Source organism: Myripristis murdjan, chromosome 4 (assembly GCF_902150065.1).
Source record: "Myripristis murdjan chromosome 4, fMyrMur1.1, whole genome shotgun sequence".
NCBI classification, from domain to species: domain Eukaryota; kingdom Metazoa; phylum Chordata; class Actinopteri; order Holocentriformes; family Holocentridae; genus Myripristis; species Myripristis murdjan.
Window position 1 is genome coordinate 14428164 of NC_043983.1, and position 144179 is coordinate 14572342.

General features: G+C 41.2%; 8 protein-coding genes across 12 annotated transcripts in view; 1 reads left to right on the top strand and 7 right to left on the bottom strand.

The window, feature by feature from the left end:
- Positions 1-750: 750 nt before the first annotated feature.
- org (oogenesis-related gene) lies at positions 751-3599 on the bottom strand. Its single transcript, XM_030049924.1, has 6 exons — positions 3458-3599; positions 3175-3246; positions 2871-3090; positions 1480-1637; positions 984-1088; positions 751-895 (listed from the first exon to the last, which is right to left on the bottom strand). Exons 1-6 carry the CDS (start codon positions 3512-3514, stop codon positions 869-871), a joined length of 639 nt encoding a protein of 212 aa, XP_029905784.1. The 5' UTR covers positions 3515-3599; the 3' UTR covers positions 751-868.
- A 6088-nt stretch (positions 3600-9687) lies between these two features.
- On the top strand, positions 9688-13778 carry LOC115357865 (inactive tyrosine-protein kinase PEAK1). The gene is made up of 4 exons (XM_030049626.1): positions 9688-9992; positions 10719-10867; positions 11482-12026; positions 12451-13778. The coding sequence occupies exons 1-4, from the start codon at positions 9928-9930 to the stop codon at positions 13612-13614; spliced, it is 1923 nt and encodes a 640-aa protein (XP_029905486.1). The 5' UTR covers positions 9688-9927; the 3' UTR covers positions 13615-13778.
- A 1501-nt stretch (positions 13779-15279) lies between these two features.
- oaz1a (ornithine decarboxylase antizyme 1a) lies at positions 15280-25296 on the bottom strand. Its single transcript, XM_030049627.1, is given in 6 exon segments — positions 15280-15943; positions 17505-17590; positions 19207-19382; positions 20680-20766; positions 20768-20834; positions 25108-25296. Coding segments are annotated over 6 exon segments (666 nt in total). The 5' UTR covers positions 25227-25296; the 3' UTR covers positions 15280-15812.
- A 2811-nt stretch (positions 25297-28107) lies between these two features.
- amh (anti-Mullerian hormone) lies at positions 28108-31929 on the bottom strand. The gene is made up of 7 exons (XM_030050556.1): positions 31603-31929; positions 30961-31302; positions 30704-30864; positions 30041-30146; positions 29853-29952; positions 29319-29749; positions 28108-29194 (listed from the first exon to the last, which is right to left on the bottom strand). The coding sequence occupies exons 1-7, from the start codon at positions 31727-31729 to the stop codon at positions 28785-28787; spliced, it is 1677 nt and encodes a 558-aa protein (XP_029906416.1). The 5' UTR covers positions 31730-31929; the 3' UTR covers positions 28108-28784.
- Positions 31930-33303: 1374 nt separating this feature from the next.
- On the bottom strand, positions 33304-63963 carry dot1l (DOT1-like histone H3K79 methyltransferase). 3 transcript variants are annotated; one of them, XM_030050246.1, is made up of 29 exons: positions 63615-63963; positions 58505-58548; positions 58068-58142; positions 57548-57611; positions 55885-56113; positions 55359-55453; positions 55181-55243; positions 54702-54757; positions 53330-53409; positions 49934-50002; positions 49705-49811; positions 48984-49025; positions 48787-48882; positions 48369-48591; positions 48019-48132; positions 46913-47004; positions 46358-46459; positions 45568-45705; positions 44389-44514; positions 43622-44061; positions 43366-43468; positions 43059-43208; positions 42610-42652; positions 41719-42344; positions 40897-41102; positions 40677-40750; positions 39890-40582; positions 38247-39094; positions 33304-38086 (listed from the first exon to the last, which is right to left on the bottom strand). In XM_030050246.1, the coding sequence occupies exons 1-28, from the start codon at positions 63693-63695 to the stop codon at positions 38415-38417; spliced, it is 4911 nt and encodes a 1636-aa protein (XP_029906106.1). In that variant the 5' UTR covers positions 63696-63963; the 3' UTR covers positions 33304-38086; positions 38247-38414. The 3 variants fall into 3 exon arrangements, with proteins under 3 accessions (XP_029906106.1, XP_029906105.1, XP_029906107.1); XM_030050245.1 differs by having other exon boundaries at positions 48369-48594; XM_030050247.1 differs by lacking the exon at positions 38247-39094 and having other exon boundaries at positions 48369-48594.
- Positions 63964-70058: 6095 nt separating this feature from the next.
- On the bottom strand, positions 70059-119528 carry ell (elongation factor RNA polymerase II). 2 transcript variants are annotated; one of them, XM_030050249.1, is made up of 13 exons: positions 119289-119528; positions 103555-103599; positions 85355-85476; positions 83996-84159; positions 81287-81537; positions 81007-81131; positions 77054-77144; positions 74770-74912; positions 74258-74739; positions 73707-73773; positions 73246-73417; positions 73054-73098; positions 70059-72953 (listed from the first exon to the last, which is right to left on the bottom strand). In XM_030050249.1, the coding sequence occupies exons 1-13, from the start codon at positions 119421-119423 to the stop codon at positions 72825-72827; spliced, it is 1971 nt and encodes a 656-aa protein (XP_029906109.1). In that variant the 5' UTR covers positions 119424-119528; the 3' UTR covers positions 70059-72824. The 2 variants fall into 2 exon arrangements, with proteins under 2 accessions (XP_029906109.1, XP_029906108.1); XM_030050248.1 differs by having other exon boundaries at positions 74258-74912.
- An 887-nt stretch (positions 119529-120415) lies between these two features.
- Positions 120416-133975, bottom strand: fkbp8 (FKBP prolyl isomerase 8). Its single transcript, XM_030049181.1, has 9 exons — positions 133857-133975; positions 132974-133232; positions 131244-131413; positions 130707-130795; positions 126651-126871; positions 126288-126460; positions 125525-125602; positions 122007-122147; positions 120416-121703 (listed from the first exon to the last, which is right to left on the bottom strand). Exons 1-9 carry the CDS (start codon positions 133857-133859, stop codon positions 121617-121619), a joined length of 1221 nt encoding a protein of 406 aa, XP_029905041.1. The 5' UTR covers positions 133860-133975; the 3' UTR covers positions 120416-121616.
- Positions 133976-135228: 1253 nt separating this feature from the next.
- Positions 135229-144179, bottom strand: part of ssbp4 (single stranded DNA binding protein 4) — an 83009-nt gene continuing 74058 nt past the window's right edge. Inside the window, exons 9-17 of one of the 2 annotated variants that reach the window (XM_030049182.1) lie at positions 142970-143034; positions 142206-142251; positions 142068-142103; positions 141846-141900; positions 140140-140210; positions 139853-139931; positions 139329-139357; positions 139122-139223; positions 135229-138509 (exon numbers count right to left, since the gene is read on the bottom strand). In XM_030049182.1, the coding sequence (XP_029905042.1) occupies positions 138429-138509; positions 139122-139223; positions 139329-139357; positions 139853-139931; positions 140140-140210; positions 141846-141900; positions 142068-142103; positions 142206-142251; positions 142970-143034 (564 nt within the window). In that variant the 3' untranslated portion in view covers positions 135229-138428. Of the gene's footprint in view, positions 138706-139121; positions 139224-139328; positions 139358-139852; positions 139932-140139; positions 140211-141845; positions 141901-142067; positions 142104-142205; positions 142252-142969; positions 143035-144179 lie in introns of both variants that reach the window. The other variant, XM_030049183.1, reaches the window with a different exon arrangement.

Sequence of the window (144179 nt, forward strand, 5' to 3'; positions counted from 1 at the left end):
TTGGCTTTGGGGGCCAAAAATGTTCATGTAGGTCACGTTTTCCAACCAAAGACGAGACAAGGTGATTATATATTGGCACAACATAATTACAAATGTGACCATTTTGGGCAACTGAAGGAGGTCTGAGTCATTCAGATGACTTGCCAGCTGAAGGCTTTGCATACACTGTCACAGCAACTCTACAGCTGATAAGGTCATGAACCTCCATCATGTGCTTTTACAATAGTCTACCAAGTTCTTGGCACACTCGGGGCAAAGAAAAGCCAGGAGCATTAAATGTGACCGTGTGGTTCAGTGCAGGATACAGCAGACAATGAGGGTAGTAGTAGAGAGAATGATAGATGCAGTGTGGTGAACTGAAAGCAAATAAAACCTTCACCTTATTTGGTCATTTTAACCTTTTCCCCACCCTTGGTGACATACATTCAGTGGCTCGTCAGAGATACATGGCTGTTTCAGGAAGGTTCAAATAGGACTATCAGGCCAATAATTTCAAGATTAAATTTTGATCACTGCTGAAAAGCACTGCTTTTCCCAAACAAGTTGAAAAGTGTCACATGGAAAAACTTTGACATGGTTTACTGGCAACAAGTCTAGGTAATGTTTGTATGAGTATAACCACTGAGGCGTCATGCTACTGACATTTTAAATACAGTTGCCCAAAGCACCTTGCCTCTCAAATGCATGAGTGAGTAGAACACAAAATATGTTACCGCCATCTAGTGGCAGACAGCCCAACACCAGAACAAATGACAGATATAACATTTATTGAATTTCCAAGAACAAAGTTACAAAATTACATTGAAAAAGACAAGGTAAAGACCACACACGCTAAATAACAGATGAAACTGCAGCAAGGCCAGTTACTTCATTTTGTCTGGATGGGCTCAACATCCTGCAAAACAAGATAAACTGAGTGTTCATCTCCACATTACTCAAGACAAAAATCATTTGTCAAGATGTGCCATGATTTAAGAATTTACCGTTTTGACGTCTTCAATCACCACACCCTTCCCCACGACCTCGATGTCGCTCTCCGTGTTGTTGTGCGAGCGGTACTCATCACTATCAGTCTCTACAGTAGTAGGCTGAGAAATCACATAGCAGCATTAGAAAATGTAGAGTGCAATCTATTATACCTGTAATACCACTGCAAACAATTTAAAATTTATGCCTAATTGTATGCTCACTTCTTACTGGACCAACCACTACTGAAAAAAATGCTAGAAGCAAATATGGAGCTTTGATAACTAGTAAAGACTGGCAAAATTAAGGCATACACTTGAGAACTGCCTGGTGGTACATCAAAGTGCCAAAACAGTCCTTAACACACTGAGCAATTCCAGAATATACATTTGAATATTTGGACAGATTATGATTCATGTTAAAGTAATTTGTTATACCAAATTTCAGATCAGCACTTTCTCCTAATATCAGCACTATAACAGCACTGTTTACAACATTGTAAACAGCACAAACCTCGTAGTCTGGGTCCTGATCGGAGCCTTCGTCAGCCAGCTCCTGACTGAGGGCCTCCACCCAGGACGGCTGCTCCTCCCCTTCGTCCTCTTCATCCACCTCATCCTGCTTCCTCTTGCTGCCCTTCCCGCAAGGTTTGGTGGGAGAGATTCGCACTTCTGTAAAAGGGGAGACATCCTCAAACTCTCAGTCCATCAGACCAGTCCAGTCATATTTACATTTGATACCAATACCTCCATAGACAAGTCATGAAGGTCACTGAATACCCGTGGCTCCTGAGAAACTAATTTTATTTTGAATAAAAAAAAAAGAGGGGGGGGGTCTGAGGCACTTGGATAACAAACCTCTGTCAATGTGACAAAGGCTTTAAACTATTTAAAAATGGCTCAGATCCTTATTTTATAGCACGACCCACCCTGGGGAGCAAAAGTTGACTATTTCTAGTACCAGATAACTATTGATCCTGAGGGGAAAATAAGCCATCTTAAGTGGGGGGGGGGGGGGGGGGGGGGGTTAAACACAGCCACTAGTGATCCAAGTTGCATTTCTCTTCCATGTGGAAAAGGTGATACTGTGTTTAGTTATTTCCCATGCAACTACAAAGTTTAAATAGGAGCCAGAATCCAAAGCAAGGGCTTCACTAAGTCCCAATAGTTGACTCTACGCAAAGAAATCCTCTGTAGGAGGAAGCACATGCAATGCTGATAAAAACATTCAGTGTTTGAGGGTTGTAACTGAGGGAAAACCCTTAATATTGCTCTCCACCTACACAAAAATACAGCTGAAATGCTCAGGACAGCCTCGGGAGGGAGGGTTGCTGAATGAAAATCTGCTCAACACAGGAGCTCACCAATTTAAGTGGAAGTGGAGAAGGCAAGTAAGTGAAGTGGGTAGTGTACAACAAGGGTAAACAGAAACGTCAAGATTCATACAAACATTTGAGTATCTAATGTGGATTTTAAAAGTCATAAATCTAAAGTGATGCAGGTCTACTATTGTGCATATGCATGACACTACGCCTAAAAATGCAAAACTACAGGGATTTTGTACCCCAAATTTAAGTTGAACATTCGTCATAAAATCTGGGTCAGCTTTGGAATTTAATTATCAAATACCCTTAGTTAAGGTGGCAAGAATAATTTGTATTTTGAGCCCTGGGACTGCATTACACGTGGGATGTACCCTTCCCGTGCAGCAGTTGAAGTTTTATTTTGGTTAATTGTGCAGAAGCAGCCAAGTGCATAAATCTAAGGGAAGGAACTGCCGGTCGAAAGTAATTTCTGCCAGAGCGGGCTGAAAATCATCCTAGGCCTGACAAAAATGGCAATGGAAAAACGCCCTTGCTGATATAAACATTTTTATAACTTGTCCCAACACTACAGCCATCATACCTGGGGAGAGGGAGCAGCCGATGGTGCTGGAGACCGGGTAGCCCAGGGCTCTCTGCAGGCGGCGGGGCATGACGGACAGCAGCAGGCGGGTCACCCAGTGGAGGCGCTTCCGGCCGGCCAGGCTGTGGCGGGCCGGGGGGGAAACCGCGGTACAAATCTCAACTTTCTCCGTTTTGGGTGAGAAACCCAGCATCAACCAAACCCCGCGGTATGCACGCACCTGTTAGACAAAGTAATAGGCCTATTAGTTTCTACAAATGGGAAAAACCAAGGTAAATGGATTTATGTGGAACAGCGAACATACCACGAGTCTGAATGGCCAGTAGTGAGAGAGACGATACAGTATGGACTCGCTGTCTCTCTTCACAACCTTATTCTACAGGTAAAGAGAGAATGAGACGGTAAAAACACCAAAAGATAACGTGAAGTTTGACAAACTTAGCTAGAAACGCTAAATGAGCCACTTAGCCATGGCGCCCTGTGGCCACACCGGCCTTCAGCTAGAAAAAAGTGCGCGCGCACCGCCCTGATTTGACTTCAGAGTTAAATGTAAACTTAATATTGACCAGAAAACGTAACTTTTGTACCTCGACATTCTCAATGTGTTCCTGCTCGACGTCGTGGCTGCTGTGCTCGGTGGTCATCCTGCTGCTGCGGCTTAAAATGAGGAGAAGCTGATGGAAAATGAAGCGCCTTCGGAGGTAAATTGTAGTCTGACGTTGCCAAGGTGTAGCCAATCAGCGCACACAAACACACCCCGTGCAATCAGGGCTGGCCAATGAGCAAGCCCCACCAATTAGCCGGCTGAAGCTAGCGCCGAGTGGAGGTCACGTGGCTAGTTTGTAGCTAGATAGATAGACAGATAGATAGATAGATAGATAGATAATTTATTCATCCCCGAAGGAAATTCACAGTTTTCAGCAGTATCCACAGAGTACAAGATTAAGTAAATCAAAAATAAAGAATAAGTAAATCAAAAATAAAGAATAAAAGATGACCCTCGAGATCTAAAGATCTAAGTACCCAATGTGCAAAAAACAATGTGCAAAAAACCAATAAAACCAGTGTGCATCGATGTATACAATGTGCATAGATGAGGGCAATGTGCAAATTTACAGTATAAACAGATGATAAATAAATAAATAGCACCCAGATGATAAATAGATGATAAAAAACCCATAAAACCAGTGTGCATTGATGTATAACAATTGTAGGAAAGACAAGTAAATTATTATAGCAGGTGGTACAGGAGCAGAAAGTAAAATTAAAAGGTACTGATAAAGACAGTATAGGCTGATAAACTAGTTCTAAAAGTAACTAGACATAAATAATATAGAACTTTAAAATGATTATAAATTCTGTTTTATATTGATGATAAATAGTGTTGATGTACACCTGTGTTGTATACCTATTTTTTTTATTTAAAATAAATCAATAAATAAATCTAGGGGCCTTGTCATGCATGTGCTATTTCAGTGTGCTTAAAAGGTCATTCATACATAACCACTAGTAAGGTAATGAATGCTGTACCCATTCAGTGAGTATGAAGCATTTTCAAGCCTCCAAAAAGCTTTTTTCCATGTGTCATTTGTAAACATTGTATGCGTAGCTTGTTGTTAATTTCAGCACACATAAAATAGCCATAGCTGCCCACTATACTCCTTAGCATATGAATAGGTTTAAGAGAGAGGCCCTTAATGATGTGTCAGTACTTCTCAAGCCCCCTACTTGGTAAGGGCTTCCGCCATGGACATTCGTCACATTTACGTATCTCTTGATGCATTTGGCAGAGGAGGGGGACACAGCTGAGAGGTATAAAATGTGGCTGTGATCACTCCTCTTGTCAATCTACAGTCAAGCCAGGGGCACGGAGAGAGCGGAAGACTTTCAAAATGGAGAAGAACACAGTTACACGGACTATCAGCTTTGGAGCTATTAGCAGTGGTACCAAAGCGGCACGTTTAGATGATTTCTCTACAGCTCGCAGGCACAGCAGCGCAGGCATTCGTGCACTCCTGTGGGCCACCAGTAGGCCTAGTGCAGCGTCCCTGGGGAGCTGTCTTGGATCTGAATCCCAGACAAGTCGGGACAACATTTTTACTAATGTCCTGACACCCGACAGCATCCCGCAGTTCACTATACCAAATTTATCTGTCCAGACTGGCTTAAGATCATCAGAGAGCAACAGAGAGCCACAGAGAGAGGACGATGATGAAGACGAAGGCCTGGGGAGTCCCAGGGCAGAGCTGGAATCATCTTTATCAACTTCATCAGCCGGCTGCACGCTCTCACCATCAGCATCATCAACATCAGTCTTTTCTCTGTCAGATCGCAAAGCTGGACGGAGCATCTCAGACCCCTTAACGTCAGGCAGGTCCCTCCTTAAAAGAGATGTGTCCTTCCCCGGCCCCTACATGGAGGCCCAGGACTGTCTGGACCCTGCCAGCAGAGCCGCCCTCTCCCTGCCGCACCTCACCAAAGTCACCACCCCGTACGGCTTTGTCACCTTGAGCCAGAGCCCCCAGATGGCCAGCGAGGAAGCTCTCCTCTGCCAAGCTGGCCTGCGACGCCTCAACAAGGACGAGGGGGCTGCATGCTTTTATAGGAAAGCTTCACTGACAAGGACAGCAGATGTCAGCATCATTGGCACCTCCTTGGATCGGTCAGCGGCCAAGCAGAGATTGTCCAAAAATGTGACTAGCTCACAGGCCGGAGGACTACCAAGGGGAGAGATGAACCCTGCCACCACTGCCTCAGTTTCATCCTCTTCTACACCCAAACAAGCCACTGACAGCAGGCGCAAACACCGGTTTTGGGAGGTTATAAGGAAGCACTTAACCTCCCACCATAAAGAATGAATCCATGTGACAGCTCTATAAAAAGAAAGAGAGTGAGAAAATAATACTGATGGCAATTCAGAGGACAAGCATTCCCTACCACAGCTCCACTAAATTTTGATTATATACTCATAAATGTAAAGTGGGGCAGTTTCCTCAAGGATGTCCAAACTTCGACAGTTTTGTCCCGTGTCAGTTTGATGCATTAATGCATTACTCTGTCAAATCAAAAAATAAAATGATATAACAGGATGCTGTAATGTTGGGCTGATATATTTGAATCTTACATGAACATTACTACTCATAACAAGTAAGGGTGTGAATCTTTGGCTGAACAGAGATACAGTTCAATTTACCATTCACTAGTTGGCGATTTGATTTAAAAATGATTTTTCTTTCTTTTTTTTTTTTTTTTTGGAATGATTCAATTTGATTTGAGTTTGTAATCCATGATTTGAGTCAATATGTTGATGCACTGCTTGTATCCAACATTTTATATCTATTAAATCAACATGCAATAATGTAAGACTATCCGTTTTCATATTGTTTTTCTTTGAAAATGTGGAAAAATCAAATGACAGAATTACTTAAATATTAACTGAAAAAAATATTGACAAAAAAAAGTTGCAATTCATAGTATGCTGTCAGGTCATAATAATGTTGGGTCTTTAGTATGAATAATGAATGATTTGGGAGATATGGACAAGATGAATTATCTGGATATTTTTGACGGAGTACCTTGATATCAATATCGCAGCAATACTATTAGGGATGACCGTTGGTGCTTTCACAAAATATTTACACAATGAGATTTTTGATAAACAATCTTGAGTAATGATGACCAAGCAGGTAGAGAAAAGTTCAGAAAACTGCCTCCCTTTGCTGTAATACTGCTTTCAAAACCAGGAAAAGGCAACACTTCTGCCATATCATGATATTACGATATCCAAAATCCCAGATGACATTGATATTGTGATACCTCATCACACGTAGTTCAATCAGCTGAACTTATAAGTGATACAATGAACGAATCATTATACCCCTGTTCTTATTCATCTCCTATTTCCGAGAGCAATTTGTAAGAAAAGTAAACTCTAACCCGGAATAACTTGTCATGGTAAGATCACCAAACCTCAGTCTACTGGGGTTGTGTATTTGGAAAGCCCTGACACTGTGATTTACAGATCCACAATATGATAACCTTAACCACACCAAAATTAGATTCGCCCTTTAAAAGCGAATACCCCCATATGGTTAGGAACAATGTCAACCTTAAGATTATAATGGGCTGAAGAGTGGACACTAATTTCCCTGGCCATGTGTGAAAGGTTAATGAATTCCTTGGCCGTAATCATGATCTGAAATGTCAGCCCCTCTCAGGCTCTCGGTTCTCCTACTCAGTTCACTGCGGATGACATCTGTGCAGACTCATAGTTAGCTGTGCCCATGGTGATTGTGCACAGCTGTAGCCCCCGGACTGTCTGAGAGGCAGAGGCCCTGCAGCTCTCCTCGCTCCTTAGCATATGAAGAGGCTCAGTGGAGAGGCCCTTAGTGACATTCGCCTGCTGCACCCGTAGTGCAGCTTCTCATCTCCCCACACACTGCAATTTAGGTAAATATCATTATGGAGCAGAGCACTCCTCTCTGAGCGGATTGTAAGGAAAATGTGGTGAGTAATCACTGAATGCAAGAATAGATTAGACTACGTGAACTAAAGTTAGGTTTACTGATCATGTGATTTTGTTTGTTTTGTTTGTTTACATGTGATGACATCAGAACAAATAGAATAATTTTACATTATTGATCCGAGACAAGCAGCAATAGACTTTCGAGCCAGTGTACTCAATTTCCAGTTCAGTCACTTAAAGCGGGAAAAGCAAGAAATACACTTTGCAGTTTCATCCGATTTTCTGTGACATAAAAATAACATAAAGATAAAAGAGGAGACTCTTCAGCTCCTCAGCGGCCTGTTTTAAATTTGCTATTATACGGAGGTTTTCTGATCTGGCATTATCACCATCACTATCATGAGGCTGTGACCGTCATGATATAAATATAGCTGAACTGATATTGAATAACAGTGTGAGTGCACCCAGAGGATGTGTGAGTCATTCTGGGATGGGGTACTTCAGGATCACAATCGCAGCCTCAAGAATACACTCCAGGCAGCATGACAGCGTGGCCAATGGCTGCGCTCAGAAATAAGAACATGTCATGAACCTATTTGCATCCGATTGTCCAAAACTGGTCACTGGAGGAAGTTGTGCCCATGTGCAGTAAATGACTAACACATTGGGCCTTTTTTTTTAACATACATTTTATTTATGTGGAATAAACAGCCCTTAAAACATACATGTAGTTTTATACTTCTGAGCAAAATGTATTTTAATTCCATGTGGTACAAAATCCCTACTTCTCATTCCTACAAATAAGTAATTATCTGTTTGTGTCCATTAAAATAATTTGATGAGTTGTTCTACATTTGAGGATAGCCCCTTTTTCAGGCCATTAATAAAGGCAGTATTAGTAATGCAAATGAAGTCCAGAATCAGTATGTTTAACTGTAAATAACAGACCTTCTCCACTGCTCTGCTCTTACATAAATAAAAAGCTCTCTCTATTTTCAGTCCATGAGTCTTATTATTGAAATGTAGTGTAGTGAATGAGGAGACTGTCCTTAACCTGGATGGTCTGACAGGATCACTGTGACCCAGATATCATAACATGGAGATTACTGAATCCATTTTGGAGCAGGTAGAGCTCTGCCTGTCCATCTGTTGGACAAATGATGTTACTACATGTTTGTAGGCCAAACATTCCTGCAGGAAATTGATTTTAAAATACACTAGAAAGCAGAGATATACCTTGCACAAGAACTTAACATCCTGCTGCACTGGGTAGCAGTTTGTATATGACTTTGTTTGAAAGATTTTAATCATTTAATGAAATGTAAACATTAGTCTTAGTTTTAGTTGCTCATGTTTCTAAATGTACCCTGAATCCATTCCTCCAGTGGGATCAAAATCATCCTGATTTTCAGCATCAAAATTATCCCAATCCTTGCCCTGGTGGTTTCAATACCACAACATCAGTATTTAAACTTGATTGAATTTGCATATCCAAATCATGAATCATAAATCTAAATGATCACAAACACCTTTGTGAGTCTTGAAATACACCCTTTTCAGACTGAATCCAATCCACTAATGGTGCTGGAAGCAGAAAAGTTAAAAAACTGAACCCAGGGTTAAAGCCGCTACATCAACAAGCATGCACCCTGCTGCAGTGCCCTTGAGTTAAAATAAATGTCCAGCAGCTGCAGGGATGCTATATTTTAGCTGAACCCGACCTCTGACCTGCTTGTGCAGAGGTAAAAAAGAATGTCTCTGTAGAGGTCAATTAAATGTTTCATTGTTGCTTTATGATTATAAAACAGCTTTCTAACTTCAAAAACAGTTCCCAGCAGCTTCCCTCACAGGCAGCTTTAGGTTGATATTTTTTACATTTTTATAAAGGATAAAAAAAGAAAGAATTTTTGCTGAGCTGTAAAAGTATATTAAAGAAACGCACGGGCATCACTTGCAGGATACATTTAAACTCTCAAACCATATGAATTTGTGCACCGCTGACTCCAGTTCATGCAAGACATGCATATGATCTATGAGATATATTTTTGGATGAAGCACCCCTTAAACATTTCACTTCTTCTGTAAAGTCAGCCACACTAAAAGCTCTTTACAAACCCTCAAAGAGGCATTGCAGGTGTCAAGAGTCTGTATACAGTAGATAAGCTGATTCTGAGGATACATACTGAAAATGTAGAGCAACTGTGAAAGAGAAAGGAAGAAAAAGAGAGCAAACTGGAGGGGCTTAGCTCTAACTGTTTCTTCCCCATTTTGACAAGTTGAGGTTAGCTGAGAGAGAACGTTATACCCACAGAACTGACATTAGTTTTCCGGTACCAACCTCAACTCTGACTGCAAGTGATCAGAGCAACAGATAACGAGGACATACCCACGAAAAACTCACTTTCAAACGTAGGTTGAACTAGACAGATGAGAGAACGATGCATAAAGAAGACATAGAAGGAGAGACAGCGTGAGTCTGTCAGCAGTTTCCTGTAGAGAGAGTTACCTTAAAGCTACAGCTATAGAGAGGCAGTCAGGAACTGAGAGAGAAGTGGAGGAGCCGGTAAAGCGCCGCAGCACCGTAGTGTCCTGATGGAGCCTGGTCCTGGCAGCAGCGCAGACACACAGCCACCAGCCCTGCCTGTCAAACAGCGCAGGTAAGACAAGCATTCAAAATCCCTTCTACCTCTCCTTTTAGTTACTAATGCATTAGTTTATCTGCTTTATTCCTTATTCCTGATTTGCATCAACATCCTGCAATCTACAGGAATATTGTCTGTGCACTATGGCTCCCTGAACCTTGCTCTCCTTACCACTGGTTGCTTGTAACTTTTTTTTTTTTTTATCTTAATCTACAGTTCCTGTCATTGCAAGAGAGTGAAATGTAAAACACAACTTGCATCACAAATATGAAAGCTCTCAGCCAGCCCATGTGCTTTAACAGTGATGTAGATTGGTATTTACCCTTTGCTCAGTTACCTATTTCATGTCAACATCTATTACCTGATAAGGTCAAGCAGGCTGCAGTAAACAAACCTGCATAAACAGAATGGCACAGGAATAGCTGCTGCATGAATTATAGCTGTAATCAGTTTGTCACCAGTTCTGTGTATTTGTAGTGTTGTGAGAACACCTAGTAACTCTAATCTTGGTGTATTTCATTTTACAACTGCAATTGGTCCTAGTGTAATTTACACAGTCCCATTTCAGTTGAATCAAAGCCATTTAAAACAAATGATGTTAATTTCAAAGCTACATAGTAATTTTTTACAAAGGCAAGAAATTACTGAGTCCTAACTCAAACAAACTTAACTGCATGATATGATTTGAATATAAAATTGCACGACTATATAATTAATCAGTGTGTGCATGTTCTTCCACAGGAGTCAGTGGTCCAGAGAATCCAGTTTGGACTCTGACTGTGTCATGCTCAGCCCTGTTGGGTCCCAGCACCAACACTACGCCCACAATGATGTGTTTTCTGAGCCCACCGACTGTCATGCAGCTCAGTGCCCCATACACCAGCGCTACGGTAGGTGTGAGGACTCATGACCTCAAATCAACTGAAGGAAACTAAACCGCACAATGTTTTCCTTCAGACGCACGTGTTCTAGCACAATATGAGCGGTAAATACCCATGTAAGGATAGGAATTCTTTTCCCAAGCATAATGCATGTCAGTGCAGTAGTGTGAAAAGAGAATTGAGAGATCTGATATACTGTAAATCATGCACCATGCTGAACCGCCTACTATTATATGGTGCCTCAGTTCTGAAAATACATCTGACTTTTGAAGTTCATTGCCATGGGAAAAATAACATAACATCTAGTGTTGCTGTCCTTCCGCTCATCCATGCCTCATAGTTCCTCTTTCTCATGAGAACTGAAATGGAGGAAGTAACACCTGAAACCAAGCGTTTACACTCAATGTAATCCACATAATGTCTGAACCAAGAGAAATGACACAAACTATTCAGATTGATACTACATCTGCTCACACTATGTGGTTACCTTGTGGAAGTGTGAATGTAGATGCCCTTTATGCTTCCTTATTCTAAAGAAGCTGTCTCCATTGTCTTGGCTTGTACATTGTTGCTTAATATTCACGGTTAACCTGATCTGAAAAACCTCATACTGTTTCCCCTAGATCATTCCCGCCACCAGGAGAGGTTTTTCTCGGATGGCACTCCACCACCTGTCCCGAAGAAGAGGCTCGTTCGTGCCCTGTCCCTCCCCAGTGCCGATATACCTCCACCCTCTCCTCTGTTCCCTGTGTTCCACAGTCACCATCAAAACTTTGACAACCCCCTGTACATGCTAGCACCCATACCTGACATCCAATCCCATGCAGAGAGAGAGGATCCACTCAAAAAGAGTCCCGTCCCCACACTGTCCCTCTCTCAGCTGTCCTTTGACACCCCTGATGAACACCTCCCGTATCTCTTCAGCAGTTTTGGTGACCAGGGGGTCGTCTCCCAGGGAATTCAGCACTGCCACCTGCTCTTTCTCAGAAGTATGGCAGAGAGCGTGGAGGCTGGCGTTCTGCTGCAGGGAGAGAGTGAGAGGAATGCTGGTTCATATCAACCCAAGGATTTCCTGCTGAGTGAAGGCTTCAAGGCCAAGCAGATTGGAAATGCACTTTACTACAGGCTGCACAGCCCCAAGTTTCCAAAGAGGGTGCTTGGTGTACGGGTAAAGTTACAGTTCCTTTGCTAATATGATCTTCTTTACCTTTATTCTTCAACTGTATAATGTTTTCAAGTACTAGCTATTTGCGGTAACCTTGCACTGGTGGGTTTACATGAAACAAAATGTTATGCACACCACACAAACAAGAAAGCAAAGCAAAGTTTGATATTAATCAGCAGTAGGCAAGTCTCTGCTGCTCAGTCTTTGCTGATCTGGTATCCACCCCGATTTTGACATACCACAGACACTTCCTCTGAAGTTTAGATGTTAGTTTTAGAGTCTAAACTGCCATAAGCTGCTGTTAAGTAATCCTAGTGCAACAGTGAGAGCAGAGAAAACATCAGAGAAAGAATCATGTACTGAATGTTGTGGAGGTACAAAGGTTTCATGAATGTGAAAAGTTTCATGTGTGTTTCCATATATCCAGGTACACAAATGGATAAATGGAGCTCCGCCAGCTCACGCCAGCCACCAGCCATCACATGTCAACGTCCAGGAAGTCATTGTTCATTTCCCAACTGATATCACCCTGAAGAATGATTGCAACATGTTCAAACAAGACCCCATGGCGGCCTCTCCTCCTTCGCCATTAGATTGCACTGCTGCAAAGCTGCCATGTGGAGGCAGCGCTGAGTTTGCCAAAACCCAGCCTGACTGTGAGAACAGCAACGTGCCTACAGTTCTTTCTTTACTTCAGATGGGACACGCAGTGAGCATCGAAAGAGACCTGCCACACATTACTCTAGAAGACTTTATTCAGGACAGCCAGTCACTGCAGAGCGCCGAGGCCTCGCTGTATGAGCGACAGGTGTGTGTTCTGTTCTTACAGATAGTGAAGGGGTTGCAGCACATGTGCAACAGCGGGGCCACTGTTGTTGAGCTCAGGCCTCAGGATATCTTCCTGGTGTGGCCCAGAAAGGAGAGAGGGGAGAAGACAGAGGGGGAAATCATGACTGAGCTGGAGCAGGATGCTTCTGAAAGAGGAGAGATGGAGAGAGGTGTCACAAAAAGTAAAACAGAAATGGAGTGGGAAAAGGTGGGGTGGAAAAAAGAGAGGGTCCAGATGTTGTGGAGAGCGTGGGGCGCCCCTCGTGTTGTGTTAACCAGTCAGCCCACTTATGTTTCTGTACCTCATCCTTCAGCATCCATAAAATCCCAGATTGGGGCCTTACTCAAGCGCTGTCTCCACCCGCAAGACAGCCTGGCTTCTCTCACAGAGGGCTCCGCTGCAGCTCTCGCCAAGTCCCCACACACAAGGGGACTGCTTTATCTCACGTCTTGGTTCCAGAGTGAGACCAGCGGGCTCCAGATGGCAGACATGGTAGCTGTCCTGCAGGCCCTTCTCTGGGGTCCCCACGCACCACTCTTCAACTCAAATTACAAAGACTCCAGCATCACCACCATTATCCACAACTGGCTGTCAATCAAGCGTGCCCTGCTGGTGATGAAGCTGGCAGAGAGAGGGCTGATCCAGGATCGATCTGTTCTTGACTGGGAGGACTGTCTGTGCCTGCAGTACCTGTCATTTACTGACTCTGAAACAGTCCTGAGAGCCGCCAATCGGCTCGGACTCACTGAAAATGAAGGCTGAGTCCCCAGCTGTTTTAATTCTGGCGTGTAAAACTCAATTTCAGTGAGCCCAGTTTAAAATGTCCATGAATGACCAACCTAAACATTACCAGCAATTTTACATGGTAAGCCTTATATCTGCAAAATGTATAAACATTTCTTACATTTCTGCTAATCTTTTCTCAAAGCAAGGGGTTGTACATATATATATATATATATATACATATACATACATGTTGTATTATGTTGTATATTATAGATATTATAGTATCCGTTTTCCTACCTGTTATCCAGCCATTGGTTTCCATTCATTCCACCACAATATGAAAATGAACCTTGAGATGCTTCAAACTGTCTTCACACCTGTATTCCATCACTGTAATAAAGTCGTCCACATTAGTTTTCCTTAAAGCAGCAGCACTGTTGTGTTTAGATGACTTGATATTGGGCGGAAACAGTCCCCCTGCCTGGAAAAAGTCTCTGGGGAAACGTTTGCTTTCCACAGCCAATCATCAGGTCTGTGTTTTATGAATGATGACTGCTTTGTTAGCTGCAGATTCTAAACATCATAAGGTGGGTGTTGCAACCAAAAATTCTAATTTGAAAATCAAGGGATTTTACACCACACACTGTTATGTGCAGTGTGGGTAAATTGTAGTAAATGGTGAAAACAACAAACAATCGGGTTTTGACTAAATTCAGCACAGTGTGGTAGCAGGTACAGTCACTCTCAACCCCCTTTTCTGTCCACAATGAACAGTGAAGATGCTTCCCAGTTTCTTTAAGCGAAACCATCCTCTATGTTGTTCTTTACAGTGTGACTTTAAATTTCAGCTTATTCAAAACACCTCACACCTGTCTGACAGTTTCTGCCAAAAAATTATTTTCTTTGCTTCCCAGAAAGTTTTTAGATGACTTTGTTTATCAGTAAGTGCACCTAAACTTTAACATGTGTATCTACGGCATGTATAGTGTGTTCATTGAGGTGGTATCCCATCCCAAACACATCCCGTCACGGGACAGTTCCTCCCCTCTGTTCAGATACATTTTATTGTTGCAGCAGGGTGGGATTGCTCTGCCTTTTTTCCCCGATATCACCAGTGGGGTAAATTTAAGGGACCATGCGTGCCCCTTTACAACATTTTACCTACATTTTATACTTGTGAATGATCCCTCCTCAATATTTTCTTTCAACAGGTCATACACGGCATTAAGCGAGGTGCTTTCAAAACACGTCTCCATTCTGACTTCAAACTGTCCGATTAGCAAATGGACACAGCTAAATAAATGGGGATTTTACGTACTGATCTTTTTATAAAGTAAAATAATCTAACAGTGTCTATCATTTCACCTTTCTCACCAATACAAGTAGCAATATTCAGCTTGTGCTACAATAGTTTGGTTTGTTTTTCCTTTGCCTTCTTGCCCTAATTATCTAGATATAAGACAATGGCTCCAGTAAACCTACAAACATGCAAATTAGCTCAAGATAATGACCAAAATTTGCTTCAAAAAGATAAGAGACCCAATTTGAATGTCCTATTATTCTTGTCTTGTTTGTCCTCACTGATTTAAATGTATACAATGGTGTCTACAAACAGCATTTATAGGACCCTGAAGAATTAAATCATGTATATCAACGATTACAGACTTTTTGTGGTTTTACAAGACAACAAATGCAACTCTCTAAGGTGAGCAGTTTTATTTAGTACAGTTACAACATGCAGATTTCTGTCGAGTGAATCAAAGCAACAAATTAGAATCCATGCACACATAAAAAAAAAAAAAAAAAAAAAAAAATCAATATGAACAGGTGAATCAACTGAAAATGACCATGGCAACATATCTAATTACATGAATAAGATGATTTAAATTTTATACCATAAATATTACATTGTAGAGATGATCATTGGGGTGTACAGGGAGGGTGAACAGGAAGTCAGCACAACACATCATGGAAAGTAATACAGCGGTGAGGATGCATTACCCAGATTTTATGTGGGTGCCTGCTTTACATTCCTGGCATATAACATCTTACACTAGTGCAAATATCATTGCAACACAGCACATAGTAGGTAAAATTAACAAACAAAAAAGCTCTTTCACAGGAAACCTCAACCATACTGAGCCTGAATAATATTGATTTCCAAAAATCAAAAAGATAGGTGGGTATGGGTTGAAAGAACAACAAACAACATATCTGTAATTGCTCAGCGTAATTTAATCATCATCAGAGGAGTCTCGTTCGATGCTGTAAGCCATGAAGAAAGCGTCAGGGCGGGTAGGGACAAGAGGATGACCCGGTCTCACAATCTCAAAGCCCAGGAAACTGAATGTACGAAGTAGGGATGCTGAGGAGAGACATTAAAAGGACAAATCTAAGTCTAGGTGTAAGACAATTTAATGTCTTCACAGCTTTTAAAATGAAGGTTTAATTCCAAAATATGATCCACAGGCACAACTATCTGTTTCCATAAAAATAAAAACACAAAAGAAAAGAAAAATGAGTGCCAGCTATGAGTGTCTTGGCCCATTTTCCTCTCAGTTAAACACAGACTACATCTCTTCAATATATTATATATTCAGATTAATATTCACTTTATTTTTGAGATATTCAAATATTCAGTTTATGACTCAGGACAAACCAAAACATTGAATTTAAAGCTGAAAAATGGATGTATTAACCAGTATGTTCTGCCATGTGAACAGGATATCCTGTTTACAGTTCTGTTTTCACAGCCATGTGTTTTTTTTTTTGTTTTGTTTTTGTTTTTTTTAAAAAAAAGCTCTAATAACCGACACAGCAGAAAATTTATTTTCTTGTCATCTAAAGATGACAAACTTGAGTTTTTAGCCACTAACAATGGCCCTGTGCAACGGAAAAAAAATAAAAAACGTGTTATAATGCGGCTTTCAAGCATGTTAACGAGGACATGTGAGCATCCAAAGCAAAGGTTGACAAAGCGTTTTGTGTTGATGCGGTTGCAGCACTCTCTTAAGAGGTCTGCACTCTAACTCGTCTATTTTATTTTATTTTATTTATCCTTTATTTTACCAGGAAGGTCCCATTGAGACACAATGTCTCTTCTTCCAGGGAGTCCTGGTCTAGCTATGTTACTACTGTGTTATCATTCGACACTGAGCGGGATCATCTAGTAGATGATGCGGCAGTGGGTGAAGTAGGTATGTTTACCTGAACCATCTGTACTTAGGCAAATGAAGGCCTAAACTGCTGCACTAACATTTGGATGGAAACACTGTAATGCTGTAAACATTACAAAATGAGACTGTACTGTTCTCTGAGTGAAATTATTAACATGACCAAATCCATGTTTATATGGAAAACATCTTTAAGCAAAACAAAAAAACTCATATGTTATGGTTATGTTTATGGACTTTGTTTTGTTTGGGGACTTTCTGTTAGAACATTGTTTTTATTTTCTGTTTCCCTGCGGTTCCTTGTGTTTTTGGTGTGACTGTTTTTCAACTCTGCAGTCCTGCTCATTTCCAGCATTTGGGTCAACCTGTTCAGCCGCATGTGACATCATACATGCATCATAAATTTGTCATATATTGATCCCTGGTGTTCTTAATAATTGCTTTGTAAAACTGTGTTTGGATTTGTTGATGAAGAGCAGAAAACAGCTTACAGCTCTAAAGTTGTGTTAAAATATTTCCATGACAGCCTAAGATATAAAACTGCTCAATACAGTAAAGTTTATTTAGTCTCACATTTTTGTCAAAGAATATACAGTTTTCAATAGCAAATAAATAAGCTTATCTTTGCCATTCAATCTGACAGACATCTAACTGTACAGGCTATAGAATGAGCTGGTACAAACTGCAGTGTAATGTCAGAGCTTCTATTCAAAGCAGGAATGAATGGCCTGAGAAACCCAGACAAAGTCTCACCTCTATCATCACGGCTCTTGTGAAAGCAGATGAACACATGATCAACTTGCAGCTGCTCTTCTGCAAACTCCAGCAGGAGAGCAAAACTGGGGAGAAACAGTGGGCAAGGTGTCAGTGATTTTTAAGAGGAAAGTTAAATTATAATTAGTGATGTAACTGTAAGTTCACGTCCATGAACACGCCACACAGTAAGAAGCACCTAAAGCACCTTATGGCGCAGGGCTTGCCAGATGTTGACTTAGGTGAGCTGCCTGGGCACTTAGTGTCCAAATTAGGCCAGCGCCTGGACCGGCTGTCACCAGGGGACGGGTTTTCAGAACTTCTCCTCCAGGATAAAAGCTATCCATTATTTTTCAAAACTGATTACTAAGTTTCTGATCCCGAAGATCAGGATTTGTTTTTTGTAATCCAATCCATCCTTTAATCAGGATTAAATGTTGTCTTTCGGTTCTTAAAAAATTAAAGGCAAGAATCTGTATGAATTTAATACTAAAAATCAGGATAATTTTTTATCCCATCCCGAGGGCTAGATTCAGAGTGGACTGACAAAATGGTTTCACAAACCTTTACAGAATCAACTTCAAACACTGAAGAACACACGTGCAATTTGATCTCTGATCACTCCAACAGACTTAAGACACTCAAATTTAAAATAATTAGACTGCATTGCACTGCATTACATGTTGCTTTTAAAAAAAATTAACATTTACCACATCACCTGAGAAGAAGGCACTGCCACCACTGTCACTCAGCCTGATGGCACAGCTGGACGAACAGTGAGACGTGTTCAGTAAAAATAAATGCACCCATTGTTACAATGTCCAAATATGAACTGTACTTGTAAGTTTGCAGATGAAGAGAAAGTAGATCGTTAATTTCTCTTTCATTACAAAATCAGTTTTTATTAGTCTTGCAGATGGACACATACAGGGGCATTAAAAGCACTTAAAAGCCAGATTTGGAAATCCAGATCCTGTGGTATCTGGGTCAGCATTATCCAACCTGACATGTTTTGAAAAACTGGGAGAAAAAAAAAAAAACGAGATCATTTTGATCCTGGATTGGAAAAAGTGGCATCTGGTTATCCGGACTATTCTGAACCAGATTAGAAGTCTTGGAAAACTGGCCCCAGGTGATAAGCTTGTTGTAATTGCCTCTGTGCTCTGACTTTAGCCTATTCTGCTCTCTGCTGTTTTTGTGACCTCAAACTTAACCAGGCATTAGGAGGTAAAAGGGTTGGTTCTTTGTGGAGCCAGCATTCACCCATTTCATTTTTAAAAGATGCTGCCTGTTACTGCAAACACATATCCCAGGCACGCAACTCAAAGCAGAACACCTGCCTACAGGCTAGCATATCAGCTAGCTCACAACGCCTCATCAGGTCTCATAAATGCAGAGGCAATACAAATGAATGGACATGCAGTGTTTCCTCTGTATTCGTTTAGCAGCACCACAGCAAGGAAATTACCACCACTAAAATACAAAATGTGAAATTAAAATAAACATTGTGATAGCATCTTGCTACTATCTAAAACTAGAAAGTGTGTATCTGTACTCCTGCCCCTTCCCATTACATGACACCAATCAAACCGGTGTCACCACCAAAATAAACACACTTAAAAGGTTTTCATCAAGAATATTTCTCTTTACCAAACTGACTAAAGAAAAGCTGTTGCATGCCAAACCGACTGCGCCTACCAACCTGTCTTTGCTGCCCTCAGGCAAAGCTCCAGGGGGGATTTCAACATAAAGGTTCCCCCCTTTCAGCGCCGCCCTCCAGACACAGTGCTTCCCTTCAGAGCGGCGGGGCTCGAAGAGCAGGAAGCGCACTCTGCCGGTGGCAGGGGGAGGCTCCTCAAGAACCAGCAACTGAGCATCCTGGAGGACGAAACAGGAGGAGAAACAGTTAGAAAAAACTGATATAGGAAAGTGAGAAGAATCACTCAATAGATAAATAAGATGACAAGGTTTTAACTGTAATTACAGAATTCAGGACTAAATACAACAAAGAATTTTAAATCAATCGGTGAGTTTAACATGATGGTACTCAGTTTAGTTGAAGTTGACTGGATAGAAAATAAGCATCACAACAGCTAAACAACAGAGCAGCCAAGGAATCGGTTGTGACCCAGCTGTAACCCATATTAAACAGCTGGAGAACAACCGTATCTGAAGCAGCAGTGATACAACACAGGCTTCCAAATACCTGAGCGTGTGAAGTAGTTTAAGATAAAGAGATAAAAAATCGAGTGTGTCATGTCTGGCACCATGGCGATAATAACTCAGCACAGTAGTGTGTGCATGTGTGTGGGTGTGTGCTGGTGAGGATGAGCCTTACAGTTTCATTTAGACATAACAAAGCACAATCTACTTTGATATGGAGGAGTACATTTATTGAAATGATGACAACAGTTGCTTGACTGAGGATTTGTTTTAGAAAGGGGTCACAGCTGAATCAATGTGGGCTTTATCACAAAAGCTGATATGACTGGCAGTTTTTTAAGTGCTTAAAAAATAATAATTCATTCGCTCAACAAACTTTCATATCATACATCCTCACTCAAAGAACAACCTCCCCCCTTACATCTATGCTCCTCTGCCAAATGTGTCCTTTGTTATGTCAAGAATGTTGACTCATTTAGAGAAAATATACCAAAATACACAGAAAGTGCACATGTATGCCCACTTTCAGTTTAATAATAAAGCTAGAACATGCAAAAGTTTTCAAGACTCAGTAAAATATGAAAAGACTTTCTGAGTCTTGCAACCCAGAGGCGCAGCAGACTTGTCTTGGCTAGCCCCTCTTCACCTGCAGCAGGGGCACAATGTAATGCAAAATTAACAAGCGACCATATGAATGTACATCTTGCTCACTCACATATAATTTAATTGATTAATGCAGCCAGCATCAAAAGAATAACAGTATAAGGGTAGTATAAGGGGAATGTTTACCCCATGTAATCATATTACACCATAATGCACAGCACTGTAATGCACTGAGACTGCTCTGAGGCAAGTTGTTTTGTTGGTTGCTTAAAATGTATGTTAAGTGCATTGAGATGTGAATTCCATATTGAGATGCACATCAAACCAGTATCAAAAGCAAGGATGCAGATCCTTTGTAAAGATTGAAGATGTTGAAAAAGTAGTGAAAATAAGAAGTGGTTGCACTCACAGAGTAGAATAGCTTAGCTGAAAGATTGCGATCCCACTGGTCATTCCCTCGCCCACCTGGGATCTTCAGGGGTGGGAGAGGGGCATCAGGAGCACCACAGAGGCCCCGGACACGGGTTACTGCAACAGCGGGAGCACCTCCTGGGACTGGAGATGCTGGAGAGACAAACACACACACACATGGATGGAGTCCTTATCATTGGGGGATTCACTGGATGCAGCAACATTAACCACGAACCAAACGTACCATATAACAGTACTGTGACAGATGTTGATTCATTCATGTCACAAATTGTAGTAAAACATTGTCTAAAGCTAAGTGAACTTTGAAGGTCAATCAGCAATGACTATGACACCATATTGAACAGAAAGTTTGCATGACAAACTGGTTAATGATAACAAAGAGCACTTGGCTTAGGCATAATGAGTAACAGACAGGCTCTTATGTTGAGTTATTTTACATTAGTGCAGAATACTAGCCAATACTGGCTTGTAATCTATGGCCCTGTTTCCACCTTGAATTAAAATGTGTCCTGGATGATCCGATCACAAGTAGACAGCCATAAGTACAGCTGTAAATCCACCCAATTGACTTCAATGAGTCTTGAGATCTGATCACTCGGGCCACATTAGGACACTTTTATCCATATCGCATTTGAAGTGTAAACAGATGTGTCTCAGTCCGCACTGAGGGACCATCTAGTCAATTGAAGTCACATCTTAACCACAACTCCAGATCAACATCAGGTGCTTTAATCCTGACACCAGCCCCACCCATCAGTTTTCCAGTAGAGAAAATATCCTGCTTGAGTAAAACGCAATAAATATAAAAGTGAATAAGAACACAGGCTATCTACCTGGTGGCCAGCCACAACTGTGGAAGTGCCCCCACCTGCTTGCACATTCAAACGTTTAAGGTCAACTTCAGGTTCAAGTTGATTTATCCATCACGGGCGAGAACCCAACCCTCTCAAACCCACTGGAATAATTAATCCTGACATGATCAGGTCGAGTCTGACAAGCTTCTGGTTGAGACCTACAAACTCTAAATTTATTTTCCCACGTTAACAAGTTTTAAGAATGAGTTTCAATTTTTGCTGTGTATTTTGAGCACAAACTGAAACAGAGGGAAAACAAACTGGAGCCTGACACGCCTAATTCACTTAGTTGGGCCTATTTTTCCTCACCAGATTATTTCTATTTAGTGCGACATGCATTTCCTGTGCGCATGCCACTGTAATAATGTGAATCTATTTACCCACAATAGACTAATTCAAACAAGCAAAATGTCAGGTCAGGGGTCTGAAGGCGCTCAGACATTGTCATTGTCACCATGTTCATTTACACAGCACTTTTTAAAAACGTGGGAAATAAAATAATTTCTGTTGGGATAGTGGATTACTTTTGAATTTCTTTCGGAGAGCTTTAAATATTGTATAATTTGGTAGAGGAAATGACAGTAATAACTTGTAGGCCTAGATGTCAAATATGTCATAAGTAATTGATGGTACATTAAAATGAAGCTGGCGATTTGGTGAGCAAGTATGTCTTCTCTGTTAATGCCGGTTGCCTCAACAAAAAAACCCTACACATTTGGTGTTTGCAAACAGAAATTATATATTTTTATTTGCAAATAGAGCAGGGAAGTGAGATCTGACCACAAGTTGTCACTCAAGAGGCTTGCGGAGACACACTATAATGCCAGGAGTAAATGGGCATACTTAGAGCTGTCCACTTGTGACTGGATCATCAAGACGCATGTTAATACCAGACGGAAACAGGGCCATCGATGACTCATCAATAACGAACACAACTGTTGCAATCCAGCTGGACCAGTTTCAGTCACACTAACATGGACCCCTGGTGACGAATTTTGTGTTCACTTCACCTATTCAACACTATGATTAAGCCAGAGGAATGTGTATGACGCTACAATCCTTGTCACTTTGCCTGATGGAAAAGAACAACATTTCATCCTCAAAGAATAACTTTTAACTTAGTCAAACATTAATTTGTGAGACTTCATTTCTTCTAGCATCACTTCAAGCTCGGTGTGTCACATGATTCCTAGGGGACGGCTCTCAGAGAAACAGGTTAATTCTGTTTGTCTAGCCATTACCCTACTTTAGTCCTGCACTACTGCATCTGCCCACTTTACACTAGCTAACAACAGCACCAGCTCACACACAACCCACTGAGTCAGACCAGCCATTTTGATTCACAGGCAAGTCAGTGTGTTCTATAGAATTTGCCTAGCTTGTGCATGTGTGTGTGTGTGTGTGTGTAAGTGGAGAGAGTAGGCCTATTCTCAGAGCTCCTGTCGAAAACAAACCCATTAGCAGCAGCTCTGCCACCACACTGACTCAAGCACTCACAGATACTGGCTTACGCAAACGCCACTGCTGTGCTATATGTGGAGCAGACATGTGAAAACCAAATGAGGGCCATTGTCACCTACATAGCTCAACTCAACCAAGCCCATATGTGATATCCAAACTATTTCCTGATCATGCAAAGGTATAGGTGCTGTTAAAGAGGGCAAATTTACCACAACAGCGATGGGAACACCGTGTTCTTCTGGGATCCCACTGCCAGATTATGTAAAATAACAGCTAACTATTATTCTTACATAAAGCCCTGCGTGCAACCTCTCATTCCATCTGTACCACAGTAAAAAACAGATGGACACTAAAAGGCTGTCAGTAAACTTCCCCAAACAGTTGACCACATACTTCGAAATCCTACAGGCAGCAGTGCACGTTCGTGAGTGGGGTTATCTTGGTTAAGACAGCTGCTCTGGTCACATGGGAGATGGGACTCATGCTTCTGCTTACATAAGAGCAGCTTTTCCATGTGAATGAATATAATGGAAAGATGCGAGAAAACGGTGCTGATGTCGGTGAGAATATCCTAACATAAATGCGAGTGATGTAACTGTAACACGCTACTCTGACTTCAAAGATGTTGACAGCAACAGTAACTGTAGAGGAATCAGCTCAGTGATGCAAATACTGGTGATAAAGAGTGATTTGGATAAAGGAAAAGAATAATCCTTTAGCCTATTTTGAACAAATGCTACGCATGGGCTGAAATCTGTCAAATGTACCTTTAACAGTATCTACACACTGCTGCTGCTGCTAGTACCAATATCACTGACTGAAAAAGAGGAAAGAGCAAAGGCATATCTATTAGACTGACAGGATGGTAAAACAGGAACAAACAACTCTCGGCATGCAGCATGTTACCACACTCAAAATCCCCCCCCCCCATATGATACGAAAACTCTTTGCAGAGTGCAGTGTCTTGTCAAGACCTGAACGATGTTGAGCAATGAAGCCACATCTGGCCAGTAATGCACGATGTTGTTGAATCATGACCTACATTCAAATCCCACTGTCCTCTAATTTCTAAAAAAGCAGTACACAGTCAGCGGGATCTGACCCACCAAGCAAGCCACCTCGTCACATTTTAACCAATTGCAGCCCACTAGCTTGCAAATGATCCCACAATGGTTAATGTTATACTAAGGCAAATCAATACACATATGTAAAGATCATTTAAATGCTGAGTGACCGGGGTGGTTGATTACTTCATTATTACACCATGCAGTGTCAGCTATGGTACAGGGTGACTTATCAACTGAGCCTGGGAGACAAATGGAAAAAAACAAGCCAGCCACAAATCATCAGTTGAGGCATCAACACTACGCTGATTAGCAATAAGCTTCTTGGATATTTTGACAAATAAAAGTATCTACAAAAAAAAAAAAAAAAAATGCAATCCATAATGTCGGAGATGTCTACTTCGAGAGTACATCTGAATTAGAAGATGATGTAAAAAGCCCCAGTGTTTTGAAAACCATCCGCTATGATGGCTAGCTATTCATTGACGTTACGTTTCCACTGACACCAACACATTCAGTAAACAGTTTGGAGAAAAGAATCCATTTAGGTAAATTATTTAGCCAGTGTTTAGCTTTCCGCCGAGTTTATACAAAGTAGCTTGACCGTCGTAATCATAAGAAGCTTTGTTGTCAATATTAATGTTACACTAGCCACTTCTAGCTAGCAGATTAGCTAGTTGGCACATTCATGTTGCGTTCAATCTGCTACAAGCTAACGTTAGCCAGATGGCCAAATTGACTATAAGAAACTGTGTATTTACTGGATGACAGCATACAGCGACAACTGCTGTTTGATCAAGGTTACGAGCATGTAATTTAAGATAATGTCAATTCATATCATTTGTACAACCCTGTCGTCAAAACATTATACAACACGGCCCGGTTATGTGTTGGTAACTTCATTGTGCAATACAAAAACTGTGTACCAGTTCAGGAAATAGCCCGTATCTTTTCTATAGGCCGCGGTTTTGAAATGTAGCTAGCTAGCACAGCCAACCGCAGTTAGCGACAACTACAACAACATACCTTTCACTTTCAGGTTTATTACTGGTTTGTTCAATAACTGGCATGTCGATTAAGTTTCTCTCTTTTTCTCTAACAAAACAATGGCTATTCAATATCTTCTGTAGGTTGGATTTAACCATCCGGCCAACGTCGGCGCCCACAGCTCGCTTTTGCCTCTCCTCGCCAAATGATGAGCTACCAGGATGGGCAGCGCTATTTCACAGGGGGGCGTGGCCTGTTGACGCTGACGTATAACGTGACGCACTTCATTAATCCGTCCAATAGATTAATTTTACAAGTCCATAAAATACACAATCTATTCAAACCAGTCAGATCCCAGCGCCAATGAAATTTTATAGGATTGAATGTCAGTGTTTCAGTATTTGATATATGAATATTTAATACAAATTATGTGCTCTACAGATGGCTTAGTTTTAGTGACAGACTGTTTCAGGGATGCAATGACAAATACTGTTAAATATTGTACTGTTAAATATTAAATTATTGTTGAAAACATCAAGTACATGGTTGATCATTCATTTTTTTTTTTTTTTTTTGCAAAAGATAGTACAATTAGTGCTACATATGTCTTTCCCATGCAGTAGAGGATGACTGAGAGGACACAGTGTAACATAGATTCTTCAAACTCGAAAGAAAAAAAAGAAAAAAAAAAACTACAACCACTACTACTATTGCTCCTCTCTTTTATGCTTCTCTCTGCTTCACTTCTGTTTTGCTGGCTGACTATTCGCTGTTTCTGATGCAGAGCATTTCCACACTGTTTGTACTTTACAATATGGCACAATATAATACTTAAGACAAAAATACTTAAAGGCAGTTTCTCTTTTGAGGGAGTGATTAGAGGCTAGAGGTCAGAGAAATGGGCTTGTGACAGGAGGCTAGCCTGCATAGATCCCCTGACTGCCTGGGAAAATGTGGGCAGACAAAGAATGAGTTACGCTGTCCTGTCACCTGCCTCTGGGGTGCTTTTGAGCAAGGCACTGAGTGGTTGTACTGTGCAGCCTCCAGGTGGAAATGAATGACTTGCTGGAAAAGAGCAAGCATGTTCAGTCTTTCCTCCTTGAATAAAAAGACTACAAAACATCAAACTGCCCACTATGACAGCAGGAAAATCCATGAATGTTTAATCACCTAATTTAATTTAGTATCAATCCTCATCATTTTGAGCATAATACCTTAACTCAGAGTGGCATACAATGTAGCTGCAGCCCAGTGTCAACAATATCAGCACTTAACTGTGGAATATCATTTTTCTTTTTTCTCTAGCCGCCATCTGTGCCTGCCAATCAAGCAGCAGAGGAATATGGTGCAGGGTGTGTTATGAGCCTCTCGCCAGCCCTTACAGGACAGAGAGCACCATCAGCACAGCAGTACCAGCCCTCAGTTACACGGTGAGACACTGCTGTCAGCATTCATATCCAGTAAGTTTCTGTCTTTTTTATGTGGGCTGCTATATAACTAAACATGGAACTTACTGTCAGGTACTTTTCCAACAGGCGCACATGTCTATTTTAGGCCGTGTTATATGAGTCTATGGCGTACAGTTTACAGGACTGATCGTAAGTGGTGCTGCAGACATGTGTAGTGTGCAAAGAGTTGGATATTCAGTTGTCTTTATGTGTGATCCAAATGTCACAACTTCATTTCATTTTGGATGCAAATTTAAACCTCGACCCACAGGACTTCAGAAACGAGAGCTGGAACTAAATCACCAGACAGAACCAAAAGTAAGATAAGCCTACATCCCAAGCAACCAACTGATTTCTGTGCTAATTACATTACATTTTACAGGGTGTAATGCTCCATACAGCTGACTGTTCTGTGTTTATCTTTAAGTGACGTATGAGCGGATTCTGTCCATGCAAAGTCTGAGTGAGGTCCCAAACCCATGGAAGGGAATCACAATGAACCGCTGCTTAGTGTTGGCCCTAGTCATCGTGATCGTGAGCTCAAGTGTAAATGAACTGCATGGTAAGCACTAAAATGTGATCATTCTCTTAATATGTTCATATTGTCGCTGTGCTCACAGAGAGAAAACACAGCTGACATGGAACAGCTGGACTAGAAGGATCCTAAACAAGTAGTATCCAATACTGAGTGAAATTTTGCTTGTGTTACTTTTAAAACTGTTGCTGTCTCTCCTGCTTTTACAGTCCTAGTTTTTTGTATTGTGTATTTAATTTCACTGTGTGGCCAATGCCTGGTCTTAAGCTGTTTCTCCCTCCATTTAACTCATGTTTAAGCCTTCACTCTGTCATTTTGTTGTCTAGAAGCCGTGGATTATCTCTATGAGGAGACGGACCTGGGCATAATGTCTTTCTTTGGAGGTGTGGAAGACACCTCTGTGTCTCAGGTACTGTCTAAAGCTAATCAGATGTGCCCTTAAATCAAGGCTTTTTTTTAACCAGAGCAATTTAAAACACTATGACTCTCTGTAATATGACTAAAAATGAATGACCCAAGTGATTACTGAGAATTAAAACCAAGTTAAAAACATCAGCTATTCACAAATCTAAAAAAAAAAAAAAGCATAGATTCTAATACAGACTGAGGGTTTTGTGTTTTGTCCCAGTACACAATTTCTTCCTGCTGTGAAAACATACATGTAAAATCTCATCAATGAAATGAAACCATAATAAATCACTGGATTTAGAAGGATAATAACAATTTTTGTAATATTATATTTGCCTTTTCATGTGGTTTTATACTTAATGCCTTTTCTCAAACAATTGTTGGGGCCAATGCTTTGTGAAACGTGTGAGCCCAAGCCTGTTTCTTCCTGTTGTCTGCCTGCAGGGCTCTGTGTGGGACAGTCTGATGTGGTGGAGCTGGGGATCTGAAGACCTCGGAGTGATACGAAGAAGAAAAAAGCCAATCACAGCTAAAGGCATCCTGAAACCCAAACCTAAAGAGTGACATGTAAAGTGATGTGACGCCATGTACAAGTGAGGAGTCGAGAGGTAGAAGTCGGCAACGTCTGTAGCAACAGTGAGGCAGGAGTACGAACACACGGTCAACAGTGCACTTTGACTTTAATAATATACAGAAATGAAACTACACATTCAGCCATTTTCTACTCTGCATTGTGTGGGTTGCACAAAGCCAAATTAACTTTAACTTACACTGTCTTTTCCAGGGCATTAATTTAGAAACTCATTTATTACCACATTGGAGTGTAGTCTTAAATAAAACCAGCAGTAACATGTCAGTGTTTAGAATTAGATGTTTCTGTTAATGATAATGATAATGACAGTGTTAATCTGTCAGCAAATACATTACACAAATACGACTTAGCTGCAGTAAAAATGGGTAACACTGTAAATCTTCTCACATAACATAACAAGATACTGCTACTGATTACAGCATTATATTGTAGAATTATGAAAAGTATTTTGGTTTCCATACAATTGATTATGTATCAGTGTGAGAAACTGTTGTGCATATCTACTTGGAATACACTGTTAAATGATTATATCAAATAATTCTGATTAAATAAACAGTCTTCTCTAAGTAAAAGCGTGTTTTACTAGTGTATTTATCCTACGTGGCACAAATGCGTGAAGTGAGGCTCTTTGTCCACCAAACAAACCATGTTCAGTCATTGTTATCTCGCTGATGTGAAATGTCTTTGCTGTCACACTCACATCTTTAGGTAAAACCACAACAGGAGAAGGCATTTAGCGGCACCCACACTCTTTGGCCACCATGTTGGGTTTAATGCAGATGTACGTCCCGTCACTGTTCCACTCCACCACCTCCAGGTCCTCATAGGCCACGGGCACACAGCACAGCGGGCGCTCCAGCTCTATGCCGTGCTCAATCTGTTTGTGCAGCAGGATGGCATGGTTGTTCACGTTGGGCAGTGAGTTACCTGGAGATAAGTCGCAGATGCCTTGGCAGTTGTTGATGGTAGCGGCATTTGGGCCGACAAAATACTTTTCAAGGGACACATTGAGGCTGTGCAGCCCACACAGGTTCCTCCACATCTGGCCCGCTCTGGTGGCCCGCAGTCCTCTCTCAGCCTCGTAAGCACGTGCCACCGTCTGTAGGGCCTTCAGCAGAAGAAAGGCACAGTATTGCCTCTCTCCTGGTTTGCATGTATGTGGAAGAGAGAAAAAACAAATTGCACCATGGCAATACATGTTCTTAATAACAATCACAAATCTTGAATGCTTATTTTTTTTTTTTTATAAGAGACTGGATTCATGTACCTGCAGCTGGTTCATTCTTGGGAAATGCACTGAATGCTTTGAGCCTCCCCAGCCTCTCCATGACAGTGTGACCCATCTCCTCTTCCTTGATGATCTCTGTTACCTGCGCCATGACATGCTCCAGCCTCTGCCTGAGCACCTCTAGCAGTGCAGGAGGCAGGGCCAGCTCCCTGCTCTGCACCAGGAGCTCAGAGCCCTGCGCCGGGAAGGAGAAGAGCGTGGGTGCCGATGAGTTGAGCAACCCTGCCAGGAGGGTCTCGCTGGAGGATACCCCCAGTTTGAGGGGAGGCAGGGAGTGTAAGGAGTCCAGCTGTACTGAAATGGACTCGGTTTGATCCTGAAGCAGAACATCACCCAGGAACTTCTGCAGCTCACAGAGGAACAAGCATGTCTCTGAGGGGTCCGGGGATGAGCTTGCAACTTGTGTAGCTCTGAGGAAGATAATTTAAGAAAAAAAAAAAACTGTTACAGCCTCACAGAGCACCACTATGGCCTTGTAAAATCTAAAAAGGGGAACATAGGAGCCAAGGCAACCTCAGATAAGTTCCTCTGTCTGCCAAGAAAAGCAGAATCGGAGTCATGCTGATGTTGCTTCCTGATTCCTCACCAAGAAGGAGCTCTTGTTCCTTTTGCCCTGCAAAGAGTGTAAATATACTTCTGTCAAAGAGGAAGAATGCACATTGCCCAAGTGGATCAACTTAAAAGAAAAAAAAAGTCCTTACCTGTGTCAGGGGACTCAACAGATAACTGCCATTTCTGATCAACACTGCCGTCTGATGCCTTTCCTGTCAATATGATGAACTGCGTTCCCTCTGAGATGCATGCAGTCTAAGGAAAGACAACAACAGATCTGTGTGGGCCACAATGTGTAGGGCATTTGTTTCAGTAAGTAGGTGTGAAATCTGCAGGTTTGTTGCCTTAGTATCTGTATCTGTAGTATCTGTATAGTATCTGTTTTGAATTGCAACCGGAATCTCCATATTCACAACTTATTCTGGCTGATATTCAACACTCAAATTTTACTTTTCTTAAAGCATCAGGAAAAAATCTACCAGTTTGATTAGATAATATTACTAGTTTCTAATGCAGTTTCACTTGGCTTGGAGTTTTTTTCTGAGAACAAGTGTAAATACATTGGGAAAAAAAGGCAGAATAAGGCGGATCAGCCCTTTAGTATCAACATTACATTTGTTTCAAGAAAATTGTGGATGCAAGTTAATTAGCAGTGGAAACAAGCAGAATTACCTCATCCCACTGGCATATTTTTTTCACTTTTTTTTTTTAAAGAAAAATAAATGACTTGATTTTGCAGTGCTACAGTATTTCAAAAATATTACATTTCGGGAATGCATTCAGGCAATATTCACATAATGTCAAGTGCTTACCTGTGTGTCAGGGTGCAGAGACTGACTAGAGAAAGTGACATCAAAGTTTCTCCCTGTGACGGGACGTCCAAACACCAAGAGCAGTACCGGATTTAGCTGGGGCAGGGGAGACTGTGGGATGTCAAGAGTCAGTACAAGCCTTCCTTCCTCAGCCGACACTTCTGATGGAGAAAACAAACAAGAAAAAATATATAACAAAATGTATACACACACAATCAAATGGAAAAAAGCTGTTCAAAGTGAGCATGACTGAATACCTTTGGTTGGGTGCACAATACCAACTCCATTTCTCTGGTCTCTGTTTGCTGCATTAATGAGCTCTGACAAGACGGCGCCTGACGAACCATCAGATTTGGTGCAGACTCCAAACCGGGTCAGACTGCTGTTTGTCACTTCACTGTCATTCCCCAAACCTTCGCGCAACACTGCAAATACACCATCCAGAATGTCCCCGTGACCCTGTGCACCCTGAGAGCACGGGGCATCTTCAGGGACATGATGGGACGTGATGGTGTCTTTTGATGTCAGGGCATAACCTGCATTTTTGACTCCCATCTGTTTGGAATCCGTTGTGTGGTGGGACCTCTTGTCTCTTGTCACTGAATTGGAAAAAAAAAAATACAAGCACTGAAAAACAGCATTCTGCACGCAGATTAAAGATAGATTAACTTTAATCTGTGAGCGGCATGCTGATGTCACCCTCACCCAATAACAAAAGAAGATTCAGAGCCTAGTTATTTTGAACAGCAATCATGGCATTGGTGAAAACTATGAAGATTAATGCACAAGCTACAGAATTGCACCGAAATATGAAAAGGCCAAGAACAATATATAAAACAGCAATTTCCAGAGAGCACAGGGGCAATTATGTGTGTGTGTGTGTGTGTGCTAAGCCTGACCTGTCCTTGGTGCTGAGTCCAGCTTCTGTCCATGAGGGCCATCCATGTCTGGGACCAGCAGGGGCACACACTCTGTTGCCCAAAACAGCATCAGTGCTGCACAATGTAAAACATACACACAAACCATTCTTGGTTGTCTCTGTCTGTCTGTCTGTCTCTCTGTCTGTCTGTCTGGTCAGGTCCTTCTCACTTCTTTTGGACGGGTCAAGCTCTGAGGATGGAATTTATATGATCCCACACGCCTCTCTCACCAAATGGGGAATCATCTGCCAAAATAGCTTTGGAAAACTGTGTGTCCTTGACGAGCTGGATGACAGGACGCTGTTTCAACACAGTTTTGTTTGCCACATTGTTCAAGTGCTGTCTACCTCTTGGTCTCTTGGAACAGCAAGTGCTCAGGGGTTCAACTGAGATAGTTTAAGGGGATATGGGGATGAAAAGCAAACAACAGGCAGTTTTACTGGTTCAGACACACACCTAACCTCCCTACCAGTCGACTCAGACCAGCGTTAACGGGGACAGCCATCAGAAAGATGTCAGGGTTCAAGACGATGACAGATTGGACGTAGGTTCCTCATGAGTGCCAAAGACTGGAAGATCAGAGGTGTTGTGTTACTGTCCTTATTAAATAGTTTCACACTCACCTGATAGAGGTGTATATTAAGGGTGTTAAAACTTACAGGATAACCCTTCAGAAATTAAATTGGAGATGTGTGCATAACAAAAAAAGAGCATCCAGCACTCGTGCATCTTGTACATAGACCTACTCCATGGCCATTTTTAGGAACATTAGTGTGGCATTATTTCATCTGATGCTGTTTGGTATCCAGACACCAGGAATCTGTCCTTAGACCTGGCTCTGGTTTAATGAAATCTCACAGCTGCAGCCTTGTTTTGCAGACAACCAAGGTCTCCGCACTGCTCAGTGGCAGTGGATGCCAAGAGATAAAGTCAAGGCTCATTCTTGACCAGATTCACAGATCTCCCATACAGAATAACAAGCGTTGTTTATCACTCTCCGATGGTGCTTAACCCTATAAAGCCATTTGTATCATATATGATACACATTTTCAATTCAGTTTTTCGTTTTCAGTTTAATCAACACTTGACCAAAATATTGTTGTATACCTTTGGACACTTCCCCTGTTCACCCTGGACCATACCATTGGGATAAATGTTTGCCTCTCACAGCAGCGATGTCTATACTGTGGGAACCAGCATGGCTTGTGTAGTACTTCACATCTAAAAATCTTTGTGGTGATTCAAAAATTATATAGAGGTTAGGGTTAGATTTAATTTAATGCATATTACTGCTCTGAATTTAGTAGTCCACTTTGCCACTGTGTAATTACTGCTTTTAATATTGTGGATGTTTTCTGTACAGTCATGCGTGGGGCCTAAGCACTCCCCTTTGTGTGCTGCCAAAACTAAATCCATATACATCAGACTAGAGCCAAAATGAACTTAAGATCTTGAAATAAAGGCATTACCTAATGATTTAAAAGTGTTGGCTGATCATTTCCCAGTGGCTCTAGCATACCTTTTGTCTGAGACTCTACATGCTTTCCCTGCTAGAGACAGTGACAATCAGAAACACCATCAGCCCATTTTTGGTCATGTAATGAAGTGTATGGTTATTATGTGTAACTATGTGCTCCACAGTCATATAATTCTCAACACGCATAACAAAATGAAATCCAATGTTATACAAAAAATGTTTTTAATGATCATAAAAAGCAGGAAAAAAAACATCTCAAATTCAAATTGTCATTATAACATCTTAAGATAAAAGCACCAACACCAAACAGCAAGAATTTTCCCGTGAAAACCCAGGGCTTTTGGAAAGTAGGTTTGCCGTTATTGCACCTCAAACCTGCCCTGGCTTTACTGATCAGAGATCACTATACACAGATCACATTTGTCTTTCAGTGACGGCTCCCCCAGTGTAAAGGGATCATAACAAAGGACAATGAGCTTCCTTCTCAGAGAGACACAGATGGAGACAGATGCCTTTGTGACAGGAGGAAGATGCTGAAAGTTGTAGCCATTCCACAGCTTCTTAAGATCAAACTGATGTATAAAGCTTTAGAAAGCAGGATTTGGCTGAAGAGGCTGGATGTATGTGACAGTGAGAATGTATCATAGATAGTGTGAAGAATATCTCTAAGGCCATTTATCAGCTGAAAGCACCTATAGCCAATTCTCAGGTTACCTTGATAATACACACACGAGGTGCTGCCACATGGTCCTGAGCTGGGTGGGGGGAAGGGAGAGCGGGACTTCATCGTGCCACGAGATGGTAGAAAGATTCGTGGCATGCAGTAGTTTAAAAGAAGTGTTACATCATTTCAAACAATCTGAGGAAGTTCCTGAGTAAGACCTTTGGCAGGATTTAGAGTAAACAGTCTCGACTGCAAAGCTCTCACAGATAAATGTACCAATTATGTACCAGGATGGAGCATGCTGGAGAACTGCATAGGAGCTTTAGGTTAAAGTCACGCTTACATGCCAAAGGACTTGAATATTTGCACCTCATCCCTTTGACTGATTATACAAAGTAGCTACAATTAAGCAATCGGTTGAAACGTGTAACACAAGTTTAGATATTCACGGAGCGTTCTCACTCACACATACATTACAACTGCCAATCCAGATTATAGGAAGTTCTGCAGGTTAGAAGGGACATCAGAAAGCCACCGAGCAAGCTTGTGTTGAAGATTATTCAACCATCCCTCCCTACAGCACAGCAGGAGAGGAGTAGTATTTATCAATAGCTGCATTTTCCTTGTTTTAAGTGAAGGAGAGCACCGTGCTGTTTGACTAATAGTATTAAAAAAAATGATTGGAATCTTCAGTCACAATTAAAACCATAATATATAACAACTGCAATTGTATCAAACACCAAGAATAAGAAAATTAAAACAGCATTAACAATAACAATAATTACAAAAGACCTCTCAGTGCTGGTAACAAAAGGACTGCAGCCTCTCTGGTTATGTTCTATCATGTGAAAATGACTCTCCTCCTCACTAGAGAACTTGCAGATCACAGAGCAATCGACTCTACATGACAGCATTTTTACTATAAAGCTTTGATTAGTCTAATCTTCCCTTGGACACACATTGGCAAATGAAAACACACACACTCACACACACACACACACACATACACACACACACACATACTGAGCTGAAGTGTAATCCTGCTTCTTGTGTTTTCCGTCAGAAGAAAAGGAAGCTTGACGGCGCTCACTCCTACCCAATTTATACCCCAAGCACAAGTGTTTCACATCAGCGCATCTTTTGCCGTTATGTTCACACGAGTCGTCTGAGGACAGGAAGTGCGTATGAGGGATTGAGATTTAATTTTGTATGCACCAAAAAAATATTGTTTTTAAAATCTGAATTGCTGTGGTATGGAGAAAGCACCATTTTTTTTTCCCAGTCTGAAAAACCAGAGCGATAAGACATCTGATCCAAATAACAGTTCTAGTGCCAGAACCTAGCTGCGCTGTGTCACAGCACATCTCTGTATGTGCGCCAACGACACACACTTTGAGATTCTATTTCTGTGGAGAGTATATCACAAGAGTACAGGCACTGTCGTGTGAAGGTGTTGGGCGCCTGTTGTTAAGGTCCTGTGGTAGCAATTTTCTGCTCTCCTTGGCTTCAAGCCTCTCCTGTTTTACAGGCCGGATAGAAGGGTCACAACGCCAGCACCAAAACACCCCGCACCTCCACATGTAGCTGTTTCTAATTCACTTATATATATAATATAATATATATATATACCTTTCTGTTTTATGAAGAAGACATAGACATACAAAGAAAAACGAACAAAAACATATGTACAAAAACAGTGTGTCTTGTTCACTAACAAATAGCCTGGACAAGCAGCACAGTTCTGAGAGCAAAGGGGATTGGCTGTACGTGTAAAAATCCTGCGTGAGAAACACACCTATCGAGGGCCTAAAACCTTTTGAATTTGACTGAGCCAGCTGTTGCAGAGTAGTTTTATCCAAACATGTGGTGTCTACAGTTGTACACTAGGCTTAGAAACAAACAAACAATAGCATATTAAATATGGGAAAGGGAATGCCAGTACATGGCAATAAAATGTCCCTGTGTACAAGCAGCACCAAGTATTCATTTGTTGTTGTTGTTTTTTGATGTTTTCAATATAGAATAAATAAGATCAGGCACAGTCTAACGTTAGCACCATGTTTTCAGACTGTGAGTCAAGTACACACACTATTGCATTCTACACTGTCAACACATTTCTGAATAAAAAAAGGAAAACAAATATCAAAACAAATGGAGAGACTGACAGCATAAATATAATAATCTAAATTATACACAATTATACAGTCTGAGAATGAATCCCCTTCACAGTACAAACATTGTTTACAAGAACAAATTACATAACAAAAGCAAACAAAAAGGTGTGAAAACAGTCCAGTAGTTTGTTGTGGTTATGGTAATTTGTGTATTCCCAGTGTAAGGATGAGCATGCATGAGTCTGTTTGCGTGTGTGCATGTATGTTAACTAATGGAAAATGAATGTGTCCACATGTCTTTTTAAGTCCCATTTATTTGCTTACCACTACAGTTTCCCAACAGCAGGATAATATGAACAAGTCTAGCTTAAGAAAAGTCCTGCATGTTTGTGAATGTCAAGATTTTCAGCTGTGGTCCCACATCATCATGTGACAAACCAAAGTAACGGCTGAAAAAAACAATTCTATCAGAAAACCCAAAAATTATTTTGGATGTTAAACGTTTTTACGGTGACAGGTCCAGATTCAGCTAAACTAAACTTAAACAACTGCGTGGCAAACGTTTTCTTTGACAACAGTGGGCACTGCCATTTCTTTACCAGAGATCAGCTAACATGGTTCATTCAAACAGTGCAATACTACACTGAGTGTTATCTCAAATGATCAATTTCATTGGGTCTTTTTCTTGAATAAATAATTTCAACAGTCACAATCCTGCCACAAACAGCCCCAGGGAGGGGGAAGGGAGTTATTTCAGTTTAAAGAGCTCTGCTAAGCATTACCCATAACCCATGACATGTATCTGCTAATTCAACATGTTTTCAAAAATGGCCTGACATCTGTTAAACATCTGGGTTGTCATAGCATTAACTCATATCATACTGATCCTAAATTTCATGTTTTGAGACGTCGTTACGACATAAGTTTACCATTTCAGTCCTTGATCCTTTTTTATTCTCATGAGTCAGCTCTTGTATGATTTGTTGTTTTATTACTCTTCATCTTGTGTTGCACTCTGCTTACTGCCCTGTCTGTTTTCTCTCCCTTTTCTCCCATATCCCCTTTTGTTTAACTGCCTATTGTTAACAATAATATTTGTTATTTCATGATGTCTGTCAGTACAGCTTTTACATCAATATTTCAAATATAGGCTATAAAAATATATTTTTGTACCTCTTTGCTTAGAACTATAGGGACTTCTGAATTTCTAAGTTTTTCATTTACTGTTTCATGTTCAACTTATTGCAGATGTTAAATATGAAGATATGGTGAATTAGCAACATTATCAGAGTTTTTAACGGGTTGTTAATAAACCTGCCTGGACTTGTATGTCTTCTACTGCGCGTGTAACTTTATATTATAATACACTATCCAGTGTGAAATTGGATCAAAATATGAAGTTCCTCATTTTTAATAGTCAAATTACTTGCCATACATATTTCATTTCACAGAAGGAAGAAAACTGAGAGAGGGGAGCACACACATGCAAAGAGGCACAGCTGCAAGACATCTGAGCAGAGTTCAGTGGACTGGTCTGTGCATGTTTGTGCATGCACACGTGCATGAGTGCGAGGTGAAATCTGGAGGGAACCTAGCACCTGGTGAGCTGCAGCTAGAGGCGGACCGTCTGTTCTTACATCTGTTGTAAAATGTTACATTAAATTACCAACAATAATTTATTTAACTAAGAACTAGATGGTAGTATAGTGAATGAGGCAAAAAAATGATACTGTCATCCTATAGAGCACCACAATATTTAACCAGACAGTTCAATAAAAGCTCATTCAGTGCTGGACAGCAGCCAGTACTGGTTTCCATGTGTTAAAATGGTCTAACTAGCAACCCTGTGTCCCCACCCACCCCTAAAGACTTTGAAGGAGTCTCTGAAGCTCCTTCCCTTCCAATCCACACAGAAGCATGACCAGTGCCTATGAATTCTGCTCCAGGTGACCATTAGTGGTGTGGTGTGTAAGTGTGTGTGTGTATGTGTATGTATGTGTGTATGTGTGTGTGTGTGTGTGTGTGTGTGTGTGTGTGCGTGTGTTGATGTAAGTGTTTGTGTGTATGAGATCCCAGTACAGAAGCCGGTCTTGGAGGCGGTTGGGTTGTGCAGACGATTTGAAGCACCAGTGAGTGAGTAGAGTGCCTTGGTCCACACCTGGCCATTTGCATAGGTTACTTTAGGTTGAGGTAGTTTTCATCAATTACCTGGAAGAGAGATTGGAGGAAAACTTAGTGCGAGCGGCTGACAGTTTTTGTGCGTAATAGCCTCAAAACAGCTAAAAACCATCACTTTCAAAATACAAACACACCATGTTGCACAATGTTTACACTATGATATTAATCTATAGAGCAAGTATTGACTTACCTTGTTCAAACAGAAAAACAGCTTGTGGGAGCACAGGGAAACCAGGTATCCTGTCTCTCTCACTCCCTACCAGTCTCTCTCTCTCTCTCTCTCTTTCACTTGCGCACCCCATCTGATTGCCCTTCGCCCTCCCCCTCTCCACCCTCCTCCCCTCCCTCACCCCCAGTCCTATCTAGGCCGGGAGCCCGGGAGCTGGGATGTGGTGTAGGTACCATGTATGCCCTGAGTCCTCCACATGCTTCCTCCGCCACCTGCTGAACTGCTAGCCGGCAGCGGAGGGGGGAGCCGAGGGGAGTAGTGCACTGTGAAGGGGCGAGAGGAGGAAGAGGAGGAGGAGGAGGAGGAAGAGGAAGTGGACAAAGAGGAGGAAGAGAGGGAGGCAGTAGCAGCAGCAGCAGACACAGAAGCAGAGGACGCAGAGGAGGTGGAGGAGATGGAGAGAGAGAGGGATGACTGTGCTCTCTGGTGGTGGAGAGAGGAATGAGACAGGCGGGAGGAGAGGAAGGATTCTGAACGAGAAGAGGGCGGGGCGTCACAGTGTGCGGGTGCTGAAGAGGAGGGGACACTGTGGAGAGGTGGTGGAGGGGGCAGGGAGAGCGTGGGAGGAGAGGGGCTGTGCAGGACTGACTGGGTGCGGCTGTGCTGGGCCTGGGTCAAGGAGAGGGGGAGGGGCGAGGACACGGAGGCCAGTCGTGTGGAGGCTGTTTGGGGGGTGGTGTACTGCTGGGTTTGGGAGGAAGTAGAGGAAGAGGAGGAGAGACTGAGCAGGGAGCTGAGGCCTCCAGAAGTGGGCAGCGCTGCCCCAAACTGATGGGAGGACACTGAGGGAACCACGTGGTGAAATATACCTGCAAATCATACAGCAGAGACGGAGGCAGGGGCGGGGAAGAGAGCGAGATCGGAGTGGCAAAGAGAGCAAGAGGAAGGGGGACAAAGAGAGAAGCAGGGACTGAGCCAGGTTGTGCGTAGCGCCAAGCCAGTCTTACACAAGCACACAGGAAGCAAAAGTCAGTCCACTGTGACTATAGCCAGGTGAAACCAAATCAGATTGGCCAATTTAATGGGAGCCTTTACCAAAACAAAATCCATTTCTGGATGCATTTTTGTTAATTGGATTCGTCACCAAAGTGAACTGACTCTGACATAAAAAAACAGATACACCCACAGAAAATGAAAACAACAGTAGATACATCAAGTTCACTAAGAATTAAATAAAAATGGTGTTGTGTGAAGCGTCTTCTGATCAATTAACCAATTACAGAGAACAGGAGAAATTATTTTGATCTACTGATGTTAGCAGATTCTTCTAGTTCTCTACTAATGGTAAACTTTCATCGTATTAAGGAAGCAGCATTTTCCAAGGGTGTTTCCAACTTTGCTCTCAAGCAGCCAGTCACTGTCAAAGCAAAGCAGCACAAACAGTCAGTCAGTCAGTCAAACGGTCAGTCAGGTGCACAGGCAGACAGCAGCTTCGGGCTTCTACTTACCTGATTCTATATGCAGACCCAGTACCACTGACTCACACTCTTCTTCTATCAGGATGACCCAAGGCTATAACTAAGACTTCATTCTAACAGCTGAAAGATCCTGTGCCTGAGATAATTGAAATTAGGAAGAGATAATAATTAGTTTGTTATCCTCACCTCCAGCCGCTCCACCTGCCAGCCCAGCACTAGAGAAGCTTCCCAGGGCAGAGTGTCCGTTGACCAGCCGTGAGGGCCCACTCACTGTGGGTGCACCTGTCTGTGCCCCAAACAGGGACTGCAAGACAGAGGCCCCTCCAAGTGGGAACTGAGTGCCCAAGTACTGTCCCACCGAGGCTCCTGTGGCTGAGGACACTGCTACAGGACTGCCTCCCACCTTCCCGCTCAGTATGCCTCCTCCGCTGCTGGCAGCAGCAGAGATGAAGAGGTTCTGACTGGCCAGGCTGCTATTGGTCTTCAGCTCCCAGTCCCGAGGGGCCTTCTGCTTCTGGAGGGTCTGGCGCTGGTCTGGTCCACAGGTTCCCTGGACCCCCCCGCCACCACTGCTGCCTGAACCTCTGCTCCCTGCGTCCTGACTGAGGAAGGGGTTGGGGCTGATGTAGGCAGAAATGTCGCCATCACTCCCTTTCCTCACCTGCTGATGCTGCTGCTTGTGGTCAGAGTCAGAGTCTGTGCCCCGGCTGGAGCCCCCCATGCCGAAGGGTGAGCCACCCTGTCTAAGGTCAGAGGTGGGCTGTTTGGGGTCAGATATGGGTGAAAAGGTGGATTTCCACTTGCTGGTAGAGGATAAGGAAGATGAAGAGGAGGCCTCACTACCTGTGCTGTTACCGCTGCTGCTACCTGATTTCCTCCCTGGAGAAAGAAGAGAAACAGCAGTTGGCACTAGGCAGAGAAAAAAATAAAGTTCTTTGTTTTAAGTCCATCAAATGACATTTTAGTGTCTTACCTCTCTCACTATCCCCTGTTCTACTAGGTCCATCTCTGCTCTCCAAGGATATAGTGGCAATTTTTCTTTCGATTCTGAAGAGAAAAAATATTTCCAACAATGAACAAGCAAACAGTGATGGAGTTATACAGAACAGTATGCATCATTTAAGTGGACCAAAAAACAACTCAATTGTTTGAGCATATCAGTTACCAATAGTTAATTAATAATTATTTATTACCTTGAACTGGAGCTGTCAGCAGGGTATCCTGAGTCCTCATCATCAGAACTGGGGGCAGAGGAGTAATGACCCGTGCCATTGAGCTCCAAGGGGCGTTCTCTCTTCAGGATGGGAGGCTGGTCCAGGTCAGGCCCACAGGGGCTGCCACTCGACTGCTCTGGGGAGGAGATGGCCGCGATCTCAAGAGGCTGGTTGATGTTGTTCACCTGACAAGACAAAAAATACCCATATTTGGACACAGGATTCAAAATGATTTGGACACAGGATTCAACAAGGCACAATCAGTGGGTGATGCTTGACTTTAGTATTAGTGACAAAGACAACTAATGCAGCTAAGATTAGAGACATAAAAATGATTAAAAATAACCTCAGAGTACTCCCTTTAATATAAAAATACATTGCACTACTCAGATGCAGGTTTAAACTTCATCCAGTGGTATGATTGCGACACTATTTTAAGCCATAATACACCATCTTAAACAAACATATTTTACGCAATAGCTAATATTTCAGTGGAAGTCCTATTAGGAATAAGCTACTTGTATATTTCAGTTCAAATATCCCCCTGTGCGCACACTATAAAAACCAACAAAAACTATGTTTAATAGTCTGGCTAATATCAGCATTAACCAGGTTGCTCTGAATTAGGATTAAATTTCATTTTTGGGGGTTTGTGAACCAGTTATGATGTCTAAAAACATTACTGGATCCCAATTTGATAGAACTCAAAAACTGTATTTAAGACCTGAAAACCCAAGACTGTTTGTTAAGAACTATTTTAGGCACCTGTTCACTTCCTGGTGAATGTGTTGAGTGACTAACCATGGAGTTGATGTTGAGTGGTGATCCTGAGGAGTGGCTGTTGGAGCTGAGCCCAGGGAACGACCTCCTCTTTGGGGATCCGCTGGCTGTCACCGCTCCTGCCGAGCTGCGCTTCCTTCTCCCCCGCTTTCGGCCCTCCTGAGATCCAAGGCTGTGAGAGGAGTGCGATGATGACGTGTGTGTGGGTGTGTGGGTGTGCTGCGAGCCGGGCGACTGGTGGTGGTGGTTTCCATGGTTACCATGGTGGCCCTGTTTGGCTGAGTTGTTGGGATGGTGGTGGAGGCGTGATGCTCCAGCCACGCTGCCTCCACCGCTTGACGAAGAGGAAGACGAGGATGAAGAAGAGGAAGATGAGAAAAAGATTCTCCGGCGTGACTCGCTGTCCTGGGGCTCTGTGTCAGACTCGCCACCCTGACGATCCGCGCCGTCCTCTGGAAGAATCCTTGGGGGTCCATCTGCATACTGGAGCACCCCTCCAGTGCTGAGTGGGGGGCTCTGGATGGGAGCGCCCCGGCCCATTGAACCCGTCAGAGGCGTGTTGGCGTGTGGAAGAGGGGAGGAAGAAGCACCGTCATGGTCCTCAGGGTGGGAACCTCCATTCAGCAGCATTGAGCTGGAGGAGTAGCCTACAGAGAGATCAAACAGGTGAGGAGGAAAGTTTTACTGGAACAACAATAAATCAATTAATTCTTATCTATTTATATATAAATACAAAAAAATAGACATACTGTGATTACATTATCCACACATATTGTAAAACTGTCACAAATTGCAGGGGATAATGGTAGGTGTGAGGGTAATGTGACGTGTAACCTTTGAGGAATGTGCGAATACCACTATGTGGGCTATCTATGGCAATAATAGTGCATGTGTGTAGTGGGGAAATCTTACCATTGGTCTGACCTGTCTGAGACACAGGACTTGGTGTACTCCTCTGTAATCACCAATTTAAAAAAACACACCGTTATGTAAAATCAGCACTTTTCAGTGGAACAAAAAACTGCATCAAAGGACCTTAATAAAGACACAACACCCACGCTACAACAAACGTAGTTAATTCTCTAACACTATATAATGGTTTACCATATAATGACAACCCTCAACATATTTTCCCCTTATCAGTGAATGCTCTGATATTAAGTCTGTATGATACAGATGGCCTGGTCTAAATAGACCATCCTGTAAACTGAAGGTGAGAAAATTAAACTCCACAATGTGTTCATCAACACTATATACCCTGTCGAAACGTCCTTTACCTGTTCCCTTACTGTAATTTGCTCTGGGTGAGAGGACAAAATACATGTCTTACTCATAAATGTCACAGTAGTGTGAGTACCCACCAATCTCTCAGCACGGCTGGGCAGCACCACGCTGGCCAGTGGGATGCTGACTGGTAGTTTACTGGGGTGGACAGTGCTTAGAGGGATACTGATAGGCAGGCTTGTGATGGTATTGTCACCCTGGACAGATGGACTTTTCTCCTTACCACCCTACATGGGACACAAAGAGACGGAGAGAGACAGTAAAATGACTGCGTGACAACAGACAGACACAGAACCAAATATATACAGACAGGCAGGCAGAAAACTGTATCCATGTGTTGACAAAGAGAGAAATGGGGCATGTGCAGGAAAGATAAATATTTACCCTCTCAGAGCTCTTCAGAGTGGAATTCTGGGCATCTGATGAGTTTGGAGAGGGGCAGCTCTGCTTGGATCCAAGTGGGGAGGTAACATTGCCAACTTCCCCCCTGGAATAATACAGACAAATCTGGGTTTTTAACTATTTAGCTGTTTGGTGCCTTTGGAGTAAAGCTATTCATTTTAGTAAATGACTGATGAAAGTTCAGGCTCTGAGGCAAGAGAAATTTTTGACGAGGAATTAGCAGCCTGCGCCTACCCACCTGTGTGTGGACAGCCCCAGACCTCTGAAGTGGGCAGAGGCATTGGGCTCTTGGTTGAGGTGCCTCCGCAATGCAATCTTGGCTGGAGAGAAGCGTGTGTAGTCAGGGAGAGCGTGGGAGGAGCCTATCTGCCTCTGCCTGGCATCAGAGGTGGCAGGCACTATTTCATGGTCTGGGGATATGGGCAAGTAGCGGGAGAGCAGCTCCCCTTTGGTGTTAGCCCGGTCAAAACAGGGTGAGCCGGTGCCGTTGATAGACAGCTCCGGGCTGAGGCCGTTAAGGGCAGGAGTCGAGGACAGGCCAAGCTTGGAGGAGTCGATGTCTATGGAAGACCGTGGCTCCAGGGTCTTTCTGTAGGGAGACCCCTCACAGGGGCTGTAGGATTTAAGCTGTAGGAGCTCCTGCTGCCTTTGACTCTTCTCCAGCTCAACAATGCTGATCTACAAATAAACACCAGGGGGAGCCAATGCATAGGAAACAGACATCTCAGAACAATACTGAATAAAATGTCTGAGAAAAATTCAAGTCATTCATGATTTCTGTCACAAGACAGCATTTCATGAGATCTTCCTGAACCCAACATTTTATCAAAGATTTAAGCAGGTAACTAGAATAAATGCTTATTTCTGTAAGTGCAAGAGGAAAGGACAAATGTGTGAATTATTATGAAAAGGTCAGAAAAAAGAGAGCCAGGATAGAGGAGCATAAAATAGATGAAGGAGAGATGCAAGAACTAGGAAATGAAGTCATGGAGTTTGACTTTTTACCTGCAGCTCCAAGCAGTGTCTCTGTTTCTCAGAGATTTGTCTGCGCAGGGCCTGCTTCTCCTTCAGCAGACTCTCCAGACACAGAGAACCCCAATCTAGCTTCAGTTCCTCACACCTCGACTTCAGCTAGAACACACAAACAGACAATTATAAATTTATTTTCACTTGATTTACCAATGTGTATCCAGTTAACCAACAAAGCATCTGGCATGCAGTGGAGATTGACTATGCACGTAGTTAACTTGTGTATACTATAGGTAGAACATTAAGATAAAAACCCTCTGTCAGAGGAAGTGTAGTTCCATGGAGAAGGACAGACATTTTCTGAACAATGATAATGACAACAATGTGTCTGTGTCTTTATATAACAATTGTATATATCAATTGTTTTTACATTCAATAAACACATAATAATTGGCTTTCTTCAATTTGTCCAGGACATTTAAATCTTCCAAGACACATGGCCCGGGACCAATTTTTTCTAATGGAAAAATAGCTGTATAGCACAAACCAGACCTGAACAAAAGACTGTATAGGCTCGGACATACTTTCCGCATTCGCCGTGCTGCAGACTTGAACCAGTTGTGCAGATGCGAGTGCAGTTCTATTCATACTACAATTGAGGGTCCACATCAGTCTGGAGTTCCATGGATGTGCATTTCCCAATCCACCGGCTCCTGCCTTTCAGCTTTCTCTTGGCCTTTACATATCTGTCTCACAGATATTTCAACTTTTGACGGAGGGCATTTTCAGCTCTCCCAAGTGTTTGAGCAATTTCTCAGCAGGAGTTCAATATCATTTGGCTGTCTTTGCATTCTTTCAAAAACGAATTACATGAATGTGAATAACAGCAGATCTCGCACAAATTTTCTTCAAAAACAACGATTTTGTTATCTGGAGCGCACACAGTTGACACACTTATTATGCGTACAGTCCATACAGTCATAAATTTTGGGCTGCTTTTGGGTATTCACTAAGGGCTCTGAGTGGACCCTTGCAGACAGGGACAGATGATATTTACATAATATGGATCTAAGTGGATCCTCTTGAACACAGAAATTATATTGTGGTCTTGCAGGTTGTGCAGAGAGCTGGGATGCAGTTTTAACGGGTATGAACCACTGGGATGATGTTATAACAATCGGGTGGAGGCTAGAGTGGGAGAGTGCACAGTCTCACCAGTAGCAGGCTGTGGTCTCGCAGCTCAGCCATGTCTCTCTCAAGCTGCTTGGTCTGCTCTTTAAGTTGACGGTTGTGGGCTGAGATCTCCTTCTGGGCTTGCAGCAGGTCTTCCACAGTCAGGGCCTTCACTCCCAGCTGACCACCACACACACCCAGAGCAAGATTATAGCTATACATCAACTGAAAGCACACACTTGCCTGACTAAGCCTTGCTTTTCTGCACACAGACACTAACAAACAATTCAGGTTTTGCATCAAATCAACTGTATTGGAAACTGTACTTTGAAAACTGTCATTATGGATGTTTTGTTATTCCTCAATCAAGTTGTACTTTGCACAACAGTAATTTACGGCTATATCAGTGCTGCTGCCCTGGAATAATTAAATTGACTCTGAACATATATGCATACGTATATGCATGTTTTGTCTGCAGTAACAATGAGACCCTGCTTAGGTTTTGGCCCTGAAAATAATGTGGAAATTCTATATTGTGTAGTTCTCCTCTTATGTGTTAGCAGCAATCACTTAAGTGAAATTACTGGCACCTGGCAATTCACATCAATTTTAATACTGTAGTTAGATAAATTACTTCAAACAATATAATTATTATATAAAGTAGGTGGAAGGCTGTGATCTCTTTCATGGTTAAGTGTTGTGATACCTGATCCTGATCAACACCCATTTTTACAATATGTATTTTAGTTGTCAGTCATGTTATTACTACCCCAATTAGTATTACTTAGTCCCGCTACAATCAGACCTATGACAATTAACTAGTGGTTCTCACCTCATCCAGTTTAGTTTGAAAGAGACCTTTGATCTTCTCCTTATGCGACTGACACACAGAGTGGAGCTGCTCTGCTTGTCCCGATAGCTCCCTGTGTTTTTGCTAAAGACAGAGAAAACAGCAGGAACACAGGGGAGAGGGAGTAACATTGGATTTGAGCACAGGGGTTACAAGCAATCAGGAAAAGTACAGAGAGTTACATCAGTAATGATATATCATGTTGATTAATATTCAAGCTCAAGCTAATGTTTACTGAGAACTCTTAACAACCGTTACAGTCTCAAAGGGCTTTACAGGCCCACAGTTCTTAGAAAACAAAAATGAAACCCCCCCAAACTAAACCCTTCATTGAAAGAAAACAACAAACAAGGTTTCTCTTTTCATTTCAATGTATTTTTTATGACATGTCATTGCTGCATGTCTACATGTGACATGTGACTGTATTTATTTAAACCTCTCTGCATTAATCTTTCATCTGTTTAGAATCTGCTAAATCTGACCAATGACACCTTAACCAATCAGTAATGTTGGTTGTGGTACAAGTATTTACTGTACCTTTTCCTGCTCTAGGAGCTGCTGCAGGTTGGAGCGGTACTGAGGAGTCTTCATATAGGCCATAAACTGGAGGTACTGAACCTTGATGTTATCTGAGACATGGGAGGATTCAGGGATAGACAGTGAAAGAGAGAGAGCAAAAAAAAAAAAGAACAGGGAAGATGTTATTAGAGCAGCTGTTGAGTCTTGCATTGTTATTAGGGCAGAATAATGTCTCTCAGGTACCAAAGAGACTGATACACAGACAGATTGAAAGACTGACATGTTTGTGATAAAGGTGGAGTAGCTTAGATGCCACACACTTACAGGCCTGTGACAGTGATTAGGGCAATGAAACAGGCCAATAGACCATCAAGACTCTCCTTATGTGGAGAAGGAATGTCAACAGCCAACAGCCCCAAATTTGACTACCTACTGAAATTAATGGAATTTGACTAAAATTTGCATATTAACAACAAAAATGGAGTTGGCATACTACTAGCAGAAAAATACAGTGGGTTATCAACACACAGTGCATTCTTCACAGACTCCAAATATCTTCAAAACACTGCTTCTTAAATTAAGAGGAGTAATCCTATCAGACTGACTGTTTTCTGCCATGATACCTCTGATAAGTGTGTGTGTGCTAACAGCTAACTAGGAAGATGGCAGAAGAGCACTGTGGGAACGACACAATATGACAATATGAGAATCTATGAAACCAAGGAATACACTGAGTTCACTTGGCTGTTAAAATAAAAAAAAATAAATGAAATAAATGAAATGAAATAAACCTACGTTTGAAGTATCTGATGGGCAAGCTGGCACTGACTTTGATTTTTTTACCTTTAACTGAAATCTGAATGCTGAATAAGCAACAAGAGGCCAAGCTTTACTAATCTTAAAACAGCAGAGAGCAGCTGTTAGGTAAAACACAGAAAACCGTGGCTTACTCTGCTTTTGCAGAACAGTGGTAACATTTACAGTAACAGTTATGTTATCAAAAGTTTGCAGTTACTGTTTTTTTTTTTTTTTTTTTTTTTTTTACAACAACTTGTGAGTGTGACCCAGCCAATCACAACTAAGGACAGAGACTATCTGTTTTATTTTAAGACTTCCAGGCTCACCTAGCAGTTGCTGCAATCCAGGAGGAGTCGGGCTCAGCAGTAGTTGACCAGAGACATAGTGCTGGACCTTGGGAGGTAGCTGGTAGAAAGGACTCTGAGGTGACCGGTATGCATCTGTAAACACACAGAGGAGAAGAAATACAATTGCATTAAAGCCAAATTAGTGAACAATTTGTGAGATCATATTACAGATGTATAGCTGCCCTACATTCATGTCTGTAACCTGAGAAAGCTTTATGCTTTCCCTGATTGGTTTCATGTTGCAGTTTAGGAGAAGCAAATGTCTGAAAATCAAATTTAAAGGCAATGTCGGGTATATTCTGTATGTGTGCGTGTGTGTGCTCTCTGACCCTGAGGGGGTGCTGCAGAAAGGGTCTTGGCATGCAGCAGCTCCAAGGCGCTCTGACTCTTCTTGTTTTTCCTCTCAGCAGCAGCCACAGCAGCTTTCTTAGGTCGACCACGCTTCTTGTTGTTCAACTTGCGACCCTTAGACAGTAGTCTAGCTCTCCGGGGTTTGGGTGAGGCCTTCACCACTGTCATCAAGCTGGGGTGCTCCTCCTCGCCACAGGAATCCTGCTGTAACAGACACACACACACACACACACACACACACATCTTGCTGAGTCAATTTGAATGAGATACAAATAAGACAAGCTGCACAGATGACTTAAACAGCAAATGATGTAATGTGGCTTAGTTGTGTGGATTACATTTTAATCACTGGCCTTTGATTTTGACAAACTATAAATAAATCATTACATGCCCTACCTTGCTTTGCTCTTTAGGCTTGGTGGGGGTGGTATTGTTGCTTTTACTGTCCTTGGTATCCTTCTGCTGACGCCGCCTAGCTGCCTCTTGCTCCTCCTGAAATGGGAGGAATCTTCTTCAGCATTTTATGTGGGAAATTTTCACCCAGGAAAAACACTGACTTTCTCAAGATACTGAAGGATACAACCATTACTTACCCTGAGTTTAGGATTTTTGAGACTAGAAAAATAGTTTTCAAGCTGAAAAACACATAAGGAGAAAGAATAGCATATAAGACATTTTGAGAGCTCAAAATGTATGGCAAAACGCATGGCAAAATGAAGCACTGTAGAGCAATCACAGCCTCTTGTAACTGTCCCACCATTAACAAAAGTCATGAATTTAAGATGCTATTTATGCAGTACCCCATTTCTTAATTCCTTCTTGAATGAAAAAGTAGCATATGACCACTGATCCTATTTTACTGCTTGTATTTATGATACCATGTGGTGGATTTTGAAGGGGTAGTAACTTAAGCAAGAAATAACTGCTGTGCAACAATCTCTCCAAAAGAGTACATATGACAAATACAAATAATTCCTTTGAAAGCTTCAGAACATTTGACAGCTGATTTATTTTCTCCTCATCATACACTGGGCTGCAAACCTTTTTGTCTTCCAGTAAGTCTTCAGAATCCAATTGAAAGAATAAGGAAAATTAACTCCCTCCTTTATGAGACATGGCAGATTCATAAATATCAACTAACAAAGTACAAACCATTATCTGGTATTTGGTACAAACTACTTGCAGAGCAGAGGAGCGTCAATAATTCCACTACCTCAAGCATGCAGATACATTAAGGCACCACCTGCACCTGCAATATCAAAACATTTCCTATAGAGAGACTGCAACAGGGATTAAGAAAGCTGTGGTACTCACTATGGTGCGGTCTATGGTATGCAGGTAGTAGGAGACTGGTTTTCCGGTCCAAGACACAGAGCCCCTCAGTGGAGAAAGCTCCACCACACGCATTATTGTGCCAATGTCTGCAGGAAAGAGACACAGAGAGAAACCATAGCGTTGCATTTCCAAAGCAATCTGAGGTGGATAATGTAAGTGTGATATATTGATGTGCTTTTCAATTTCTCCAATAAAATATGATACGTACCACTCAAGTTTCGACTGTTTATTCTAAAATTTAAAGGTGCAAAAGGTTTTGAGGATACAATTTTCCCACCTGAAAAGAAAAGACCAAAAAAATGAAGAAATCAAAGCATATTCCTCAAACCTATTTTAAATGCTATACAGTGGACATGTAGCTGTTTTAGCTTGCTACATTAGGCAAATAAAATCATCTGTCATACTCCCCTGTACAATAATAGAGACACATCAATCACCCTGTCATGTTAAGCTTTTAAAAGTCAGGGTCAGGTGGAAGAAGGGGGTTAAGGGGTCATAAGGTTGTTGGGGCCAAAGTTCAAGTGCCACATATTGACACAGCTGCTGTCGGACACCATCAACTGCTTTTTGTTTTAAATCAGTGCTGAGAACAGCTGAATAAATAAATCTTTCCAGTGAACCTAGGCATCACAACCAATGATACCAACACAATACCTAGCTGTTCTCCAAAATAGAAGGCATTAATAACCTTTGAAAAGGCTATTAGCACCTACTATTTAACAGCCTCATCTTCCACACTTTGATCAACTCCTGAAGTAAAGTAAAATGTCTCTCAATTTTTATAGCTCTTCAGCCAGCTGTTCTGGCAAACAAATCATTTCTTAATGAGGCACTAAAAATGAAGAGCATGTAAAAAAAAAAAAAAAAAAAAAAAAATGGCATAACAGCGCGCAGGCTAAAGGTCCAGCACAATGAGAATCACATTTACAAGTCTCTTAGTACTGCAGATCAAAGGGCATGTTGATGTAGAGTTACTAAAAATATTACATCGGTCAGTGTTGTAGAATTTTCAATGCCCCTTGAGTAACTATTCATCCCACTGTCTATGGATTTAAACAGTTTTACATATCCCATTTTTTCCCAGTAAAAATTTTGTCAAATACACCCAGATTTTAACAAAGAAGAACTTCCCCTTCCATCTGACTACAACACTGGATGCTTGCCCATTTGCCAAATTGCCCAAATGACTTCATAATATTGGGTGTAGACACTTCCCTGCCCACATCAAGTGACAAATTGAGGGTTAAGTGAAAAAATAAAAATGTCTCCTAAGTTGCAATGGGTGACTGTTGCTTGCAGATAAAGCTGGACTTACTAGCATTGGATCTTTTGCCTCCCTCACCCTTTTATTATCTTTGGTATACAGCAATTATAAACATGCCAGTTTGGTAAACATGAGCATGCTGTGTACTTTTTGAGAACGCCAAGATCACATGACTCGTGTTGAAGTTCAAATTTTTAGTTTACAGTTATCTCTCACTGCCATTTGGAGCTGCTAACACAACAACTTGCAGCTTTAATGAGGTGCCCCATAGTCAGAATAAAGAACAGACCTACAAAAAAGGAAGCAAGGAAAATTTCTAACCCGCAAAACAAAAGCTCAACAGAGCAAACCGGTCAGCTAAATCCAAACCTTACATCGCAAATGTCCGGAACGAGAAAGGGTTGAAGGATGTAGGAAATGTTTTCACTTGAGCTTGGGAAACCTTGACCACGTGCACTAAGAGCACACAGAGTGCCACAACAGTCCCCAGTATAATTATTCCTGAAGATTCTCAACAGAACAGCCATGACAAGCACCAAGCTACACTGTATGGCCCTTACAAACATTTGTGAAAGAATGGCTCGTTCTAAAGAGCTCACTGAATCCCAGCGTGGTACTGTAATAGTAATGTTATACGATTCCACCGTTGCAACAAGTCAGTTTGTGAATGTTTTCCCCCCTAGATATTCCACCATCAACTGCAAGCGATATTATTGCAAAGTGGAAGCATTTAGGAACCACAGCAACTCAGCCAACAAGAGGCAAACCACGCAGAGTTACAGAGCGGGGTCGCCGAGTGCTGAGGCGCATAGTGCATTAAAGTCACCAACACTGTGCTGACTCAATAACTGCAGAGCTCCATACCTCTTCTGGCACTAATATCAGTGCAAAAACTGCGCCGGGAGCTTCATGGCATGGGTTTCCACGGCCGAGCAGCCGCATGCAAGCCTTACATCATCAAGCACAATGTCCATCGTTGGATGGAGCGGTGTAAAGCATGCCGCCACTGGACTCTGGAGCGGTGGAAAAGTGGTCTGTGGAGTGACGAATCACACTTCTCTATCTGGTCTGATGGACGAGTCTTGGTTTGGCGAATGCCAGGAGAGCATGACCTGCCTGACTGCATTGTGCTGACTGTAAAGTTTGGTGGAGGAGGGAAAATGCTATGGGCTTGTTTTCCTGGGGTTGGCCTAGGCCCCTGAGTTCCAGTGAAGGGGAATCTTAATGCTTCAGCTTACCAAACCATTTTGGACAGTTCTATGCTTCCAACTTTGTGGCAACAGTTTGGGGAAAGCCCTTTTCTGTTCCAGCATGACTGTGCACAAAGCGAGCTCCATAATGGTTAGGTGAATCTGATGTCTAAGAACTTGACTGGCCCACATAGAGTTCTGCCTTCAACCCCATAAAACACCTTTGGGATGAACTAGAATGAAGACTGTGAGCCAGGCCCTCTTGTCCAACATCAGTCCCTGACCTCACAAATCCTCTTCTGGATGAATGGGCAAGCATTTCCACAGATACAATCCAAAATCTTGTAAAAAGGCTTCCCAGAAGCTTGGAAGCTGTTATAGCTTCAAAGGGGGACCACCTACATTTTAATGTCTATGGATTTAGAATGTGATGTAATAAAAGTTCCTGTAGGTGTAATGTGTAGGTGGCCCAATACTTTTGCCCATATAGTGTATGTGCAGTGGTAGTGCTGCTACCTGCTACCCTGTACTACCTTTCCACCAACACTGGTGTCCCACAGGAATGTGTGCTCTTTCTCCTCTTATTTTCTCTACACACCAACAGCTGCACTTCCAGTGATATTTGTCAATTTGATCAAATTTTCAGATGACACAACAGTGAGAGGCCTCATTAACAGCAATGACTCAGCAACCAGCAGATGAGGTGAGCTGGCCCACCAAGAAATGATGGTGCACAGTGACCAACCTAGACTCAATTGGACTTAATTCTCATCCTCACCTCATCAATAATTGTATGATCCAGTTCAGCTACTGCCAGTGACAAGAGCAGGAGCGAACAGATTACCTGTGTGGTGAACAAGTCAACAGAGCAGCAGCAGCTCTCTATCAAGAAGCTTCACAACAGCAGGCAAACAGGCAGGTTGAGAAGATCACCAATGACCCCACACACCCAGACAACAACCTATTTCAGAAAGTCCCCTCTGGAAAGCACTTTTGCCCTGTAACAACTAACACCATATGCTGCCTGAACAGTTTCTTCCCCAAAGCAGTTGCCCTTCTTAAAAAGTCACTCAGGTGATGTGGACAGTGGGCTATAACCCATTAGTCATAACAACAAGGACAAGCTTTTGGATAGCTGAAAGTTACCAACCTTCCTTCATGTTAGCGAAGCGCTCCTTCAGCTGGTGATCTACCTCTGGACCAAAGGCAAAGTTATTCACAAAAATAACACTGGAAGACAGACAGAGAAGGAAACATTTCAGTTATATTACTAACAAGAGAAAAGTCACTTAAACAGGTAGAAAGTGAGAGAAAGTACAAAGTTCTGGGTTGTATAAGCTATATAACAGTATAGATCAGTTCCTTACACAGCGTTCCCACACTTTGTCCATTTCAAAATTCCAGACTATTCCAAGCTGACCTACATTTCTACACTTCTCAGTGGATTTTTTTCAGACTAAGTTCAACATCTCAGACTGTTGATAGCTTGATAGCTACATGTTTACTATGCATGTAAATACTCCAGCTGTTACATGTGCTGGCAGCTTCATCACTCGACAGCCTCATGTTGTTGGATGGAGAGAAAAAAAAAAGATGAGACACGGGGTGCTGACGATGCTCTCACAAGATCACAGGACTTTTTCCGCCTCTGTAAGACTAGTGATGGCTGCCTTGCCAGAGTTTGAGATGTCAAGTTATTTCATACAGTTTTCACTGATTTATTTTCTCTGTTCTAGGATCCCTTCGTGAACTACTGGCTAAGCCATTTCTCAGAAAACTTGAATTTTTGAATGTTGTGGCCTTGATGTGACGGTGCAGCAGTGTAACCTGTTGTTCTGTGCACTGCAAAATGGACAGGTGATTTGCTCTGCCCCATCCTCTCAAAAGAATATATATTCAGCTGTCTTCTCCAAATATCAACCAAATCAAAATATGCTGCTTGCTTGATTAATTTATGATTGCAATTTCTGAACTACGCTTTTGAAAACTGCTTTTTAGAAAACCACAAACACAAGCGATAGTCTGGACACGCAAATATTTTTTCCAAATCTGGAAATTAACAAAATCATATTCTACACTTTTTCATACTTTTCCAGACAGTGCTTTCCTGCTGTTCTGTCATTTTCTGGGACATTATCAAAATGAATCCATCTGATCAAAAAAGCCTCTCCACTCTCTATGTCATATGCAGTGGGAAACTGTTACAACAATACACTAATGTAAGAGGATAAAGTAGCACAGGACATGCAAATTTTATTTCTGCCAATTATAGCAGGGACATCATTACACCTGGGAGTTGAGGATACACTCGACCTAAGAGAGATTTATAATCGTGGCTTCTAATTGGTAATTTCCAGTGACTTTTGGAGGAGGACCTGTGTCCTCTGCTTTTCCAAGACATATTAATCCTTCCCATGATTATTTCTTATTTTACATGTGTTCCCATGACTGAATGATTATGTTTTCTGGGGACATGTAGAAAACACTGTGTCTGTAATTGTGACTGAGTTTGAGATCTCCACCTTGTGTTGGCTATCCTTTCTTTCCATTCTTCAGACAGAAAGTCGCCTCTCTCCAGCTGAAAAATATTAGAAACAAGTGAAACACGTCCCCATTGTAAGATGAAAGGGGTTATTTACTCTATTAAAGACACATAATATTTTAGTGTAATATTTATGTATGTTTTTGTGCTAATGCTTGCACAAAATGTTTATAAATGCTCACTGGACACCTATTACAACCAGCTGCTCTAGGAACACTATTTTCCTACATACTGACTTCTTTCATTTAGAAATTGTTGTCTAAAACTCTAACAAATTTACAAATTAGACCTGTACTGTATCTCTAACTTAACAAGTAATTTTAGCTATTTGCATTTACAAATATTAAAAGGTTGGTGTGGGTGTTAGGGTTAACCCTAACTTTAAAATTCTTTAGTGTGCATACTGAAAAACAGAATGTGCATGCTGACAATTCAGTGTCATATGAAGAAGAAACTCACTGTGTATTCTCCATGTTTCTTCCCATACCATTTCATCCACTTTTTGAACTCTTTATCCATGGTCTGATGCAAGGACAAAAAACATGAATCATTAAAGACATAAAAAAAAGGAAATGCCAGTTACTCTGCAGTCAGGTCATGACATGACTGTATTGCATGCTTTGGGATATTTATTTACCTCTGCATAGGTAGCTGGAATGTCTGCTTTCTCTACACCATAGTAGTGTTTACAATTGGTTGCTGCTGCAACTTGCAGCACCACCTGCCCCACTCCTGCAAATAAAGAAAAAAAAATCATGAACAGGTTAACATTTTAGACCAAATGGAGAAAGACACCGAGGACCTCAGTCCAGCCAAGATATTCACAACCTGACAGCACAGATGTTGAAAGACAATTTCCCTTTATATATACTGATGCCATGACCAAATACTAAATTCTACCAAGGCAAACAGCAGCTACTTCTTGGTTTATTTATAGATCAAAAGTTCTTCACTACTTGTTCAGGTTTTACATCAATACCCCACCTATAAACGCTACTAATTTGTATACAATCCACCTAGTGTCAACAATAATTATGTCAGGATTGGAAATTAACTGTTATGTCATTTTTCTCAGCTGCAGTCGTGTCTGGCTTAGTACAGGAAGAGTGGTACTTCAAGTATCTGGTGAATTCCTTTATGAAAAACATCCACAAAAATCTAACCGCTGCCAAGGTCCACGAAGGTATCGTCCTCCATCATTTCCATCTCATCGATGATCTGAGCCACCAGGTCGAAAGAGGTCTCTCCATACACTTCAGGGGAGAAGGGCTCATAGTTGTTCAGCTTCTCAGGGTCAGTCACTGAGTGGTTGTACACCTGCTGCAGGATGTGTCTCAGCAGCCCGTTGGAGGGACGCTTGTTAAGCTTCATGGGCTGGGTGGTCCCCTTCCACTGCAAGATGGCATGCCCATATGCAAATATATACACACACAGAGACATCAGAGCCTGTCCCATACACTGGTGTATTATTGGCTGATACCAGGCTTTTAAATGCATATCTGTATCAGCACTGGTTCTGCCAATAATAAATAGCAAAAAGATGCTATATTCTCAAATACCTAGCATAAATTTCACATTTATGCTAGGTATTTGAGAAACAAAGAATAATTCAAAACAAGATCCAAAAATAAATGCACTTGAGAATTTTGGTCAAGGATTTTAACTGGAGAGAACTTCAAACATCTGGATAAAACATTTTGGATAATAACTACTACACCAAAAAGAAATAATTATTGGTGGCTATAATGGACTATTTATTGTCTGGGTTTGTGACATACTCGAAAAACTCGCATCAGCTGGGCCATACAACAGAGTCCAAAATAACACACAAAGGCAATCAAAGTGATAGAATGGCTTCATGTTGTTCCACAACACTCAGGCCAGCAAAACCACTTTGCTCTCGCTCTTTGACCCGCTCTTTGCCTCAGATTCTGACAGCTCATCAGTTTTAGTCGTACACAATTTAAGTGCAGCAACTGCTAAATTGCCTAAAAATTACAATGGCAACTGTGGCCCTACACTTTCATAGTTTAAGCCCTAGTCTTTTGATAGAACACATAATGTTTCACACATCATCATCTCCAAATGCTCTAAAGTTAGCTTTACCATATCTCAAGGGTTATTGTTACCATTTTCTAATTACATGCTACCTCTTGGTCAAATGAAATGCAGCCATGATGTAAAATTTAACTGTTATGCTGACGACACTTGCACTCTACATGCACATTAAAACTAATGACCGCTCACAATTTGTAATTATTAGTGTCCCTATGGCTGATTGACACAGTCTCTTCTACTTTACTTTAAACAGTATTAACACAGAAATCTGCTGTTGGGAAAGTACGTATGGCAGCCACCTGGTTGCTGCATTTCTAGACTCACTCTGCTTGCATCATTGTATATGTGGCTGAATAAGTCTACTTGAGTGTGTGTGTGTGTGTGGCTACAGTGTTTCTACCTGACAGCTGGATGCAGGTGCTGCCCTACCTTCTGTGGACATTAACGTCAGCCCTAGTCCCATCTCTGACGCAGTGTTTCTACTTTGGAGAAGACGGGGTGCTGCCCTTGTTTCTGTGGACAGTCATTGTGCTATTGTGTATCTTGTGCTTTTTTTGCTTCCTTGTGTCTGTGTTTTGTCGTTCTGTTCTATGATTCTTGGTTGAATAGTAATTAATATGCTCATTCTTACTGATAATGTTCGGGGTTGGTCATGCTTGTAATGAAGACCTATATAAATAAATTAACTTTGTGCTCTTTTGGTGACAAATGTTCTCATAGTAACTTCACCTACACGAAACAAAGTAGCTACAATAAATATGGACTCACCAGCTGGTGAATGCTGTCAATGGCCCTGTTGTACTTGTCACAAAGTCTCTGCATACTTTCGAAGCTGCGGCAATGACAAGGCACAAATAAAATTATCAGCCTCTCAAACAGGATCAGTGAGACAGTCACAATATGCATGACAATATTCATCAAAATGACTATGACAAACCTTCCATTTAAAACACTGGTATAGTATATATAGTAATGACTGTGACAAGGTAAAAATAATAAATTATTACTATGTTGTTGAGCTTCATTTGGGCTACAGTCAGGTCAGCAGGAAAAACCGACTTGCTGAGGCTGATATTACATAAAGACATAATTTTTTATGGACACTGTCCCATAGTCCTCATTGACTTTGTGGATTAATGTTTTTCTGTGGTTACCTACTCTCAACCCTCTAAACATCCTTGGTCATTCTGTAAAAAAAAAACCTTTGAGCAGGTCCTTCCGTTTCACATGTTTTCAGTTTCATATCTTTGTTTCAATATCAGTGAGCATGTGCATACATGTGACTCACCTCTTGGTGTCATAGTCGATGAGTACATAGTTTTCCATTGCCAGTTTGAGGTCCGGGATCTCCTCACACACCCACCTAGCATCATACACAGACAAAATTGTCAACACCGGATACAGTCATATACTTGTATACATATATAGATATAGATATATATAGAGATAGATAAAAAGATAGATAGGTAGGTAGGTGTGTGTGTGTGTGTGTGTGTGTGTGTGTGTGTGTGTGTGTGTGTGTGTGTGTGAGTGAGTGAGTGAGTGAGTGAGTGAGTGAGTGAGTGAGTGAGTGAGTGAGTGAGTGAGTGAGTGAGAGAGAGAGAGAGAGAGAGAGAGAGAGAGAGAGAGAGAGAGAGAGAGAGAGAGAGAGAGAGAGAGATTTTTTTTGGTCTCATCTTATGTGTGAAAATGGGCGGCTATGTGGGTTAAGTAAGGGCCTCATACCGGATGGTCTCGATGATTTCATGAGCAGCATCATGGTGTTTATCCTGAAAACAGGGAAAGAGAAAAAAACTGACTGATATTGGCAAGTAAACATTCTTATGCACAACAGGCTGACAATCTTCCTTCAAAAGTTTTTAGCATTGACTAATTTTTGGTCAACTCTAAAATACAAACTTTACAATGTGAAGCCTAACTTTACACCCCTAATAAGAGGATAATAAAAAGGCAAATTTTGGCATAGTTTGTGGACATTATTTCCTGGTGAACACTTCCGTAATGCTTGCATTTATGTGGAAACACTTGGGTACAATAAAATAACAATGACACAGAAACACTTTGACAAATGCAAATTATAGCTTTACTATGATGGATTGCCCAGCTCGGGCAACTTCCTGGTTAAGTTGTTTTTCATAATGTATAAAAAAGAACAGCATCAAATGGCTTTTTTACAAAGACAAGCAGTGAGCCCTGTTATCTCCAACTACTCTGATTGTTATATATACACAAAAAGGGATAATGTAAAGCAGAGGTGCAACCTAGACAATTGGCACAAACTTACGAAAATAAATAACACCAGAATTACCCTTTAACTCCCAGCTGACACTCCACTAATCTGCCCAGAGCAGCTGGCTGGCAAGAATCACCCTCCCAGTGATGCACAGCAATGATCATAACAAAAACAGCACAGAGTATTATGTCTGTCTGATTCATCGTCCCACAGCAATAACATCTGACAGACATAACAACCACTCTAGACCCTGGTGTGAGTACCAGTGTCACTTTGAAAGCTATCTAGGAATTCTGTGAATGTCTAACACATACACTCTGGATGAAACACCCTCTATCATCAGCAGTCTATTATATAAGCCTCTCAGTTAATAGAGCCACCTCACGGTCATGGCCTGCACAGAAATAGTAGCTTGTGTACCTGAATTAAATCATACCGTGACTGTACTGTGCTGCTCTCTAAATATAATCCCTTTTTCTGTCTCTTGTTTTGCAAATCGGTCAGTTGCTGCACAAAAGGAAACGCAGGGTTCTGGGAAAGATATGAATGCTTTCTGTGTCTCTTTATGTCTTTTTAAGCCAACTAATATGTAAACTCTATCCATTTGGATGATATAATTATCTACAGTTAGTTACTGTAGTATTAGCATGCAGAGGGGCTGCTGTATAGGAGTAATAGGACTCCAGTCACGCCCAGAGCGCAGCCAGCCTGAGCCTGTTGCCTGAGCTGACCCACTGACCCACTTTCTGTCTCCTGCTGTAGCGCACTGCCAAGGAGAGCCTCTCATGGAGGGAAGGAAAGAGGGAAAGGAAGGGAGAAGGAGCAATCGGAGGGTAAAAGGGAAGGAGGGGTGGTGAGAAGAAGCGGGGGCAAAGGAGAGCGAAAATGAAAGTGAGAAGGGCTGGAAAGTGAAGGCAAGCGACGGAGCCAGAGAGGGAGGGAGCCTGGTATTTGTCAGCTGTTTGAGGCCTGGCACAGCAGCCACAGCTAACAGCTCGCAGCCTAGAGCTCCCGGCTTCCCGCTCAATATCGCCCGCCACTACTACGCAAACTTCCGCCAAGGCTCACACATGCATGCGCGCACACTCAAGCACGCACGATAACACAGGAAACCTCCTACTATTCCTATCAGCAGAAACTTCTTCAGATTATCATACCTTAAACGAACTGAAACACGACATGACATTTGATCTACACAGCCCTAAACAGTAACCAGAGAATATCAACTGAATTATTAGTAATTTAAGTAGAAATATGAACAAATGCAGATAACTGTTGGCTGTGATGCTCTCCAGGTGAATGCAGTAATGGTTCCACACTGTGTGTCTTTAAGTGGAGGAGGTATGTAAAGATATAAGTGTCTGAGTGGATGAAAGAGTGTGTGTGAATGAGTACAAGCAATGCTAAAAGGGAGGGAGGTAACCTACTCACACAAAGACAGCACACAGCAACACCAGAGTGGGGCTGCTGCTAAAAATAAACACTGTCTGGGAGCAGGAGAGACAAAAAGAATAAGAGAGACCCCTCGTCTCCTCCACTCTAGGCAGAAGTGACGCATGTACCGACTCTCTCTCTCTCCTCCATCTCCCTTTACCTCAGTGTGACGCACCGCGGGTGTAGGAGCTTTACGCAACATGCTGCTCCACTACGCACGCCTCGGCAGCCCACAAGAACAAATGACTAAAGTAGGTGCGCCACCTACACCCTTATACTACCTTTGCGTGCCACAAACGAACAGCACATTCCCTCAAAGTCCTCTTATGTGAAGCCTTTCATTCATTATAGTGAGGTGGCAGACATACAAACCAGCATGACATCAGTATTCATCAATAGGGGGATACTGATGGCAGCTCATCGTCTCTGGCGGTTCACTAGAGGAAGTTTGGAGCAAGTTCTTGGTAGGAGACTGGTGAATGCTGCCTGGTAGGCATGCGTACACACACACACACACACACACACACACACACACACACACACACACACACACACACACACACACACACACACACACACACACACACACACACACAGATGCCTCAAGTGCAACTGCCTTGACGTCCCCATTTGTTTTATCTTGGCAATTAGAACCACAGGTTACATGTTTATGGCATGGAGTGTCCACAACTGAGCAATGGCAAACACACAGGCACACTGCTCATTAACAATCACTTTCCTGGTCACAGTGACAAGTCATCAAATACAACAGTGTTTGTTTTCACATCTCAGTGTTTCAACAACACTCGCAAAACACTGAAGCTTAAAAGACTGAACTATGTTTAACTACAATAATTACAGTATGGTGCATAACATGTGGCATGAGGTACAGATGAGCAAAATAACACAGAGAAGGTGAGCACTACTCAAAAAGCTCATCTTTAGAGGCAAACTACTGAGGCCTGATTAGTGCCCACACCCAGAACCAGATGAACAAAGAGCTGTGTGCACCAGAGGTGTTCTTCATATGGAAGCATTTACAGATGCACAGATGTGCATGTGATGTTAGTTAGAGACAAGGAGAGAGACGGGGAAGGAGTGAAAGAAAGAAAGAAAGAAAGAAAGAAAGAAAGAAAGAAAGAAAGGAATTCTATGTTTTATTGCAGGCTTAGTTCTGGGTGCTGGATCAGAGAGGGCTTTCTAATACAACGTCCAGCACAATAGCCATGTTGTGTGAATCAAAATACAGACCATGCTGTGTTCACGCTCCGTGGGTGAGATAAGCAATCTTCATGCTCTGTAGGAGTGGAAAATACTGGAATCTGCATGGAGCGGGATCAGTAGCTACTAGCAAGCAGTTCAACAGAGGCTAAATGACTAAAAAAGTGATTGTTAAAATACGACTGAACAAATCTTCAGTGCAAACAGACACACTGAACACAAACGCTAATATTATGCATTCTTGAATTATTTTATGGCTGTGTAGCAATGTAAAACTGGAACTGTATCTCATATCCTCTATGCAATCGGTCCCTGTAGAGTTGACCATATGGACTGGAAAGAAGAGGAGAAGCAAGAGGAGAGGAAGTCTGAGCCTTTCCCTTTGAAACAGGAGGGGCACTCCACATGAATAGGCTCCATATTGCAGAACTCCACATGCAGGCTCTTTCCAAAATAAGGACTGTCAGCTGTTTGTAATTCAACCAAAGACATTGAAGACTAGTCTGTATAAATGGCTATCAAGCAGGTCAACAATATATTGGAATCCTGATGTGCTTATTTTCTCATTTATATCCCCACAGACCATAACATGAGGAAGAGGGCTAGGCTATAATAGCGATGGCCTTTTTTCCTGGAGGGCGGAACCTCACAGTCTTATCGGTCCACAGCCTGGCGTGAAGGGAGGGTCACTCTGTCAGCCAAGGCAAAGTGAGCAGAGGCTCATTGTATCAACTGTGTAATACTGACTCAGTGAGTTGAGACTTTGCTAGTTTCACTTTGTGATGGGAGCAAAACAGGTGACTAACACCATGGTAGGTGGCAAAGTGTGCGTGGAGAAAGGATTCACAAAGGACCCCACTCAGACATTCAGAGAAATTCAACTATTCTCATCACTGACTGTCTCACCGCAATTACTATAAACGAGAAACAAAGTTAAAGCTAAAAAACCACAGACCTTTCAACTGTTTCCCTTTTCCGTTCCTCTCTGATATGCCGGCTGCAATCAACCACTGACGTGTTGATGGCATGTTACTAAGAAATAGAGTACGCCTACAGTTTACAATACATTGAAGAGAAAAGCAATCTCTTTCTAGGTAAGCATGACTGAAGTTAGATTTGGTGCACATGTACCTCCCTAAACAAAGAAAGGCTTCACTGGATGTACACAGTTCTCACTAGTCAGCTCACCACAATCATAAGGGTGTCATGGGATGATAAAAACAGAAAGCAGCCATGGAATGCAGCATTGCCACTTATGTGCATGCAGCTTGCCCTCATCAAGAAACTCAAAGGTTAGAAAAAGTCACTACAACAAACTCACGAGCCTGATAAGCCTCCCCCTTTCTTTCAACACAAGTCCAACTGGCTGAAGCAGACAGCATCTATTCAGCTGAGACTTGCGCATACAAACACTAAACTCGAAACTTATAGGAATAGAACCAAAACATACAACTGTAAAACAAACACATGACTCAAAACAATCCTGGGGTGAAACTGTAAAGTCCAGCAGAGGGCCAGTATGCTCCACTTTAACAAAGGACACCTCTATGGTCCTTAGCTGTTTCTAGATGTATGACAGGTAAATTAGGATTAGCCTACATATAAAATCCTCATGCGCAGCAGTTTACAACGAACAGATGACAATGTCTGCAAACAAATCCATAACAACAGCAAAGTCAAAACCAACAAGCAAATTCATGGAATATCTAAAGCTACACAGTTTAAAACCAAAATATCTGGCCGGGCATCGCAGCTGGCCGATGCCCCAAACGTGCTGTGGCAGAGCTCTTGTCTGTAACCATCCCGACCCGTATGACCTGATTGGCCGTATAAGCATGCCTTGGGTCTCTGGCTAGTCAGTGTTAGCCGCAAGGAGCTAGCTAACAAAGACAAAAAGGAGATAAACTGTAAACTCAGTATCACCGAGCTTTCAACCATAACACTTACGTATACTGGTAAGGGCCACGGGTAGCCAGCAGGTTCGGCTCCAACCGGCGATTTGAGCTTGAGCTCTAGCTTTTCTCCCATTCTACACTTTACGGTGGCTTGCTGTGATGGTAGCTAGCTAGTAGCTTTCGGTTAGCTAGCTGGTCGGTTAGCGAGCGAGCTACAACATGAACATTTTATAAAAAAGAAACGCTGAAACGGACGAAACTAAACACACGTCGACGCTCGTCGCGCAGTAAATACACACAATATAAAGCCAAGTGTATAAATATATCCGACTCAGTTTTCTATTTAGATTAAAATGCCTGTTCATGTCCACTGGCAATAACACCTCGGCAGCATCGCCGCCATCTTGCCCGGCATAAATATATATGGCAGGGGGCCACTGGTACCAGAGGGGACACAGACGTCATCGAGGTGACTGATCGGAGAAAACAGAAGGGGAGTGTGTGGCCAACACACTCAGAGCAGGAAGAGCTGACTGATCATGGTGACGAACATGACTGTCACCAGCACCCCTGCCTTTTGAACAGCTGGCAAATTCACTAAACAATGGTTTTGTCAGCCCCCTCTGTTAAATATAGTCTAGGTCCTCACGAGTGAGGCACTTTTATTATTATTATTATTATTATTATTATTATTATTATTATTATTATTATTATCATCGTTGTTGTTGTTGTTGTTATTATTATTATCATTATTATTATTATTATTATTATTATCACCATCATTATTAATATCATTATTGTTGTTGTTGTTAGTGTAGTACATGAAGACAACATTTACTAAAAATACAGTTTGAGTGATCAGAATGACCAAAACTAGTTAAGAGCACACTCAGTCCCTCATTCAGCAGAGATCTCCCCTCCTCTGGACTGAGGGCTACCCTATGTGCTGAGCAAAACTCAAGAGACCCAGCGGTCACTGGTATTGTCAAACGATTTACAAATTACTTAATAAATTACTGTATTATTAAAATATAATACACTAGAGCATAATAATGTACCGTAAATGTCTGAAACCCTCTTGAGTGTAGCTGTGCCTTGTTCTTTCTGAGTGTGTTTTACTGTATTACACACATCAGGAACCTGAGCTTCAGCAGCCATTTCTGGTTGTTTGCCAGAAGTCATATAACTTGTGACAGAAACGGTATTTCAAAAGGAGCACCAATTAAAATAGCAAAATTCAAATTAGACTACTACTAAGATCCCCCACCCCCACCCTCTCCTACACACACACACACACACACACACACACTGCTCAATGACAGCTGTTTTACATATATATATATATATTTTTTTTTTTTACAGTTATGACGCATCAGCCTATTTGACCTATTTTAACCCGTTTGCTGACAGATTACATCAGCCTCTGACACGTTTTACAGTGTTTTCTCTCCCATGTGTCTGCTCTGTGTTCTGTTGACTTTCTCCATAAGCAGTGTGCTTTATAAACTCGCCCAAAAAACACAACACGCTTCCTGATTTTTTTCACCCACAACTGGAGGGAACACAACCACAATAGGATAACAAGAATATTAGGCTGATAGGCGCAGTAGTATTGCTCTGGCAGGAGAAAGAGAGGGAGAGAACAGCAGTGGTCAAGTGAGCTAAACAGTGAATGAAGAGATGGAGTGGCATATAGCGACTATGTAGTACCAGACCAAACACATGCCCTCTGAGATTATAAATAGTATAGTAGAAGCAAATGGAATACTATGTAGGTCTATTACACAAATATGATACAAGGAGTCACTTTGTTTGGTAGGCTTCTCGCAGATTGGAGAATATGTTAAGACCCATGCATACCTGGCTTTAATCAAAGAGAAAGTGATAATCTATTAAAACCCAGCTTGGTTTTAGGATGCTCCATATCTCATCTGTATAACTCCCTGAAAAGTATGGTCATTCCCTCCACTGACAGTATTAGGGTGTAATGGCAAGAAGAGCAAGGGGACAGATTTCCAGAAGCCCTGTGGGCAGACTCACTGGAGAATAATTGTTCATATGTGCTCGTTAAACACAAGGCACTGCCTCATTCATTTGGAAATTTTACACAGACTCCATTGCATAAAATCTAAGATACAAAGCTTTTTCCTGATGTTTCTCCTCTCTCAGATTGATACCAGGTTGTGGAAACATCTTGACACAGCTTTGTCTTTTTTTCCTAAGGTTAAGGATTTCTGGAATGATACGTCTCAGATTATCCCAGATTATTGGTAATATTATTGCACCACAACCTCTCCTCATCATACTGGGAGTGTCTCGTGAACAATCAAGGCTCCAGATTGCTCAGTGTCAGATTTATCTTATGCCCTCATTACAGTGAAAAAAATGATTTTAATGATCTGGAAGAAAAAAGAAGTCCCTAAAGTCAAATTGCAATGGCTTAGTGAATTATCTAATGTTTTGCACTTTGAAAGAGTAAGATTAACCTGAATGATAGACTTGTCCAGTTCAATAAAATCTTGCAACTTTGTGCCTGCTGCCTTCAAAAATAAAACAGTGGGGCGCCCCGGTAACTTTCCGGATAAGAGCATGTACCACTTGTTAAGGCTTAGTGCTGATCGCGGCATCCTGGGTTTGAAAGCGACCCAGGACATTTGCTGCATGTCGCCCCTCTGTCTCCCCTGCCTTTCCTGTTTCGCTTTACTGAGACTGTCAAATTCAGCAGAAATGCCAAAAAATAATTTTAAAAACAAAACACCTTATAATTTATCTGTAACACTGTGTCCTGGATGGAAGTGGGGATTGGTTGATGATTGCACAATTGATTGTATGTACATCTCTTTAATAAATATATTTCAACTAGAAGCTTCCTCACCTTGGTCATAGTATAGTCTCCTCTCTGCCAAAAAAATCTATAACATAGAGTAAATCTTATGTGGAATGTGAATGTGACCTGTGATTTCACTTCTGTCGGTGCTTTTGTTAAGCAGGCAACAGCTCAGGTCATTAACCACAGAGAGCCAGTTCAAAAATAAATACAATTTCTGTTAAACTGTATTACTGGCACAAAACACACATAGCAACTGAACTAATCTCTGCAAATATATGGAATCGGTGAATTTTGCTTTTTGTGGAAAGAAAAATAAATGCAAAAACAATCGTTTTTTGAATGGACTTAAAATAATTCACACATTACATCTATCACTGAAAATGTACAGCACTGTGTGTATTTCTCAGTATACTGAGGTTACTGAGGGTGTTGTATTTTATTGCCGCTTACATGTAAAATTCAACCATCACGGTAACAAAATTACTTAAATTCAGCTGTTTTGCCTCACATTTCTTATACTCAAAAAACTGAAAAATAAGTTTCTCCACAAAAGTAGAAATATTATAAATGTGGTCAGTAATGACTCCACAAATATCTTTCTAAAATTTCATACCATGTGAGCAATTCCAAAATTGAAAGCAACACCATTTTGAGGTCATGAGATTACTATCATGCTAGGATATCAGATAAAACTTGGCATAATTTTTGAGCTGCTTTGAGTTTGAAAGTGAACTTTCTAACTGAGCTTTTCTCTGCTGGAGGTTGCTTAAGGTGAGAATACGCTCATGATGAAGTTGTGGTGTCAGCCGCAGGAGCAGCAGTGAGGGGCAGCTTTTGAAAAGCGAAGTCCCTGTGAAACTGGAACTCTCAGGACAGTGAAGAATCATGAGCTTTCCACCACAGAGACACTGTGGAGCAGAATCTGTAACAGAAGACACGGCACAGCCAACCGCACACAGAGACCTCGCAGAACGAACAACAGATACTGAAGACAGCACTTGAGGGTGTGAATCTAAATGCCAGTGGAAGTTTAGTAAGTCATAGCAAGCTGGATAGATGACAGAGAAGATAAGCCAACAAAGGGAAGTGGACCCACTGTGCCACCCGTGCCAAAGATATCAAATATCTTCATTTTGAGTTCATGAAAAATGAGATGGGGGAAAACTGATATTGATCTTAATTTTATTTCCAGTGACCTAAAAAGACAAAGAAAACAAATCAAGAACTCATTGGCTCTGAATGAACAGATCCTGCAGCTTTTTTAGAAATCAGCCGACCAGGTCATCGCCCTGTGGGTCACATGTACAACACTCACCTCCCCACATGCCTGTGGACACTGAGATGGTGACAGAGCAATGTGGGCTTTAGAGTAGTATGTGTGGGTCCTAAGTGTATTATACACCAAAGCCATCTGTCCATAACTTGAAATGATTATCCATATTGCGCTCCAAATGGGCTTCAGAAAGTTTCATATTAAATGAGCAAAACAAATCAGATTTGTGTGTACACCGCTTAACTGTAACTGTAACCTACAAATTTGCCTCTTTATATAATTTTTACTTCATTCATGTCTGGTAAAGAGATAAGTTAGTATGTCAATTTCTAATGTGGGTTGGTTCATTCTGCCACAACATGGCAAAGCAGTGACAAGTTTGTTAGTCATCATCAGCAAACTGTTAATGTATTCCTTTGAAATCATGTGCCAAGCCTCATATGTCCTGGGTGTCTCAAATTAGGTTTTAGTCATCAGTGTGATTGGATCTAACAGCACTTTTGGTGTTAAAAAGTGTGCATTGGTAACTCCTCCTTCCTTTTCTTTGGCCCATTTGTCATTTCATTTTGTCATCTCATCAAAGTTTGACAATACATCAGAGAACAAGGCTGCTATGTCCTACCAAAAGTGAATCAAACTCATTCCTGTTTTTTGACTTTCTTTATACAAATGTGTGCTTGTTGCCAGGTCCTGAAATGCACTTGATGTTGCCAAGCTGCCCAGGATTTAGTTGCCAGGAGTCACAGATGTTTTCCCCTCAGAATCATTCATATCAACCTATGAGGCCAGTGTTGGCCTTCAGTGTGGCATGTATGTGGTGATGTGCGAGTTAGATTGTTTGTGATTTGAAAATGAACCACTTTACTTGAATCCATGCAATGCAGTCATTCATATCTAATTAACATACCAATTTGACCTTTATTTCAACCATGGCCTACATTTTCAAATTAAAGCAATGATCTGCATTTAGATAAAGCTAGACTCTCTTCCTCACTTCGATGCAGAAACCTGAGACAAATGAAAGACTGGCTCACTGGCAAAGCCCTGGAAACATGTGGAGGGGGCTTTCAATCTCTGCTGTGACTGTAAACATGTCCCGGGCAGTCAGCGTATATGCTGCTGTATGTTGAGGGGAGGGCCAACAGGGAGTGAGGAGATGGCAGGTTGCCACAGTGAACTCACTGACACCCCTCCAGCTCCATGAGCTGCGCTGAGGCCAACTTTGGGATGGGAGCCAGCAGAAGCATAACAAGGCTGCACAGCTCAGTCAGGCCAACTGGAACACAGTCACTATGTAGATTTCTGGGATCTTTCACAGTGTGTCAGATTGCAGCAAGCCTGTCCTCTCTAGTCGCCTTGCTGGAGCATCCTCTGCCTCAAGCTGCCATGCCAAGGCCTTTTTTGGATCCACATTTCAGTGCAAGCCGCAGCCTTGGCGGTAAACAATACACATTCCTGTGGTGTAAAGAGAGGCCCAACAGACACAAGCAACAAATAAGCAATAGGACAGTCTGCATAAATACACTGAATGCCAAAGGAACTGTCTTCTTTACATGTCAATACAAATCTCTTCTTCCTTTCTTTGTCAGGAAACAGATTCCTGAGGTTGTTATGAATTACACTAACAAAGCTCACATCTCACAGGAAACAATGCAAATCAGAGGACCCAGGGGCTCAAGATATTTCTGTGCAACTTGTTGCTCACATGAACAAAACAAAGGTATGCCAAGATGCCAAAAACTGTCTGCAAGCTATGCTCTACTAGTGGAATGACATTGCTGCCATCTACAGGAAATCAGCTTCATTACAGGCCTACATGTGTGAATTCACCAAATGTTAAAAAAAAAAAAAAAGTGACAATGTGAAACAGAGAGCTACATCAAATAAAATATGTCCATTTCATATTTACAACTTATCTAGGGGATGAAGTATCCAGGAATAATGTCTCCAGGACTTCCAACAACTCATCCGCTTGAGGTTATAAATAAACTCTCCTTGTAATTACCCTGGGAAAGACTTATATTTAGAAGCAGGACAGGACATCTACCCTAACAGGCACAGGAATCCACCAAAGAAATGACTGGAGTAATGACATTCTGTTTTCTGTTCATTGTTTCAAGGTAAGAGTCCAAATATTTCAGGAAATCTATATAAATCAACAAGTCTATAAATATCAGGTAGATGTCTCTTGTTGTGTGTAGCAACCACTACCAAGTTAAAAGCAGTTATTAACCCTATTACTAACCCTATTCAATACATGAAGGTTGCTAAATTATTGTACAAGAGAATACTAGATTGTTCCAACACTGTAAAACATTAATACTTTTGGCTGTAAGGAATAAATGTTACTGCTGTAATTCAGCCTCAATACAAAAAGAGACAGCAACAACGGGTTCAGAATTTCACAAATGAGAATTTGAAAGAATTTTATTGAAATAAAGATCAATTTCAGTCCCAGTCCCTTATGGTTTCAAAAAGCGTGCTTTGGATTTTAGCGCCAACATCTCAGACGACTCTTCACCAAAGCCCTCTTTGCTTATACAGCAGCATGTGTATAATCAAAGAAAAAAACCTATACAACAGGTCATTTGGCACAATCAACTCATACAATTGTATTTCTGTGCTGGCATATCGTTTCTTTCAAACAATCTGCTCCGCATCTGAGCAAAATGTCTTTACCATCTTTACTGATGAATAACTGGTTCAAAATGGAGGTGTAATACAGTAATCATATCAGAATGTCTCTAGAAAACAATGCACAATAAGAATGGTGAAAAGCAGCCTTTTTTGTTTTTTTTTTTTAAAGGGTTGCAGTACTGGGCGATGCTGAGTATTGATTCTGGTCACAAAACATTCAAGTTCACATGCCCCCCCAAACTGCTCTGGCCCCGCTCCTTCCCCTCCCATGCAGTCATCCTTCGTACCCAGATCCAAACTCAGTCTAGACCCAGTAGTATTCAGCATTGTTGTGATGGATCTCTGAGCGTTGGCCATGTGTAGTGTTTGCATTTGAAAAACGATGAGCTTGAAAACCTTTCATCACATTGAAATGTCTGAGCCCAGTCATGCAGATAACATCTGAAATGAAGGAGAGTCCTTTCAACTTCTCAAGACAAAGGATTGAATGGGATTTCCTCTGGAAGATCAATATTATGGATCACAGAATAATTTTTAAACTTAAAACTGCAGCAAGGAATACTGTGACATGGTTTATGTTCCTTTGCCAACTTCCAGGGGTGCATTTGTCTCACCCAACTCAGTAAGCACTTTGGTATACATGCTGGTCAGAGCCACATCTAATTGATTACATGATAGTTCAGTTGGACTCGGTCTTTGCTTGGATTTGTATCCTTGGGCAGTTTTTTCAAGTAAAGATAAAAATACTGTTTGCTGTAACACATTCATAAAGCATGCACTCCGATGGACAAAGAGAAAAGTCTCATTTGGACAAAACCCCAGGTAACAGCAAGATTAGAAGGAAAAGTGCTGATTTTTCTTGTTCACATAAAAAGGTCAAAATAAGAAATGCATTTGCTGACTAAACCAAACTCCATCAGTTTGTCAGGTGAGTTCTAGTACAGCATTTCCAATTTGTCTTCAAATATGTTCTCAGAGTGGATCTTCACAACACTTGTCAGAGAGGGGTGCTGATCTGATCAACGATCAAGGTCATCCTTGTGAATATCTGACATCACATTTGAAAAGGCAAAACTACCAATCACAGATTCCTTCTCTGGGAGGCCCTAAGAACAGTGGCCCTGCAGGAGGCCCACCAGGCTCCACTTGGAAGATGACTGTGGATGGCTTCATATTAACAGTCGCCTCGGTGACTATCATTGTGGGTGATGAGCAGATAAAACAGAAGATTTGATCTTTTTATATACATTGTAAACAAAACTTTAACATAATACAAAGTTACAATGATAGTAACTCGTGGTATATTAGATCTCTGGTTTAACCCAAATTGAATCTCTGCACATTCTGACATTGAATCATGTTACAATTAGAGGATCTTCTGAAGCATGTTTCTAAAGAGTAGAGTTGGCAATGGACTCTTCAGATAACTTTGAATAGTTGTATTGCTACAGAAATTATCATGATTGGAAAAGAAGACCAATTAAGAGCTAAACATAGTCTCGTGTTTCATCCCCATTGCTGAAATATGATGACCCAAAACCGAGGACCACGGCTGTAATTGTCTGATGAACAAGCCCCACAGCTTGTAACGACTCAGAGGGACTAAATTTCACACTCAGCCATCAAATTGCTGACAGAGGGGCAGCTCTTAAACACAACCCCTTGTTAAGACATCTGCACATGATTTAAGAAAAGCCAAGCATAGGCACCTGTGCTTGACTGTGCCCATTTAGTAGCACTATTATTTATTATTTTGATAGGGATATCTGAATCTCTTTAAAAGAGAAAATAAACTGCAAAAGATTGACAATTAAATAGCCAAGGCAGCTTTTGAATAAAATACTGACATTCAAGATGTGAAGACAAAAAACAAGAGACACTGCTGTTTAGTACTGATATTGAGAGGAGTGTAAAATTCTAACAGACTCATTACCCCTATGTGTGTCAAAAAATAAATAAAAAAGAAAAACAGTAAAATAAATTCAGCATCAGAACCATCCATTTAAGTATATGGGGAAAAACTGATATAGCATCCATTTAATTTATCTTTTCTGTACTCAAAACAAAAATGATTTGCATTTGGCATACATACTGTAATGCAGATTCCACCTCAGTGTCCCCTTCCCTCCAACCTCCAAACCAGGAGAGATTATTAGGTGATCGCCAAAGAATGGGACTTTTCCTTGTCTACTCTTTGACAGACCTCTGTGCACTGTAAGGGGGTAGGGTGCTGAGAAAAACAAAGCCACACAGGATCTGTTTCTGGATGCAGTGTAGCTACACGGAGGGACCTGGCCAAAGCAGCCTCAGTCCTATCTTCCAAAAAAAAAAAAAAAAAAAAAAAGGAGAGAGGGAGAGAGAGAAAGAAGATCATATGTTCTGCTTTGTCCTCACTAGTGCTTTTGGCCCCAATGAGGGGAATACTCCCTTCATGGCATCTTTCATAAGTACTTTTCAGAGCAACCGGAATCCAAAGTTTTCCTTTCTCTGTCTGGTTTCCAGAGATAACAGGGGAACAATGTCTAACTAGCGCCAGTTTGCCAGTTTTGAAGTTGCTGTTGATCGTACTCGGCAATAAGTTTCTTTATATGTGCCAGTTTGTTGTGTAGATATTCACAGCGATTCTTCTCTTGGCTATAATTTGGATTAGTCTGCAAAGGAGAGGGAAGAAAGGCATAGCATTAAAATCCAACAAACGTCTCATCACAGATACTTAATGGCACTAAAATATACAATACTGGGAGAACTTACCTTTTTTATTTTACGATACTCTTGGAGTATCTGATTGTGGATTGTCTATGAAGAGAAGGCACAAAAAAATAGAGCATGAATAATAATTGACAAGAAAAATAAAGCTTTTTTAACAGTTACTCAGATGTTTTCTAACATCAAGTGTTTAAAACTCGTCTACAACATCCAGTCTTTGAATTTAAGGGAATCTACCTTGTACTTGTCTGTGCCTTGCTGGAGCTGCTTGAGCTCAGAGTCAAGCACAGTGAACTGCCGAGTGATGCCCTCAATCCGGGCATGCAGGCCCCGGTACTCACTGTACTCGGCGTTGAAGTCATTTTTATAGCTCTGACGCTGCTCCTGGGAGCCAATCACTGTGTACTTCCTATGAAAAACAAAACAAAACAAAATATCACTGCACAGATTTTTAGAAAAAATTTCATTCTGTACACAGAAGTCCACTCTCTATTCTCCATGCATTTGGTAGAAGTGAGAAAGAGAGGCACAGTGGCCTTTAGAGGGAGACATTGAGAGCAAGAGAAAGACTGAGCAAGAGGTGCCAATTGAGGTCAATTAAATGAATTCATCTCAATGGATTTAAAAGGAATTCAAATCCCCTCAAGTTGGCAGCTCAACAGCAGAATCTGTTGTGGCCCAAAGCAAACAGTACTTACGTTAAATAGTCTGCCATGTCAGATGATGACGAACGAATACTGGTGCTGTTGCACATTCCATTCAGATCTGAAACAAGGTCACACAGAAAATTGTATTAGCTTGAACATGTAATACTCTGTGGATGCATGGAGCTTGCAGTGGTATAAATAGAAAGGCAACATCACAGCAAAGATTATTTGTTAAAACTGGTAAATGGCTCTTCACTCTTTTGTGTAATCCTCTTAGATGTGTGATATCTGTTCAGGTGGATCTGCAGGACGGTGGGTAAGAGGTAATGGATGGTGTCATGTTGAACAGCCGGGATCTTGATTTATTCAGTGAGTCACATACTGATCATTGGGATGCATCAGTTTCTCATAATGCTGAGTGCTTGGTGTCCATGCTCATACAAATTATTACATTTAGGGAATGCTTCATCCATTCTGATGTGGCTTGTGACACATGTTGTAAACAGGATTGTAGTAAATAGGTTTTTTTTATGCAGCCTTGTCATATTACACCAGGATAAACAGGGGGAATATGTGTGTGCTTGTGTGTGTATGGCTGTCACCTGTGCTTTTGTGTGGAATACTGTTGCTCTTGAGGTTTTCGGGGCTGGAGCTGATCTCACAGGCCTGATCAGGCTCAGGCATTTGTTCCTCACCAGCCTTCCTCTCCTTTTCCTTTTCCTTCTCCTGCTCCCTCTCCCTTTCTTTGGTCTTCTCCTTGTCTTTATGTTTTTTTGACTTCTTCTTGGACTTGCCATGTAAGGATGAGGGGCTCTTGTCACGAGGCCCATCCAGGGCTGTTAGTCCAGGGGATGAGGTGCCAATGCTGGGCACAGTGAGCACCATGGACCCCGAGAAGGCTGACAGTGGCTGGCCGAGCCTTTCAGACACTGCTAATTCCTGACTCTCACAATCCCGCCCGTTGTGGCTAGAATCGTTGCTCACATCTGAGAGTGGGTCGTAAGGTCGAGGGATGTCCAGCAGAGGGAGTGGCTGAGAGATGGATGTCACCATGCTATCCGACGCAGACACTGCCACCGCCGCCCCCGCCACAGCCGCCCCCGCCACCACCGACCCCGCCTGTGTTCCACTTGCCTCTCTCCCGTTGGACGAGCTGAGCTTGCCATTGATTGGCGCTGCTGCTGCCTTGCTAGCGAGGTGTGATATCCTGGGCTTTTTGTTGGCAAGAGGGTCGATGAAGTCCGCAGCAGGCCGTTTCTGGCAAAAAAAAGCAGTTTTACTAGCTGAACTTAAAACAGAGCTCAATATGAATTTGATTCACCTAGGACTGAGCATGGCGGGTAAAGAAAAAAAGAATCAATGGATATGTGTTATTAATACCCTGAGATATAGACTTTCAGGCTCCAGATAATTAACTTTGGGGAAGTTCAGAGACTAAGCAAGAAAAAGAAGTTGGAGCAAACAAATATGATGTGGACTCTAGGAGGTGCAAGGTGCTATGGTGCATTCTAAATTCAAAAAAGCAACTCTTCATTTTACAGAGACAGGACAGCATCTAATATAAGCAATTAGGTGGAGAAAGCAACACAAGAAGAAACAGGGTTGAAGAGGATCTGTGCTCTCGGTGACATTGAGCCTGTGATGACTGTGTCCTCTCTACACAATACCAGGGATTATATTACAGACAGGCCTTGTTTGACCCGACCCATACTAATGACATTGGGAGTGGCTGACCAAATCACTGTGTGGTTGGCTGTCCCAACAGGAAGACTTAGGCCTCTGAAATAACAGTGAGGACCAGTGTGGAGTGCCATTTGGGCCTGTGCAGCTCCTTAACCTGTTTGCTCTGGCAGCGCTCATCCTTCACCAGTGTGAGGCCATACTGTTGACACACAGCTAACCTGTGTGGTGCTTGCTTTTTTACACAAACTATGCTAGGAGCCCAAAATACTCTTCACTTGTGTGTATGTGTGTGTGTGTGTATGTACATACAGAGGGAAGGAACGGAAGGGAAGGGACATTAGGTGTCTGAGGTGAGAACCCCCCTTGAGAGGAAGGAGCTATTAATACAACAGTGCAGCTCCTCCTCCCTCTATCTAATGGGAGTGTAAACACTGGGGAAAACTTAGGACTGACCTAACAAGAAGAGCAGCAGCAGGAGCAATATGTGAAGATATGATGAAGTGGAGGAGGAAGAAAGAGGAAGAGTTATTTTTCTATATGGAAGTACAAACTACTGAATAGCATTGAAAAAGATCTGGGTTTTGCATAGCTTTAAGAAAGTGGTCACATAGTCAACAGGATGAGCCTCACCTGGGGATAGGTGTTAAAAAGCAATAACAAGATCTTACAACAGCCTTTAGTAGCACATATTAGGCAAAATAATTATTTATAAACACATACTAGAAAAAGACTCTTTAAATATACTGTGAAGGAATGTAAAGAGTCACAAATCATTTTCATGGAAGCCAAAGAGGTTAAAAACAAGACCCTATGAGATGTGGTAAATAGAAGAAATGAGCACTGTAGAGGTTTGACTTCACCATGTGTGGAACAACTTGGACAACTTCTAAATGTGCATGGGGACAGTGAGATGTTCAATATTTGTTCAGTATTGAAAACCATATGGTGAAAGTTTTTATCAAACAAAACATGCATTTTGAAGCTGCTAGTTTGCTAACTAGATAGCATTTGTGTTGTTGGCCATTACACAAAACCTATATGCTTCTTCTCTCGACTTCTTAACTGCACAAGTGGAAGGTTATGTCTCAAGAAGCGGGGTTCTTGACGGACAGCCAATCAGCGTAGTTACATCGCTGACCAATCTTGCTGGCATCCACAACCACTTGTAAACCTAAATGTCTGGGCCTTAACACTAAAGAGAACTGAGTTGGCCAGCAGTACCGGTAAGTGGTGTAACTGTGGAAACAACACAATGGGATAAATCTTAACTTGGGTCTCAATTTGCCCAAACTATTTCTATCAAATAAGCCAGGAAGGCTCGGACACTAACAAGATTTGGTGAAACATGAAATGATTTATTTATGCTCTGTGGACTTAATATTAAGCAGTTTATCATTAGTTTGTTTATTTGTTTATGTGGGTAGAGACACAAAGCCTGAGGGAAGTGAAAGGGAAGCTAGCACATCTAATCTCTGACAAAATGAAAGCCAGCAGAACAAAGATGATGAACAGATTGTCTAAACTAAAAGGGGACATCCTCCATTGTGTGGCACAGTTTGGTTATGAAAACACAATTCAAGTAATATCACCCACAAGCAAGCTGTAGAATAAAAAGGAAATGGAGTTATAAATAGGCAGAAAAAAAAGAAGTGGGGAGGGTTGAAAATGAGCAGAGGGACTGGGCTATCCAGGGAAAGAGAGACAGGTGCGCTCACCTGAGATGGGGAGTTGCTGGCCAGCTCTTTGGGCGGGCTCATTGGGGTCTCCGCTGGAGGGGCAGGGGTGCTTTGGGCCTGGCACAACTTCCTAAGGGAGCAAATGTGCACGCACAAAAACATGTTAATGATTCAGACATTTTTCTGGGCACACATCACCAGTCAGTCTAGTCCAGTCCAGGCCAGTCTAAAGACGCTGTGTTTTCCCTTGCTAAAAACAATGTGACTCCAACTGGGTTAACATGCTTGGAGCAAACTGGATTGTCCCAGAGGCTCAAATACCATCCACACTTCTGGAATTTACAATCAGAGCTGAGAGACTGCTTTCAGTAGCAGGTCTGCCCTGCAGCCTCCCTGGAAAATGTCTAACTCCCCTCAATCTAGTGGCAAAATCTGCAGCACATGAATATTACTGTTGATAGCTTTGCACTGCTCTGTTCTTTCCTATCCTTGTAACAGCACTCAGATTTACCATGACACACAAAACTAGCACCTGTTTTTGTACCCTAAGTAATTTGTCATATAACACTTGTGTTGTTAATCAAGTGCATATACAATAGCTGTAGCAATGTATCATCCTTTAATTAACCCAGCCCAGATACACAGTGTTGAACTAACTCCATCCATCCAAAGCAAGGCCAAATTCATTCAAAGTGTGACAGCCACCCACAAGGATTTAGTGTCGTGGGCTGCTGGGATGTCATTTTTATATAATCACCAGGAATAAGATATTTTTACATAAAAGAATATTTGAAGCTGAGACTTGTACTGTACAATGCACTTATGTGCTCGGTGTTGATTTTCAGTCACACGTCTGCTAAATGCTTGAATAGGGTACTCTGGGTCTGGTCAAAGGGTTCACTGCTGCGTTGAAACAAAGATTCTAAACCTTCCAATCTGGAAAGTAGATGGGTAATTTGCACCAAAAACCTGTTTGGACTAGAGATGATCTAGGAGTGGTGCTCATACAGAGACACTGCTGCTTTGACCGAAGAGTGTTATCAGTAGGGGGCAGTGGGATACACAGAGTCTTGTTAATGCCCCACCCCTGGCTGTGTGTGTGTGTGTGTGTGTGTGTGTGTGTGTGTGTGTGTTAGTGTGTGTGTGTGTGTGTGTGTGTGTTAGTGTGTGTGTGTGTGTGTGTGGGGGGGGGGGGGGGGGGGGGGGGGGGGGGGGGGTGCTAATGGGTGGTCAGACAGATAGCCAGGCTGGTTGGCAGTAAGGCAGGCTTGGGAAGTGTGCACAGGCTTGTCGAGAAGTAGCTGTACAGTTCACAAGCTGGCCAACTCACTAGCCTGTAAGATTCAGACAGGCAACCAACCACAAGACAGGCAGCAACTAAGAGCTAGAAGTGAGACAGCAGGCAGACCAATACGGCTGAACCTTGGACCAATGCCACCTCACACATGGATCAGCATGCACTGGAACAGTGTTGCATCACAGCCCTTCCAGTCATTTTGCTGTGCAACTCCTGCGTGACTGACTGCTGTAGCTCAAAACTTGGTGGGGGAGTTAGGTGGGAGGCCATGGTTGTTAGTTAGCCGATAAACTGACAAGGCTCAAAGTGCAATAAAGAGACACAGAGGCAAACACAACACAGAATGCATGTATGTGGGCATATGCATGCCTGCACACACAACCAGATAGTGTGTGTGCACACATGAAAATGAAAACCCTCTCGCTGCCCTGAGAGGGCTTCACCGCAGGTACATCTCAGCTTATCATGCAGAATGTGAACTATTCTTGCCTAACACTATCCAAAACAATTTGAGTCCTCGCAGTAAACCCAAACTAGGCACTGAGCATTGCTGCCTGGTCTATATATAGCTAGCTGGGAGCTGGCTTTTCCTTACTGCCCCAGATCTTGAGAAACCAGATTTTTCCACTGGGAGGGAGGCCAGCAGCTCGTGCTGTCAACACAGAGAACACTTAATTCAGAGGAGCAAACAGAAATCTTCTTGATGACGGAGAAGCACCTGTCATTCTACCAGATTTAATAGGAAAGTTTTCCACATGTATTACACTATCATGCTTGAATATTACATAATTCATCATAGCATGAATAATGTTATTTCAAATATAGAAGGTCTGACCTAAAATAACCCTTATTCCACCTTAAACGCCTACTGAGATGTTAAAAGGGTAAGATGTTGAGGGCAGGCATATCAGTGTGTTTTATGGAGGCATCTCCTTACAATTTTTAGCTGAATTCAACAGTAACTAATTGTTGGCTCTCTGTAAAGTGCCCTGAGATAACTTCTGTTATGATTTTCGGTGCGATACAAATGCAGTTGAATTGACCACACAACAAGCTATTAAAGCTAGCTTCTACAAGACACATTAGCTAATGTGCAAATTAAATAGTGATGGTTAGCTCATCAGACAGAATGGTTAGCAAGCAAACAAGCTCAGATGATCAAAACGCAAAATCTCTACTAAGTATGCATTAAGGAAATGCAATCAACTGTTGACAGTTATTGTAACACAAGAGTCATCACCTCCACTTTGGTTGCCAAAGGGTATCTTAGATCTTTCATCTCTTTAAATCAACACTGCCAAATAAGAGCTAGTATTGTGGACTCATAGTATCATCAATGCTAAAGGTACCAGATAGGGGTGTGCGATATTGACAAAAAATTATATCGATATTTATGGGTATTTTGCGAAGAACAATAATTGACTGTATTTTGCATACCTCAAAACTGTGTAAAAATGTGTAAATGTGTGTTAATATTAGATGCTTTTAATGATATCATCAAATCCTTTGTCAAATCTTTGTGGCAAAATAGGAAACCCTCTGCAGTTTATGCTCCAAAGTTTGGCAACATGAATCATACAATTTAGGCAGAGCTGTATGACCGAAATATTTCCAGCTAGCCAGGGTGTCCAAAGTAGTCAAAGTTGTTTGAAACCATCTCTCTTGGCCACTTGAATTGGCACCATATCCTCTGCAATGTAACTGGTGACAGCGTTTGTTATTTCTTGCCATCTGTTGACCTTTTTGTCATAAGGCATTCTTTTGCAGAATGACTCTGCCAAACTTTGCTGAGTGTGTTTTTGTTTTGCTGGTACCTCAGCTGGTAAGTCGTGGTCGACCTCTGACTCCCCAAGCTTTTCATATTCTTCATATTCTGTGCAGAGGTTAATTCACAGACAATGAAACATGTTAGTCGTGGAGCTGTCTTTAACAGCAACCGCTTTCCAAAATAGTCTCCAGATTGGCGTCTTTTGAGCAACATCTGTCTTTTCGAAGCCAAACCGCCTCCATGCGACTGAGGATGATCCACGTCGAGCAATGAAATCTAACAATTTCAGTTCTTAAGATGGTGGTGTTTGTGTTTTCTCTCCTCGTGCTGTTTGTTCAATCATGTTTAACTTGAGTCATGCAGGAAGCTATGCTAGCTTAGCTTGTTGTAATGCATGAACACTGCATGTGCTCTCAATATGCATGCACAACAGTCCGTCCTTCTTGGCTTGATCATATGCAGTGAATGTGTGTGGACTTTCAAGGTGTGTTTTGATTTGTTTTTTTTTTTTTTTTGCAAAATGAGTGCCATACTCGAGTTTGTCATTTTGCACATTGTTAAAACAAAAATTAAGATATTATCGTAGACAATATATAACGCACACCCCTAGAAGCAAATGTAGTTTCCCTTGTAGATGCACTTGGTTTTGTTTACATTCAAATATTCTCAACAAAACATTATGAGTGAATGCATTTCCAACCTCAAAGGACAATTGCAAAGCTGCAATTTGAAAGTTGCATTATATACATTGACCGGCTTTATATGTCACCTCCATGCTCATGGCATGCTGCAAATACATGTTACATAAACAAAACGAGGACCTGCTTTTTAAGTGTGCACAATAGCGCCACTAGTGATCAAAAACTACTTAAGGTACTGTTATGTATGGTATGTATATTAGGTAAAGCAAAGTAATATCTGATGTACCGAACAAGGATTCTCTTGAGAAGTTGCTGGTCTCCCTCGGTGTAGCCCGGCCAGTCCTTCTGAATGTCCTTAAACAAAGAGTCCTTCAATGTGAAGGTGTTGTCTCTTGCATTCAAGTTAGCCACCTGAAAAATGAGAAACAAAGGAAATCATGGGTGACATCAGGGTATACTGATAACCTAAAGTTAGCAGCTGAGGATAATCAGTAAGGTGCAAGTGACTGTCCGTGGGTGTCTGTGCCATTGCAAGGTATGTGTTGGTATGTGTGTGTGTGTGTTACCTGTTGCAGGTGGCTGTCCAGGGAATCCTTGTCTGATTGTGATAGGCCATCTTTCTGCAGTCTGAGGATGAGCTCAGGCTTCTTGTAGGGCTTAAGGGCCAGCAGGTGTGTGAGGCGCTCTCGGAGCGGTCTCTGCTGCGTCGTGCTCTTCTTTAGCGTGCTGCTGGAGATGATGACTGGCCGAGATGTCCGCCGTGACGGGGCAATGTCCGAGAGGCCAGGAGCTGGTTTCCGGATCTGAACCTTCTTACCTAGGGAGTAAAGGAGTGACAGAAGTGTAGTGGAGTTTGACATTCCAGAAATTGGATATGGGAGTGGTTACTGATTATCCAGTTAGGTCTTGTAATACAATAAACAGCTTTCCAGGGTTACAGGAAACAATGATGTCATATTTTTTTCTTTGTCTTTTAATATCTTGGGATCATGTTGTAAATAAGTGTTTTCACTTTAACATGTTATTCCTTGGCTTTTTGTGTGACAATCCATAAATAAAATCAATCAATCAATCAGCTGTGATGTTTGACTAGAACTGGGCACACAAACATCATGTTCTTTTCCAGGAAAGGAACATTTTTACAGTGTTTTTTCAAGACCAGAAAGAACCGTTAAATTGCCAAAAATGAGTAAAATATTGGGCCATTAACGATTTAGCAATAAAGTGTTATATGTACACAGAGGAAACATTTTTGATGAGGAAATGAGTATGTTTTATTTTTGCTGTTTAAATATGATCTGAGGTGTGAGCACTGGTATAGGATGTGACTACTGTAAGTGTTGAGAAGATATATGCAACAGGCAGTTAAGTACCATAGAAAATACAGTGGTATCTACACTAAAATCTACCACTGAAAAGGAAGCTGACTGAAAAGATATCATTAGGCAGCTGTCTGGCAAGCTACCTGAGATTATATTTTAATGGCAGCAAATAACTATAATCTCACCAAGAAATATTATGATGCTTTTCTGTCAGCATCTTTCAAAGCTGTGACTTATGATTGCTGGGCACATTTGCAGATGAGTCACACAGGCCTCTGATATTTACCACCATCATGTCCACCTTTCCATTACAAACCTCAACTCTAATCACCTACTCACTTTGAAGCCTTTTTCAGGTGAATCCAATTCAGATGAATTGAGCTTTGCCTCCCACTGAGAATAAAACAGTTTGTGTCCACAGAAAACGTGGACTAAACAATTTATGACTCACTGCGAATAAACTAATACTGCCTGTCTTTCTTTCTAGGCAATGGGGCAAGGATGTTGCAGTTTCTACTTCAACTGTAACATGATGTGTTTTAAAATCCAGATCTTAGAATAAAAAAAAAAGTCATGATGTTGAGGTGTTACGCTCTCAGTGACATGTCTCCTTTCGCTTCTATATGTGCTTGTGTGTGTGCGCCTAAAAGACATTCATGGCCTTAAGGAGCAAAGGTAAGAGGCCTAAAGAGATGACCACAATGGGAGGGTGATAGTGTATGTGTGCATGTGTGTATATGGGGCACACTATATGCTTGGCTGAAGGGTGACCAACCACCATGAAATTCAATAAGGTCCTGGTTGCAGATGAGGCATGCTGGCAGTGAGCTGGCCCTCTGCCATGCAACTCTAAACCCAACCACCCTGTCTGGTGCGATGTGAGCCAGCTCACTGGTGGAGCAAGGCTACAGAAGCACATGGGCCATTGGCTACAGCTAACTTGTGAGCAATGTCGCTCTTTATGCCTGCATTAAGGTATTCACTCTTACAGTCTGTTGATGGTGGAAACAGCCAAATCAGCATGGCTAATAACAATATAAAACAGATTCTGGAAGCCTATATGTAGCTTGAGATCCTCAAGCCTCTTGTCTGTTCCACAGTTCAGACTGAAGACTAAACACTGAGCCAAGCTGTTGCTGTCAGGGCCCCGGAAAAGTCAATGCCAACTTTAAAATCTCTTCTTAAAACTTACTGTTATTGAAGTGGGGTAAATACCAGATTTATATAGATACATAATTACAACATATTCCTGTTTTTGTTTTATCTCTCCTTTCAAGTCTTGTGAGGTTCTGTATTGCTGAATCTACACCCACCACTATTACTAGAAATGCATAATGTATAATGATGTTGCTGTTGTATGGACCTGTGTTTTTTTCTCTTCCTTTTTCATTGTTATTGTACATATCAACTACACACTAAACATTGGCCCTATCGCTGATGTACATCAATACGTATGTTATGCGCACAGCCCTGGTTATGAGGCACTTTGGGACTATGGTTTTGAAATGCACCCTACAAATAAGAGTTCATTCTTCTTATTGTTAATGCACAGATGATTTAAAATGGGAAACAAGCATGTACGCTTTTGTGTTTGTTCAATTCCCCAAACACTTTGCTTAACATCACTGTGTGTATCCATGTTCATATGGACAGCTCTCTTTTCTGTGGAATAAAAGCTCAATTTGGAAATGGTCTGCAATTAAAAGTTTGTTTTAGGTCGTCATAAAGGTTATTAGAAGTGCATGCTGAATTATGCATTAGATGCTTTGTTAAACCTTATGTATTGGATGACTTATTAAGCATTATTAACTTCTAATGGCAGTTACATTTACCTTGGTTTTATTGATAATGTCATTCAATAAATACAGGTGTGTCTGTATATTTCTGAGAGAATGAGCAACTTACTAATGTGTTCACTAGGAATCTGCCAATGTGTGCTACATGTCTCCTTACCAACATATCTTCCTCCAGGCTTGATGACGATGGCACCCCTGCTGCGGGTCTCCTCCTCAGCTTGAGCCATGCTTTGCCTGGCCTTCTGGTAGGAGTCGTCTGTAGCACATACTGTTATCTTGTCCTGGATGCCACCCAGACAATCCAGCTGAATGCTCCCCTCACTGTCAAGGCACCAGGGAGAAAGTCAGATGGCAGAAAGACACTGAAAAACTGAGGCTGAGAGTAAAAATGTGGTCAGAGTGAAGACACAAACTGAATCGCAGGCCATTTCAGAGGATGCTGCACAAAGAGTTTTATAGATATTTTACAGTTGTAAAGTACTACTTTCTAAAATACTAAATGTGGAGTGGACGGTTGGCAAATCAAACACTATAAGGTGGCAAGATAGCTTCAAGTAATATAAATAAAAAGCAGTCAGAGATAGAAAGCAAACATAATTTTCAGCTTTAAGCTCAAAAACTCCCACCATGTAGGCTATAAAAACCCACCTCTTAGCTGTGCCGCTCCTGTCTCACTAGCCCAGCTGACATCCATGACAAAACCCCTGAGGGCACCACTATTATTTTTTTTATTCCTATCCAACTGTGAATTCCCACATTACGACTCACTGCTGCATCAAATCCCATTCTTTCCTGCCCCCCCCCCACCTCCCCCTTGATTCCTCTCCACTTTGATGAGGGTTTGGCAGAAGATGAGATGGTGCTGGCAGCAGTCCTTCATAGCTGAGCTCTGTCGTTTGGGTTTAGATTGGAATTAGAGGCTGATTAGGATCCAGACAGAGATGTGGATGAACTCCAATTGACCCTTTTATTAGAAATATTTTCAGAATAATGGTGTCAGAAACTGTTCTTTCCTCCCTTCTCTTTTCTAGTTTTAACACAGACATCTGGCCCCATTTAGTTAATTCAGTCAGCATTTTGTCCCTTAAGATAGGCCAGTGGGACAGAAAAGTGTGCAGAGAGAGGTTAAGCATCACAGTTTTATATTTCCATTTAGTGGCTGCTATCTCGAGCCAAAGTCCCCATTCTGTTCATTTAGGGAGTCTCTGAAGCATCTCAAAGAAAAGTCTGGTGATTCAGCTCGGCTCTAACTAGGTTAAACAAACAACTCCTCTGTGTGCAAACAGTCATCAAGCTACACTGTCCAAACATTATTGACTCTTTCTACACAGAGCTTAAAGACAGCAGAATCATGGTCCAAATGCTGGTACCATCAACATGAGATGGAAGTTATGGAAAGGGAGCTTTGCGTGGTAGTAATCTAAACCTGGTGGATTTCTAAAGAAGTGGGTAATGCACAATAATTGAGAAATAGTGAGAAAGTCAAATGGGTTTGTGTGTCTGTGATCACACTCACCTGGTGATGTACTGCTGGATGCAGTCAAAACTGCCTTGGGGGTTATCTCTGCCCACATTAGACAGGTAGAAGGTAAACGTTCGCAATTCATTTGGATTGTCTGACCGTGGTATTGAAATTTTCTGTAGAAGGCAGAGGAGAAAAACATCAGTATTTGGAAAAAAAAGATAAGATTATATCTTTTCTACTAATTGATATCGAATTAAGAAAAGAAATGCCGCAAAAAGCCAGTCATCACAACATCTGTTAAAATATAATTTTATAGAATTCAGTTTCAGAATTCATAACATATTTTAATTTCTTTCTCTCTCTATTCCAAGCTTTCATAAATTTGTTTGTGTTTTTCCACAATTTTTAAGACCTGGACATTATTACAATCATCCACATAGTTTCTTGATTGTGATGAGAACCATGAGAAGAAAAAGATGACATTCTATTTGTAGGCTGAAACACTGATAATTTTTCCTCCTGATGTACTGAGTACTATAAACAAATGTCAGCGCTGTAAACCTTATGAACTTGGCCTCGTCTTGGCAAATGTCTGAACTAGCCCCAGGGCTCTCCTTACTGGCTTCAGCAACACTGAAGACCTCACAGAACACAGCCAACCAATATCTGATGCCTTGTTTACTTCAGCCTTCTTCTAGCTTATCTTTTTGTGCTTACCACACTTCCCATAATCACTGGGAGAGTCAATACACCAGAAAGTGCCTTTAACTATGTTTCCAAAGCGTGATCAGTTGGACATTAAAATGACCTAGAGGTTAATTACTATAGCAGAGAAGCTATGATAAGTATTTCCGCAGTCTCTGGTTTTCAAAAGTTATACACAGCCCATGTGATCCCATCATTACCTTCTGTCTATGATACGGGCACCACTTAAAAAATAAATAAATAAATATAAATAAATAAATCAGGAAGAAATACAATTGCCCACTGCTGCATAAAGTTGGTAAGCTCAACCAGTCTCTAATAATTAGTGAGCTGCAATTGATTTTTTAAATTGGGAAGCTAATATGACCTAGATGCTGCATTTTCTCTTCAGATGCATGCTGGATTCATTTAGTGAGACAGGTGTTGTGCAAAAAGAGTTTAAAAAGTTTCTAGTGCAGTAGTACAAATGAGTGTGCCAGTCATCTTAGAGAGGAATGTGAGGAGAGAGCAGAGAAGCCACTGGGTGAAACTGAAATGTTCCCACGTTTGATTATAGTTATATACTTATAATTGAGTATACAGCCTATCTGTTGCATCATACCATAATAATAGTAAATCAGGATATCTCTTAAAAGGTTAATTTGGTTGATCCTTGTTGACTGGTTGAATATGGTTGATTCTGACTGATAGAGGCAAATTCAAACTAGGAAAGAGTAAAGGCACTGGCGGCGAATATTAGGCCATTTCAGAGGATGCTACATAGAGTGTTACAATTATTTCAAATGTTTAATAGCCAACATTGAAATCAAAGCTAATTTTCCACATTAAGTAAAAAAAATCCAGCATGTAGGCACCATATAGGCATGAACAAGGCTGACATGAAGCAGGATGAGACTGATGATAAGGCTGGGTAGAGGGCTGTGTTTCTGGTAAGGGGAGAAACTGACTAAACCGTGGCCAGCTCTGGTTTTCTGGGCATGAACTCTAGCGGTGTCACAGCCAAAGAAAGACTAAGCATCACCCTGATCCAGGGTTACAAAGGACAGATGAAGTCACCAGTAAGATGTTTTGGGAGCCTCAGCACAGGTGCCACTGACCAGCTCATTCTCAATGACCTAAGAGACAAAACCTAACCTAGATCACAGGCTGAGCCTTTGACTCCCTGGCTTCTTCATCAGTGCTCAGACTGACATGCTGTCAGGCTGCAGGCAGCTCAGCTCTGTTTACCCAAGGTCCCAACACGTGTGAAGTCTGCAGGTGGCCAGCTATAAATAAACACAGTGTCCCTTCTCAGCCTTTCTGGAAGCCCTGGGCTCTCCGTTATGTGACACGCTCAGCTCCAATAGAACATAACGCTCTCTGCCTGTGCTGCAGCCTTATAAAATGTGCCTCAGAATCAAGATGACATTTCAGTCACTTAAACTAATATTCAAATATAGGGCACCTTGCAGTTATAAACAACTTAACAAGGCTAACACCCTGCAGTTTACCACCACTGTAGCATCAGTCCCAAACCCAAAATCTGGAAGAACAAGACTAAAACCTAATTTGCAATGACATTACTAATATCAAATCATGTAATTCATAATATTCTGTGACAAGTATTGCAAAATTAGTCATCCTTTTATATATATATAAAAAAGTGCTACAAACACATTAGGAAAATAACCCTAGGATAGTTTTATTACTGTTACCCACATATTCAATTGCATTTCTGCTTAAAAATGTGCACTGAAAGACAAAGGGCAATAAGTGTAGCCATATTTACAAATAGTGTTATCATAGTGTTATGATAGAAAGCAAGAGAGGAAAACAACTTTCACTTACCACCCCTGACCCAGCCCACCTCTTCCCACCCTACACACACACACACACACACACTCACACACAACTGAAAAAACGGGTTACTAAAGGTTACTTAAACCTCTTGCAGCTTTGTCGCTGTCTAAGTTACGGAGTTATAGACAACAATGCTAATAGCCATCATTATCCCCAGTTGCATCAGAAACTCGGGATATAAGGTGTAAAACATGATGTTGTAGGTTGGGTGTTTGTAATGTTTGTCAGAGCAGGAGCAGGCGAGAGGCTGACATTTCTACAGCAGTGAGAGACACTTGAATGCACACAGTCAAGCTGGCAAAATTTTATCCCTGTACACAGTCATGCTCTTGCACATACACAGAGGAGAGAGGTTGAGTGTGTGAAACCAGAGATGATTAAGAGGCAGCGGAACTGACTGAAAGGCAAAGCACAGGGGAGTTGACTCAGTTGGCTTCCTGACTCACATTGTAGAGGATGAAAGGGTGAAAAATCACTAACAGGCACGTCTGTGGGTTGTGGCTCCTCCATACAAAATGACTTGGGTTCGCATTTATCAAGCTTATAAATATTGAGATCACTCACTATATCCCATTAATAAACTTACTCATACCTTTAAGAGAGTACAACGTCTTAAAAATGTGTGTACATGCTAACGACCACAACATTACTGTAGCACTGTATATCACAGTCTGATTGTGTCCTCTGTCTTTCTAGACTTCATAGTATGTGTACAAGAAGTGGACTATGCTTATCCGTTTGTGTTATTTACAAGGCTGGAACTGAGGTCAGTCCATTGTCTACCATGTATTTTATGATGAACATACCATCAAAATGAGCAACTTACAGATGTGATCAATGGACCGTATCAAGAATGATGCAATTTGAACAATTTCAGATGGTTACAAACAAACATCAAAAATCAAATATCTATCTCAAAAAAAAGGAATTGGGCTGAATAGTGAGACCACCCTTCAACGACCCACATTCATGCCCCGATGCTGGCAGCCTTTCCCCTTGTTGAAGTGTCCTTGGGCAAAATACCAAATCCCTGTTCTATTGGTTTGCTGAGCTATCTATCTGACAGTGGATTATTTTATTAAACATCTGATTTCCTAACCATTCAATAGAATTTTATCCCTTTTCATTATGCCACTTATGAGTTCAATTATATTTTTGCAAATTCATTCATTCTCTATTTTGGCCAAATGTATCCCAGAGTTTCCCCCTCTATTGAATAGGTGGGTAGGGCGATCCTGCCTTAAGAAGTTGCAAAAAGTCTAGTGTCCCAAGAGCTAAATGCTGTTTCAGAGGCTTTTCCACCCTGAGAATAATAAAATTTAGCTGACCTCATACTCTGAGCTCCCTGTGGAGGGAAGCAAGCAAAATGAAAATTTTCCAACAGAGGCCAATGAAGTGCTGTTTATAGATCACAACACTGAAAATGTTATCATTATGAGTCTCAGGGAATTCATAAAAATAACCAAGAAAGTGTAGGGGGTATCAATATGGAAAGTCATTAATAACACAAAGTTAATCAATCCACAGTGTGATACATGGAACATGTTTCCAGCATAAAATTCAGCAATTTAACCATTTCCCCATATCAAAGTCCAGTAACTTTAAGCACACATCTGTTCAACATTAACCACATTTTTATCTGATGTATTGACTGAACAAGTGGCAAGTGAACAAGAACTTGCTCAGGATCTGATAGAACACAACAGAGCAAATGTTGTTTTCCATTCAAGTGCAATAATGACCTAAAATGCTAAAGTGACTGTGGAGCTGCTCCTCTCAAGCCAAGGTGTCATTCCAAACCCAATCCAATCCTGTTCTGGATTGCTCGGTCCTGAAACACTACAGGGACCATCTCGCTGTAGACAACGGAACTTCACACTGACACGCTACCATTAACCCAACTGCTGTCTCCTCTAAGTAAAGACTAAAAATACCGCTCATAAAAATCTGCTGCACTTCGTAAATTCGTGACATTCAGTGTCTGAGCAAGTATTTATCAGAGCTTTGAGAGCTTTAGTATGCCGCTGCTGCAAAACCTAGACAAGAAAAACAGACTACATAAAACATAAAACAGAACACATTAAAGAGCACAGAGAAAATGCTTAAAAATTTGGTAAATGCAGGGCAGGCACTCTAACACACCCTTTCCACCAGACATAACCCCCTTATTACCACTTTTCCTAAAAGTGCAAATGGATTTTAAATAGGCTGTCCAACCACCCCCTCTTTGCGCTGCCTGCAGCTAGCCTCATCTTCTCATTCTGCGTGGTGTCCAGCAAACAATGCTTCTTTTCAGGCTGAGGTCGCCGGAGAGGACTGACCCCTCACCACTGCTCCTCTAGTGCTTGCTCTAATGCCATGATTAATGAGACACAAAGGAGAGAGAGACAGAGCAAGTCAGACAGAGAGCAATTCAGAGAGGCAGATGGAAAGAGACAAAGATGATGATATGAGACTTTTTTTTATTGCAGATTATGATACCAGTTTTCTCTCCACAAAAAAACTACCGTGTACTTGAAGAGAATAAATCTGCCCAGCTTACTGCTAAATTTGTATTTGTTTGTCAGATGGCTTGAAAAACTGTGTGAACCAATATAGATAATATACTGTAGCGTGGTATACTGAAGATTCTTCTTCAAACGTTGTTTACAGCTTACATGGTTGACATCGGGTGGCTTCCATCGGGTCAAACATCAATGAATCTGTGACAAACAGGCAGGCCGTATATGTAGACAAGGCTCAGCCCCCAGCTTGCTAAGGTACATCAAGCTCGCTTTTTCCCCATGAAAGCCACTTATACTTGCTTAGCACAACTAGATTAGCCGTTTCCTGCTAAATTGCTAGCAGGCAATCCGTCAAGGTCTACGTCACTGGGTGTAGGACTACAGTTTTTCTCATTTCAGTGCTGCATAAGTTTTCATCAAGAAAACTATTAGGCTACTAGCAGGTGGATTTGATTTTGGCAGTTAGTGCCACCAGTGTGTTAGGCCAATACATTGAGGTGAGCTTGCAATAAGCTAACTCATTAAGGCAAGCTTAGCAGAGTATCACTTGCCAACCAGCACACCTAGCAGTCAAGGCTAGCCATCCACTCTCTCTGTTGGTGGACTACTTTGCCATGGCTATGACCCAGAACCCCACTAAAGGGTCTGAGTGTAAGACGCAATGCCCACCAAGATGCTGGACAGAAAAGTTAAGGTTGAAATGGCCAGTAAGGACTATCCCACAGCACCTTCCGAGGCTAACACCAATCCATCCCACACGGCTCTGAGGTGGGGTGATATTGTGGAAACTGTAAATGTCCTGTTTTGCCTGCCATTAGGCAGAGTGTCCTCCAGGAAAGTGGTCACCATGGATGTTTCGCTGGGGGGCTGGGGTACAACACTGAAGGGCAGAATAGTCAATGGCAAGCGGCCTCCGCAATTGTGTCAGGGTGACATAAACTATCTAGAGCTTCTAATGGTTTATCAAGCTCTGAAACATTTCTTCCTCTTCTCCAGGGCTGCCATGCCCTAGTAAAAATAGGCATAAGTCAGGGTGGTACCAGGTCTCTGTGACTGCACAGCATGGCACACAAACTGTTGGTTTGGAGCAGCCGGTGTTTTCCGTTACTGAGAGCAACTCACGCTCCCAGAGTGTGCAATCAGGGCACAGTTCTGTTATCCAGATTGGAAACTCCATCTTCAGGTAGTGCAACATATGTGGGTGAAATAGGGTAGGGCAGCCATGGATCTATTTGCATTGCAAGAAAATGTTCAGTGCCCAAGGTTCTTCTCCCTCGTAAAGACACCGCTGTGTGTGAATGCAACTGCACATCCCTGGACATAGATTCTGCTTTACGTGTTTTCCCCTTCTGAGCCTGATATCTCTCACACCAGCAAGAGTGAGAGAACACAGTCTATCCATGATACTAATCACTCTGTACTGGCCAGTTTAACACTGGATGGGGGAAATAATGCAAATTCTGTCAGATCAGCCCTGGCCTCTCCCACCATGCAGGGATCTCCTGTCCTAGGCACACAGGGAAATATTCCACCCACACCCCAAGAGAGAGTGGCTACGTGGGTCTGGCCCATGAAAAGTGGAATCTAAATGCAGTGGTGTTGCTGGCACGAGATGTGGATACTATTCAGAATGCAAGAGCTCCACAGTGCACTCATAATATAATGACAATTGTCATGTATTTGAAATCTGGTGTGATGAGAGATGGATTGTTTCGTATCAGTCTTCAGTGGCTGAAGTACTGTGCTTCTCAAAAGACTTACTAGACAAAGGTAGATCCTTCTTTACCATTACAGTCTATTTGGTGGCCATCTCCACCTGCCATGTGGGTTTTGGCGATGTTGGATAGTCCTTGTTTCCAAGTCATTAGTCCTTACTTAGGATTTAAATATTGTTCTGAAGGTGCTCTCACAGCACCTGTTTTAACCACTGGAGAGTGTGGGGTGGAAATTTCTATCTATTAAAACTGTGACAATGACAGTGCTTACGTCGGCAAAGACACTGAGTGAGCCGCATAAGGTAAGGTGACAAGGTACTTCTCAGACCTAACCAGATGTTTGTCCCTAAACTTGCCACACCTTGGAGCTCATAGATTTTCATCCTCTGACAGTTTCTTCTCCTGAAGAACAGTGGTTGAATGATCTGTCTCCACTGTGCACATTGTGTGTTTGTGGACAGAACTACAGGTTTTAAAGGGAGACCTTTGTCTTGCCAGCAACTGTCCCACTGGATTGTGGAGGAAATATCTTGGGCATATAGTAGTATGGGTCTGCAGCCTCCTGTCAAAATAAGAGCCCGTTCTTCTAGGGGTGTTGCCACTTCATGTGCTCTGTTTAAGGGGATCTCTGAACAAGAGATCTGTGCTGCTGTAAATTGGGCTTCCCTCCAGAGTTTTATCAGATTATACAGCCTGGATACTGCTGCACCCTGAGTGCATATTTAGTGCTGGGGGGTGGTATCATGTAGGGTGCTATTGGTGGGGAGGCTGAAATCATCGCAATGCCCTCATATACTGGTACTGTCAGGACAGCAGGTCAACTTCAGTAGGCAAGTTGCAATCCAGCAGAGGTATCTATATCTTTCCAATTGGGGTGAAACAGTGAATAAAATTTGAAAAAGAACAGAGGCTTACTTAACGTATACGAGGACTGGCAACAAATATTATAAACACCAATTTAAACTGAAAAAGTGGATTTAAAAAAGCTGCACTACTGCTGCTGTCTGCCTTGTGAGTTCATGTAGGGGCCTGGGCTGTTGCACTGAAAGAGGAGGAATGAGTTAAACAACGAGTGAATGTGGGAATGATGGGAGAGAGTTCAGAGAGAGAGAGACCGAGAGAGATTTGCACTCCAAGAAATCTAAAAAGCCCCATTTGGAACTACTTTAGATTTTGGTTGGTAGACAACAAAATTATGGAACCTCGAGATAAACTCGTATGCAAGCTATGTAAGCTACAGTTAGCCTACCATTCTATTACCATTCCATACAATTATTTCCAGTTTCATGTCAAGGAAAAGATAATTGTTGTTCCATGTTTATCACAGCCAACTCCCACTGAGTGCCCATTCAACCATAACCTTATTATTTTATTTATTTTTAGTTTATTTTGTAAAATGCAGCTGTGCAAATCTTTTAAAAGACATGTTTGCCTTGAAATAAACATACCTATACAAGTAGTTTTGTCTCTAATTATACCTGCTTACCCTAATGCAGATAAAATGTGCAAAAATAGATATTCGAATGGTTCAAACCTATGTGTTTTTTTGGAAGAATATCTGAACATCATTTTTGGCCAATTTTGACAGCCATATGTACCGATTCTTTGAAAAACAGAGTGAGATGTCACAGAGTGAGAAGTTTCACCAACACTCCCCTTCTTGCAAGTCAAAAGGAAGTACATGCCTGAGAATGACATACCTGAGAATGATATGGAAGATGAACAGGGCATAGCCCTGTCCAAAGTTAAGGCCTGTCTGTCTGCAACAGACTTGGTGTTACTGGTCTGAGGTGCTTCTCATAGGGTGAAACATCTCACTCTCTTTCAAAGAACCTGGGTATACATTAGGTAACCCTCTGTTTACTTCGCTAAATTGAGTGTTTACCACACATAATTTCATGTTTCACATACGGTATGTGTGCGCTCTGTACATTTGCTGAAATATTACACAAGCCTTATTTATGTGCACATCAAGACTGATCATAAGGATCATAACACAACTCAGGCAATAATGACTGTAAGGCTGAGTCTATTTAAACAAATTGGTCTGATTCAATTAGTATAATCACAATAATAAATACTGAATAAAAGAAGAATAAGAAGAATACTCAGACTTTAATTACATTAATAACAATTTAACAGATTACACCTTAGTCCCATTTCTTGAACTGTGCAGGATTATTTACAACTGCTTCTAAAATGGATGAGGGCCTTTTCTTTCAGTTAACCCAAAGGCACCAGGGCTTTTCATTTGCAGCCTATAATTTGAGGGATATAGTGTGTATTTTCAATGTCTGGTGCAACTCCACACAATTCATTGTGGATACCTTGATAAAAATTTTGAAACTGGTCCCATACTCTTGCACAACAGGCACACACTTCTTTACGGGGCTGTTAAGCATACCAAACGGGTTGGCTGTATTTTAGTGTTCTGCCTAGCTCCCAAGTTCATACAGTGCCACTCTTATCATGGCATCCTGGTGACACAGTGGTGACGCGGGAGTTCACACAGCTCTGTTCTAAATTTCTCTCTCCACTCTACGTCACTGAATTCCCTCAGGACTGCCCGTTCACATCAATCCTCACTCAGTATCCTCTTCCAAAAAAGCCTGGTTTCCAGGGGTACATTAATGCATCGTCCCCTTCTTTCCATCAATTTCCCAGAGGTCCTGCCTGAAGCATGTCATTTTGCAACAGATTTAGGTCTATGGCTGTGACAAACAATGTGATTTGGTAGTGCAGGATATCAGAGAGGGAGAGAGAAAGAGAGAATGCAGAGCAAGTACAGAAAATTGCCATGTGCTGGCAACTGAGGCCCAACTTTGCCACTGGGCACTTATGCCCCAACTAACAGCAAAACAAAACAAAAACAAAAACACAATACATAGACAATAAACAGACAAACATCTGTTGCCTACACATTCACAAACACACAAAGTTTAAATAATGACAGAATGTTTAAAGTCACTTCTACGGATACCAGAAGATGAGTAGTGCCTGAAAATCCAGGTCAGGGTTTTAGTGGAATATGAATGCTTAGGCAGTTTTCTTTGGCCTTCAAAATTTTATGCCTAACCTGTCAGGGAAGATACTTTGCATCTTTACTCTGTGTGCAGGTTTTGACTGTGTGTGTTCACTTTGGCAGATACCTGTTGTTTACCTTGCTGTGCTATTCTTGGCAAGTCCTTTATGACACCCAGGCTCATCAGTAGCTCAGTGAAAGCTGCACCAGATGAATGCAAATGAGTGAATGAATATGGGATCTCCATGTGACACGAGGCCGCTTGCTATATAATTTAGCCTCTTCCTTGGTTCAAATTAGCATTCTACTACACTGAACAGCCAACGGGTTCACTTTCTGATTCAGCGTGCTTCAGTCAATAAAACAAAAGCTATGTAAAAACAGCCCCATGATAATCTTTTCTTTCAGCTGATCTCAGTTGTTAAACTCTGATGCCCATGACTGTGAGATTACAGTATGTGTGTGTGTTCCCCACACACTACAATGCATTTAAAGGTCATTCAGCCGGAACAGAATTTACCACTAAATACAAACTCCAACATTGCTCTCAAAAAGACAGGCAAGGACCTTCATGAATTATCAGCTATAGGCTAACTTAAACATAGCCAAGGTACATAAATCCGAGTGGGTATCTTAACTTCCCAGACCACAACAGTTGTTGGGGATAAAATGGTCCTTAGTATGATCATTCCAGCCCATGATGATTAAGCGCAAAAAAAGCATAAAGGTTGAAGCCTGCCTGTATGCGGAAGAGACAGAACTGCAGTGTACTTTACTGCACTCCCCCTCCCAATGATAACATAAAACATAAAATACATCAACATACCTAGAGGACAGTGTCATTTGGGACAAGCATGCCACCCATGGGACTCTGATCAACATCCAGCAAAACTGGTTAATTCCAAAACAGGACTTTGTCCAGGTCTAATGATCAATTTTCTATTGGAAATGTAAAAACACATAGGCCTATGACACACTGGTGATCTAGCATTTCAGGAGATCTACAATATCTACACTGTTGTTTTTGTTTGTTCAGTACTCCTGTGGTGGGAAAAATCAAAAAAATGTGATGTGCAACGTAGTGTAGCAGGCTAACGCAGGGCAAACATGCGGCTGACGCCTCAGGACAGCGAATTACGTCTGCAGTTTGTAAATATTTTAAATTGGACAGCGAAGGCAGTGCAACTGCCACTTGTAATGTGTGCGAACTGGGCATTTCGCATGGTGGAAAGGACAGAGCTGCATTTAACACTACCAATATGAAACGGCATCTGAAAAACAAACACCCTGCACAATACTCTGAGTTATTGCTGCAACTCAGGCAAAGACACTGAGCCAACCGACACAGAAAGAGACTGAAAGACAAAAATAGAGACATTGCACAAGGACAGTGAAAAGGACAAAAAGATCACAGCCAACATAGCTGAATTTACCGCATTGGATGATTTTATTCTATAGACATCTTTTAGTTTGTTTATTTAAGAAAAGAGATTTATTTAAATTGAATTTGTTGATTTGGTTATTTTGTGCTGCATCACTAAGCTATAAAGAGATTTTGTTTTGTTTACTTGGTTTGAACCAATACTAAAATAACAAAACTTGTGATAAAAGAGCCATATAAAAAGGTATCATGTTGGATAATGTTTAAATTTAAAAACAAAACAAAAACAAAAAACAAACAAACAAACAAAAAACCTCAAGGGACAATTTGGACGTGTTCTTTTTTTCTTCTTAATGCATTGCCAAAGTATCGGATCAGACATGGTATCGGCAGATACTCAAAATCAAATGACTCAGACTCGGATTAGGGCACAAAAAAATGTCATTGGGACATCTCTAAACCAAACTACTTCCCGTTCTCGACTCTTCCAACAAATTTTCTGGCCTGCTGCAGCCAATTGGGGCCCGACCGATTATATCAGCTGATTTCTGGGTTGCAAAGTCCTATTGGCATCAGCCAAATAAACCTGTCGATTAACCACTGATCACGGCTACTGCACACATGTAGTTGCATTTCCCATGTAGTTGTACATGGGAAATGCTGCAGTGCTTTCTTGTGTAAACTTTTGGCTTCTTGAGCTCTCCTGACAAATCTTTTTTTTTTTAATTAGCCTATATGGTTTTTATACAGTCTTCTGTATGTGCAAATAAATAAAACTAAAAAAAAAACTAAACTAAAACAAAAAAAACCTTCCATATTAAAAAAACAAGAACCCAGAGATGAGATGAGTAACATTAAATGAGTAACATTAGCCACATTTGTATTAATGCGATTATTTCAACTGATGCTGTTTGCAGTGCATTCTATATCATTTGCAAAGAAGACTGCCATCAAAATCAATTTCAAATACCGATAATTTTGTCTGAACACAGTCATTGAGAGGCCAGATGTCATAATTATGAAGAGCATGATTTCCCATCAGAGCTTAGATTGCTATTCAATACTTAAAGTTAACCAGTGCTGCTCTCATTACTATGTCATAATGAAGAGGCGTAAGTAATGCAAAGGACAACGGGAATTTTGAGTATTTTCTGTTCTGTAACAACAGAAATGAAGAATGGAATAAAAGAGATGCCAAATGAAGGCATTTTTGGATAGTCTCACTGCCTGCCTGAGCTGGATGAGACATGCAGCCGAGTGATTATGTCATAAACCTAGAAACACAGGAACTAAACCAACCAAACTGGCCTAATGTTCGTTATGTTTTAAATAAAGGGCCAGATTTGATTTCAGCTTTGTTAACATTTTGACAAAACGTATGTGTATGTATAGAGATCGGCAGACAGATAGATAAACATTGATACTGACAGATATATATTTGGCTATCAACATTTAGCAGAAAAATCAGCTATCAGCCAGTTCGAATTTCTTATTATTCATCGGGTATCAGGACCCTTCTGCCTATAGACTATGTGTGAATGTATTTGGAGAATCAAGTGTACATTACAACCATTAAATGAAGTCAGTGGTATTTAAGCAATAAACCAATTTTTAGTAACCTCTGTGTGTGTGTTTTATTCTGCCATATGAGCAGACTAAGTTGTAAAGACTGATATCGCAGGGGTATGTCACCGTGCAGTTGTCTGTAAATAGTTTCTGCATTATCCACGCTCTTTAGACAGGACTTTGTTTGTCAGGGTGAAATGCTCATGCTGTACAATGCTGCCAGAGAGAAAACACAACCACTGTTTCAAACTATGTTCCTCATTGTTCAGTTATGGCCAAATAATGGACTTGAAAGTTGTTCTCCTCCTTCTTTGCCATTGTTTACCCTGATATAAATCAAATCAATAAATCAGTGGATTAAATACATCAGTAGAATTAATCATTAAATAAATCAATGGATAACTGAATAAATAAACATAAACTGATGTTTCTGGCTGTGTAAATCACCCAAACAAGCTGGAGACTCGTTACAACAATGCTATATTCAAAATCAGCTCAAAGCTTTAATTTCACACTTATTTGTGTTGTAAATAATGTAAATAAAAACAGGAGCAGTGTACACATGCAACTGCTGCAATATTGTGTGCTGCAAAATCCACAGGCCATTTAAGAGGAAATTAGATCTGAAACATCATATTCAGAAAGTAAATTTGCCACTAATTTTTTCCTTGGGAATTTGATAATTGGCCCTAATGTTTTCACTGTGTAGAGTACACCTAGCACAAACTATCATAAAATGATCATAAAATGACTGCATGGGTCCCTCTAGAAGCCACCAGTCACCCGATTTCCACCTTGTATTTAAGAAACTGTGTTGTATTACCACGTTCCTTGTGAAATACTGACAAGGTTTAGCAAGGCACCACAGACTGAAGTGGTCAGAAGGGTGGTCTGAAAGGTAAGAATAAATTTCTTTAATCACTATTATTGTCTTATATTATGTACAATAATATAATTTGGGAAACTAAATCAATCTGTTACTCATTCCCTCTTATAAAAACATGTAAAGTTTTGTAAAATTGCCTCTCTTTTGGTGTTTCATGTGTTGTTGTTTTTTTTTCTCTGAATTTACTGTTATAATGTCTTGTTTCATCTCATGGCTGGTTGGTTTGGTGTAAAGCTTAAACTATTTCTAGATTTTTTTAAATATCTATAGAGGAAATGCATGATTTTTTTCCCCCCTGGAGCCACATCCACAAAAAAGCCATACAATGTGTGAACACTTTCCTCTGGTTGGATATTCCGGGCTGGTGTGGCTTTGTGCTCTGCCTCCTCTGTGCAGATGTAATTGGAGTAACAGACATGGTTGCCAGAATGACAAGAAATCTTATCTGGTCAGTCACCAACAGCAGACAACAACTTTGGGGACTCAAGCATCTATACTGTGGTTATGGCAGACTTACAGCAGGTGCAGTTTGAATTCTTTTTAAATATAAAAACTACAATCCTATTTAATACACACCGGACTACAGCAGTGAACTTTTCATTTTTTTGTAATAAATAAATGGTATTAAATTCTGTCAAATTTGCAACAGAATGAGTTGGATGATGTAAACTATTGTAATTTCTCTGCTCTCTGGCACAAGCCTCAGACCCAGTTGTGTTATCAGCATATTTCGTCAACATCACTTCCACGAGTCTACACAGCAACAACTCCACAAAACTGGTGATTTGCAGGCTTACAGTTTAGATTTAGGGCCTACATCATATGTCAGGACGCAGTTCATCCTATCCACAACAGTTAAATGAACTATCAATACTTCAGTGGATGCAAGTGTATCAAAAAAATCCAACATTTGGTACTTCTGATAGTCATGTTTTTTTTTTTGTTTGTTTTTTTTCCAATTCAATGGGTTGAAAGGAATTACAGCCACCATTCACCCAGGAACCAAAATTAGTATCTGACAAATGCCCAATACTAATCAAAATGTGTCATCAAACATACCGGCTAGTAACTTTTTAAGACAATACCATGCAAGTGCCTCAGTCTCATACAGTCTTTAGTCTGTGCCTGTAGTCAAAATGTACTGTGTGCTGCTGGCCTCTGCACTTTCTGACTTCAACTAAATCAAATTAAAGCAAAACAAATGCTGTGTATAAAACAGACTCATTTGTCTGCCTGTTGCACTGGCTTTACACAAAGTGGCTGCATCTACACTTCTGCAAGCTTCATCTGTTTCTCAGCAGCCTAACCACATTGCAACACGGAAACCACCCTTGGTCATACCCAATAACAAAGATCCGGAATCATCTACCTGCAGAAATCAGGGAAGCAAAATTTTCTTGGTACTTTCAAAGCCAAACTCAAGACCCATTTGGTTTCTCTTATCTTATGGTCAAACCTAACTACTGATAAACCATGGAAGGAGGTTTCAGTCTTTGTCCAAGGTTAGTCCTACTTTAGTTTAGTCTAGTTTCTGGTGATGTATGGTAGAGGTTTCTTTATTTTCTACTCCTCGTCATGTTTCTGTTTTAAACTAGACTTTCCAATGTAGTTGTCTCTTGTCTGTGTTGTTCTGCACGCATGGGTCTCTCCCCTCTATTAGGTCAGCAGCCCTGGCCTGCCCCTATTGCGGCTTCCTGCATGGCCACGCATTACCTGCGCCATTTCCCCAGCCATCAGCCTTGTCTTATAATATTTCTACTGACTTATTTCTGTAGCTCTCTTCCTTCCTTAATGCTGTACTTCTCCTTCTGCTATCCCCTGACTGTCTGAGTGCCCTGTGTGATCGAGTGTATTTGTGTCTCTTGTGAGATGGTTTGTCTGCCCCTCTCCAGGTGGGTCATTGTCTTCCTCATCCTGGGTGTTGTTCCAGCTCTGTGGTTGAGCATCATCTGTATGGTGCTGTGTGTTGTCTGCCTGAGGCTTGTTATTTTTTTTGCTTGTGTGTTTGTTGTCCTTTGTCTTATTTTTCATAATTTATTCTAATTAGAGTTATTTTGATTTCAGTTCATTTGAATTGACTGGATTTGATTTGAGCTACTGTTGACCCTGACACTGAGCACCCACTACACTCCTGGATGGCCTAGAAGGGATTCTTCTCTTTCCTCTCTTCCCAAGATCATTTTTTCCCCTACTGGCTGTTGTGTCTTTTGGGCCTGTTATGAAGCTTTGGGTCAAGGGTGTGGTTTCGTTTTGTTTTCTATAAACTGTGAGCCTGTAAAGCCCTTTGAGACTGTAAACAATGATTAAGGGCTATAAATAAACTTGAACTTATGCATTTGTACATTTTGGTCTTTGTCTCAGCAGAGATTAAAGCTCAGTATGTGTTATATCAATTATATTTTTCTTGTTGTGTGAGAAGGAAAGCTGCTGCTGTTATTTATTTGATTATTTTACAAAGTCTGGTCTTGCTTATATGGGATGAGCTCACTCTTCTATGAAAACTCCTTATTTTAAAATTTAAGGTGTGAGGAGTCACCAGCGACTAGCCCTTTTGAATATATAATCAAGAAAACGCAGATCAGGTAGTTGGGTAGGTAAAGTATTGTGGATTACAAAGATGACTGAAGAATTTAATATATTTTCTATCTACATGAGTAAAAGCTGTATTGTTGCATTGAAGGGTCAATAGCAGAAAATATTTCAGTAAGACTGAGGTCTATATTAAGTTGACATAGTGTGGTTCATTCTGAAAATAATGACTGAGCAGTACAAGGCTGGGTTCAGAGACACATTCATTAATATGCAAAATCATGCATTCCTGGCTGAGATGGATAAAGCAGCCAGAGTCAGATTTGGTTGGAACCTGAACAAATATTAAGGCCACTCTATGACCTACAATAATGATTTTGAAGTAAGAGGTGTGGCCATGCACACTATCAAAACTATCCAGTGTCAAAAGTTCTCCAGCATCACCAGGGACCCTCCAACTTTCACACCAAAAGGGGCTGATGTAACTTCACTTTACTGTAGTTCATCTTAGGAAAACATTGCACAACATTACTTATCAATGCATAAAATCTGAGCAACCAGTAGGTTTGACTGGTTTTTTATTGAGACCATTTGTATTAAACTTCCAGCATATACAAAACATAGTAAAGTAAAAGAAGAAAAGGTAGTAAACAGTGCCTATTGTTAAAACCAGTTCAAAACCAGAAACTGACTGGAAAAAAAGCATAAACCTTGTTCCAAGACACATTTTTTCAGCTGAAAGACTGGTACCATGAGCCCCAGTTGCAGCGCCATGGCAAAAAAACATGAGGGTTTGACAAAGAATTTTTTCTCTCTATAATTAGTTTATAATTATGCTGCTTTGTGTGATAATTCTGGTTTTGTTACACATCTGACACTGTTTGGGTTTAAGTTGTGTTTTAAGTAAAGGTTCTAGTGTAAAAATGTTTTTAATCATACTATAATCAACATATTTGTGATTTCTAAAACTTATTTCACTTTTAGATAATGGCAAAACTAAGTTTTAATATTTATTTTAATTTCACATTTTATCTTGCAATGGTGGTCATTTCTTTACTGTGGTGGTACACCTAAATTAATACAGAGGAAACATTGCCTTGAGAAACTTCTTGTATAAAAATCTTCTTAGAAATATAGTCCAAATCCAAAGCAAACAATTTGGTCTGTTGGTTTAATGTTAATTTTGTTGGCTGATCATTACCAGTTGATGATCACCCAGGCCACTTCATGGTGAAAAAGCTTGAGCAGGTTTTGTGACAAGCTATTCTCCCTAAGCAGGCTGCAAACTGATGAAACTGTCTTCCTCTTTGCACGTGTTAAATACATACTGCATAGACCCAAGACCAATTTAAGGATCAAGTAGGAATATCAAGAACCTTTGCTTCCTTACATCATTCATGGATGTTGAGAATTCATGGCAATGAGTGATGGTAAAGTTGCTGTGGTTGGCTAAGAGGAGGATGCCTAATGTTACTGCTTTTGGAGGCCTCAAGGATCCAGTCATGGTTAGAAAAACAAAACTGCAAATCAGTGTTCTGGAAGAGGCAGAGGAGTGGCAAAGGTGATGGACACGGTGAAGTCTCATGAATTCAACTCTCTGATAACCAAGATGGGGAACCATTTAGGAAGGGAGCTGGTGATGAACTGTCAAGTGTTGGAGTCTTCAATAATTTTATCTTGGTTGTGGACGTTATTACGGCTATGTGGGTCCTGAACAGCATGTTCACACTGTGGTTGACAAAGATACAAAACAGTCAAGCAACAGGGGCTACATTGTTGCCGAGTATCCCATCAAGTGTCAACTGATGTAATTAATACCACCATGAGCTTGCGCACAATAAATTGAGCTGGCTAACACTCATTATTAAGCATTTCTTTTTCCCTCCAATTTCAGCAGTAGTAACTTTGAAGAGATCACAGAATGAGGGAAGTTCAAGGGTGAATGGCTTTTGTTTCTCTGGCAGCTATGCACATTGTATAACCAACCTGTAAACTCAACAATTGTAGAGATAAGCTACAAAAACCTCATTTCACAATAATTCCCATTTCTATTAAGAGACAGAGAGAGGGGGGTGGGGGGTTGGCGGGAGCGAAATGATCTTACCCCTTGGTTTCCAGTAAATCGGATCAATGGCTGTGATGAAAGGCCCTAAAACAGATGAAAAAAAAAATCATTATTAGGGTAATTTCATAGGAAATATTATGAAGGAAAAAAAAATCACATTCGTTTAAATATAAAAACAAGCTCTTGGGTAAGTAAAAGTATTCAGCTGCTTCAGTATAAACCTTAAATCATCAGACCAAGTTTATTAAGGTTAATGTAAACTAACAAAATAACAAAAACTAAGTGTGAAAAAAAGACATTTTTGTTGATTCAAAAATAAAAACATAGCAGAAATTGTATTGGGTGTTTACAAAACTAAAATATACAAAATTTTAGATAAAATATCTTTAGTTTTCGTCTTCGTAAACTTATTTCATACAAAAGACTAGCATATTGGGTGGATGAGTTGCTGTGACCGAGGACGGCCAATATATCTTCCATTTCTTTTTAGCTGTGCCAGTAAAATGCCAGCAGATGGCTAACATCCTTCTGCCAGCGCAATCACAAAAGCGAGTACCTCACATGTCTGTGTTGCCAATCTGACCACGCCTGGCATCATAGCGGCAAAGGTCTCGCAAGTGCCTTCCAGTGGAAGTGGAAGGTGGTTGATTAGTTAAGCCCCAACCAACTGTACCCAGCACACAACGTGCATCTCACATCAGCAGCAGAATTACACTCATTTTTGCAGGCAGTATCTTATGTAGACTGTTCACATATTTATGCTCATATCTACATTTTATGTACTGTTGTTGTTGATGTGTCCAGTTGAATTTTTCTGGTTAATGACAGAAACTCACTGCATGACACACATATTTTACTGTTGTTGTCTGTGGATGGTGGTCATCTGTCTTTTGAAAACAAAAAGTAAAAAAAAAAAAAAAAAAGAAAAAAGAAAAAGAAAAATGCAAATGTATAATAAGATTGGGTCAGTCATCCCATTTCATGTTTCTAAACAAAACTAGTTCAAGAAACACAGGCCTACAGAAAATAAGATTTCCATAAAATTCTTTGTGCTGAGTTTTTAGCCAAAGTGACGCAAAATGTTCATTGAAAACAAGTATTTCGGTGCTTTATTTTAACGCACTGTTCATCCAGCTGTGTTTAACCTCTTGAACTCTGATTTCTCCTTAAATTTCACCTTAGGTAGCCTCAAAGTTAGAGGGGGCAGAAGAGCAACTGCTGCAGGCCTGCTGGTTCCTTCCATTTATAAAGGGGGCCACCCGGGAGCAGTCTACTAGAATGAATATGCATTTCTGTTGTTTAGCTGAATATGTTGAATAAAATTTGTGGTTTGTGTGTCTTGACTGTGGCAAAAAATAAGAAGTCAGACTCAGATCACCTCTGTGTCTTCTACAGAGCAGAGACGAGTCCCCACCAGTGACAAGGGGTTCTCGTCTTAAGCAGCAAACTTTACCAGCAGGGGCACTGTGGCCTGTTTGTATTGTCATTAATTCCTCCTCTAGTTTCTTTCCCTGTTTTTTTTTTGTAAAAATCTAAGTGTATAACAGAAAATTTGAGCATTTTCAGCAAAATCAAGAGGTGGTCTGATATTGTTATGACTGCCAGGCCGACCAGCCAGATTATTGATGTGTTTGCAATGTCAAGTTTGAGTTTAGGTAGTTTGTTCACTGAGTTTTTGGGGCACTGAATATTATGCCATTTCAATTGACTCTGTGCACAAGACGAGTGAGGCACATCCGGTTTCGCCAGATAGCGGCACTTCAGTTTCCGGTCTGTGTAATGGCTAAGCCTAACGCTTACATATTCTCCCGGTGCCTCACGGATTTGCCCAGACTAACGATAAACTATGTCCACCGAAACGTTGCTGCCACTTCCCCTGCCCCCAAAAGCAAACGAGAAAAGGGTTTTAAGTTATACATCTCCAGCTATTTGCACAACATCGAAGGTAGGCTATGTAATTTAGAGAACGTTAGCTAACGGTCGTTAGCTAGCTTTAGCTAACTAACGTAGATGGTTAGCACCAGGCAAATCACACCGTAACGTTTGTTGTGTAAAATGAATCTCGTTTTTGTATCCAGTGGCAAGTTAACTGACTATACCTGAGGCCTGTATCATGAAGCAAGCTCAGTTTTCCCAGGATTTCTCAGACCTATCCGGCTACACTAACAGAGATCATGGTGATCAGGGATAACCGGTATCACGACGCCGGTTATCAGCTCGCTCACTCAATCCAGTTTTGTCTCATCAAGAGCCGTGAACGTGCATGTATAAGGGAGGGCTCCGAGGCAGCTGACTGGAATAGCATGAGGAGGAAAAACAAACTTTACACACTAAATCGAACACCGTAGCTGCCGCGAAGAGAAGGCAGCCACGGCATAAATGCGCAAACTACACATCAGTGGCTCAAGTAGCCCACATCTGACGCTGACACCTCTGAACTTACTGCACTGCACAGACGTGTTGCGTGTCTGCTTTACAGGCTATAATAAAATAAAGCGGACACCAAAATCCAATCATGTCAGTACATCAAGTTGATAGCAGGGTCAGCCCTATCCCTAACCCTAGCAGGCTAGCTCTCAGAACAGGTTTAGGATAGGTATCCTATCCAGATGAGAGGTGAACCAGCTTTGTGATACAGAAAATCTGGAGTTGAGCCTGAAGTTATCTCGCTAACGCCTTAATCCCGCTTCATGATACAGGCCTCAGGTATAGTCAGCTAACTTGCCACTGGATACAAAAACGAGATTCATTTTACACAACAAACGTTACGGTGTGATTCGCCTGGTGCTAACCATATACGTTAGTTAGCTAACGCTAGCTAACGACCGTTAGCTAACGTTCTCTAAATTACATACCTTCGATGTTGTGCAAATAGCTGGAGATGTATAACTTAAAACCCTTTTCTTGTTTGCTTTTGGGGGCAGGGGAAGTGGCAGCAACGTTTCGGTGGACATAGTTTATCGTTAGTCTGGGCAAATCCGTGAGGTACCGGGAGAATATGTAAGCGTTAGGCTTAGCCATTACACAGACCGGAAACTGAAGTGCCGCTATCTGGCGAAACCGGATGTGCCTCACTCGTCTTGTGCACAGAGTCAATTGTGCATAGATAGCTACCATTTGGATTTCATTACACTTTTACTGGACTATGGGTATGAATTCAAACTGTTGGTGGATTAAGGCATAAGTGGTAAGTTGTTTAATTTCCATTATTTGTGATGTGAGGCTTTTACTGTTATAGCTGCTAGCTAGTAGGACTGTTTCAGAATTTGTGTTGAGAGCAGCATTGTTGGTTATTGCATTCACGAGTGGAATACCAGTTTCACGGCATGGTTTGGCAATTTGTTGTCATGTTTGGGGATTGAGGTATGGCTTGACTGTGTTAACCTTGAATGACTGTGTGGCTGTATGTGGTTGTATAGGTATCTAACACCACTGACTGTAAAAATGTACTTCACTTTCTGTTATCTGACATGCTTGTTTGCATGCTCTGCAGGTCTAGTCTGACCGACTGATTGGCTAATTGACTACTTTCTGACTGAAGCCTGTGTACATTTTTGGCAAAAACCATGCCACCAACCATGGTTCTTAAACATCAGCAGCCTTGGTTGGCGCCTAGGCTACACCATTACATCAAATAGAAATATCATGATGTCTTGTGCATCATTTTATAGACATTTCCCTGTAATTCAGTAGGGCATATTTGCATCTATAGAAACCTTGGTATCTCCACTAGAATTTAAAATAGATTTCTGGGGGTTTGAACAAAGTGAGTTATCAGTATTATACTCATTAAAACAACCCATCGGAAGGACCCTAGAACTGAAATGAAAAGGAGGCAATGAGCTGCCAGTTTCCTTTCAAGTCCAGACCAGTTAGTGTATCTGAATTCACCTGGACTGACAAAGCAGGCAGGATGACAGATAAAATGACAAAGACAAACATTCAGCAGCCAATCAGCATAAGTCCGTGCAGCATGCCAGTTAGTGTACAGTAAAGCCTAGTGTGTGCATATGTGTGTGTGTGTGTGTGTGTGTGTGTGTGTGTGTGCGTGTGTGTGTGTGTGTGTGTGTGTGCGTGTGTGTGGGTGAGTGTATGTGTATGTGTGTGTTGGTGCCCAGCCAGTCTTCCAATACACAGAGCGCACAGCACTGATGTTTTTCAAATATTTTTAACTATTAGTAACCCCCGGTCAAGGGGTGAATAAATCCGCAGTGACAAATTTTTCCAAATTTCTGCAGTCTCTGGACAATCATTAAATAGCCTGAACTTCAAGAGCCTGGATGTTTCTATTCTTAACAATAATTTTATTTTTTTACATACAGGTGTTACAGTAACTCTTGTTACTGCAACTTATACTTAAGTATATCTTTGCCAACTGTTTTAAATGGATTGAATTCTAAAAGGATTTATATTTGCAAGTAAACTATGACAACACAATAAGTCTAACTGTGGCAGCACTGAATAGAGTGCTCTAAGAACATGTTGTAGTGACATCAGAGTGAGAGAGGGAGAAGGGAGAAGGAGAGAGAGTGAGAGAGAAAGATACAATGGTCCACACAGTGTGCCCAGATTTACTGAAACCATTAGTGGGTATTAAAATGTTTTATAGTGTTAAAAGTCATCATTAACTTGTCATTGGTAAAGGACAAGAAGGTAAGACTTTGGTTTTGCACAGGCTAACACACATATACAGTCAACCCAAAGCAACCACTGACTTGGAAAAGTCATCACCATAACATTCAATAGATTGTTTATGCTAACATTTAACCTGATAAGCTAATTTATCAGGGTATTAAGCTTGTAGTAATTAAAAAACAGTTTTTTCCCCACAAAACATTGCCTGCTTAAGTTCTTAATAACACAAACAAGAAACCAAATTGTGAGCTTCCTAACAATGAGTTATGGTGAGTGAGTTTACAGCCAGTCACCGACTCAAAAAACTCAACAGATATGAACAGCAATAGAGGAAGTCACTTAGGCTTTTCTTCCTCAGTGCTGCTTCAGCAGATCACATTACCAAGTAAGAAAGCTCAAAGGTCAGGTGAGGGCAGTGCAGCCATGCAGAAGACAGCCATCTTATAAAAACATTAAAACCCAGACAAACAACACTCAACCTTTTTGACTACAGGTTGCCTGTTCTTGTCCTTCTCATCTGACCATGCATACACAGCATGGTGAGGCCATGTTGTGTTTTTTTAAGGTCACTTGGGCTACATCTCATGTGCACTGAAGCTTTATCAGAAAACAGGAAGAAGAGCCCTGCTTGCAGTCTGTGTAGGAGACAAAAGTTGGTATATGGGCTATTTCAGAAAAAGTCAGTTTATGAAATGGTTATGTTCAGAGTCCTGTGTTTTTCATATTTGGGCTACATATGAAGCTTGTCATGGTGGGAAGATGTTCGCACCAGAGTATTTTCTTCCCAAAACAACTAAATCATGCAAATACCTGATTGCTTTATTTACAGGGAACATATATGACAGAGAGAAGCCATGCCATAGGGTAATTCTGTACTACTGTCAAAATGTCTCCATAGCTATGCTATTGGTGTCTGTGACTCCTGGGTAGCCTCAGAGGTTGCTGCCGTGGCTTATGCGCACCTCTCCAAAAACAGTAACTGTGTGCAGGGTGATGCAAGACCACAAGAACTGCGATTGGTTCACTCAACCGCTTTATACTTCTGTGTTTCACGGTTTATTTCCACTGATAGTAAAGGCAACATGGAGCCAGTTGAAGATAAACGAGTTGATGAGGTTAATGTGTTCTGATGTTCATTTGTATACCACCTCATCCCCAAATTATTCAGACTGTAAGATGTCACTAAATTCATGGTGAGATATATCTAAAAACATAAGTTTGGACATGGCCAATTGTCCGAGAGTGAACGCTCTGTTTCAGAGAATTAAACATAATTGCTTCCATTTTTATCTGTGCTTCAATACTGTGGAATTGATCAAATCTTGACACTGCTTGACACTGCATGATTACTTTATTTGGGAATTTAAAAAGTTGCTGGTGGTGTGGATAAGTTACTGCTTTACCAAGATTTCACTGTATTTCCCAACTTCCCATGAATCATACTTCTGTAGAATTTGCGGGCAGAGATCAATTCATAGGTGTCATTTTTAAGGAAAATGTGTGTGTGTACACATCCGTGTGGTGGAGTGGGTGATGCATTTGTTTTGGGGAGAAGAACACCAATCCTAGCCTAGCTTTCCAACGGTCAGGCAAATGTGAAAACAGCAACAGGAAATGTGTAGTGACACAAGACAAACTCAATGAATGAGAACAACCTTGGCACATTCCCCATTTAAGTGACTGGGTGATGAGGAATGTGGGACAACATTCTTAAAATGAATCATCATAATTATACTATGTTTCACAAGATTAAATAATTGAAATTACAGCCAGTAGAAATGAGGCTCTCACAGAGTTTATGGTTATCAATTTATTTTACATGACCAAGTAACGTACATGATTATCCTGCAGCTCGGTGCATTCAACATGACACAAATACTGTCGGGGTAGCAGTTTGATTCCCCCTATGGTCACTCACGCTATATATCAACGCATTAATAATACTCAATATGCCTTTGATTTAAGCATGCAACAAATGGCATTTTTATGTCAAATAGCCTTAGGAAAGCATGAATGGCAGGTAGTCCAAATAAATAAATTAATTAATTAAAAAAATCAGGAGACAGCAAACTTAAAAATAACGGTGCACCTTGCCTAACACTTAGAGGAGGGATTAAGAGACAGTTTCATTTGTCTCAGCAATATCAAAAGCAAGATATAGTTTTTACTTAGACCTGAGCTACACCAGACCTTTCATGAGGCCACAGTCTCTGGACTGCAATGTTTAACACAGCACCAGATTTAGCTCTCCCACCCTATACCCTCCCCCTCCCCCAGCCAACCCCTGCTAACATAGTGCAACACTCAGCCTGTTCATTTGAATGGGCTGCTGACATGTCACTATTCTCTGGGACCTGAGCCCAGAATGTTCCACAGAGCTAGCTAACCTTAGGGACAGAGTGTGGCTCCTGACCATGGCTCGATGACAAGGCCGCGGATGTTCGCACACATCACCAGCTAGCCACAGGATGGGGATCAGCTGAACATAGCACAGACATGCAGCCAAGCAGCCAGTGGCAGAAGTGAATTGATGAAAATGCCATTAAAGCAACATGTTTGCACTTTAAAACACACACCTTGATTTCATGAATAGCTTGTTACCAACAATTAACATTGGGGTCCATGGCCACAAGAATATCAAAGCTTTTCCCCAGACTGTCCATGTCCAACATGTCAAAAGTCAGTACAAATTCTAGCACTATGGAGCCAAACAAAGCTATTTTCTGTGCATAGGGTTGTCAAGGTTTGGGCTTTCAAAATGTCAGAATAACTGTACACATCATTAACATAGTGTCTTTTACTTGCTAATAATCAATGAATTTATATGTTCTACACCTTCAGTATGGCCAATGTGGTTACCCCTTCAAGGTCCAACAATACCCAGATCTAGTTGACTAACACTTAAAGTATGATTAATATTACAATTTTAAGATTATTATCACTGTCTGAAAAGCCACAACTTCTCTAAGTATAGCTGGGATTTTTGGAATAGGTTTTCAAAATGCATTCTAAGAGACCTGAGAGATAGGAAGAAAAGCTTGTAACTGGCTAGCATACCTCCTTAGGAAACTGATGTTGGTGTTGGTTGTTCAAAGGCTTAAGTCTACAAAGCATCTCTGAATAATATATGTACTATAAAATAGGTTTTGTTGGGGATTGCCAAGAAGACAACTGATTCCAGGACACAACTCTTGAAAGGAAAATATTGTAGGCAATCAAATTGTGCATAAACGGACGACTACATGCAGCAATGATAACTGCGCTACTGTAGTTTGCATGCAAAGAGTTTGTTGGCACAAGAGACTAGGATTTACTTATGGTAAATTACCAGCTCTTCAATACACACCATGCACCAAGTGAATGCAAATTATAGCCCCACACAGGCAAATACGTAACTCTCTCCCTCATGCTACATTCTTGTTGGATTTCATTGTTTTCAAATAGAGCACACAGGAATAGCCATGTCTAAATCCCTCTGCCGATGGCTGTGATACTCAAATTGTCAGGGGCTTTGTTGCATCACTGTCACACCAATGAGGTGTTTCACCTGTCTAGAGTTTCAAAAGGTGGAAAGAACACTTCATAGCATGCAGTCTCCATGACTGAAGTGGTATTGGGTTTCTGATTTCTCAACTAGGGCTGCCACAGTATGCATATTTTCTTACTGTGGTGAAAAAAAAGAAAAAAAAAAAAAAAAAACCAGTTTGGTGGTTAAGGAGCAATTGCTTGCTCCCCAAAGAACAAAGGTCCACCTGTTGTGTTGTGTTGTCCCTCCATTCCAGAGATATAAAATTTGGACATATTTGGGAAAATGATGATGGTAATGAGCTGAACCCCACTGTAGGCATCATATAAACACAGTATTGGGGTGACTGAGTTACCAGGAGCCCTGTGTAATGTAAAAACAGGTGCTTTAGCCTACCCCATTAAAATATGTATAATCAATTGTGTGTGTGTGTGTGGGTGTGGGGGTGTGGGTGTGTGGAGTAACACACTAACAAGCAGGCCTATTTAGGCTAGAAGGTAAATGCAATGCAATGAAGAAAGTCATTCACTATAATAGCAAACCTTTAAAGCTGCACTAGGCAAGATATTATGTAACGATACACCCATCTTATCAGCCCAAATCACAAACTAGTGCTAGAACAGAGAGGGGCGTCTCAACCCCTTGATTGAGAGTCCAAAAATTAGCCCTATTTGACCAAACTGATTTTTGGTGTTGTTTATGGTCATTTCTGTGCCCACACAAAGTAATGAACAGAAATATGCCAAAAAGAAAAAGGATAGCTGAACTGGCAAAAAAATTTAAATGATTTTGTGTACCCAATTATTACAAGGCATTCCTTCTCACTGCACGTTCTAGTTGCCAATGTGCAAAGCTGTTTACTGTAGCTATCTGAGCATGTGAGCAGAGCAGGCCTAATTTAATCTCAGCAAGTACCACATTTTATAAAATATCACTCCGCTCACTCAGGCTACTCTGCTCCGCTCCACCAGCACTGCATTACATGTAAAGACCACAAGTAATTTACCATATGCTAACAGACAATTATTCGTAGTCAAAATGGAGCATGGGCTTAGGGCCTGGATGCTTTAAGACGAGTGTATGCAAATAGGCAAAAAAATTAGTAGAGCTTCAACTTGCTCCAGTCTGCTAACATGCTCTGGCAGCTATGAATGAATATGGTCCCATCAACCACATCACACAGACAGGAGGCAATAAACTGAAGTCAACAGTGTCATTTCCAGGCTTAGAAAACAAACAAACTGATCGGTATTGATGACAGCCTTGAAAAGACAGAGGAGTCAGAACGAGGCAAAGTATAAAGAAAAGAATGACAGATTACTGATTAACTGGAAATAAAATGAAATTTACCACAGACCTGCTATTAGCCAAGGCCCCTATACTGGACTTTCTTCAAAGAAACAAGTTATAAGGGCATTCTAGTTTGCTTGCCTCATCAGTAGGCCAATGGCTCAAATACTTAAAAGCACCATTCTTCATTCTATAATCCATTCATTACTTTAAATCACATTATGCCACATTAAGATAAGCACCTAACACTACTGATGGAGATTGGCTGCTTCGACAGGACTTACAGACCAAAGACAGAAGCCATTTGCCATGTTTTGGTACCTGGTGTTATGTTTGGGGCAGTATTTAGCTTCCGCAGACACAATTTAGCTCCTGATAAAAAAGGAACTGACCACTATCTGACTACGTTCCTCAAAGCAATGAAGGCCATGTGCTAATGCATACTATACTTGTATGTGGACATAAGTATGATATAGAATAACAAGTTCGGCTAATTTATAATTACCAATAAAGCTAATGTTAAATCATTCCCTGTCTTTTATAAAAGTTACTTGTCTTATAGGAAAGAATCTGTCACTTAATAAATTAAGTTTCAGTGTGGAGTGCTGCAAGGTTCCATACTTGGCCCATTATCATTTCTTCTTTGTTTTCTGATTAAAGCAATAAAGCTGCATGAATGCTGGTTTAGATAAAGTTGATTATTTCTTGATATAAAACAATAACTGGCTTTTAAATACAAAACAAAAAAATGGAAAAAAAGGTTAGTTTTTTCCACATAGTGTATACATGTAAACTGTTAAATTAAAACAGGAAGTAAATGATCATGCCAAATACCTTTTTGGGACAGCCCCACAATTGAAAACACAATTATGAGAAGAAACAATGGAATAATTTGATTGTGCTTGGACTAGATTACAACTGCTTAAATGAGCTTCTTAAAATGCAAAGTGACTGATGGATATTTTCGGATTTCGGCTTTGTTGACATTGGCTTATGCATTTAAGCCTAATTCTTTATTCACCCTTACTTCACTGATTATAGGTGACAATTTTCTTCTTGATCCTTTCACAGCTTTAGATTTCATTACACAACCTGCTGCCAAATCAATCATGATTTATGTTACAGCTTGGTGTCTTGGACTTGATCATGAAAAGATGGATGGTGACCAGCAGTTGTGCTGAGCCTTTGGAAGCCATATTTTTTGGCATGGTTTGCAAATTGGATATCAGTCTCCTACAATCCTCTGATTGTTTTTGAGGCATGTAAAATGCTTTACCATTGCTTAGTTAATGCACTATTTTTGTTAGATATAAGCAGTGTTTCTTGTGTTCATTTAGCAGCGGTGCACCACTATACAAGGAAAACTACCACCACTGCAAGAAAAGAAACTAAAATTAACATTGTCATTGCATATTACTATTAGAACCTCAATTTGGATCAGTTGCACAACCAGCCCAAACAACCAAAGATATGGGGCAAATGTAGAATTGTCGCTCAAAGCACAACAGCTGCACAAAACATACAGAGAAAACACTGATACAAGGCTGGGACATTACCTCCTCTCTGTTAGATAATCTTTCCCCCAACACAAACATACAAACATGATTCACCCTCATGAGAAGTTTTGACAGACACAATAACAAAAATTCAAGGCTGTAAACAAGACTACAGAACCATAGACAAGTGATACCACAGTCTCTAAAATGCTTAAAACACAGTTACTAATGACATCAGTTGATCACTACATCCCTAGCTTTCACTCCAACTTATACAACTATGTGTGAACCCGTTTTCAATGGTCATGCTTCTCCAATACTGGCTAAAAAACACAGGCAGATGTTTGTGGACTACGATCAAATCTGACCGACGGGCTGACTGATCATTTGAAGAAACATGTGACATCCAGGTCAGGAGGACTGGTCGTTACACAGTGACACAATGTCAACATGGTCCAGTGAGAAAACCACCCTACAGGACAGATGAACAACATGACATTTAAAGTCATATTTGGCTGTGGTGGTTATGGTCATCTCTTGCAGTGCCCCATTCGATCTGCTGAAACTGGGGAGTCAGCATTCCTTAAATAACCATGGCACCGGCACAGACTGACCAACGTCAAGCAACAAAATCCCCACCAGTCTCCATTACTTCCCATACCATCCCCATAGGGGCTGAGACGTGGGGGTGAAGTGCAATAACAAAACTGACTTCATGTAACCTGACCTCCTTAAAGAGGGCCTATTGCCTACTCATAATAGCCACCTAATAAAATGATGATTGAACTTGACCTACACAAAAATTGTGAAGTAGAGAAGCTGCATGACTTATTTCAGCAGATGAATTGAAAAATTGTTTGGAGATTGGTTAGAAACAGACAATTCCAGTGACAGCTGATTGAAAGCCGGTCTACCTGGTGAAGCAACCAAAGTGCAAGCTAAGTGGGTCAGAGGACCATGTTCATTAAAACACAATCAGTCTCCTGTCTCTGGTGTCAAGGAGAAAAGCTCAACCAAGAGCACTGAAGGTCTCCTCTGTGGACGTTGGTGAACAGGGCAGACTCAGACCAAAGCCTCCATTAAACACCTTATCTCACTTTCTCACCATCACAAACTCACACATAAACCGCTAGTGTCAATGTCCCGAAAACATTTAGAACAGAACTAAAAATAAAACATGTAGGCCTAATGCCCATTTATATTTAGCAATTTACTATGATTCTTAATGTGCATATCTGCTCCTGGGATCATGATACATTTTCTGAATACGGATATTCTCAATATCCATGTTATTTTTTGTGTACAATATTGGTTAAAACTCAAAAACTGCATAACTGGCAGGATAGGGCACCAAGAATGATTAAATGTTGATGATCATCATGGTCATCCAAGGCAAGAGATAAATTTACTGCTATAAATTTAACATTCATATGCAGGGCACTAACCCTTCACTTTATTCATCTCTCACATATACGGCAGTAACAGCACACAAGATTTAATCTTTATGTGCCGGCAACCACGTATTTGGATTGTCTATGAACATTTATTTTTTAAATTTCAGACGAACCTAAATATGGTGTTTCACTGAAATGCGGAACAGTTCATTCTCAAGAACGAACAACATTTCTGACAACTTAAGATAACCCAGAATAATAAGAATGAAAAGTATTAGATCAAAACACTACTGTTTTATCCTATTAGAAATATTAAGGTTTTGGCCTATAAAACCCAATACAGCGCTGTAACAACAGCAATCCTAAGACATATTCATAAACTTTCACCCGCACTCCACATAACCTTTCAGCCTGATGACGTTCATGTAGCCTCACTCATTTCCTTGCTTATGTCAGACCCTGTAAAAAAAAAAAAAAAAAAAAAAACAAGGCTGCACTGCCAGTCTCCTGAACAGAGCTCCAGTTCACTCTGTCCTTCCTCTCAGACATGCCGACAGAGGAGCTGGCTGATGCTGACAGTCGCGCCTGAGACGAAACAATCAGTAGTCTGAATTCTGGCTACCTGAGGCCTGCCATTACAAATGTTCTTTTCAAAGCACGGCAAATTCTCTCTGTCTCAGTCACACACACACACACACACACACACACACACACACACTTTGTCATAAGACTCCAAGTATTGTAGTATTAGCTATCAGGCAGCCTAATTCAATCAGATTTACAACTGAGCCAACATTTAGCATTTAGCTAATTCAAAGTCTGGAGGGGATCAACAAGGCTATAAATACTTCTATTTCTTGATCTCCAACAATACTGACAGAATTGTGTTTATCGTTAAATTCTATTATTATTTCAGGAGAGAAAGCTCTGTCACCAACCATTACGAGAGAGCTATATTTTTAATACTGTTAGCGAGTGAAAATGAAAAGGGCACGCCACAACCCCTTGAAAAAAGCTTGTTTTAGACCATGTCCTATTGATTTTGCTCCTGGTTGACTTTACATTGCACCTATCTAAAACTAGATAGAGTTTAACTGTGGCTGCTGCATACATTTTTGCTGTTGGACAGATAAGGCCTAAAATTTATCAGTTGTGCTGTGTACTGCCTGGGGAATAGCCCAGACATCAGCTCCCTCTGTGGTAAAAACAGCCGCCTGCCAGGCCTTTGGAAATCATGTTCGTCTTTGTGAAAACATAACAAAACTGTGGCCAAAAACATTTCCAACTTTGTCTCGTTTCATTCTTTGCTTTGCCCTTAACTTTTCCATCGAAAGGCTTATGTCATTCAGTAGCTTTCTTCTCTGCCCTTACTGATTTCCCAACTCACTCTCACTACTGGGTGCCAGCTGAGATGAAACACTCCCCGAATGATGCGGAGCACCTGGGACACCCTACAGTTTTGACAGACCTAATCATGGCTGAAGCACCTCTCTCTTCACTATGAAACCAAAGGGTACCCGAATAGAAAGATCTGGCCAAACTGTGACTAAGGGTTTTAACTTAAACAAGAGGGAAACATAGCATTCCTTAGGCACAGAGGGCGATACAGTAAGCAGCATAGCTTGAGTGCTCAGCAAGGCAAGTCTGTACAAGCGGTGCATTTTAAAGAGATTCATCTCTTAACCATTAAAGACCAAGAAGAAACCAACTTAAATCTTCCATCATCCAGAAGCAGTACCAAATGATAACCTGGAATTAGCCTGTACCCCCCAAGAGGGTGGACCAACCATATGTATTTAGCCTAGTTCTGCCCCTCTTTCTCACAATATTTTAGAAGATAAATTTGTCCAAACTGGATATATATTCACTTGCAAAGTTAACAAAGTAAGATGAAAGGCACAAAAAGTCCACCAGCCACCAACATTCAATGCTACATGCAGGCTCATGTCTACAATCCCCTCAAAAATAAGCGCCAGATTGAGGCCAATTAAGGACAAAAAGATTTCAGTCAACTAAAAAGGCCCCACTTCCCCACTCACAGCTTAAATGCACAAAACAAACTTAAACAAACGCTTTTTCACATTCATTTATGGTACCCAGAAATATAAGACAAATATAGAAATTTTGTTTTGAGAAGAAACTGATTAAATATGTGCGGCTTACATCTCAAGAGAGAAACTGCCCTTTGCAAATGCTTATAAAACTTAAATTCTTTGCTGATCCAACAATCACTGCGGCTTGGCAATGACAATATCTCAGAGAGCTGGGGGATTGCCATATGTTGGTGATTTCCTCTTTGTGTCACACACTCATTGAGTCAGTCCTCTACTTAGAACCCATTTACCTGTCAATTTTATTGTCCTGACTTATCAGCTGCAGTCAAGCTGTACACAGACACTGAAGTTGGAGATAACACCCTGTACTCTTGGCCTGCCAGGTTTTCTTCAGTCAATATTTATAGAACTTGAAACGTTAGATGGCCATCAGACTTGGTAGCTTTCTACATGAGAAACCTGACAAGCAACAGCAGAGCCATTTCAGGGCTCACAAATTAAATTCTCCCATTGAAACAAAACACTAGTTAATGTAAAGAAAATACATGTGCCTAATTAATAATATATAGCTAAATTACTCTCTATTTTAGCTAAAATGTATGGTGATGAGGCATTTGTGGACATGAGGGGGTTGGGAATGGGGATGGCCAGATTTCAAATGACTAATGGGTACTACACTTTTCCAAATCATTCACCATCATGTTATCATTAGCTCTTCTTGTAAGACCCTCCTCTTGATCACAACAGGAACATGACGAACGTCGAGCAGTATACAGCTAACATTACCGTGTTTCATTTGGTTTGGACAGTTGCTTGCTAGTTCGCAACCTTTGCCAGATTTTTTTTTTTTTTTTTTTTTGACAGCTCAGCAAACTTACTGGAAAACATCTGTACTGTCAACTGAACTTACCTCCTGCTTTACCGTAACAAATCCATATGATAATTACAGCAACTTACGCTGTTATTCAGGTGACGAGTGGAGTGAACTTTTGGATAACTGTTGACCCAACTTTAAAAACCACCCTCCCCAAATCATAAACTGTTCATTATCCAGTAGCACTGAGCAGGAAGCTCGATAAATGAGCGTTTAAGTTACATTATTAAGACCCGTGTGGATTGAGTCTGGGGGTGGCCACACAACAGTGGACAGCTCGGTACCGTCCAACATCATTAAACCTGGCAAGTCGAGTGATGGTGGCAGCTAAACTAGCCAGTTATCTAGCCAACTAGCCAACCGCTAGTTCTCCGGTCCGCTGGTGCTATACGTTACCGTAGCAGGAAGGCACAGAGTAGAGAGCTCACTCTGCCTGTCACAGCTGCCCCCAACACATTTCAAACGCAAACTAAAACTGTCATGTCAACGAAGACGGCCATTTACCTTGCTGCTCTGGTAACCTTCAAACGCTCTCAACGCGCTGTCAGTGAGTTTGACGTGAAAGACGGAGACATTGCTGCCATTGCTCACTCTTCCACAGGACAGTCCGTAGCACTGCTCCTCCTTCAACGCCGCCATCTTGCTACCATTCCCACCACGCGCACGCACTCTGTCGTAAACGCAGACCTCCCGTGGCTTTTCAATGAATATTCAATGACCAGACGGTGAAGTCACTGAGCAGTAACGGTGAGGTGGACACACAGGCGCATATGTAATATACCCCAACACTTTTGGCAAACAGCATTTATACTCCTTCACGCATGCCACATTGCAGACATATTCATTTAATATGTTATAGCCGCTTTCTATATTATTAATCAACTTAATGCACAATAAATGCATGAATCAAAAAGTAGACAGCACTATCATCATAATTGTATATTTTAATCAGTGCATCATTAGTGAAGCCTGGGGGGCACACAAATATACAACAGGCCAATATGATTTCCTCTCACAGCGTTTAGGAATAAACGCTGGGATCGCAGACGTGCTTGCGTAGGAAGAAGGAAGCGATAGGTCATTTAACTACGTCAACGAAACGTCAATGTCTGAAAAACTCCACACAAACTTGGGAATGCCCAGCTGTAAACAAATGAAGCCGGGGGGTGGGGGAGTGTTAAAGGAAAACTCGCACACGCTCAAGATAGAAGGGACGGTGAAAAACAACTCAGACTTGCAGATGGTGGCAAGGCAACACCTTACAAATATTTAATTATTGATGTCATGGCTCTGATTTGTCTATAGAAAGAAAGGATGTCAGGTGCCCCAGCTTAAATGTTTTTTTCAAGAGAGCGGTTTTAACCCATGTGGAAATGTCACTGCATAGACTACGTGCAAAAAAATGAGTTGCTGGGTTACATCAGGTGCACAGGCTGCCATGTGTGCACACAGCTGGACTGCTTCAGACACATGGTCTGTGGTTTCCAGTGGGTACAAGGGGCCTTTCTGCCAGACAAACGTGGCATAGTTGTACATCATGAACACCGTACCGCTCATACTTGTGGGGTATGCTGAATACTATAATGTTGCATCTTGCAAGGATCCTGAATAACAAAAAGATTCTGTTGTTCGATAATGACAGAAAAGAAACTTTATTGTGATAAATACAAAATTAACAAATGCAGGGAATGTATGAAATGCAAAGTGAAATTTTAAAACAACTTGTGTCGCTAATTGCGGACAATGCCTGCAACTTTTGGCTCTGTACCATTTATTCTGGAGAAGTCATGGATTCAGTGCTGTCTCATTTATGCACAAAAACAATTAACGAAAAAAAAAGTAATAAATAAGCAACACTGAAACATCCATCACAAAAAATGTACACAGAAAAATGAAACAAACTTGTTAAAATAATCTAGGGGAGAAAAACAACTTCACATCTAACATTGTACTTGAAGGATAACCCTTCAACATTTGGTCTTGACCATCAAAAAGTGAGGTATATTTGACTGAATATGAAGAGTAAAAATAATCGACTCTATTTTCTTACAGCCACACCACTGGAAAACACCAACACTTCTCTGTCCGTGTCCTTAAAGAATGAATTGCATCCCTATTATCATGAAAGGAAAGGAGCCATTTAACAGTTAAGGAACAGGAGACGGTCCTTCCACTGGCCTGCACTTACATGAAGACGATGCTTAAATGTACATGAGTGGAGTCTGGGGGAAGAGCGAGTTAGGACAAAGGCCAAGTATCTTGCCAAAGTGTGCACCTCAGATACTGCAATATTACAATAACTCAGTCAGCATGAGATCTACTATGATTACAACAACAGAAATCACATTCTATCTTGAAAACAAAAAAGTCTCATTAATTTTACTGTACAACCTCAAGCTGTGAAATAATAAGACAATATAGGACCGCATCACAGTATTTATTTCTGTGGGGCCGACAAAACGATGTATATATCAGATAATCAAACTATGGTAAATTCATTTTCATTTCAGTGCTTGATTATTTCCAAACACTACCAAAGAAAAACACAATGGCAGCAAGACAATCAGTATCTGGCAATGTCACAGATATGGACAGGCCTACACATTTATAAAGTTGTAGTGATTTTTCTTAATCTGCAAATATCTGATGCTTTATTATTAGTCAAATATAGTTCTCAAACACAGCAGAGAAATGTAAGTACAGTCACAGTAAAGAGGCGACTGACCAATTGACATTTCTGTCCCCTTCAAACAAAGTTCAAAAGTTTAGGTGCTTCTTCGTTCACGCTCTCAATTTGAAGGGGCTTTGACAGGCCATCACTACAGTTCTAGTTCAGTTTCTAGCAGCTATGACAACAGATAATGCTACACCACCGATGGCTACTGCAGTAGCACCGAATAGCCACTTCCAGCTGAGACCCTATGGAAAGAACAGAAGAGAGAAAAAAGTAGAGAGTACATATTTAGTAGGTTGAATGTCATGATGCAGCAAATAATTTAAACTTAGATCTTCATCCGTCTGAAAACACAAATATTTAAAAGAACCACAAAGATATGCCGCATTTGAAGCCTGATATTAAATTATAATGATGATTTCTCACATTACAAAGACTCACTTTACAACTTCTTAAATACATCATAAACATAAACATGAAATATAAGTGCCTGAGCATCACTTTGTTTTACATTCTGCTCTTGTTATCTTTGGAAACAAATGTCTTACCCAGGAGGATTTGGCCTGGTGTTTCTGTGTGCTGCTGCTGCTACTGGCAGGGTTACCCAGCATCTTCTTGTACATGGCCTGTTCTGCTCCCTTCTGCTCTGAGTGCTTCTTCACCAGCTTGGACAGCTCAGCATGGATAGTCTACATCCAAGAGATAAAACAGAAATGAGCTTCAGGCCATAGCACTCCCTCCCCAAAACACACAGACACAAAACCACAATGTGCAGCTATACAAATCATACATAGACAAGTGGGGTTCATGTAAGGCAAACACGGCCCTGCTATATCCTCCCACGACAGATTTCCTTCTTGATGAAAAGAGTATTTCAGGATGACAAGGCCCTTATCAGGAGGCACAAGTGATCAAAAAGTGGTTTGACAGCATGACAATTATGTCAGGAACCCTTTGAAAAGGATAATGACAAAGCATTTCCCATCACTACCACAAAGAGGGAGGCACCAAGTCATCACTCAAAACTCGCTGGCAGCCATTAAAAACAACCATGTCTTGAAAGACTATTTTCATGCCACAAAACACAATGCTCCATTAGAGAGATGCCATGAATGTTGGAGAGCTGTTCATTCCAGGTACACCATTTCATATGTACCAGTTTAACAATAACAAGAGCTTTGCAATGTATCTGGCACAATAGCATTTCCGTAACAGCTTATGTCATAATGTCTGCCACATGGAAGTCAACAATCTTTTTTAAATATATAAACAAAAACATTATCACTATTGCTATTATTCTCTACTATTGCTTACATCACCAAAACGGGTGGCCATTTACCAAACCTCAGCCTTCATCATCCTGTCCCTTCCTGGAACTGACTCTCTGCCAATGCATTTCACTTACTCTTCAGCACTACACCACTTGAACTGTTTATAAAAGCTATTTTGTACATTTTCACATGTTTGTGCCCCTAATGTCCATATTTTTAAGCCTGCAATTCCAACTGTCCCTTGGGGATAATTAATGTTTACTGAATCAAATTTAGCTGAACTGTAATTAGCCCACATGTTCACATATTTATTGCAGGGAACGGGTGATTATTCAGTCATTTTATTTCAGATCTGTCACTTATCTATGGTTAAAGCCCCCTCCAGCCATTGATTAAAACCCCTAAAAATCATCCCCATTCATCAGTATTACATATTTATTTTTATATTTATTTTTTTTCCTTAAACACCCTAAAATAGCTTAGATGTAACTCTACACCTCTCACTAATTAAGTATGCATGAATCTATGATTATGCAAATTGTCCCCACCCATCCCCTGCCTGATCACACAATGGCTCATAACCTGTATCGTATTTGATCATCTTTCTGTGTAAAAACAAAAAAACAAACAAACAAACAAACAAAAAAAAGTCTTTTAGTTACACTACTTTTGTTCATGTGAGCAGCCATTTTGAGTTAGTCTTGTTAATTTTTTTTAAAATGCATAAATACACAGTCTAGCACACAGTCTTATTCTCTGGAAATGCACTTTAAAAAGGATCACTGTTGAGACACCAACATACAGAGCTCACTGCTATGTTCATTATCTCCTTGTTTGGTCCTGTGTGTCTGTCTGCCGCTAATCTTGCAAACTACTGGGCCTATCAGACTGAACTTTTTGTGCAGTTGTGCCTGTATGATGAAGAGTATCTCGTGGTTGTGATGATTCAAAGCCATGACAAAGTTTGTTTTTGCCACTTCTGCTCTCATTCCATTCACTGTCTAGCACGCTAAACCACCACTGCTCTCTTGCTCTCTTTCTCTTCACTTTCTGCTGGGTTGCTAACGCTGCTGCCTCACTTCTTGCTTGTTTTTTTTTTTTATCCTACTATGGCTGTGTTTGTTCCAAATGTGGGTGAAAAAATCCAGGAAGTGTGTAGGGTTTTTTTGGGCGAGTTTACACACTGGTGACAGAAAGTTAACAGAACAAATACATGTGAAAGTAAATTAGGTTAAATAGCCTGATGCTTTATCATGGTAACAAATGACGCCGTTTCATATGTCAGCTGTCTTTTGCTTGTGCGTGTTGTGTTTGAGAGAGAGGGGGTGGGGGTAGTTATTTTGATTTTTGCTATTTTATTTCATGGTCTTTTTGAAATTCGGTTTCTGTCAAAAGCCATAGGAATTCTGGCAAAGAGCCAGAAATGGCTCATGAGCCACAGGTATAATAGGTATAATAAAGTGAAACACATACAGAGAGAACAAGAAACAGCTAAATTTAAGAGGCTTTGAGAGTTTTACAGTTTATTTTCTATACTTTACTGTATTATATTTTCGAATCATACAGTAATCTATTTTGTGATTTGAAAAAACATTTGACAAAACAACTGACTGCTAAGACTCAAAGTTTTGCTGAGTATATAGGGTAGCCTGTAGTCCAGACATGACGAGATACGCTTGCTGGAGAGCTGCACTCATCTGAGTGCACTCCTCTAGTTTGAAATGTTTTACTGAAATGATGATGCAACTATGTGCTGCTACATGATATTTCTTAAGAAGGTTACATCATAGCGCACAGTCTTACTTTACAGACAACTGTGAGGAGTGGAGAGTTAGTGTCTGTGTGAGTTTCTACATCGATGGTCTGCTCCTCCATGGTACCTTTGGCAAGTTGGCACCACTGTGGTGCAATCTGCTATGTACAATCAATAAACTCATATGTTTAAATTAAGGACAAATTTAAATAACACTGACTGTCTACAATTCCAGGATAAAGTCAACAAACATGCAAGTGGTTAATTAAAGAGTCAGCAGGGCAATTCCATTTCAAGATCAGAACAAATAATCTATCTTGTATCTTTGTGTTGGACTTTAGTGAAGAATATCACTGCAAAAATACACAAGGCAGACAGATTAACTCAATGGCACAACAGTCTGCCAGTAAAAGGCGTCTCTGAGGGCCTGTGAATGTACATAATATGCATCTTTGTAGACTCAACATCTATAAGACTGCACACTGTAATCCCAACTGCAAAAGGGCTACTTTAATTTGCCAATCTAATGTAGATAATCTATGATTCACCACATAAAAAATGAGGTAGTGCATTACATTTATGCATTGGATAAAAAAGCTATGTGGCAGCCAGGCAATGTGCTGTTTGACAGATTGGTGTAGGACTCAAGTGGGGGATTCTGGGCTTGAGTACCAAGCTGCAACAGTGTGCAGCTGATCTAAGAAGCCCACGCACTGAGCTGGGCTCTGTCAAATGGCCTTGTGAAGCCGAAGAATCTCATGTATCAGGCCGTGTAAGCAGGAGAGCAGCAGCAGTGGCTAGGCATAGATATGACTGGTGTGCAGGGCACAAAGAGGCAAACCTATTTACAGCAACAACATGAAAGCAGATCTACTAAAATGATGAATCAGCAGTCCACCTTATTTTGCTCTGCAGACTGTGATGTGATATTTTACACTCTGGCGCCATCTACTGACCATAAGTGACATCTATGACACATTTTTCTGTTCTCAAAGCAAATAAAAGTTTTTCCCCAAAATGAATGTGATCAAGACAAAAGTACCTTGTTGCTTGGTTCCAATTTCAGTGCCTTCCTCAGAATTTGTATGGCTTCTGCATATTCACCTTGCATGGCCAGTACCTGGAAAGTCAGACCATTTTAATACAAGGATCCACCACAGGTTAGGGCTGCACAGTTTATTGTATATTAAACAAAATTACAAAACAAAATGTGAGTGCAATGTTGTTTTATAGCTGGGTTCATGATCAAAGCAACAAATAGCAAAATGCAGTATACTATAAATGTATTTCTATGATCATTTAGTAGTGTCTCTGCTGCTGAAAATACGTCCCTCAACCAAGTCATGTTTGTAAGAAAAAATACTAAAAATATACTTTAATATTATAGATTGGTGGTATAACTTGGGAGTGGAGAAGATAATATGACTGAGGAAATTAACCTGCTCCTGACCACAATGCGTTTACTTGCTGTTAACATGCTAAATGTTAACGAGCTAAATAATGTGAGGTTCAGTTTACACCGTAAAAGCTATGGTATGTTGAGAAAAATAAGCATTGTTATAATTATTATAATATAAAATATGCATAGTAATTACATATGTCCATGCTGAATTGAAAACTACATAAAAAAGGTTTTTCATTGCAATTCTATTAATTCAATGAAAAATTATAACTGCAATTACATTATCAGGGTAATTAATTTGCCTTTATAGTGCCTGCAATAAAAGTGCACCCCTACCACAGATACATGGAAAAAAAAAAAAAAAAAAAAAAAAAAGAACGAGGAAAGCGTGAAAGAAATGTACCTTGCCCATGCGAAAAAGTGCTTTAATGTTGTCTGGCTGGTGGGCTAATGCTGAGACACAGGATTTAAGTGCTGCATCATAGTGGTCCAGTTTAAGCTGAGAAGCAGCCATGTTGTTTAAACACTTCACTTTCACATCCATCAGCTCCTTCTCCTCCTCAGGAGTGATGTCCACTGCAACAGAGGAGACCACAATGAATCAACAGAAACTGTGAACCTCTAAACATGACCACAAAAATTAAAGCATAATTAAGGTGAATGCATGTTGTTGCACAACTGAAATCTAATTAGTTCAATAACCTATAATAACAACTGAGTCCTGATGCACTGGCCTGAATATTCCTACCATTCCCATGTAGCTCACCTTTAGAACTGGACTCTGTGATCTGCAGGGCAATGCTGTAGGAGTTGACAGCAAAGGCATAGTCCCCATGCTGATAATGCATGTTGCCCCTCTCTCTCTTATGGCTGGCCAAGGCAATCCTTTCTGCAGGAGGCAGAAGCTCCAGGTCTGGAGCATCAGTAGCTTCCAACAGCTCCACTTCCAGGGACAGCTCAGCGTTGGCGGGGACCTCAGGGTCAACACTGACGTGGCCAGAAAAGTCAGGTTTAGGATTTACAAAGGAGGAGCAAGACTGACAGTAGGAACCAAGGGCCTGTGTCATGAAGCAACTTTAGCAGGTCAGACACCTAACTTTGTGGATAACCCAGACTTTTTGGTCTCACAAAGAAACTTTATGGCTCATTTTATAATGTGGTTAATAACCATGATAATTTTGACTGCCCACTTGCAGTCAGCACTTGCACTCAGGCGAACACATACGACTGTTGCCATGGCAAAGAGACCACCCTTTCAATTTCTATGGCTCATGGTTACAGTGATCAACTGGTTATATGGATCAAACAGCCTGGGACAAAATCATTCTTATACAAATGCAGTTTAAATAATTTGGTTATTGTAATCAAGTAGTCCACTTTCAGCTTTTATTTGGGGTCTTTTAATACATGAAAATTGTGACCTTTCATCCTCAATGGCAAGCGGCACCTGATTTGTCCTGTTCTGTTTATTTCCAGGATTAAACGTTTTAAATTGTTGCCGTAGGTACATTGGAAACAGTAGCTCTGAGTGACAGAAGTTCAGATTTCCAAAACAAAAAGTAAAACTGATGAGTATTTATTTAACATTAAACATGAAATGATAAAAAACACCATAAGCAAAGACCGGCCTCATGAACCATTTTGGTTTGGAGGGGATTGGAGGAATGTCGATTAGAAGAATGGTGGGACACACAAACAAACAAACTAGTAAGATCTGGTAGGATCTCCATAACTGAACCTCGTAGTGACTCAGAACCAAGGCTTTTCTGGGGCTTTTCACGGACGCTGGACACACCAGTCTTGGTCCAGTGTCTCTACAATTATCTGTCCTCAAGACAGGGGTTCTGGTTCCAGCCCATGGCCAGTTCTGACTATGCCCTGTGGTCAGATCAACTCGGCAGTGTGTCTAACCAACTCAGCATCACCAAAAAACCCCAGATGCCAACTTTGGGATCACTGGCCCAAAAAAAGGGTGGAACTGTGGAACACACAAAGCCCTATCCAATTATGGTAGTAGGATGTAATAAAATGAACTGTGCATGGGGATAGTGCTGAATGAATAGATAGCGGGAAAGGCTGTTCACTGGGCACCGGTGTTTACAGACTGACAACCTGCTTGTTTTCCATGATGAGACGAAGGAATGCAACAGATTGCACCTTTCAACAGTGCAGCTCTGGGGAACACGAGGCTGCTCTTGTGACTAGACAATCTTTTCACAGCCTTTTCACAGTGACAACACAATATTGTATTAATGAAAAGGATGCCGCCGCCTCTGAATGACAGGCCAGTGATCAGCCTGTTTATTTACACATTCACACAGACTGCAATAATCTTGCAGCAATCAATGCTTTGGAAGCAGCATTAGCCTTGTCTATTTATTTATTGTTAGAGGTGGGATAAAAAAAATCGATTTTTAGATGCATTGTGATGCGGACGTGGGGTGAGCCGGCATCAATGCATTAATGTCAATAATCAATGCTTATAAACTGATTAAATAATGCGGAACTGAAGTATATGCGCAGGGCCTAGCCGGGCAATTACAGCACGGAAAAAACGCGGAACTTAAGTGTCAGAGAGCAGCGTCCAGCCGGGCAATTACAGGACGCACACAACAGAAAACAATCATTTGAAGATGGCTGAACAAGCTGAAAGAAACATCAAACCGGTACCCTCTGCATTAAAAGCGAGTGTTTGGAAACACTTAGGATTTTATGAAGAGGAAGGGAGGAAGTTATGTCACACAACACTGAAATATTTTGGCAACACGCCGAACATGAGGAATAACACTGTGCGCTTTCACCCGAATGAGGAGGTAGATAATGGAAGTAAATGAATCTATTTAGCGTTCTTTTTAAATCATTGCTCACTACAAATACACCATGTTTTAGTTGTCGCACAGTAAAAAAAAATTGTCTGAAAAATGATGCAAGAAATGATTCGATGACAAACACAAAAATGTGCATCGAGATGCATCAAGATGCATCGATGATCGCTTTATCTACCTATCTATTTATAATCACATTGTTGCCCCCATAATCGTAATCGAATCGAATCGTGAGGTGGACAAAGATTCCCAGCTCTATTTATCATGGGAGAACATTTCTCTTTCAACCTAATTTCCCTGCAGTTATCAATAGCTCCATCTTAGCTCAGGTGAAATATGCAGCTCTTTGTCTGTCCATACTGCATGTGATTGGCTATTTGTTACAAACCACGCCTCTTTTACATGAACACGGTCATAGCTGGATTGGACAGAGCACACTGATGACCATAATCATGAGATCCATGTTGCCATAGTTCGGTTTTGTGAGGCAAGCTACTGCAACAATATCCTGACTGTGCTGAATGTGCTTCATGAAAAAGGTCAGAGATAAACTGCAGTTAAGTGGACAGAGGAGTAGCAGGCAATACTGGGGCATCCTGAAGGAGAAATAAGTGAATGTCTGTTGCCGAGAGTTAAGGTATGCTGTAGACAGTGCAGAATGGCTGGCTCTCCAGTCCAGGTATAAACAGCAAGACTGTGTCTGATTCTCTAACAAAGCCCGGATGTTTGCTCTGGATTGAGGGGACCCTTCAGGAGAGGGCTCTGCCCAGAGCCGTTTTCTTTTGAGTGAGCTGACAAGGAATCCTGCATCCTGTAACTGGAGTGTCTGGGTGGAGCTTACAGAGACATTAACTAAATACTGACAAAATGAGGCACAAAGCCACATAGTGCTAAGCAGGAGAGAACAACACAGGGGTAATATGTTTGTACTCTCTAGCTTACATAAGCAAATTGTGCCATCATTTCTTTCTCATTTGGGACTATTTGAATGTTTCAGATCACTATTAAAGTGGATTGTAGGGGGGAAAACATTTAAGCAGCATATTTAGGGAAAACTGGAGTTGGCAATATAATAGCATTATATCCCCTGAACAACAGACTATCAGGGATTTGCCCTGATCGCCACCACAGATGTCAGCTGTGAACACAATAACTCAAATACTTTTTATTTGAATCTTTTCAAATTTGCTGTGCACGTCAATAACCTTGGAGCAAAAACCTACTGATTTTGCAACCCCATGACCTTCCCTTTATTGCCACCACCAGATCAAACTTTCAGTTTGTGAATGCAATAACAGCGAAAGAGGATGACTTAGATGCTTTGCATTGTGGGATAGATTAGAAGGACAATGATCTCATTACTGGGGGCAGCCATACTTAATACGGCCCCCAATTGGTTGGACGAGTTGTGGAACCAGATTAAGGGCATTGTTACAAGGTATCATAATGGATTCAGGTCATTTCAGGGATAATGCCTGCTGTTGATCACCAACACCAAGTTTAGTGCTGATCTGGGATGTGTAATCAAACTGTAAATATTTCACAGATCTTTTTTTGTCTGTTTTTGGTTTAAAAAAATAAAATAAAATAAAATAAAAACTCAACCCAAAAAAGTAAATTCAAAGCTGATTTTTATGAACATTGCAGACTTTCACAAACTGTGTTCTGCAAGCTCAAATTTCATTACATCACCCCCAGAGGGCATGTAGTTGGCACAAGGAGTGGAATAGTTAGAAGGACTGAGACAGTGCTGTAGTGTTATAACCAACTATTTTGCTTGCAGCGCAAACAGACACCAATCTTAAACATCAAGACCCTGCAAAAGTTCTTACAAAGCCATCAAAGAATTCAGATTTTACAGAAATATCACTGAAATTGCCGATAGCTTTTTTTTTTTGTTTGATTTTAATTACATTAAAACAGACGCAGCAAGAATATTTCAAAATACAGAGTACATAAGACAGTGATTAGCAGTTAGACTGAAACACACTACCTACCTCCCCCGAGCACCATATGCATATTTTGCATCCGCCTGGATCAGGGCCTTCTCTCCCATTTCCATAAGCTGCACAGTGAGATCTAATGCCTGAAAGGAAAAAAAAACAAACACCTTACTGCAGAAAGATATTGACATATGACGAAACACTAGCTGTTGTTAGCATTAGTTAAAGGCAAGGCAGATTATGCAGTTTTAAACTAAACTAATTTTAAACTAACTAATGTTAAGGATGAGGCTGAAGGACAGACCCCCTAAGGTTCATGTTAAAACTAAAAACCCATAGAATTAATGTAACACTTTTAAATGCCTGTCTTGAATCTATTGTTCTGATGTTGAATCAACACAAAAGCATATACAATGGAACAAAATGCTCTTATATTTTGGATTATGATGACGTAAAAGAGCTGCCCTGAACTCCTGTGGCATTTCTAAGCTCTATTCTTTTAAGAAATGAGTAGCATGTGAACATGTGAAATCTGCCCATACATTCCCATTTAAATAGAAAAATAAAACATCTCACTATGCCCATTTTTACCTGGATGACATCACCGTCTCCCAAAGTGAACAATAGCTCAGGCTGCTCATCTACAAGTGTCCCATCATTCAGGTAAGTCTTAAGATTAATCTTGACATTCTGTCCTTTCTGTGGCCGACTGTCTCGCCCTTTCCCTGCCTCCAAGACCTTCTTCTTCAGCTGGTCATTGCCTGCAGACAGACAAAGGAATATCAGGTCATTTGATCAGATATCAGACAGTGATCCATATAGAGAATTCATCAACTTTTTATTTGTTCAAGAAAAGACCTCTTACCAAGCGTTCTCTTTTAGAGCAGTGACATGCCACATTTTCGTACACTAACACTTGAGAACTGCTCAGTATAACCATACTCTAATGATGGGGATAGAGCAGAGCCAATGGGGTAACTGCAGGTCAAATGCCTTGCTCAAGGGAAGCACAATATCTTGCTGAAGGGCACCTCATTAAATAGGGTATATGTGTGTGTCTTTCACTCTACCAATTAAGATTTCACCAGCTGGTCTGGGATTCAGTAAGGCTATTCCCTGTTTAATGAATTTGTTACAAGACACCAGCACTCCAGTAGTGTCAGCACTCGGCCTCAATAAACAGTAACTGCCGCACTGCAATACACAAAACCTCATTTGGACAATCAGTCTTCTCTACAACAGAAGCAAAACTTTGGAACTATCTACCCAGTCAGTTGAAAATGAAACAATTTAATGCTTTGAACTGAGGTGTTAAAACATGGCTAAAAGAGAAACAATATTATTCTCACACCTAATATCCTGAATAGACACACCTGTATTTTTAGTTTCCTTTTTTGTCTTTTTCTTTTTACCATTACAACTTGGAACAGGTGTTGTAAATTAGCATTTCACTACAACCACTAATTGCAGTGCATCTTGTACTTGTGCATAGCTGTAAATTGCAGTTTCAATGCTACTGTAATGTGCATGTCAAATAACACATTAACTTAAAAATAACTGTAAATACTATACTTTCCACTCTCAACAGCACCCAACGCTGAGACCGGTGGTTCTCAAATGGGGGTAAACATACCCCTAGGGGTAGGTTGGAGTACTGCAGGGGGTATGTCATGATTTTTTAAAAATGTTAGTTTAAAAAAAATATCAGACATGCAAAATTCCTAAAATAATTAACCTATACCATGAGTTCAATAAAAATATACATGTAAGTTTGATAAAGCTAGTTTTTTATTCAGTATTCCCTCCAGCTTCCCCGAAGGTGTCAAATGTGTGTTTCAGGTTTAAATCTACTGCCGTGGTAGTTGAGCAAGGACGTTTGCTCACTGTGATCAGAAAGCCAGATAAAAAAAATCAAGAAAATGGATTGGTGGTTGAAATGGAGCAGCAACACAGCCAAAAACAAGGAGAAAGAAGGGAAAAAGAAAGTAGAATCAGGGCCAACAAAATATCTTTGGTATCAGGTTGTTGTTTCAAACGCTGATGGAGCTGGAGTGGACCTCTTTACATAGGCTTTTTTTTCTTACATGGACCTGCCATTCTTTTGCACTGGTCAGGGGGTACTTGGCTGAAAAAAAAAAAATAAATAAAATAAAATAAATAAATAATTCAAAGGGGGTCCATAACTGAAAAAGGTTTGAGAACCACTGGTCAAGACTACTGCAGCACCATGGAGGATGACATGGGAAACATTGAGAGTCTGTGGCAGCCAGGGTGCTGGAGATGATGCCAGGCTTGCTTGGTCCATGCTATGGTCCACATACCTAACACATCTAGCCATTCTTCCAATGGGGCTGAAGTGTCTGCATCTTCGTCTGCTCCTGTCTCTTCAGACCCATCTGGTTTGTTTTTCTTCCCACCGCCAGCATCCTCCAGGGGAGGGGGGTCGTCGTCAATATCCTCTTCATCTAACATCTCGAAGTCCTCCCCGCTGTCCAGCAGCGAGGCTCGTCCAGCCCTCTTGGCTGACAGGACGGTGTCAGGACTACCACACGCTTCGACTGTCTCCTCTTTCTCGGTCATCTGTTGGAGGCAACATGCAAGAATGAGTCTTAATGACTAGCACTGACGTTAACAGCTAAATGTCTACTGACTTCCATGGATTACTAGCTAACTGCGTCAACACCTGCCCTACTGATATGCACCTCACCGCTTCAATAAGGCAGCTGCTGCCATAATATCATAGTGAGCTACCTCCTTGTTAGCCGAAACAGCCGCAACTTGTTTGCTGGCTAAAATGAATGACAGCGTGGAGACAGAGATGTCTCGAGTGTTTACAACTTTACATTAGCTACTGCTGCTAAATTTGGTAGCATGCGAGTCTGTCATTACCTAAGTAATATAATAGCTTGGCATCAATATCCTTTCCATCTGCAACTTGGCTAGCGAGGTATTTCCAGAACTTTCTGAGAAGTTTCGTACTCTGCTGCTATCACTTCAAACGGCTAGCTAATGCTAACTACCGTTAACCGAGCAGTTTGACATTAGCAGGCTAACGCTGACGTTAGCTGCTTCGTAGCAGCTGTTAGCTGGTCATAATATTCGCTTGCCTGGCAGTGAATCTCTGCTTATTTCGGCTTCGAGTAGAACATAAAGTCAGACTACCTTATGTGACAAACATGTGCAAGAAAATAACGTGGGCCTCACCATCAGATAATGTGCAGATGCGCTCTTAGGTCCCAGGAGGTCCTATGTTGTGTGGGTCCCAGTTCCGGCTGCCTCTCAGCAAACAGGCTGCTTCCTGGTAACCTTGAGGCTGCTCGGTTTCGATTGGACCATCCCAGGCAATCACTTTATCTGTTTACTGAAAAAGTGCGTTGCTGCTAATGTTTCTTCTAAAATAAGGAACTTCCTACAATCACCATCAATAAAACATTTTACTGCAACCATCATGTGATCAATCATCAGTTTGTCAATGCAAAGCCTCGACAAAACTCCTCAGATGCGTCTCTTGATGAATGAAATACTGGGAGAATGAGATGTGATGATGCCATTAATTACATATACTGAAGCAATGTAGCCTATACTAAAGGGATATGAAACTTTGAGCTCAGTTAATAATTTTGGCAGGAGATTGGCATTTTCATCCACTTTCCACAATAGCCTACCTGGCTTTTCCCAAACATTTCTTTAGAAACAGCTAAACAGTCAGCTTGAAGGGTGTTATCAACAAGTGTGATTTTTGGAATTCAAAAGCACTTTTAAAATAAAATATAAACCCACAACCAAAAAGTAAAAGCATTTTAGTGCTGTGAAGTTACCACTTGTTCACAGTCACTCCTAATTATTGCTATTAATATAGAAAACTGTAGCTAAATAAGAACACATAGCAGTTCAGTGTCTTATTATTCATGTTTTTTTTTTTTTCCTTCCCTGAGAGAGTTGTATAATACCATTTGCAAACACTTTGAATTTGGAACACTGGGGGAGGCGGGGGGTTCAACCTAAACTGAGAACTAGTTAGTCCTTCAGTTCATTAATTGTATGAGTCAGCTCTCAGATGGAAACATGCATAGGTCAGGTTCACAGGTTACAAGTTCCCACATGGGGTTTTATTAGTCATCACACAATATCTGTTTATTTCCCTGCTAAAAGAAGCCATTATATCATCGGTAAGTGATAAACTGCTCAAACAAGAAACACTCCTCTCCTCCCCAGGTGCGGCAAGTCCTTTCTTCCCCTGACCTCCGGTCCACTAAATGTCTATTTTAAGACCCTGATCTCTGAACATCCAGCAGGCTTATTAAATCTGACAGCTGATGTTTGCAGAATCAATTTGAAAAATCGTATGCTGTACCTAAAGGATAATGCCATCTAGGCTGCTTGATTTATTATTTGGAAAATAGAACATCCTTTAGAAAATTGGTTTTCATTTCACAGGATGTGCAGCAACATTTTTATTAAAAGTTTAAAAGAGTGACTGAAATTACCAGAATCTCTATGTATCTATGTATGTATCTATCTGAAGTGAGGCTGAGGATATAAGAAGAGCTCAGAGTAAGAGATTCAAACAACAGGGAAAAATCAAATGACATTTATTATTGATGCATTGTTTCTTTTTTGATAAGCAAATTATCTGTTTTTCTTTCAGTCTAAAGAAACTTTACAATATAAAGAAACATACAAAGGACATCTTTATTACCTACACAAGACACCTAAGTCCCTAAGACAAGATTCTGAACTATCCTACCATGAAATACAAAGCAAACCCAAGAGACAGACTGCTTCATATTGAATACTGCCGTGTCATCAGAAAGGACCATGAACGGTACAGGAGAATCATTTATATCCCCTTCCCTCGAATCCCCACCCCTCCCCGACCAAACATAACCTCCCCGCCCACCCAGCAAATCTTCCTAATGGTACAGTATTATACATCACAATAGAAGTACAGAGATGGCCAACAATCGATATACACAGAGGACTGAGAGAGGATCAGTGAGAGAGCATCAATCTATACAACGCTATTACAGGAGTGAATAGCAAAGGACACAGTTTTTCCCCATAAGTATTACTTTTTGATCTATTCTTAATTTAAAATGAGGTTCTCTAAGTATTTTTTCCTTTTTAAAAGTTTTTTTTCTTAAATTGATAAAAATCCTTCATATTAAAAACTGTAATATGTGGTCACATGTTTTTTGGATGAGAAGATGCCCTTTTGGAATAATCAATCCAACGATTACTCAAAGCCGATTGTAAAATTGAACTGACAACACAGGAGGCAAGGGCAGAGTGAGGAAGCCGCAGCTGCATAAGAAGTCATTTCTTCATCCTCATTCGCCTCTCTCTGTCCTTACAAGACATTTGGTGGCAGTTTTAGCCTATTCCAAGCATTTATCCTCCCCACCATACAAGTCTTTAGCGCACAGTTTCTGTTTGTTGTGTTACTGTATTTGATATATTTTAAAGCAAATTTAGCGTTTGCCCACATGAACCAAATCTTAAGCGCATCGTTTCTCTATGAAAAACATGGACAGTTTATTTATAATTTACTTTCAGCTGTATTCATTGGTAGTGACTGACATATCAAAACATGTCAATGATATCAAAATGCATTATACAGTATTTACAAAAAAGGAAATTAAAGAAAAGGGGAGTGGGGAGTGTGGGATGGGATTGCAGCGAGACAGGAGAGGGGAAATAAAGGGAGGTGTGTCTCAGTACATTGAAGGAACACTGGAGAGTGTGTTTCCCAGGCCACTGATAGCCTAACCCTGGAGATGTCCCTGTTGAACTCTGAACACCATCTGGTTCACATTGATATCACAAAACTGATAAATACACCAACCAACAGAGGCTACAATGGCTTTTTTTTTTTTTTTTTTTTTTTTTTTGCTATTGATGGCCTGACCACAGCAATAAAGTAAGTGCTGCAGCGTGATGTCATGAAAGATACAGTAATTCATATCTTTGAAACAGTGACAGAGGGTCGATCAGGCCAAGGGGTACATAAAGTACCAAAAACCAACAAATTAAATAGCGTAAAATGTAACTATGATTTTCCTTTGTGTGCAGATTCTATGGGCTTTATTATTTTTTTTCAACAATCTTTTTTTCCCTCTTGAATACACTTCACAGAAAATCAAATAAAAACAATTTGCAGAAAACAATCCACAAAAATGGAAATAGCTCCATTACAAAAGTAACCTATCATTGTGCCTCTTCTTTAGACCATCGAGGCTGCATCATCCATTAACCCCTAGTTGCATCACTCTACTCCCATCACCAGTTACAGCCACCCAATACCCAAGATCCATTATCCCGTACACATAGGACTCACAGAGGAAACTGGTCGATGGGAGCTCCGAGGAGAAGGTTAGCTCGCCTGTCTCGTCTGGGCTAAGACAGTGGATCATAAGGATCTGTGAGTTCAACCCAAACTGAACACAAGAGGGCAGGCTTTGTGTGTGTATCAGAGGTCCCAGAATCTCTCCCAGTTTCATCGTCAAGGAGACACTGGCAAGTGACCAGAATGAATCCTAGGAGGAAAACAGTGCCACTCGAGTCCACGGTGAGGTTGAAATCAAACAAAGTGATGAAGGGGAAGGAGCCTCTTTTTTTTAGGATTCACAGACAACTTGTAAATAACAAATAATAAAAACAACCACAATACAAGCTAAATATGTTGTATTTACAGGCAAGACCAAATCCATTGAAGAGACAGAGAGGATCTGCAAATCTCTCTGTCCATTACTGAATGAGAAACGCCAAGACAGATGGGCAGTTGTGCATGAATCAAAACAAATGTTCAAAGCCACCTGTCCTGAAAATCATCTCAGGAATTCCACCACAACAGTCCATTCCCACACAGTAAAACCACAAAATATTGAGAAGTGGGGTGCTTATTAAGACCAAAAAAAAAAAAAACAAAAAACAAAAAACCCAGTAGACTGATTATTCCGGTGTACCAACAGATATTTTGTGCCAGAAAAAAGCAGAGGCTCTGGGAAAAGCCTGTTATGATTATATGGACAGTTTTAGCCAAGATTATACCTCAGCAGCAACCATTTCATTAGGTGAGAATAGTCAATCATTCCTATCATACTCTGACATTTAAAAGTTTATGCATCTGGTGCTACAAACTTTTAGATCGTGAAGCTACAAGTTCCTAAGAAAATTTTACGGAGAGGTATGTGAAGCAAGGTTGACCGCGACAAAAACAAAACAAACAAACATCAAAATACCTAAAATCATGTAAACAGAAAATCATTGTGCATTTTCGAGTGTGTGCTTTTTCTGTCTTGTTGATGCTGCTGCTGAAATAAAATGTGCCCTTTACAGGAAATCATAACTACATCATTAGTACAATAATAGCAATTATGAAAATTATAACAATAATATTATCAACAACAAAAATACAAACATTTAATGAAAACCATTCTTGCCCTAAAATAACATTATCAGTTCTTTTTTTTTTCTCATTACCCCTCCCCACAAATGGAGCAGAGTTATTGAATGAGGGTTTTCAGCCCCTATCAGTCAACTACTGCGTGCCCTCATAATTTAAGTTATAATCAGCATAATATAATGGAGTGGTGGTGGTGGTGGAGTGGAGCTGGCTGCAGAGCGGCACCTTGATTGGTATGGATGCCACCCGCAGGGGCAGGTAGAGGTTTTGGGGAGACATGGTTAGGGGCTCTCACTGTCCTGGGCCCGCGATGAAGCCCGGTGGTCGAGGAGAAGCGGTGAAGAGACCCTTCCTATTGCTTGGAGACTGTTTCATGCTCTTACCCCCATTTTACAGGCGTTGGGATGGGGGCCCTTGAGGGGAGTCCTGCCTTCCAGGGGCATCCCCAGGGGCTGTGTGGCACAGCACACCATCCAGGAGGGGAGGAGGAAGAAGAGGAAGAGGAGGAGGTAGGAAGGGAGGGAGGAAGGTAATGCAAGACGCACCACGGCGGGAAAGGGAGATATGGGTAAGGGTAGATGAAAAAGAAATAAAATAAAAGATAAAATAAAAAAAAAATCACACACTCATCGTCATGTTGGGTGAATACTGTAAAGAGAGAAAAAAGAGGGAGGGGAGAAAGGTAAGCCAATACTATATTAATACACTACCCACTTCAAGTTGATAGCAATCCAACTAACTGACTAAATGTTATGTACAGTAAACCAGCCTGTGCAGTATACACATACCAGGTAAACAGCACCATCACTAACTATGATAATAAAATGTTTATTTGTCAGTAAATAAGCAGGAAAGCATTGTCCAGCCAAGGGGAAAATGTTAGGGATTTTTTTAGGACGATAATAAAATTCAGGTGTCAGAGTCAAATTAATCAGGAGGAGTGCACTATATGAAATTCTCTCCATGCGTCAGAGAAAGCATACCATGTGGTGCTCTTTCCATGCTTGTGTTTGCATGCTGTGTTTGTGTGTGTCAGAGCCGGGGAAGAGAACAGCGGTACTCACACTTTCACTTTGGAATGGGTTTAAAAAGTTGCCTGCCATCTCGCCATCATCCCGCGGAGTCCCGGGGGGATTGTTCATGCCCGCCATGTTGTTGGGAGAGTTCTAGAGGAAGGGAAACAGACCATTAAGAACACAGAGCTCGCTCCCACTAGAGAGAGAGACAGAAAGACAACATGGCAAATATTCAAAAATGCTTTTCAGTCTCACCTTTGGCAACCCATCCATGTCACCAGAGCCTGCGATCAAAGAGATTGACGAAAAAGAAACTTGTGTCATTAAAAGATAACCGTTAACTGCCCCTCAGAGTGCAGCTACTGATTCAACATCAGGTTACCCCCGCTGGCTGGAAGGATATCCCATCCAAGTAGGTACAAGCTGCCCTCTCACAGGTAATGGCCTTTAATTAAGCTATTTGTTTCAGATACAGATGAGCCCCAACTCCATTGGCTTCATTGATCACGTCTCACCTGTCTGCAGAATCAATGACCCTACTCACTGCCCAACTAATCTGTTTTAGCTTTGATCAATACCAGGAGGAGAGAGAATATTCCCCCGTACCAGCCACAAGGGGGCAGAGTGACACTACTAAAGGCTCCTTTTCACAGAAGATAACAGGTTATACTGAATAAATTAAGGAGCTGATAACCAAGTGCCGGCTTGGTACACCGATGGCTCACAGCACTTGTATATTTTAGGCTGTAAGGTTGGGTTGAGTAACTTTCATAACTCACCTAGTGATCCGTTCATATGGTGCTGTTCCATTGCGCCCATCCCACCCATCGGCCCATCAGGACCCGGTCCCATCGGGAACTACAAAGAAAGAACGAAAGCAAAAATCCAGCTGTCATTTACTTGTACCTCTCCATGAGCATGTGGCTGTTTGTTTACCGTTTTCTGTCAGATAATATCACATTTTGAAATGGATAATAACAGATAAATTAATAAATCCTTGTCATAATGTGATGACCCTGGGGGAATTCATTTTGCAATCAACATTGAACAAATGAATGTGACTCACATTAGGTCTATTTCCGCCTGGGCCAATGGGGTTCATCATTGTGTAGATGTTTTCACTTGAGTTTGTTGAGTCTGTAAAGAAGCACACCAGTGGGTTTAAGATGCTTACTTAAACAATAGTGTTACAGAATATGAGGCAACTGGTCCCTCTTGTACATATGGTGATGCTTATGTTTATAGGTATGCTCTAATCTATTTCATAACTGCACCCAATTGTTCTAAAAAGTGCCAACAAAAATACAGAAGGTGGGTTTAGGAGTGTTGGTGGGGATTACTGCGCGGATAACAAGAAATTGAACCACAATTAAGTGTATTTGACATTTTTTCAGTTTGTAACTGTCAAAATGTACATTTCATCCTGCTTGCAGCCCTGACCCCAACATATTTCCTCTGTGGAGGACAAAAGTGACCTGAACGTATTTTAAGTGCCATTAAATAATGTAAATCAGCCAATCCCCCAACCAATCGACCAATCTCCCCCGTTTTACATACAGAATCGTTTCACATCTCTTATTACCACATTCGAAAGATTAGAGTACGCTATTACACAGAGGCACTGGCAAAGTCAACAGCAACCAGTGCACAATGTGTCCCTTCTCGTGTGGCTGTCTGTCCTGAAAAGATTTGGAGAGATGAGGTGACCTTGATCTGACATTGCAGGAAGAAAGTTGTGAGTAGGAGATAGAGATAAGCAAGAGGAAAAAATAAGAATAACAGACTGAAAGATAGGGGAACAGAGGGAGGCAGTGTGTGTGTATGTGTGTGTGTGTGTGTGTGTGTGTGTTAGGGGTGGTGGAAAGATTCTTGCCTGTTAGTGTCCCTGAATCTAGCATGTGCTGTCGTGACTGAAAAGGGGGGTGCAATGTTGAGTGGGTGGTGTATGTTTGTTAGGAGGTGTGTGTGTGTGTGTGTGTGTGTGTGTGAGTGAGTGTGTGTGTGTGTGAGAGAGAGAGAGAGAGAGAGAGAGAGAGAGAGAGAGAGAGAGAGAGAGAGTGCACGTAGACTTGGCGACTGCAGTGGAAATATGTTCCCTCCTGTTGTACGTGTGAGCAGGAGCGTTTTGTGCACAAGGTTGCCCCGGCAACGTATCACAATAGAGGTAAGTATATAAATAATAAATAGTGGACACAAAAAGAAGCTCTCCACAGGCCGACAGAAACAGAACATCTACAGGATGTCAGCCCACAGTGTTTTGTTCTCAGCTAATCCTCCACAGAGACATTAGATTGATGGGTCAAAGCTGAGATGGATCACTCAGTTGATTGCAGACTGACAAGCCACAGCTTCTCTTTTGTATAGCTGTAACTGTCTCAGCTCTAAGAAAACACAGCTAAAAATACAGGAATATTTTTACAAAATATACCTACAGTTGACAGTGGTAACAACAAATGCAACACCTATTGTCTGCTAAGTCAATACCGTAACAAATTCAGAGCTGTAGAAAGCGAATTCAACACTGAAAATCCTAGTTAGAAAGCGGTTAGCATATAAAACATTTACCATCCATGTGTCATTTACCATATCAGCTCAGGTCCATGTTTTACACACAGAGCAATATTTCTTAAGGCCCCTATGTGTCTCCCAGTCTGAGAAAAAGAGATGTGTATCTGACAAAGAACAGCTCTGATGTTTCGCAGTCAGAGCCCTCTTTCAGCCAACAGTGGTTAAAAGTGGAAAACAGTAGGGAAACTGAAGTGTATAACTCACCTCCGGGGCTAGGCATGATGGGAGTTCCTGGTGGGCCGCCTCCCCCTGGAGGGCCCTGAGGGGTGAAGGGGGAAAAAAAAGAACAGGAGGGATTGGAAGATGAGTTCAATGCACATCTAGGTGGCAGCATGCCTGCTACATTATCGCGACATGGCAGGTATTTTATGTCTGGTAAAAGTGCAATGCCCATAGTCAAACAGGAGTCTGTGACACCACACTTACCACATAGTTGCCTGGAGATGAAGATGAATAAGCTATCTGTGGGGAGAATTGACCAGAAGTGGAACCAAGTATGAGAAGTGGTCATTATAAACACATTCTGTCATGCGAGAGATAACAATGTAAGGGAATGTTACTCACTGAGTTGGCGTTGGGGTTAGGCCAAGGACCTCTTCCACCAGGACCCCTGTGACAGCAGAACGACAGATGAGGAATGAAGCACCACGTGTAGCCATGGCATAGAAAACACTGCACCACTTTTCAAAATGCAAATACAAAGACAGGCTCATCACTGCTAGAGCCATCCACAGTATTCAATTTGTGTTTTCTTAACACAAAAACACTCTTAGTTTGCTGTCCAGCGCAATCCCAACAACAAGAATTATGTTTTATTGGTTTTCTCTGCCTTTCACAAGCAAAGAAATGTGGGAAATTAGATTTTAATAATTTAATGCTTAGAGTAATAGAATGCCATTGAACAAATGTCTTCCGTGATGGCAGGTTGTCTCCAAGAATGTGTTTGGAAACACAGGTGACTTATGCTCGGTTGTCAAAGCGTGGCTGAGCTACTCACGCCAAATAATAATTCAATTTAGTATAACCTTGCTAAACCAAACCTCTTGACAATGGAGGTCATTTACATAGATGAATAAAACACATGACATGCTACAGTAGCGTGGCAAAATCAAAATGAGACATATGCACGACATATGCATATATGGATGACTGCTGGAATTTTTTAACACCCATTAGACTAATCAGTTCAAGTTACTGGGTGTGATTAAACTGATTTTGTTTTGTTTTTTTCGTTGTTGTTTTTTTAATCACTGCAAGCGTAATTCTCTCTCTCTCTCTCTCACACACACACACACACGTTCAGGAACATATTGCTTCAATCTACTAACATGTTCATCCCTGGCATCCCTGGCCCCATGGAGTTGGGAGGAGGCCTCATCCCTCCGCCGTAGTTCTGCACAAAGAGAGGGACACACAGTCAGCACGGCTTCTCAAAGTTCTGAATCTTAATGAAGGTCAGTGACGCTCATGTCTCCTACTAACCGGTGTTTAATTATGTGTATGTATGGGCTGTGTGTGGGCTGGTTTGAGTGGGCTGTGTGTGAAAGTGCACAGCTGTGTGTGTGTGTGTGTGTGTGTGTGTGTGTGTGTGTGTGCGTGTGTGCATGCTCCCTTGTGTGAGTATGTGTGCATATATGTGCCTGTGTCTCGGTGCATGCTCCCCTGTGTGTGTTTGTGTGTATGTTTTCATGGTTGCCCAGCAGGGGGTTTTGGCTGGCACTGCGGGTGTGTATTTGTGCGTGTGTGTGTCAGTGACAGAGAGACACACACACACATAAAGAGAGAGAGAGAGTGTAGGGGGGCAGGCCAGAGAGCAGCTCCACTCAGAGGCAGAGTTTTGTTCAGCAGACGATTACACTTGTCGAGCAGATGCCACACCAGCTGCTGGTACGTTCACTGCCAAAGTCACCCAGCCAGGGTGGCACAGAGAGGGGCACAGGGGCACACCGAGAGTGTGTGTGTGTGTGCGTGTGTGTGCATACATGTGTGTGGGAGTTATAACTGTTGGGTAACAGCAATTCAAAAAGAGTATAGCAACTATACAAACTATTGTGAGCTGACTTGCATTAAGCTGAGGGCACCCATTTGGAGTGATTTTACCATTTGGTTGTAGGAATGCTCCAACATTTTGGGTAAAATACAAAATTTCCAACTTACCCAGACTAAGACAAGATGTTCGATACCATTTTCACATCTGTACGTCTCATGGTTCTGTTCTTGCGGGTAGCATTTCATGTCAGCTTAGTATAAAGACTTGAAGGCTGTGGGAGTTGTTAGCTTAGCTTTGAGAGCTTTGACCCATAGGAACTGAACCACTGGACGTACAGAGGTGAAAATTGTCAGATTCAGATTCAGATATCCTTTATTTGCCATTGTGTAAACACACATAGGAATTTGTTGCGGCATTTTCGTGTAATGTCATTGGATAGTAAATCTTGTCTCAGTCTGGGTACGTTGGAAAAAGGGTATTTTGCCCAAAATGTTGTAGTATTAAACAGTTTAGATGTCATACTTGAACACTGCCAAATAGATTCCAAG

Bases quoted from the DNA above. Each gene is read 5' to 3' on its own strand.
- amh (XM_030050556.1), bottom strand. From the start codon at position 31,729: ATGGTTTGTGTGTATGTTTTACATTGTGCAGCACTGATGCTGTTTTGG. The intron at 30,865-30,960 runs GTATTCAGTCAT...TTTCTCCATCAG, and splicing joins TATTGTGCACCCAACCAAAG to AAGTGTCGGCTGAGGAAGGA. The intron at 30,147-30,703 runs GTAAGCACTTGA...GTCTTTCCTTAG, and splicing joins CTCTGCACCCTGACACACAG to ACTGCATGCATCTCAGAGGG.
- org (XM_030049924.1), bottom strand. From the start codon at position 3,514: ATGACCACCGAGCACAGCAGCCACGACGTCGAGCAGGAACACATTGAG. The intron at 3,091-3,174 runs GTATGTTCGCTG...TTTGTCTAACAG, and splicing joins ACTGGCCATTCAGACTCGTG to GTGCGTGCATACCGCGGGGT. The intron at 1,089-1,479 runs GTTTGTGCTGTT...GTGATTTCTCAG, and splicing joins ATCAGGACCCAGACTACGAG to CCTACTACTGTAGAGACTGA.
- LOC115357865 (XM_030049626.1), top strand. From the start codon at position 9,928: ATGGAGCCTGGTCCTGGCAGCAGCGCAGACACACAGCCACCAGCCCTG. The intron at 9,993-10,718 runs GTAAGACAAGCA...GTTCTTCCACAG, and splicing joins CTGCCTGTCAAACAGCGCAG to GAGTCAGTGGTCCAGAGAAT. The intron at 10,868-11,481 runs GTAGGTGTGAGG...TGTTTCCCCTAG, and splicing joins CCCCATACACCAGCGCTACG to ATCATTCCCGCCACCAGGAG.
- fkbp8 (XM_030049181.1), bottom strand. The intron at 126,461-126,650 runs GTGAGCTACATG...CCTCTGTTGCAG, and splicing joins CACAGAGTCCAGTTCTAAAG to TGGACATCACTCCTGAGGAG. The intron at 125,603-126,287 runs GTACATTTCTTT...CTGACTTTCCAG, and splicing joins CACTTTTTCGCATGGGCAAG to GTACTGGCCATGCAAGGTGA.
- dot1l (XM_030050245.1), bottom strand. From the start codon at position 63,695: ATGGGAGAAAAGCTAGAGCTCAAGCTCAAATCGCCGGTTGGAGCCGAA. The intron at 42,345-42,609 runs GTAAGATTTCCC...ATCTCTCTGTAG, and splicing joins TCAGACAGGTCAGACCAATG to GCTACTCCTCCAGCTCAATG. The intron at 40,751-40,896 runs GTAATAAATAAT...TTTTCTCTTCAG, and splicing joins GCTGACAGCTCCAGTTCAAG to AATCGAAAGAAAAATTGCCA.
- ell (XM_030050248.1), bottom strand. From the start codon at position 119,423: ATGGCGGCGTTGAAGGAGGAGCAGTGCTACGGACTGTCCTGTGGAAGA. The intron at 103,600-119,288 runs GTAAATGGCCGT...CATCTGTTTTAG, and splicing joins AAGGTTACCAGAGCAGCAAG to GGCCTTTCATCACAGCCATT. The intron at 74,913-77,053 runs GTGAGCGCACCT...TTTTTTTGCCAG, and splicing joins CCAGCAACTCCCCATCTCAG to AAACGGCCTGCTGCGGACTT.